At 38.1% G+C, this 124,597-nt stretch overlaps 2 protein-coding genes across 5 annotated transcripts; both read right to left on the reverse strand.

The window, feature by feature from the left end:
- Positions 1-2,579: 2,579 nt before the first annotated feature.
- YAP1 (Yes1 associated transcriptional regulator) lies at positions 2,580-91,464 on the reverse strand. Of its 4 annotated transcripts, none has more exons than XM_054655179.2 (9): positions 91,129-91,464; positions 87,958-88,205; positions 41,633-41,748; positions 33,271-33,384; positions 20,857-21,038; positions 19,308-19,355; positions 12,098-12,228; positions 7,982-8,094; positions 2,580-7,377 (listed from the first exon to the last, which is right to left on the reverse strand). In XM_054655179.2, the coding sequence occupies exons 1-9, from the start codon at positions 91,450-91,452 to the stop codon at positions 7,139-7,141; spliced, it is 1,515 nt and encodes a 504-aa protein (XP_054511154.1). In that variant the 5' UTR covers positions 91,453-91,464; the 3' UTR covers positions 2,580-7,138. The 4 variants fall into 4 exon arrangements, with proteins under 4 accessions (XP_054511154.1, XP_054511153.1, XP_054511156.1 ...); XM_054655178.2 differs by having other exon boundaries at positions 20,845-21,038; XM_054655181.2 differs by lacking the exon at positions 19,308-19,355.
- Positions 91,465-92,208: 744 nt separating this feature from the next.
- Positions 92,209-113,322, reverse strand: CFAP300 (cilia and flagella associated protein 300). Its single transcript, XM_054628005.2, has 7 exons — positions 112,961-113,322; positions 112,451-112,532; positions 110,814-110,886; positions 105,371-105,537; positions 102,963-103,135; positions 97,558-97,624; positions 92,209-92,588 (listed from the first exon to the last, which is right to left on the reverse strand). Exons 1-7 carry the CDS (start codon positions 113,305-113,307, stop codon positions 92,457-92,459), a joined length of 1,041 nt encoding a protein of 346 aa, XP_054483980.2. The 5' UTR covers positions 113,308-113,322; the 3' UTR covers positions 92,209-92,456.
- Positions 113,323-124,597: the final 11,275 nt, after the last annotated feature.

Here is a 124,597-nt window from a genome sequence, read left to right on the forward strand (position 1 = left end):
AGTTTCACACACTGGCAAATACAAATCTAAATCCTAGTGCTCTAGAGCAGTTGCTTGAATCACATGCAGGCAGGGATGAAGGGGGTGGCAGGTACAGGCTGCATTGATAGGGGGGCTTTAATCAGCCCAGCACCTGTCACCTTCTGTAGCACTTTTCTCAACCACAGACTGAATCTCACCTGTATGGCAAGAGCCATGCTGCCCCACAGGCTTTGCTTTTGCCAGCAACTTCTTGGACTACACAGCCACTGATAACCACCTTCAGGCTGAACCCCTGGCCAAACCAGAAGGTACCTCACAGTTACTGCCATTTGCTCTGAGGTATCACCACCTAAGTCACACAATTTCTTAGCACTGTGGGTTTGGGATTTTGTCAAATACAAATACAACCAGTTACCTCGTTTCCACTGTAGACTCTGACAGTCCAGGATTGCAGCTGAACCTCTCCGAGGTCTCTGGGTCACACTTCAACAGCAGATGATGGCTATGAAAGGGTTACATCGCTGGGCAAAGCCTGAAAATGGCCCCTTGTCAGTCAAGAGAGCTGAGACAATTGTATTGCATACCTAACAATGAAACTGTGAAAGACTGAATTACTCAGCTTAAAAAACCCATCATGGCTAACAGCAGGTTAAATGCTGGGTAGGAGCACTCCTACCCAGGAGGACTGTTGTCCCTGCTCCTGCTAGGACAGCTGGCTGCAGAAGTCAAAGCAATGACACAGCCAAACTTTTCCAACCTCAAAAAAGAACAGGAATCCACCATGCTTCAAAAAAATCACGCTTGCCCATAACCATCCTGTACCAGAAGTTGGGCAGCATCACGTTTGGAGTCGGACTGTAATTCTGTGCTATATTACAGACTTCAAACACGATGGCAGCTGGATTTCAGAACTCTGCTCTCCCTGGGGACAAACTGCACTTAGTATTACAGTCCAGTCGATAGGTGTTAGGAAAGCAAAACTCACAGATGGTAAATACAATAAATAATTTAGGACACACTAGAGCAGCTCAGAATCGACATATATGAGAGGAGGAGAAAGAGCATTTCAGGTGAGATTGAATGTAGCATTTATATGGAGCTTAGTTTGGTGTTGCAGAACAGTGAAAAAGAAGCCTCTTGGGCTGCTCCTGATCGCTCCCCTTAAAAAGAAACCTAAACCAAACAACCCCCTCCCCCACAATCACACTTGCTAATAGACAGGAAAATCCCATAAAACTACTTTGCCTCTCATATTCTAAGTGGAGCCAATTTAATAGAGAAAATTCTATCATTAGAGTGACCAACTGTATTTCCACATAAAGAAAATAAAACCAGTCTGTGACAGCCTAGATCTATAGCATTCACTGTTACAACCTCTGCATTAAAGACAGAGTATGTCTGGAGAAGTAAAAACCATGAATTTTCCACAAAATCTGTTAGGCAGCTTTGTCAGATGTGTCAGTATTTATGTGTTTCTCACTCAACATACTCCCTCAGTGCCTGGAGAAGAACACATTGGCTGTTTTATTTAAGAGGCATTCAGCTGGTATGGTAGCTGGTACAAAGCTCTACCCTCTGTTCTAAAGACAATTTGATTTTTCAATTTAAGAGCTGGATTCACCATTTCATGGCAACCAAGATCTCTCATCCTGTATCGACATCTTCCTGTCTTGATGACATCTAAGTTTAGAGGGTGCTAACAGATAACCACTTCTTAATGCTAACAGAGAAGCCCTGTTAGCATTAAGAAGTGGTGACAACAAAGATCAAGAAGCCCACCTTTACTCTTCAGAAGGAACATATAAACTCTGGATGCTGATACTGTAAACAAAATCAGTGGCCCTGGTTTATCTCTGAATGAACCTCCAAAACAGGAGGTGCTATACAGATCATAGCCTTATTCTGTTGATGATCCAATATGAAAAATGCTTTCTTTGGCTGATAACTGGCACTTGCTTCCTTGGAAGCCTATTATTTCTGGCTTACTGAAACAAATACTTTTTATTTTTAACTAAGTGTTGAAAATATTTCAAAGAGAATTGCAAAGTGAGCATGTAATACCTGGACCAAATATCCTGTTTTGCAGTAATACAGTCTATTTAGGGCTACCTCAGAAGGTCACTCATACTTCAACTACTGCAATATGTCACCACCTTATAAACGAGAGTGATATCAGCAAACAAAATTGGTACCTTATCATTCCCTGGTACTGGCCGCCTACTCCCAGGTGGAAGGTGTGATGTTACATTTAAATTTAAAGGATTTGGGTGACTAAAGCTGGCTATGAACTCAGAAGTACAAGACAAACTGATAAATCCATCAAGGGCTGTACCCTTAACCAAGAAAACACACAAATTTGCTGAATTCCACAGGGTTGGGGCATTTGGTGCTGAGCTATAACAACTCTGGAACTGCTAAAATGCAAACAGCGTATGACTTTGGCCTTTCCAAATTGCACTACATTTAAAAAAATGCCATCTTTCAGACTGTTATACAGAAGGTCAAAATTAATGAAACCTGTCAAGATATCTTAAACTGAAATCTTCAGGCACTTTCAAGGTATATCATTACATATTTCACAATTCATAAGTCAAAACTTGGAAATGAAAATAGTGTGTCTTTATTGATAGTCTGCCACAAATTAATGCATAAACTTAAGAGTTAGCCAAAAATGTATCTGCCATCCGAACATGGCAAGCATTATCTGCAAAAAGTGGATGCTTTCTTCTAGTAGATACCCAGATGTTCTGTTACCAGGTCTCACTACAGTGCCATTTGCAATTAAAGTATTGTTTTACACAAGCTGCATGATGCTCACCAGAGTCACTGTCTCTTCATTCCTGCAAGCACACAGACATGTACACTTTAATGTTAAGCCTTTACTGAAGCCAGTGGAACTCATTTGTCTCTCAGGCGAGCTTGCACACCGTATTTGCAGAACTGGAGTTTACAACTACAAAAGCAATGACAAGGGGGACAAGAACAGACGCACTACAGTAGGCATTCCAACAATTCAATGCATCTATCTTACTGAAGGAAATCACATCTTTACACACTATTGAATGTTAAAAATGAACAAAGATGTTTAAGCACAAAGTATATATTTATACCAAATAAAACAACTGAAAAAGTATTACATAAAGAAAAATAATGTAACAGAATGTACTTAAGTACCTAGCTTACAGTCATGCTCATATCTAAAAATAACATTGTTAAGTAATATATATAATTTTGGACATAATTCTCTAACATACAACATGATTCTGTGATTCTAAATGTGGAGAGTACTTTTTCCATGATACAGAACACAATTTGTTTTATACAAGCACACCTGCTAATTTGTATAAAAAACATGCTTGTAAGTGAAAAGGTCACTGTAGTACTAATTTACCATGTAGTGTTAATCATGTTGAAATTGTCTCTTCTCCTTTTGCATTGGTGAGCGCCAACACTGAATGGTACAATATTTGATCCATATGGTTCACTGACACTGCAACCTGTTCCCAAGCAGCAGCCCTAGCCGGGTGTTAACAGTACAGCTCTGTACAGCTCCATCTGTCTGCATATAGTGTATTTAAAACTAACAGCTATTACAATTATTACAATGATTTCTGTTTCAATATATACATCAGTATAAAATACTACCCCAAAACACTTTTGCATTTCAAACAATTTTAACCACTTCATCAAACAATGCATTTGTAGAATTAAAAAAAAAAAATCCGAATTAATATTGATTGCCAACAGTACAGCATCTCTATAGTATGTTTCCTAATAAGTGAGAGAACGGAAATGTCTTAATTAAAATAAGTATCACAAAACATAATTAACGTTAGAGCTGTTCAAGGATTCCCAGTTTGTCAGTATCTACCCTAAGTCATGCTATCCAAATACAGTATAAGCCATTTAGTGTTTCTACAATGAGAATAAAACATTCAAATATTAAAGCTGTGACAAACACACAAAAGCAAGGAAAAAGAATTTGTTCTGTACTCATTTCTGTTGTAGTGAGGTACAGCATGTCAGGAGTTTGCACTCAGTGCATCTAATCTGGTTTTGTGCATGGTCTGGGGAATGAGATGCTGCAGAGAGGGACCTGGGGGTCCTGGTCTATGGCAAGCTGAACATGAGCCAGCAGTGCCCTGGCAGCCAGGAGGGCCAACCCTGTCCTGGGGGCATCAGGCACAGCAGGGCCAGCTGGGCAAGGGAGGGGATTGTCCTGCTCTGCTCTGCTCTGGGGCAGCCTCACCTCCAGTGCTGGGGGCAGTTCTGGGTGCCACAATATGAGAGGGATATTAAACTATGGGAGAGTGTCCAAAGGAGGGTGAAGGGCCTTGAGGGGAAGCCACTCTTCATGGCTAAGGTCACTTGGTCTGTTCAGCCTGGAGGAGACAAGGGGAGACCTCATTGCAGCCTGCAGCTTCCTCATGAGAGAAGAGGAGGGACAAGTAAGATCTCTTCACTCTCGAGACCAGGGACAGGACCCAAGGGACTGGCCTGAAGCTGAGTCAGGGGAGGTTTAGGTTGGATATTGAGGAAAGGTTCTTCACCCAGAGGATGGTTGGGCACTGGAACAGGGTCCCCAGGGAAGTGGTCACAGCACCAGCCTGACAGAGTTCAAGAAGCATTTGGGCAGCACTCTCAGGCACATGGTGTGAAGCTTGCCTCTGTCTGGTGCAGGGGCAGGAGCTGGACTTGATAATTCTGATGGGTCCCTTCCAACTCAGCTTATTCTGTGATTCTCTATGTGCTATGATACCTGGATACAACTGTGGAAGACAGCTGAAATAAAATCAACTCTGAATTTCCTTGCTGTTGTGGTTTTATGTCAGATTGTTCAAGTTAGGAAAACTTAGTGTGTTTTTCTTTTCCTGAAGGGAGGGAGAGAGAGGAATTCATAATGAAATTTAAAAAATGCTGCTAAAATCCCTACCTTGGACACAATAACACTGCTTTAGGAGCTACTGTGTCATTGCACAATATAAGTGGCCTATTAATCGCTGAATTATTGGTGTAGCAGAATGCATATCACTGTGAATGTGTTTTAAAAATTATTATTTTAAAACTTGCCTGTATCCCATAACAATCCATAAAATTTTGTGTTTTTCAAACACTAATACATTTATGTAAAGTATTAAATGTACAGTTCTAGTGGCAAATTTCAAATCTCTGCCTCTGCTGCTTCAGTTTTTAAAATAGGATTTGGTTAAGAGTTTTCATTCTTTACATCATCCTAAACAAGAATTATTTCTGAAGCATAAAAGAAATCCAAACTGCAATAGTAATATCATGGGGTTTTTTATTTGTTTTGCTGATTTGTTCCTAGCTTAAAAAATAATCAGTGTCTTGAAAAAAAATGCAAAACAGTAAACCCCAAAAAAATCTCTCCTCAGAGAAGTCCCTGCTAACTGAGAGTTTTTTTCCAAAACTAAGTTTCACACTTACAGTATCTTTATAGTCATGTTATACACCCTTGAAAATAAAGGCTCACTGTTGAGAATGGTGACAGGCCCTTAATTATAGAGGTGTTAACTGGTGACACTATTTTTCATCAGAAAAAAACCCAAAAGCCCCACAAAAATTCTTAGCTTATATTGAAAGTTTGATTCACGCTCATTTTGTTCATTTAAAAATACTCTTTGGAAACTTGTGTCAACTCCTGCAGACAACTTAGTGATACATCTTTTCCTGTTAAAATAAAAATGATTCATATTCACCTCTACCCCATGCTAAGCTCTACTACTAATATACACTTCATTACCTGCTCATGTCACCATCTAACACATATCTTTACATTCTTCTATATATAGTGTCCAGGGCTTATTTTTCACCAAACAGAACTTGACAACTATTACACTTAGAAGTTTTCATCGAGAAGTTTTTTGGTGTTCTAGCCTTTTCATTGCAACACATAGTGATATTAATAGTTCAGAATTTTTGTCCCTGTTAACTTAAGAGAAACTTTTCATAAATTTTTTTCCCATTAAGGATTTTAAAATCTGAACTCACTCAGAGATCAAAACTGAAAACCAGAAGCGAGATTAGATGTAATTTTAAAATGGTTCTGCTACTTTAACATGCATTTAAAATTTGTACACATGACAAAGGACTCTTAACTTTTACATTGCTGTAATCAGATTCTAATTCAAAGTCTCACAAATACACATGAAAAATAAGCCACTGGTCATGAAATCTAATGATTACATTCAAAGCTAGCCTTTAAAAAAATAAAAAAGTTACAGGCAAAACATACTGGTTTATGTACTCACTAGCTTATCAGGCTACAATAGGCATGGTTTAAGTATAAAAAAAAAGCAGACAATTTAGATTTAAATAAGACTGTGTGAAATCAGAAAAAAACCCTTAGATTTCACTATTAAAAAAAACCACCCAGAACACCTATAATTACTTCCCATCCTACAGCTACAGTTAAACCAACTAACAAAAATAATCAAAGTATTTTTGAAAAATGGAAGTTAGGCTAGAGTATGTGGCAACAATCAAAGTTCATATATGTTTCTATGTAAAATGACTCATGATTTACTATAACATAAAATACAAACAAGAGCACTTTGTGGCTAATGCAAGAGCTACTAGTAGGAACACTTAATGCCAAACAGTCTCTTCAGCCCTCCTTAACGTCTTATCTCCAAATCAGTATTGACTTCTTTTGACCAGATACATCATTTTTGGCTTGTCACCCCAGTATGTCATGTTTTACCACTTGCCACAGGCAGCAGGAGACAACTAGCTGAGCAAACTACAAGCAGTGACATGCAGAAATTAACTCTCAAATCGGAGTACTTAGATAAAATGATACGCAAGCGCACACTAGGACAAAAGGAATGGCATTCGTCATCCAAAATAGGCTCATCATCCCTCCCCACCCCCCTCCAACAGTAGTTGCAACAGCAATAGAAAAAGATCAAGAAGATGTCTGTTCTTCAGAGTCAACTGTGAAAAAAAGTCAGCAATATATAACAGCAGCGATGGACAAGGAAGAGCAAACCCAAACAAACTTGCTGAGTATTTGTTCATTTACTTTTTCTGAACACAAGCCAAAGTGCACCACACTGGCTTGTTCTGAACTTCAGATACAGATGTCCTAATCTCCTTAGATCCTTCACAGATTTAGAATTCAGTCTCCCTGAGGCCCCTATAACCAAGTAAGAAAACTCTCTTTATCTAGCTTGGTGGCTGCCAAGACAGATTCCATGTCATTAAGGATGTCAGAGCTCAAAGCCTCTTGCAGACTTGGCATCAGTTCTTCTCCTTCTATATTCATTCCATCTCCTTCCAGTGTCCCAAGGTCCACATTTGTCCCTGGAATGGCTTCAAGGTAGTCTGGGAAACGGTTCTGATGGGATGGTATGTTACTTTGGCCGATACTGTCACCTAGTTATAACACAAAGATGGATATTAAGTATACTGGAAGTACCAAGCCTACAATTTATCAGGACAACTGGTTAAAGGTTAATCATGTACCTCTTGCATCATACAAGCAGTGTGACTCATAGAAATCCATCACAAACCCCAAAGATAACTTGGCTGCATGCAGACGTACAAAGAACATGCCTTTGTTTCCAACTTGCACCTACTGACCCAAATCTTACAGATCTTTGATGGCATTTAGCACAATTTAATTTTGACACTTGAAAGAAAAAGACAATACTGAGTCAAATATACTTTTGGAGTAGTATTAACAACTCTGGATGAGGTACTATTCTTAGCCCTGAACAACATTACTTCAAAAAGCAAACACACTTAAATTCCTTATAAAAACAGGAGTGATGCTACTTACAAGCAATTTCCCCATCCTCCCAATACACTTGATTACAAATATATTTTTTCCTAAATCTAATGTTTCTATCAGAGAAATAGGGGAAATAGGAAAAAACAATGCAAAAAGTATCAGAGCTTTTCAGAACTGCTTGTTTTCATTGCAAATGGATACAAGTGTATTTGGAAAACATGCATTAAAAATGTACACAAACCAGACCTGTATCCATTTCATCAACACTGTTCAGGAAGTCATCTGGGGTTCTGGGTACACTGTAACTGCTCATGCTAAGTCCACTATCTGTGCTTTCATCTCTGGAGTGATATGTTCCACTGTAACAGAAGATAAGGAGGAAAAAAAGTGAGGGTAGAGCACTGAAAAAAAATAAAATAGATGCTTGTTTTCAACTAATTTATGGGCTTTGAAAACATTGCTACCATGAGAAATCCCCTATTCTAATAGAAAACTGAAGCATTTGTTTGCATGAGACACCTGGGTTTTATTTTATGCAGACCTTTTCCAATTAAAACTGTATTATTTAGATTCAATTAAACTTAATGAGAACATATGTAAGCAGCTTTAAGAAATGGCCTACTTGTGTTGTGCATAATTTTAGTCTTTTCACACCCACCCAGCTAAAACCTTTCAAAGCATATCAGATAATCCATAATGATTATAAAAATAATAGTAATAATGGTGCACCCTTTTATGTTTCCATAAGGATAAAAAATACTTCTAAGTAATGTTCCCATGTTTAATCAACCACTGAAGTGTATTTTTAGGTCACTGCTGTTATAAATAGTTCGAACTCCTTTAGCAATTCTTCAATTGCTTCCCACTGCTGCATTACTGCTTGTTCAGTCACACATGTCAAGGCAAGAGAGCACCCAAATATAAATCAAACCCTGGTACAGAAGCCATCCTATAAACAAACCCTGCTCAGAATGATCTTGCTGACAGAACAGTTAACCAGACTGATGGCATGGGGCCTTACATGCCTTCACTTTCTTACTTGCCAGCGCAGCAAGCAAGAGCAAGAGAGCCACAGTGGAAAATGTGGGAAGGGGAGGGGAAGCAGGCCACTGTGTTGAGATTATATAGCCTGGTTTTGCTAGCAGGGGTCTGCAGGGATCACTGTGTGACACAGCAGGAGGAGCTGATCCCATGTCAGCCAGCTGCTTCCAGGTGTCTCCAAAGTGGTCCAGCTGCCCAAAGCTGAGCCCATCAGTGACAATGGTGGTACCTTTGTCATAACATATTTAAGAAGAGGGGAAAAATGCTGAACAGCAGATGGGAGAGAAGAGTGAGAATATGTAAGGGGAACAGCCTGCAGACCCCAGGGTTGGGCAGAAGGAGGGGCAGGAGGTGCTCCAGGCACCAAAGCAGAGATTCCCCTGCAGCCCTTGGTGGACAGACCATGGTGAAGCGGCTGTGCCCATGCAGCCTGTGGAGATGCCAGGGGGAGCAGAGATCCACCTGCAGCCCGTGGAGGATCCATGCCAGAGCAGGGAGATGCCTGAAGGAGGCTGTGACCCCATGGGAAGTCTGTGCTGGAGCAGGCTGACAGCACCTGCAGCCCCATGGTGAGAGGAGCCCATGCTGGAGCAGCTTTGCTGGCAGGAGCTGTGGCCTGCATAAGCAGTTGTTGAAGGCCATCGTTACCTCCCTCCCCCTGCATCCTCTAATATTCAGTATTCACAAAATATTTTCAAAATCTGTATTTCTTCAGGTTATGTATTCTGAGATTCACTGAGAATCCTTACCGATTTTCCATCTGGCATCCTCAATGAACATCAACTTGATTTACTGTTCAAATTATCATTTGAAGACATACTAATCCTCCTCATGATGTACTTGTGAAGTATATAGTATATGCCTTTTTGTCAGGTATGAAGACCAAAAAAAATTATGAACAGCTATTTAACATCAGATGGCAGAAGAATGCCTTCAGCTATGTATATAAATATATATATATTTGATTCCATGAAGGCAACTTTGCCATACAAGAAAGGAACCTAACATTTCTTTATAGATAAATCATAAATACTTCTCTTTTTTTAGACTGATTTAAGAACACAATCACCACACATTCGATACAATCCTAGTAATTAAACTTAAACAATTTAGAACTTCTGTGTATAAAAATCTGGTTTACTTTATGGGACAAAATACTAAAAACAGAACTGAGCCTATGCTGAACTAAATCACTCCAGTGAAGAAGGCTTTTTGGCTGTTGGTCTCACACTTGGAATATCCAGCACTTCTCTTCAAATCGCTCCTTAATACACATTTCCTCTTTCTTCAGCAAGGATTTGTTCATTTAGTAGTCACACCACCCAAAATTACCACATGCAACTAAACAGCATTACCCAAAATAGAGTGGATTCTTCTTCAAATAATCATTGTTAAAACATGTGAATACAAAAGAAGAAATACCAATTTAGGAGTTAAACAGAGAACTACCATCACTACCAGTATAAATCTAACTGGCAAAAATACATAAACAAGTGTGGCAAATCAAAAGGTGAAATAGTCTAATGAAGTCTGCACTGATGAATATCAAATTAAAAAAAAAAAAAAATCAAATATACCATAATGATGGTAAGTACTGAAGGCAGCAGGCAGATTTGATTATGCATTTTAAACCACTACTGAGCATTGTCTCAAATTGCTCCAATGTAGTGATTCTCTGGTATTTTTTTAATGCTTCTATTATATAGGCAGCAGAAAATATCAAACAACCTAAACTCTGAATAGATAACTCCGGGGCCTAAATTTAGTACTGTCTCATGAGGAACTTTATATACACCCTGTAAAGATAGAAAGGAGCATTTCTTAAAGTCTTAACTTTAACTTAAGGAGTATCAACAAGACCTTTAGGTCATAGTCCAAAACTACTGGACTGCTTTCTGAGACAGCAATGCATATTCACAGAAATATCTCCTTTCTTAAAAATCCCTTTCCCACACCCACATGGCAGAATTAAGTGCGGTGCCACACATACACCTGCCTAGAAGGGGACAAATTTTCAGACCAAAACACAAATTAAGATAATCAACTCAAGCCAAATACAGATTTGCATTATTTTGTATGGGGTAAGGGCTACATTAAAAAAAACAAAAAAAACCTAAACCCAAACATATATGCAACCAGGCAAGCAGTATCTTTTTGCACTTTGCAGTAAATATCAATCTGCCATAAAATTGCAGAATGCAAATTTGCCCTTTCTAGCTTTTTCCTCTGTTTCTAGTTAATGGCAAAGATCCATCACTTTATATTTTATGTGTGTAGACTCACAATGGATAAACTGCATCAGTCCACTGCCATGGCCATTTGAAACCTAAAGATGCACTTCCTTCAGGTCAGAAGACAGGTTTTGAAGATGTGAGGACCTGTATGATGTACGATGGCAACAGCCTTCCAGCAGTTCAAGCTAGAATTTTACTACACCACATTGATACCATCCCCTATCTACAGAGGCTTCCCATACAAGAGCAAGTCAGGTTTAAATTGTCTTGTCTCTTTTATTTCATAAGACAAAGCCAGCACAGTTGAGGCTCACCCAAGAACACCCTACAGGATGAATTCCATGTAGGATTATCCCTCCAAAAAACATCAAGTTTTCTAATCATAATTGTCTGTGTAGGAGATAAATCTTCCCAAAGGGATTACCCAAAATACAGATATCACTTATCTCAAGCTGCGGCAGTGTCTCTAAAGTTGTAATGTTTGGTGGGAAGCATTTGCAAGCTGAAATTTGAACAGTATTTCCAACAAAATCGACATTTCAAGTCAGAGGGATTTAGGAAAAAGTTTTATGAAAGACTAGTCTATATTGTAAGATTCTAAATCTTGAATGAAAATACCCACTTCAAAATAATACAGCATTTAAAATGAAACATGCCACTATTTGTAGACCTAACATTAGCAGAGTAAAAATACTGCTAAATACCTGAAGTGGAAGGGAGGGGTGAATGGAGAAACCTTAAAATGAACCTCAAGCTGTAATCCTAAATGTGCCTCACAGTTCATTTGATCTCACAGCGAGCTATTCACAAATTGAGTCAGTAATTTGAAATGACTGTTAGTCAACAGATTATGCAGAGGCAAACATGTTATGACTTTGAATAAAAACCTTCCTACAAGTCTGAACAGACTACTTCCTCCCACAGGAGACAGCTTTTAATCTTCAGCGTTTACTAGACTTGCCATTTAAGGAAAGATTCATTTACAGCTGTGGCTCTTGGCACGGACAGATGTTCAAAATAAACTATTACATGTACCAAACAGAATTTTAAATCAAATTTCTTTCCTCTAGTAGCTATTCCTACAAACCTGTTAAGAAAGGGATCAGAACTATTTGTAGTCATTGTTCTCAGTTCCTGAGACATTCCAGGAGATGACACAGGGTTTTGAGATCCACCGTCTTGTTCCATTGTTGGAAGCTGGCTACGGAGAGCCAATTCCTAGAACAGCAGGAGAGGGAGAAAGAGAGATCGTGTTAGGCATTTGAATGCACTTTCTGGATACATAAACACATGACATTATAGATAATTGATGCTTTTACTGCTTCCAGTTACAAGAGTTAAATGAAATGAAACTCAAGCTTCTGAGGACAAAGCAAGAATCTGTACTGGCTTCAATGAAAATGCAAGTTCCAGCAGCCATGACCACCATTACAGAGATTGCACTGTACATGTATTTATGGATATAAATATCTGTATGCTTACACAAAGATTTTCTAGTTCACTTCAGTATCTTTCTGCTAAGTTTATACTTAAACCAAGACAAGAATTGTTAATACTGTCTGAGCCCTAATATAACCTGTATAGCTCTGCTAAATAGCATTTTATCCAGATTTCTTTTAAATTCTGATTTAGTTCCTAGCTTCCTTTGTACCTCTCTTGTTTCAGTCAGCAAACTTTCAAGTCTTTCCCTAAAAGTTTCCATTCATTCTTCCTGTTTGAGGCATACATTTGAAATTTCTGTCTGATCAAATCAGTGATTAGTTCCCTATGTAAATTCCAAAGCTCCTCAAATTCGGAGTAATTTCTTAGTAAGGCCTAGACACTGCACTTCTGAAGCTACAAACCTAATTGCATATAATTTTTACCCATCTGAATGTTCACCAGCTTGAATCAAACCATTCATTAAGCTTGTAATTACTAATTGATGAAAGTGTTAACATAAAATACATCACATTAAGGGCAGATGGAAATAAGCAACATTTGATGTAATTTCCAGTGACCCCTCTCCCCTTTTTTAACAAGTAATCCACGAGTTACACATGTGAAAATACAGTAATTTTCTTCAAGCAACTCTATTCAAACATCATCAATGTCCCACCAAGACTGAGCTTTGTTATTGCAGAGACTGATAAATCTATTGACTATCCTGTCACCATTGCTGGTAGTATGTGATTTCCAGGCTGTGCCTGGGAAGATAATCTCAGGCAAAACCAATCCTGTCAGTCTTGACAATACTTAATATTTCTCACTTTTAAAATGAGAGATCTTCATCCATTTTCAATGATAAGCTTAAGGACTACTATACTGTAGTCTCTTAGTATATAAAACTAACTTTGCCCCAATTCTTTTTCCAAGTGATTTCTTTCTAAGAAATTTAAGATTATTTCATTTTATTTCCAGCAGACTGTGTATTGAAGCTTCCCTGCTGACAGGTTTTTTTTTTCTTTTCTAATCTTCATATGCTTCACTCTTATTCCTGTGGATTACTATTCTACATATTCTTTTAGGTTTTATGTCTTGCACTAGAAAATTTTCTCACTACAGCTAATTAGATCTCTGCAGAAAGTGTACAAGCATACCATTGGTTTCTGTGTTCATCACACCCAATTACTACTTCAAGTAAACCTAGTCCTCTGCTCATCACCACTTATCTGGCCACTGTTCTAACAAACAGTAATAATACTCCATCCCCATTTTCAGATCACAGGACATTAAACATCTTTTAATAATTTCTAAAGGCTTATCCACATGATTTTCGACTGGTTATGTAATAAAACCAAATGTAAAGCCTATATAATGACCTCTTACTTCACAGCTAAGTTTGCAGCCATGTATCAGTGAGAAGTTACCTGATATACAGGTAGACTCATCCATATCTAAAAAAGAAAGAAAGAAGCGTTCTTTCCTGGAATTTCCCAAACACTGATCTGAAGAAGGCAGAAGGTCTTAGACCAGCTATCCCAGAGACAGCTCAAGAACTGCTCACCCATGTGCTGTGTCCTTTTCCCCTTCCCTCTTGGTTTGATCTGTATATTACACCTTTATTTCCTTGGGCTGCAGTCCCTGATTTGGATGAAGAGGAGGAGCCAAAAGTGCCAGCAGAGTGCAGAAGCAGCTTCATCACACACCAGTGCCACAAAGAGTGGTAACAAGGCAAAGTCTACATGGAGTCATTTCTGTATATGAACTAAAGTGACATTTTATCTCCTTTGTGTGGCCTTTCTGGAACTGGAACTGCCTCCTGATTCAATAGTTGTGAGGAAGAGAAGAAATCCAGATGTCCCCTTTTCAAGAGCTACTGACACCAGGAAAGAAAAAAAACCCCACAATTTTTCTTCTGTTACTATAAGAAAAAAAGTCAGTACAAAGCCACAAGAAATTCAGAAAAATAGTGAAATTACCTTTGTATTTTTCTAAATCCTCAGAGTGTAGGAGAGATTGAAGTTTCATCAATACATAAACTCAAATAGTATGGTAAAAATAAATGTAGCTCAAGACACTACCCAGCTAAAATAAAAAAAATCTCATTTCTCTAAAGGCCCACTATAGAGATGTATTAAATCAGGAGAGAGAACTATATTTTGCCTATTCTTTGGCATCTACTACGTAGTGAAACTAGTATTTTTAAAATTAGTACTGCTTTTATCTTTGTTTTAACATTGCTAAAAAATGGAAAACTGCAACTATTTTTAACTATTTATAAGTAGCATTACTGCTACTTTTACAGGAGTCAGAAGCACTTTCCCTTCAAAAGAATGTTATTACTCATCTAAGTAATAAATTTATGTCATTCTGGGAGTCTGAAAGAGAAAGGAATTACCAAAAAAGACAAGCTATTGAGAAACAAATACAGGGCAATTTTTAATAATTTTGTAAGACAAGCAGAGTTTCCTAAAGACCTAAAGACTATTTTTCCTAAATGTTATAAAAAATGGAAGCTGGAGTTGTGTTGCTAAAGAACAGTCTTTTCATTTCTCCTTCATTATAAACCTATTTTGCAATAAAAAAACGTTGTAGGTTTTCTATATTTAAAAAAATGTATGGGAGTGTCCAAGTCTCTCCCAGCTCCAAAACAGAGCAATGTGAACTCAAGGCTTTTAATTCATGCTTTGAAATATGTGCTTTATTAGAAGTATTTAAAGTCTGAAGGCAAAAATAAAACTATGACAAAATCCTGGCTTAGATTTCTATGAATTGATCGCATCCTATTTTTTAAGTATGTCAAACTTGTTTAAGTACCTCTGGGAAAAGAAAAAAAGTATCATTCCTATTGTTAGCACAAAAGCTGAATTTTAGTTATTACACACACCAAAATGATCTGTCATCTCCTTAAATAATTTTTAAAATAAGGTCAGTACTGTGTAATTTATCTGGCTGACCTCATGCACATTTTTTTTTCATAATTCCAGACAGATTAAGTTTTACATTAATTTACAGGTCATTCACACCATGTTCAAATTAACTTTATATAACTACCCTTTTAAGAGCATTTTTATCTTCACTGGCTTTTGAGGAAAGGCAGATGACTTGTACAACTCATTTATATTCTTACTGTATTAAACCTATGATATGCTACTCAATTTTACTTGATACATCCTGATAATTGGTTTTGCAAATTTACTTTAAAAATGCCAATTTTAACATTTCTGCCCCCAGCCATCACCTGACTTTCAAATGATCCACAGGCTTTCCTGGGATGGGACAGAAGTTTTAGGGGAAAGAGAAGATCACAACACTTACGGGCAGACTTACAGCACAAATTGCTTCTTCAGATTAAGTGCCTGCATTTTTGTGAGGGCCACAAAGTTACAGCACACAAAAGAAACAGGGAAGACAAATGAACTCAGCAATGAGGAGTTGGGCAATTTGTGAGGGCTGAGCAGGAAATGGACCATTCACTGCTTCAGTCACAACAACCAGCACAGCCAGTGAATGCAGTTCTGATTTACTATACAGACTTTTAAACAAAGTATTTATCCATAAAGATCTATGCACATGAGCAAGCAATACAATTATTTTGTTGATCTGTAAAGCTTAGAAACAAGCTAGAAACAAGCAGCAGATACAGGATCAGCAAGCTTATACAGAGGAACTTATCTCATAAATATGTAGTATGCTGATCTTATTAGCAAATACTCTAATATTAGCAGCAAATAAATAAGAAATCTTCCATTCTCAGCACAAGAAAATAATCTGCACAACATCCAAGAATAATGCCATCAGTACCTCGACATTATTTGCCTCTATTTCTTTCCACAGCACACTGTAAGGGAAGAAATCTGTTATGTAACTTCCTGTTCAATTTTGTGACATATACAAAACTTGATTGACATCTGCTCTACATTAGAAATTGTTGACAATCAGATGCTAACTGCAGGAAAATGGAAAGAGAGCTAGTGGGGATGGAGTGAAAGTCAAGTCATGCAATCTCTTTACTAAGACAGACGTTTTTAAGGTTTCACAAATAACTGATGATGATAAGCACAAGTAACTGAACAGAGGCTTGGTGTTTTTAAATATCCTGGATGTATCAACAGTTCTTGCTGATAAACAGTAAGTCTGAAAGTTGTAATTTTTGCTATAGGTACCTTTGACATTTTTAGAATTTCAGTAAAATACATCCTCATTCAAACAAGAAGAGTCTCTTACAGTGCTTTCTATAAAAAATTAAGCTGAGCAATTATTTGCTCTTTCCAGAAGGTAAGGCTTCCATACACAACACTTGGAATGTTAGTGTCACCACAGGATACTGCAGTTCCATGGCAGAGTGACCACAACCTGGCAGGAACACTATGGTTACCCAGTACCAAAAAAACCTGATCATAGATTTAAATACAACCACGGTACTGTATCCAGGCTACATAGGGAATAAATGTCAAGAAGGATCAGGATGTTGGGCTAGATGACCTCCACCAGTCCCTTCTAACCTAGTGATTGTGTGACATGAAAAGTTCAGATACAGTTAAAAGTTAAGAAACATTTCTCAGATGTTTTAAATCCATCTATAGAAGAGATTTCATTGGATGCAAGCTTCAAGAATGCCAGTGTAATGTAATTTCTTTACAAACAAAAGACCTTGGCAATCCCTCTCTAAAATTGACTTAGCTGTCCCAGAATTAAGAGCACTGGATATATGAAGATTTAATTTTTATTCTTCCTTAAAAGAATATATAGAAGTTAGCAAGAGAAAAAATTACTCTGCCACCAAGCACAGCTTTATCATTAGGGAAGGAGGTAATTCCTCCAAACTTCATTAATTTTATTCAAAAAGAAATAAAGACCTGTCTGCAAGAAAAAGTTGAACAAAGAAATTTTAATTCTTTCTTTACATTTTTCAGATTAACTAGGTCAGCTGTGATCTGATCAGATGTACAGACTGGGACTTCAATAGCAGCAGCATCAGAGAAGACAGACTACATTTGCCTCTACAGTACAAGGCCTCAAGAAGCATTTAGAGAACCAGAACCCTGAAGCAGTTCTCTAAGCACTTTCTTCCACCTGTGGCTATTCATTACTTTACTGAGGTGATATGAAAACACAAAAAGTACATTTAGATGGTGTGACACGAATAGTCTAGTATTACAGGACTTTAAAGGTGACATGATTGTCCACTCTTCTACCCAACAGATCACTCACACACACCTTGACTCATCAGCAAGTGCAGACTAATAAAACTGATCCCAGGCAGGAGGTAGAGTAGGAAGCAAGTTTAAATATAAATAGAATCCTGATTTTTGTATGACTCCTTTCATCAGTTTCCACTCCAAACAGAGCAGAGTGACCAGTACATATACATTTAATCAATTATCAGTATAGTCCCTTTGAGTTTTCGCTGTTTTGTAGGATTTAAAGCCATAATTTCAAGACGTTCCAAAAACCGCATCTTGCAGAGTACAGTATGAAACTGATAACAAACTTCTCCATTTCCTGTATTTTTTTGAGTTGGCAACAGGAAGAAATTAGTGGAAGAGTGAACAATGATAGGGCTTCAGACACAGAAGAAAACAGAGAATAGACTTTTGGCATTCTGTAAGAAAAACATCCCCTATGAATGACCTAATTATGCCAGAAGATAAGGTATTTTACTCTACTACTGTGGAGTAGTTCTCCTTTGGTTATTCTCTTGTATACCCATTATTCTTGAGGACTTTTTTTTTTTCTCCTCCAGAAGAGAATCTAATATTGATTGATAAGATCATTATGTGGCTAATGCTTTGTTAATTAATCAAATTACTACATCTCAATTAAAATGCTTCTGTTCTGGTATTGCCAAACAAGAAAGTATTTATTCCAGGGTGTCAGCACTAAGGTCTGAGGTTCCTGTATCTCAGAACTAGTAACATACAAGGTTGTGGTACTCTTCAGAATGCAACAGTACATCAGTACTCATGGCTTCCAAACAGAGGATACTTTCATTTATTCTGTTTTTCTTGCCTAGTGCATACAGAGGTTTTTCTTAAAAAACAAAGAACAGTACAAGCTAATATAAATATTGGTACTAAGAATCAGTAGATTAAAATACTGTTAACATTAGTAGACATAAAGTTCTCTGAATATATCCATAAATCCACCCTTCCAGAGATTCATTCTATGTTCAACTTCTTTAGCAACTGAAAGAAGACTACATTAAGCTGTTTATTATGCTTCACATTTTGAACAATTTTATTTTGGTCTGAGCTTTTCATAATTGTTGTTTCCTATACAGAAAATGTATGTGTGCAAGAGCCAGTTAAACGTCCAAATGGAAAAACTATACTGCATAGCAATTATTTTGTTCATCTAATCTATTAAGTAGTTCTGTTATACTATGCATGCTTAAAAATCATAACTATTTCAAGTGACTCTTCATTAACTGATAACAGATATCCTTCTCTAAGATCATACCTGCTTTAATGAACTGATAAGAACATTCATATGAACAGTACTTAAAAGTCACCAACTACTACCTTAGATAATTTGCTTCAAACAAACATCTTGATGACATCAGGACTGGAACAGCAGTATCCTCAAGAATGCTAAACAAGAAGGCTGATTTCAATGTAAAAAAATGTGCAATGAATTCCTCGTTTGCTCTTAAATATTGATATAAAGTTGTGGTAATGCAGCACTCCTAAAAACAGTGTTAGGGCTGTGACCAGAAAAGTGATTCAAAAATGTGCATGGCAGAGGCTGGTTTTTTGTTTGTTGTTTTTTCTTCTTCTTTTTTAGAATGTTTTCATGTAGCAAAAAGTTCCCTGCTAGCCTAATTTAATGCTTTCATTTTTCTAATTACGCTGAAACATCAGTTTAGAGCCTACCTGATGTTTTGGAGAATTTGCTGTGCTGGGATTGATATTCCGCAATGCCTAAGAGTAAAAATAAGATGGATAAAAATTACTTTAGCTGCACGGTTTACCTATGCAGGCTGTCTTATAAACACCATCTTGTAGTATCAAGCCCCCAAGACAGGCCAGATGAGACAGGATAAGGGAGTTAAGAACTGTGAAAATCATGACACAGTGAAACAAAACTCACAGATTTACCAAGGATGCATATTTGACAGACAAGCTTAACGACTAAGGAGACCAACATGAAGAGAATCGGTTGTCACCTGCTCCAAAGTTAGTCAGGTTCTCAATGACAACTGAGGCAAGAAGACAATTAGAAGGCCTACCTAGAAGCATGCTAGCACAGGGTAAAATGTCTGTTTGTGGATTAATTGCAAAGCAGAAACAGCAGAAGCCCAGGTGCTTAAGCAGAGAGAAAGTCCTGATGCCACCTTTGCAATGTATTCTTACCTAGAGTACTATAAAAAGTAATGGCTGTAAAGATGACCCATCTTACACCAAGAGATGCTGAAGATTCCTACAAAATAGTCCTTGACTACAAAGGGGATAACGGAAGTCAGATTCCAGGACAGAATACTGCAGGTGATGAAGAAAGAGAAAAGCTGTCTTTGAAGACATTAAGATGTTATCCTCTTCTGATACAAGACCCATCACCCAAAGTGAAAAGGGAAAGATTTTAGAAGTTTTTCCTCAAAGAAAAGATTAGTGCTTTTTCTGCCAGTGTCAAAAACCCAAAGAAATATCTTAAGTATCTAGCACAGATAGTTATAACTATTAAAACACTCAGATTGAACAATCAAAGCAGAAGGCTTAGAGTCAAAAGGAGATCAAGCCCAAATTCCAATCCAGAGATTGCAAAGTCCAGCCCTACACTTTAATATTTGCTACAGCCATACCCATATAGTAGAAAACACTGAAAGGCATAGTTTGCAGCCTTATTATGAAGTTTGAAATTCTTCAGGATAAGAAAGCCACAGGTTCAAAATGCAGTACAAGTTATTCAGTTGTTTCATGCTCACTCTACTATTGAACAGGTAAGATTTTGGCAACAAGGCATCTCCTCTTATAGAAACTTTGAAAATACTTCAAAATCCTATAGACTGCAACAGGTTCTAAAACTGAAGACTTTCCTCCACTTTAAAGGGAGAACTAAAGTAGTTGTGGGAAATAACTTTTTGCATGACTTGGAACTCAATGAATAAGAAATATATTATTAGGAGGAATATCCAATCATATCAATAGTCCACACTGTCATCTTTATAGTTTGTGAAGCCTGCTCTTAAAGAGTTTTGTTAGAGGGAGGAGTGAGGGAGGAAAGCAAAATTCTTCAGTCTAAAAAAATCAAATACTTTCACCACCAAGCTGATATCATTAAGAGAATGAATTCAGACCTTTTTAGATCTCAAAGCTTTTTGTATGGTCACTAGTCTCTAGGACTCGCTGAAACAACAACTTGGAAAAATCAAAACATAACATACAAAAGAAATAGTGGAAGTAGGTGTCTAACCTGTGGCCTCACCTGCCGAAGCAGTTCTTGATGCTTCAGTCTCAGCCTTTCTTTCTCCATCTGTAGCTGCTGAAGTCTCATCTGTTGCTGCTGATTGGAGCTACTCCCTCCCATCACACCACCCTGGGGACTCTGAGGAGCCAGAGGAGGTGGCTGTTTGACTGGAGCACTTTGGCTGATTCGCTGATTCATGGCTAAGGAACCAAAACAATAAACATTTAAAAAATAAATTCAAACAAATACATGCAAGGAAAGTAGTATTCATAAAAGGTATACATTAAAAAATATACAAAATTACAAGGCATGACAGTACAAAACATGCAGCTACATTAATATTCAGAGTGTGAAACATATGCTCATGTGTGAGCAATTGATGTGTGCAAAATTAACGCAACAGTCTCATGGTTAAGACCATGTACTTATTCTAAAAGCTTCTAAAAACAGTTTAATGGGCAAACTGGTGAAAAATTCAAAAGTGGTAGTAAAAAAATATTTCAAGTTGAATTAGAAAAATCTCTCTTCCTTCTAATAAACTATTCTCACTACAGACACAAATAGTAAATAACTTGTTTTATTCATGTGGAATCACAGGTACATTTAACTTGAGAACAACAGAACGACAAAATGGATCATTTCACTTTTACCAAAAACAATTAAAGGCTACCTGTTGTGGTGCAAGGTCATGCAACCAGCATTCACATCCTTGTCACATCACTATTTTAGTGTTAGAGACTTCATTTAGAGCTTCTTGATATGCAAAATTACAGTTGGTACAGAAATGACAGATGAATTATACAGCCATAAATATGGACATCAACATAGAAAACATTTTGCTAGTGCTTAATTTTCTTTTATCCCCCAGAATTATGCATTGCATTTTTCCTGGGGAGCGGAGACTAAAAATGGAGCTTTGAAAGATAATGCACAATGAGAACCCATCCTCCCTTCCCCTATAAAAGCAAGGCCTAAGACAATTTTATTTTATAAAATAATACATAACTGGGATGCATGAGGCCTGATTTCTCCCTCACATGACACCAATATGGTTAAAGTCAACAGAGCACTAGAGTTCCCAGAGTGAAAGAGAGGGTGGGAAAAGCTAACTGTATTGCAAGGGCACTATTTTCAGGGGATTTCAGCTTGGAATTAGCTCTCCATCTCCATCGTGTTCCCTGTAACAGACTGAATCTGTTAACACTCAGTATTTTGCAGAATGCATTTGCTGAAGCAATGATGGGAGAATGGCAGGGATTTTTTTTTTCTGGAAATGAGGATTATGGTTTACAGAAACTAAGAAAAAAAGAGAGAGGTTCTTTTAGGATGACAGGGTGAAGTGGGAAAAAAAAATCTGTAGAATTAGTTTGAATTAATGTTTGCATCATATAGAGGATTCCTGGAATACTAACATTTCTAACTACCATAAGAAAGGAGAATTCTCTCATAAAAAAATCTGTATAATCTTTTCACTGAAAAGCCCTTCAGCCTCCACTGTCTTTTGAGTGTTCAATTTAAGGTAAAGTAGTGCTGTTCTTCTGTTCCAAGAAAGCCAACATATATTTATCACATAATACTAAACCAATTAGAGACCCAACCCTGCAGTCTACCCTTTCGGCTAATCCACTGGTCCAGCACAGACTCAACAGTCTAATGGGCAGAAGGGTCATATTTTCATGAGTCCAGCCAACATAAAATGCTGTAAAATAATTTACAGTCATTTGAAACAGTATTTCATGCAGTTACTAGTTAAAGAGCTTCATACATATAATTGCTAATATGCTAGAAGTTCCTGTAAGGTAAGTGAACCTGTGAAGTAGAGTACAAACTGGATCCCAGTACCAAATAGAAACAACTAGGGCTGCAGTTCAGTTCCAACCTACAAGTCTCATCCTGATGCAGCATGAAAAAAGAACAGTGGGAAAATGACATTCCTGTGGATCAAAGCCTAAAATCAAGCAGTTGATGTTACAAGACATCCAGCACCACTTCACCATCAGAACTGAACTTCAGGACAGAAGGTGACCAGAGCAAGCCAATTAACCAGCTTTGCCATGCATGCTGTGGTTTCTGGGCCAGTGGCAGGAAGAATAGCTCAAGACACTACCTAGAAACTGTTAAGCAAAAGTCCTAACACCATCAACAGCTGTCCTGTAAGGATGTGGGCAGTGAACATTTAACTACAAGCACCAGGAGCTCCACTGGGCAATATCTGCTGGCAGCTTGACAGCAATTACTCAACCTTCATTTATCAAAGTGGAAGCAAAGTTGAAGCTGGAGAAAACAACGCAAAAAGCAAGGCAGCCCATCTAGCAGCTTTAGATAAGCTAGACAAGATATTGCTGGAGTGGGGAATAGATCTCCTCCTTTCTCTCTTTTCAAATCTGGAACCAGGACCATGCCTTTTGCTCTGTATATCTTACTCTCTTTCACAGAATAAGCAGAAATGACGTTAATAGGGGACAACAGAAAACAGAATTCTCCTGCTGTTAGTTAATTCTACAACCCTATCCAAAGTCTGTGCTACCTCTCAGAAGTTCCAGGATCCAAACCCTGCTAATAAACAAGATGGAAGGTCAAAGATGTAAAGTCAAAAGGGAGAAAAATTCAAAAATTACAATCACCTGAAATGAGCGCATTTAAGTTAAAGGCAAACTAGCTTGTAGAATTTAAGTACCCAAAGCTGAAAAATGTCAATTTTCTTTTGGTTAAAAACACTCCCTTTATAGTCTAGTCCCCAGTTATACAATCATGGTTTCAGAGTCCTACCTCAATGCAGTTCACAGCCAAGTCATGTTACAGATAACCTCATAAAAATTTAATAGTGTCTAACCTTAGTTAAACACTTCAGTGCAGTATCACTAACATTCCTTTAACATGTTATGAATTTGTTTTTCCTGCAGGCACCATACAAGTATCTCTTTTCCTCAAAGAGGCAGCTTTGTATTTCCTGCTCATGCCACTTTCTGCTCTTTTTATTTCTGACAGCTGCTTGTATTATTCCTGTTCTCTCTGACCACTGTTTGCCCCATTCTTCTCATCTACTGACTTTGCAACTTTAAGAAAGAAATCATGTTTCTCTGATGTTTTCCATTTTATTCCCTCATCCCAGATCCCCCAAATGTCTTCTAATGTCCATTTTGAAAGTATTTCTAAGAAAAAGCATATCTAAAGCAGGAATATCGTAAGATATTGAGACTTTGGTGCATACTTAAAATTCATCAATAAATATTAGGGGATCACTTAATTATATGATTTGGTAATTATTTGGAAACTGAATCTAAAATTCCATTTTCTATATTATTATTATTATTATTATTATTATTAACACATCATTGAAAGGATGTTTCTGAACATTTTATTATTTCAGGAAAGTGCAAAAGACTTCTAATTGATAAGATTTTAAACTGTCCTCAGATTTTTTATATGAGCGAACTCTTTTTAGCTGTGAAATTCAACTAAAAGTCAGGATATTAGAAGAAGATGCTGCTAACTGAATTTAACTGACTTAACATATCCAAGTGAAAAAACCACAACAATAGTATCAATGATTTTCATACACCTTGGTGATTACACAAGCGTGCTATCTTCAAGGGAAACTCAAAGAAGAATGTAATTATCTATAATTTCCAACACAGTATTTAATGAAAAGGTGGGGGGGGGGGGGGGGGGGGAAACACATCTTGTTTCAAGTGACAGGAAAAAACAGAGGGTTTTAAAGCTTTTTGTTTTTGATTTGGGTTGAGGTAATTTTGCTTGCTTGTTTTGTTGGTGAGCTTTTTTTTCTTTTTACATTCCCGATTCCCCATTACTTACCAGGACACAACTGCAGACATCTGCACTCTAAAGAATATGTTTATTAATGTGATCTCAGATAGCAGATTTTATTTTTTCTATACCTCATGTATTTGTAATGATCCTGACATGCACAGCTCTTATCAAATACTTCAAATTCAAAGGTGAAGAGCTTCATTTTATCTGTTAGCTAGGACTTATGAGTTTCTAATACATTTTGTTCCTTACCTTCCATGGCTATGGAAAGCATTTAAATAAGGGGCTCTGCACCCACACAGCGGAGGATGCAAAGACCTCACAGGCAGAGCAGGAACAAACAAGTCTTTGTTTCTAGAAGAGGGGGATTTGAGGGAGGAGGAGGGGCAGACAAGTTAACAAACATGGGCAACTTAAGACAATAAAAAAGATCTTGTCCTAAAATACGGCTTCACAATCTGCAGAATACAGTCAACTGCAATTGCTGCAATATGTTTTTGAGAAAATTACTGGTCTTTAAATGCTACACATTAAATGTTCTACTGTCAGCAGCAGAAATGCCTCTTCTGTACTATACCGGACAATACCTGACAATTCCTGAAAAAAGTTTAGACTGCTGTTGACATGCATGAAAAAAACCAAACAACCAAAACCCAAAAAAAAAAGGACGAAGAGAGAGAAGCAATTACCAGGCATTGGTGTTAGAGAGAAAAGGCCAACAAATTTTCAACAACTCAAGCATAAAAGGCTAATTTCTCTCCCAAGTCCTCTGTCAGCTGAAAATCCCAAGTCCCAGGGCAGTGACAGTTTGCAATAACACAGCACCTCTCTCTTATGCAGAATTACATGCAGAGATTGCACCCTTAGTGATTAGGAGACACAGCTGAATGTTGTTGTTTTTTTCCTACTTATAATTCCACCCTTCAAAGCTAAACCTAATTTTAATCAGCCAATTCAGAGATACTATTTAGCTGAACAAACAACAACAAAAAAAGCTCAGGATGAGAGCATGCTATAGCTGAGTGTCCTTACTAATAAGAATCAATGTTTTCATTGGGGGAACTAAAGAACTTGTCCCTTTCAGCTCCATTTTGAAACTAGATATTTTGAAAATATTGTGCATAATTTTTGGCTGTAGTCAGGTTTTAACCTGGTGCTAGTTTGCAACACTTCAACAAAGGCAAAAGTCCTCTTTGATTACATTTAAAAGAGCAGTGAAGAAAAAAAAAATACCAGTAGGATCTGAAAGAGTCTCTGAAGTAATAAAAAACATGTTCCAAGGGGCTTTTTAAGAAAGGCTTTCTACAACAATTTGTTGTTTAATCAGGATGTAAGTCATGTTTCTGCATTGTATTCTTTATAATATATTGCTATGTTACTCTAAGGAAATCCCACTCACAGTTTCATAATGCTGCTGTTATGAAACAACCTAAAAATTAGCACAATAAAATATTGCATTGCTTTCAGTCTCTGATTAATCTGACAATCCTGGATCTTAGAATATGGGGGAAACCACAAATAGACTGTTCTCTGGGCTCATTTTGCAGCTTTAAGTGTACAAACAAATCTTAGTGTCTTAGGCAAATAGAAATATTCACAGACTCCTGAGGTGAACTTTTGTTAAAGCAAGATATATCCAATGAAAATACTATTACAGAATCATGTCCAAACTACAGACTGGTTACTCTCCACTTACCAACTAGTTTCATTCAAATTAAATTAGTATTTTTCTTTTTGTTTTAGTACCACTATCACACCTGCTGGTTAAAACAATATAAATTAAGTTCCTTTTTCTTTGATAAATCTGCCATTGTTTTTGAAGTGTTTCTGTATTGTCAAATGTAGATATGCAATAGCCAGACTGACTTGAGCACCATTAAGACTCTACAGCATGCACAGACTCTTGAATCACTGGTAACTGGAGTAAAAAGCTGTGTCAGTTCTTTTCCCCCCACAGCAGTAAACAGCAGTATTTATAAACCACTTTCACTCAATGTATGCCAGTTTCAGAAGAACCAAAATATTCTGGCCAGCCAGAAAAGCAAATATAAATTATATTCAGCAGTAAAGTAAGTAGCTTTTAGGAACTTCAGTGCACACATATAAAACAAAACTCTTTAAATAATGTGCTCTTATTAGAATTCTCTTTTAACTCTCTACATAACCCTTTTTCACTTTTTTAAAAAAAATCAATTTTAATTTTGGAAGGCTAAACAAGTTTTAAATTACTTGACTTACAGAACACAACTGACACTGTAACTATCAGCACTACAGAACTATATAAGACACAGTGCACTGGACAGATTATGAGAAGAAACCTGAACTAATGTTGTTTAAATTTAAATTTTATGAATGAAACACTGAAGACTACAGGAAGTGCAGGAATCTGAGCTAACCAAGGCCTCATATGCCTGTCCACTGACTCTCTGGCAAAATATATTTAATGAAAGCTAGTCCACATGTTAGACCAAAGTTTAATCAGCAAAGAGTCTACATAAGGCTATTAGCTGTGAACAGGTTCACTGTTTAATCACCACATAATACTTCCTGGGTTAACTAACCAAAAGACAAGCTTCTTTACAATTTCTTATAAAATAATGTGATAACTTTTTAAAATGCAGGTTTCCTTTAATTTGTTTGAGTGGAACAAACCCTGTATATATGCATCTGCACATCTTCATCTTTTTTTTAATTTGTCATATGCCCATTAGAAATAATTAAACAGAAATCACAAAATCAAGTAAAAACTACTGCAAAAACAAAATCAACAGTATACTGTCAAGAAACACTTCTATATAAAAGAAACTACCATCATGTTTCAACACGATTGAATTCAAAGACAAAAAGCCTGATGTCTTTGAATTTAAGATCATATATGATTAGATATAGACTATATAATTACTGTGGGTACATATATTTAGATTACAGATAATGAATCATGTTCAAAATGATCCACCTTCAACTTTTAACACAGTATGCTCATTAACAGGAAAGTGCAAACTGCTGTGTTAGAAGGATATGAAGGAAAAAGTGTCCCTGTCAGGAGTGCAGTTTCCTTTCATTATCACAGCTGCTTAGCACAACACTGCAAGCATGCATTATTTTTACTGGCACCCAGACATCATTAGCAATAAATCTCCTTTCCCAAACAGGATTCAATTACTCTGAAAACAGAACAAACCACAAAACAGGTGTAAACTTACATAAACCTACTGTCCTGATAAATTCTTAAGAAAAGTGTGGGTTTCTCTCTCTTTCATAGTCTAGAAATATTCTATATAAAGTAGGTAACTGCATCCTGACACAACACTTGTGGACAGATTTAGTGATTTCTTCAGTGAACTTCAGTTAAGATGTATAAATATATCCTGCTTTCAAACAAACCCAGATTTCACTTTCTGATATAATCATACACAACAAATAATTATTTATTGTCATTACCATAAGAGAGCACCTGCCTTTTACAAAGGGATGCTTACCAGTGAAATTTCATCTGCCTCTGCAGATTTGCAGTAGGCTTTGACAGAAGTCACTGGTTCACTGAAAACTGATGCTGCTTCATCTGTAAACATCTCTGACACACATAGCAAAATACAGAAGTCTTTACCCCATCCTAAGTGTTCTCCTGAAACTGTTCTTCTGGAAAAACAGAGACAGGCAAGTGAAAAATCTAATACCACTGGACCTTTCTTAGATGGAGTCAAATCCTCCTTTGTTTTACAGGGTATATAAAGAGGATATGCCATTGCATTTGCAGACCAAAGCCACTTGTGGTCATGCTCTGCTTTTTGTGCAAAAAACTGAAGGCAGATCTGGAACTTAACAAGTCTTAAATGCTACTATGATCAGACACAAAGTCTGGGCTTTTTTTTTTTGACTAGACAAAGGCCAAACCTCAGTTTTCCAATCTAGAGCTCCAGTTCTATCCTGTCCAAAAATCTGCATCTTGAAAGGCATCTACAAACTAATTTGAAGGAATTTATTTTAAACAAAGTGCTAGATAGGTAAGGAATAAGAAAGCAACACTACGGAATACCTCCTTTTAATTTCTGATACTTAAAAATTAGCAGATGCTCTGAAGCTTAAGCTTTAATTGAATTTCAACCTTGTTGTGTGTTTGCTTGTTTTTTCTTTAAACAGAAATGATAAATATATGTTTCAATTAAATGTACACTTTACTACAGTGTTTCTGAACAAGCTCTTTTTCACTTTTTCAAAGACAGTTTTTATACTACAAAAAAAAGGAAGCAGAAAAACCCGGTGTACCTTCTCTGTAATCATACTATCATCATCACTTTTATTTCATTTTCTAATTATGCAGTCAAGCAGCTACTGTACAGAGGGCCCCTATGGCACTTTTCCTAATGATATTAAACATTGTTTTGCCTTACTCTCCCCCTCATCCAAAATTCATGCAGAACTTCAAAGAACATTAACATTATCTCTAAGTGGGAGTGATAAAGTCGTGGCAGTGATTTCAACCTGAGGTCACATATTTTGCTTCCTATCCCATTATCACAGCTCCAAGAATTGGAAAACCAGAAGGAAAGAAACTGGGAGTGCGCAACATTGGTATGACCATAAGTTACAAACCTTTAAAACCCAAGAAAACTCAAACAATATCTTGTTTTACTCCAATCCCTATAGACACTTGTCTGACTACTCTACTGGAGTAGTAAGGTCTCCACACCAAACTTAAACCAGCAGAAATCAACTGCCAGTTTTCCAGTGTTTTCCCACTTCAACTTCATCTTTGAATTTAATATATTAAGGACCCTCAAAGGGCAAAGTATTTAAGGTTGCATTTCAAAACAAAGTCCTATCATTGGCAAACATAAATAAGACTTAGAATCCCTTTAATGGTATTTGATACAAAAGCCAATTTTTGGAAACTTACAGCAAAAAACTAAACAATTTTAAACCTCAACTGGTTCTAGGAAATTTGATTTTATAGGAAAAGCAGATGTTCTTCTACTTCACCAACTCCAGCCACTCCGAATTCATAGCTGACCTGCTTCCTAACCAGATGTCTGAATATCCAGAAAATGCATTATGTTATCTGAAAGGCTCAAAAATCCAGTAGGATTTGTGAAGAATGAACATTGTGACCAATGAACAACAGCAGAAAAGACAAAATAGTCCAAAAGACAAGTTCAACCCGATAGTCCAATTCCATTAAGGAAAAAAACCCTCTTCTAAATAAAATGAAAAACCAAGGCAATTTGAGGCCTCTTACTTAGAGGCCTGCAAAGGCACTGAGAAGGTAGGACAGCATGTTTTTACCAGATGCTCCATCAGACAAGAATCCTGCTGACACAAGCCCAAGGACCAACCCCCTCCCATCTCCCTACTCCTTTGATCCCATGTCATCTTTATGACTGCCTGTGCTTGGGATCAGAAGACCCTCCTTTCATACTTAGTTCTTTCCTAGATATTAAAGTTTGTGAATTACCCTGACACAAAACTGTTTTAAAGTTGTATTTGTAGACTTGGGAGGATAAAAGTCTGAGCCACAGGACTTCACTGACACTTAAATGGTGTAGCTGAAGACCTCTAACCCATTTCAAAGATGTTACACTTGAGTCTTGGAATGAAGTTCTTATCTTCAACTTGGAGCACTCAGGTTTGAGACCCAGCCTACCCTACAGCTATTCTGACAGAGGCTCTTTTTTGATGCATTATTTCTAAAAGCCTGGTCCAAGAAAGAATACATACTAATTACACTCCTTTATTTTTTGTTTAAAAGCATGAATGCTATACCAGAATGCTCCACACCAAGTCAGTCCACCTAAAATAATTTTTCCAACTGATTTTCCTTCCACTCACTCTTTTCTAGCCACAATAATGGAATATTCCAAGCACTATTTAAAAAAGAGCTATATCCACACCTACTAGAGAAAATAAAGATGAATGCAAACCTTCCATCTGATGAGGAACATACAGAGACATAAAGGCTGTCTCCCTGAAAGCTGGGAATTCAGAAGCAATAAGGGCAAAAACTCTTCATACCTTCTGCTTCTGAATACTGGAATAGAGGAGTATGTTTGCACATACCATTGAACAGATTTGTTTTCCTCAATGGTTCTTACGATTGGTGAAAGTGGCAGAGAGAGACATTAATTCCTTCTTCATTTTCAATTAGCATTACCATTAGCATCACTGTAATAACCAAAAGCTTCAACAAGACAAAGATGAATTTATCCTGCTTCCGGAAGTATTAGTAGTCACAAATATTGAAAACCAAACACTTATATTAAAGCACGGAGATAAAAAAGGGTATGGTCATCCTCAGGGGAAAAATACAAACAGAAGTTTCAACCTATATTAAGCACAGAAAGGTAAACTTCTGAGTCATTCACATGCTATTTATTTAGGGTCACAGCACATATTTGTTGAGGATCTCCACATAGTAAATAAATGCAAGCTCAGTAATTTAACTCTGTCAAAAAGATTTTTTTTTTTTCTTGACTGGAGTGACTTAAGGAGGTCATAAGTAAGAAAGCAACAGGAATAGAATTTTGAATTTTCTTGGCTCAAATTATAAAAACATAAGCCACAATACAATGTGTACAACTTAGGTTTTCAAGGAAAACTCCTTCAAGCTCAACAGCAGCTAGCAGCTTGTCTCTATTTGCCGTCACTCTAGATCAGAAGAGCCCACATGCTTTTTTTTTCCTTTCCTGCCCCTTTCAGTTACACTTGAGCTCTTTGACTGAAAAGGTCTGGAACAGATTAAAAGTCCGACCACAAAATAAAGAGCCTTGGCATGTACTCAAGCCTGTCTGGGATACACATACACAGTGGGCCCAAAAAGGGAAGCTATGCAGCAAGAAACCCTTAATCAGTCTTTTGGACATTTCTAACTTCTTTCAGTTTAACTGCACAGCCTTAACATTTGATATAGTTTCAGTACGCACAAGACAAGCAGCTTTTGCCCTTACAGTTGGACTACTCTATTTACCGGAACACAAAATAGTTGTGAAAAGCAAGATTCATCTCACTCACAACCTCTGTCCATTAAGGCATTTTCCACACCCCTTTTTAATTCCAGTTAATCTTTAGAAATGACAAAGTAATGCATGTAAAGGAAAAAAAGATACCCTGCAAGATTACCTGAGTAAATGTAATTGCAAAAGGCAACACTGATTTTCAAAATGACTGCTTCCTTTTCAGCCTTACTCACATACTAAGTAATTGTGAAGTTGCAAATTACCCACACACTCCTCTTGCAACGTGCAAACAGGTCGGTAGCTCTGGCTGGTGTTAAAGCCAGCATGGACATTTGCCAAAGCTGACACCCCACCTTTGGGCTCAAGTTGCATAGTGGTTCAACCTGTCTACAAACTGGTGAGCAGTTTATAAACAAAGCACGACAATCTGGTGCTCTCCGTAAGTGTAAACGGATGTTGTAAGTAAGCACTCATGCCTACAAACCAAAATGCAGAATTTCTAGCAGACATTTCAGAAAACAAAACAGAACAGTGACTGTTGAGTTTTGTAGCTCTGTATTTATATGGCATTCATGGAGTTAATGCCTCTCCCAGAAGGGGCCCACAGTTGTTGTTAGGTCAACCCCTGTAAAGCTTCAAAGGTTTTGCATCCCCTCAGCCTGACCTACTCAGTGATCTGCACACTGTTTTCATTTAGCTGCACTGAGTCCAAAAGTAAAGCCTGAAAACCACAATGATCTCTTCTTTTTTTTTTTTTTACTCCTACTGTTTTTCCATGGCTCTGGAAAAATAACTAAAATCCAAAGGAGTTGAAAATAGTAAGTTATTGGGAAAACAAATCAAGGGCAAGCTAATAAGGCTGACACCCACAGGTCATGGCTTTACAAAAAACCAGAAATTTTAACGCCATACTAAATACATCTTGGATAATCTATGAAAGTAGTTTAGAGTCTTCATATTATATGTGATTTCTATTCACAGTCATCAGTGCCAATACTTTACTGAAAAGCTTGCAGTTCTGCTCTTCATATAGATCAAAAATATAATTGAAAAAATTACATAAAAGTTCTGTTTTGTTTAATTTCTCCATCCAGACTTTGTGATCGTTAAGTTACTATTTCTATTTCCAATATTAAATAGCCTTTATCCCACAAAAAGGTTATTTCCTTTTATAGTAGGAACAACAAAACTAATAATTCCTCATCATATTGTTTAATACAGAAAGTTTTGTCATGATAATCACTGTGACAAGCTGGAATTATAAGCTGGTATAAGTTTCAAGTGTATTTAAACAGCATGAACTATTATTTGACAATGCCCTCTTAAGATAGCACAAAGGAAAGTAAATATTTGTTTAGGAATTAAAAGATTCTTCTGCAGTAAAGTTTTGCTAATTTAAAGGGATGAGTGAGCTTGACTGAAACCATCTCAATAAGGAATTTCTGAACGTCACCACTTTAGGGAACTGTATGGATCATGTGGCAAAATATCAACCCGTAGCATTAGAAACTTGGGTAACATACAGTCCTGGAGGATATAAGGATATAAGTATTTATCTTAGAAAAAAAAAGAAAAAAGTTATTTAAATAAGGCCTCTACAACTCAAAATATATTTTAATCATACTATATAAAGTTTTCAAAATATGCCTGCAAAATTAAAGCTGAGTGAACTGAAGCAAATCAAGAATTCTGAATTGAGATGAACTTTTACCAAAGCGTGGGTCAAGCCTTGGGTCTAGCCAAGATGTGGTCTTGTTCTTATGGTTTATGTAGTAAATTTCTCCATCCTGGGTCATAGCTTGTTCCCATCCATCGGGGAGTGGGCCTGCAATATAGAAGGAAGGAGTTGATGGCGGGCTCTTGCTTGCTCCACCTGAAATTGATCTAAAAAATATTTTAACATTCTACATATATAACAATATATGAAACAGAAGAGTTTCAAGCTCAATTCTGGGATTAAGGGCAAAGAAGTGCTGGGTGGGAAACCAAGGAACAGGAAACACTTCTATCATTTTAATTTAGGATTTGGACTTTAATTTTCAAGCTTGTTTGCCTTTCATATGCTTTTGACATATCATTTTGCTATATCATTCTAGTATGAAACCAGCAATAAGTCAAGCCTGCCAGAATGAAACCAGCACGTGCACCAGGAAAAAGAAGCATAGAATAATTCTACCTCTCACAGAAAAGTTCATCTAGTGATTAAGACACAGAGTAGCAGCAACAAGCTAACACTGAGGAGAGCCTGAAATGATCCTGTCTTTCACAAACAATTAAAAAAATAAGTGAACAAAACCAATTTCCTCTTTACTTCATACTCTAACGTTCAGTGAAAGCATTCAAAGCTTAAGCAGACAAAAATGCAAACCTGAAGAACAAGGCGGGCAAACAAGCAATGACACAGCAAAGGCAAGGAAACACCACGAGCAGTCACAAAGACACAGGGCTATGAACAGCAGTGCAATGTCTCCACAAGCAGAAAGGCACACACAGGAAAAGCTACTTCTAGAAAACGGTCAAAGGGAAGTACATAATGATGTTGTAGAGTCCATAGTTGATGTCTGAACACAGCCGGAGGAATAGTTCCCATATGCTCCCATCAGCAGCTTTCAAGAAACTACCTTTCATTCCTATACAGATCTTAAACCCCTCGTTCCCATCTCTCTATGATCACATACATTCACCAATACTTTGCTCAGACTGAAAACTATTTAAAAAAATATATATTTATCTCATCTTATCTGGAAGGTGCTTCACAAATACATGGTTTTGAATTTTTATGCTTACATTGACATGAACCTTTAAAAATGTCTAAATTAGATAGAGGATGATCTTCCCTGTATTTTAGATTTAAGTACAATCCTCAAATTATACAACAAAAGATTCACTACACATGTTAAGAATGTAAAGAAATTAAAACAAACCTGCTGTAGCAGCAAGCCATTGTATTTCAAGTTCTTCTACTCTTAGTCAGTGTACTACAATAGTAAAACAGCAGAAGCCATCTGGCTGTTAAACTTGGACTAACACATTATTCCATATAATGTAAGATACACTAAGTATACACAAATATCATTATTTCACACATGAGATTCAGGTATACCAAAAAATATGTGCCCATCCTGTAAATGTCTACTACATCCATCTTCGAACTACATTAGCTCTTGACTGTAACTTTGTCCTGAAGTCATGCTCCTGCTGAAGAAGTCAGTCTGAAGCTGGGAGAAGAGGTAGGGAGGATAGATTAGTTTGCTTAATCTCAAAAGATGTTCTTGGAGAAATGTCAAAATGAGTAAAAAAATAATTTAATTGCATTCCAGCAATATCCCAAGGCATAATCAGGACAAGAATTTCTTACTGTGGTCTTTGAAGATCCCTTGCAAACTACATTTCTAATTTAAACTTTCATTTTGGCTCAGAAAACAAAGCCCTTCTCTAACAACTTCACTACTCCATCATTAGTGCTACAGATGAATTTCAAGTGAGGAAAAACAGTGAACACTAGGTATTTTCTTCCCACCTCTACTGCTCTAAATATTGCCTACAAGTAACGAATACCTCAGTTTTATCAGAAGCTAGTGAACAGAACAGGCAAGAAAGAGTGAAAATACTGCAAATGATGCTTAAAGCCCAAGATACTCACTGTAGAAAAGGACTTTGATGGAGAAATTAGAGCTCCAGTGCAAAGAATGCTGTATTTTGTTACCATACCCGAAGACCAGCCAGCTAACCAGTGAGGTGTTTTTTTACAAAGCTGGAGCACAGGAGCACAGCAACACGCCCCCCATCATCCAAATGCAGAAGTCAATGAAGAACCAAACCCACTCCTTTACTGCTGAGCCAGCATGCTAACCATGCAGGCAGACCTTCTCACTACCACTCTCCTCAGAGTCCTGCTAAGCCATACATGCCTTGGAGAAACCCAGCAAGAAATTCTTTGTGAACTGCAAAGCCAGAAAAACCCTCTTTGGCTTTAGGAAAAACAAAACCAGCCTTGGGGAGTCAGTCCTGCTGAGCACTGAAATCTCTACTGGTCCAGCATGTTCCTTTGTAGCAAGTATGAACAAAATGCCTTTGAAGAAGGCTGCCAGGAGCTGATCAGTCCATCCACCTGGTGGAATAATGCTACTTAAGAGATTCGGTGATCTGATGAGTACTAGATTACTACTAGAGACAAACCTGGACAAGGTTCTCTTTCTAAATAAAATGCACAGCTGTGGAACAGGACAAAAAGGTCCATCCATCTGCTCACCTGTCTATCACAGCAGCAAGCCTTCCTTGCTAAGTGCTATAAATGACTGTAGAAGCAGAGCTTTTATCTCTGGAAACTTTTGGCATTAATAAATTGGCTTGCTTCCTTTGCACAACAAACTGCTCTCATGTTTCTGCTGTCATCGTTACATATTGAAAAGGCAGTTCAAAAATTGAAATTATTCTCTTCTGTAATTCCTGTTTGGTTTTGTGAGTAATTGTGGAACTAGAAGACATGTCTGATTTTCCAAAGGGTCACTTGACAAACTCTGTATTTGAGGCAACTACCAGAGGAAAGAACTAAACCCATGCTGAGGAATAGGAGACACATTCACCCAGAGCATCTAGGAAAAGTCCTTTGCAATTACATGCCCATTTGCCTCCAAAAGGCTGAATAGGAACAGAATTTTTAGCGTTAGATAACCTAGGTCACAACAGCTGAGTCCTATAGATTGCTGCTATTCAGACCTTCTCAGTAAAATTTCCATAGTTACTGTAGCTCATGTTGTATAGAAACAGCAATACTGGGTCTAACCAAAAGTCCATTTAGTCCAGACATCTAGCCTGGGGTGATGGACAGATCTTGTTGGCTGCTGAAAGTAGCCCATTTAGGGACTGTCACACACTCTATAAACTTTTAAATAAAGCACCAAATACATAAAGAGACCTAAAAGGTATAGAGGATATGAATAGTTACTTGGCCTCACAAGTATGTTGGGCACTGGAACAGGCTCCTCAGGGACATGGTCATAGCCTCAAACCTGACAGATCTCACAAAGTGTTTGGACAATGCTCTCAGTGGTGTGACTCTTGGGGATGCTCTGCAAAGGGCCAGAAGTTGGACTTGATGATCCTTGTAGGTCCCATCCAAATCAGGATATTCTGTGATTCTATCAGAAGTTATTCCTTGGGCCAGTTTCTGTCTGCTTACTAAGTGCCAAAATATCTCTCAAGTACTTCTCCAGCCTCCCCTCCGACTTTTGTAAATATTTAGCACAAACAATACCCCTGTGACATGGTCCCCTTACTAGTTCTGTTTGGTGCCTCCTATGACAGCTGAACCCTATCACAACTGTAAGTTTAGAATTCTGTGAAATAATTTGCACAGGGAGATACAACCCTTCTAGGCAGGGAACTCAGCCTGCACTGTGGTACTTTTTGAGGACAAAGATACAAAAAATTAAATTCTAATTTCCAAATGTAAGCCAGCTTTCCAAAACTACTGGTAAGCCATACCTCTGTAACTAAATATTTATATAATGGTGTAACTTCATATAAATAACATGCAATTTTAAAAGCCTGTGTGCATGTCTCTTTGGTGCATGTCTCCACTTTTTGTGAGTGGATTTTGTTTTTTTATTTAACTTTCTCATATGCCATGGAACCTGGAATGCAAAGTAGAGCTTGCTGCTGGCAGATAGAAAGCAACTGGAAGAGTAACAAAAGCAAAAATGTAGTAGAGATTCAACCTATGCTGGGATAAGAAGTGAATCTTGCAAGACTCTACTGTTCCTAAAATTTATTTTTAAAACAAATGTAAACAAAGCCGTATTTTATCAACAGGTCAATGCATGTAAGAGGGCATCTGTATCTATCTACCAACTGACTATGCATGGACAACCTAGGAACTAGAATACCTATGTTCTTCACCTCATACAAACACTGATCTCCAAGATTTTTCCCAATCTTTCTCCGTGAAAGCTGAACTTCTTCAGTCATTGTGGTTCTTAAGCTTCCAAAAATTGTATCAAAGTCTACAACATTTACTTTAAGTACACCTTTATCCTGTCAAATTAGTATAAAAAGACACTATTTAAAAAGGGGTGGTTTTTGCAGATGAAGAAAGAAATTAACATTATTGTCATGCAGATACTTAGAAACTCGAGTTTCAGAATAGATCATAGTGCTAACTCTACACAAAACAGAATTTTGTAGTATGACTGGCTACACAGACACAATCTGCAACTGAAGTGAGCAAGAACCTAAGAGAAGAGCTAGAACTTGTTTTAGTTATTGGTATATTCCTTCCTACCCACCTGTCCCCTGAGAGTTATGAATTCAAGTGTCCATTTCCTTACCAACATTTAACATGGCACTACAGCCTTACCTTAAGAGACAATGGAATTACACTAGGTCTACAAACTTTCACTGGGAAACTCAATTCAAAATTGCCACATAAGAATGAAGACAAAAGAGGAGAAAGACACATAATCTGCTCCAAAGCTCATTATCGAAGGTCTATGTGCAAGCAGAAAAGGCTAAAGCGTGCAGTCCTGTCAAGCCTGATTCAAGCATGATTCAGAAAGTAAAAGTATCTGAAGAACAGAAATACACTAATACAATTATACCATCTCTGTTGTATCAACTGTAATTGTATATGAAACAGCCACTGTTTATTTTCAAATGTATAACTTTACCTCAGTAGGAAATGTATAGGAGATGCTCCTAAGAATAGCATACCATTATTACTATCTTTTTGTTTGTTTGTTTTAAATCAAGGCAGAAGAAACTATGGTTTTTTTTCTGTTCTTTCTGTTTTCCTTTAGGGAAAAATGGTTAGAAACATAATGCAAAAAAATGAGAACAGTTACAATGACTTTTTATATACATGTGGCATATTTACAAATAAGAGGCTTATTTCCTTTCTACTACACAAGATGCAATCCTATTTCACATATTAACCAACAGATGCCATCTAACAGAGCACTGTGCTCCTTCCCTGCATACATATGGCCCAAACTATTTTAGTTGATTACTTGTAGCAACTAAGAAAGACAGACATAAACCCCCCCTTTTCACACACTGATGACTTCCTATAAAGGATATAGCTAACTAACACTCAGAGAATAACTCATTCACAAAAGTCATGCCTGGAACAGATAAAACTGGTTCAGATGTCCATTAACTTCCTTGAAGAAATCTAATTTGCAGCAAGATACCCAAGTGCCTCAAGAGACAGAATTTCTTATGACAGATAACCTTAAGATTGCAATCTCATGCTAAACTACATCTTCCCCATTTTTATATTTTAACAATCTTTTGACTTGCCCTCATCACGTCTTTCCTGAGTTCTTCTTCCCCTATTTATCCAAAAAGACAACAGGTTTATCTCCAATATGTACACATCAGCTTTCACAGTTCTCTTCTCTCTGCATCTTCAGTTTGTTTTCCTGTTCATAATTCTTGCTAATGTCAAGAACTTTAATTCTGACTAAATGGTTAAAACTTCTAAAGGCTGTCACAACAGCTCCCAGAAATCTCTCCTATGTTTCAGCACAGTAACTTGACTTACAGGCTCCTGAGGCAGTACACTAGAACTTGGACAGTAACTTTAAGGGCTATAATTAATGAGCACCATACAAGGTCTATACAGAAAGGAAAATATTCTCCTTTGTGGCATTTCAGACACTTTTTTGCAAGTCAGTGATCTCCAGCTGTCACAATACTTACACTCGTTTTTTCCCAATATCTTTCATGAAAGGCTCTCATGCACTAGGGTATGTTTCGCTGCCAGCAATATTTCATAACAGGAAACTTCTGTCTTTAAGGCCTCAACTTGATTTCTCGAGGATGAATGCCCAAATTAGAACATTAAGTAGTCTTAAATCTGAGTGCCAACATCATGACTGTAAGTTCCACTGTGCTGAAGTGGTACATAGTTACTTGACTTTTCCATTTCTCTCAAAGATTATTTGAGAGGCTACCAAGGAAGCATAAGCTACCATGAACTCAGTAATAAAAAGTAACAAAGCTATGTATAAGAGACTTTAGTAAAAACAAATAAACAGTCATAATTTAAAGTTTGTACATAAACATTTGCCAGATCAAGTATCAGAATCACATCCAATAAATGCAGATTTGGTATTATTTAATTCAAAGGAGACTTTTGTTAATAGCAAATGAGGGTAATAAGCAAGTGCATCCAAAGAGCCAGTTCCAAGTCATACTACCTCAACTGACTTAAGCTTAAAAAAACCTAACTCCACATAACATATGATGTAATCCAGTATACACAGGAGTTCTGAGTCCTTCATGCACTATTATCTGACTCAGAGCACTTGGGGAAAAAAAGCTTCACGGGATTTTCAGTTGATATTCAACACAGTATCATCTGTGAAATTAAAAATAAATGTTCAATGAACTTGTATCCAAGTAAGTACTTTCTCAAATCACAAGACAACCCACTTGCCCTTTTCAACTGTTCTTTACTGCATGAACAACAATATCTATGCAACCTCACTCTCTCACACAATAACATCAAGCAAATACATGTAAATGTTCTTTAAAAATAATCCTTGTGTCCAGATTGCTAGCTTCTTTTCTAGTTTGTTACCACCCTGTTACAATTTAACAGTATTTTTTTTGCTAAGAACCCTTCATTTCTAAGTACATAAAGTGATTCCTATTTTACTATCAATATTTTTTCCTGTGAATTCTTGGTACAGCGGAAGGTTTGAGGAGTTATCTTAAAATATGTCAATATTGAAACAGCAAGCATCTAGTTTTAGCACAAATAAGCAAAAAGGCAGGACAGACCAAGGGAATTGTTTCCCTTCTCCTATTCTCCCTCCTTTAGAAGTGTCCCTACAAAAACATGCCACCTCTATTGCTGCAGGTTTCCTGGGATAAATTTACACAGAAAATAATCACACTGTTTTATTTTCACATCAGAGCCTGAGACCTTAATTGCTGTGAATCACGACTTCCTGAACTTGAACAGGACTCATTTGTTTCAGGATAATCCAGCCTCCTGGCCTAGCCAGCAAAAAGTTTGATTAACTTCCCCTCTAATACTCAGTCATGAACAGCACAGTTTGGTCACGCCTGTTAATCTTTTGGTATTGTCTGCAGCACATGAATTGCAGCATGAAACAAAGCTGTCTAAACAGACCACAAAAAGCAGCACCAGAGAATAACCCTTGGGAAGTACAGGAACAGCAGACACACACAAAATACAGTCAGACTGTGAGAAAATAAATATAACATGAACCTCAGTGACAGACAGGAGGTGACAAAGCCAGGGCAAGACCAAGCACTCAAACAAGCATGGTACCAAATTTATCTGCTTGCTCTCTGCATAATCAGATGAGAGAGGTCTGAAAACACACAGTAGATTCTATAGCAAGAACAAGAACATTTTACTGCTGTCTAGTGAGAGCCCCCCCGCACCCCTGCCCCCAGCCAGCTGAAAAACAATTCTATATTCCGGGAAAAGACAACAGACTTCCTCCAGTTAGAGCAATAATGACCATGATACTGGATTTTGGAAGTAAGAGAAACACGAGAGGAAAACAAAAACATTTCTGCTTCTAAACAAGACTTTCAAGGTATTTGCTTGATCCATTTAGGGAGGACAGGAAAAAATTTTATGTTCATATTAAATGTAGGAAATGTAAATAAATGGTGGTATAACATGTCTAGTCAGTGAGCAAATGGAAGCAGAAGAACGCTGTGGAGCACAAAAGCTTTAATGTAAGTTGATATTAATTGAATGGAAATTCTGGTCTTCATCAATTTAACAGCATTTTGTGGTCAGAAGAAAATAGAGAAAAATTCTGCTTCCTTACAACTTTGAACCATTCATTTGAAAAAATAAAAACATAAATCAAAGAACAGTGTTCTTTTTATTGACAACATAAATATACAAATTCTCTTATTTCAACTATCAGCCTCTTGCTCGATGAATCAGGCATCAACAAATTTAAAGTTTCAAACCAGGATAAGTAGAAGAACATTTATTAAATCTAGACTCCCTCTTCCCTGATTAGAATAGCTTGTGGTTTACTTGTAGGATCTTTTCCATAAATGCAAATTTTGCTTACCTGATGCTGAGTTCATGATGTTCTGCTGCACAGAAGGACTGGTGGGAGCTGTAACATTCATCTGGGAAAGCATAGCCTTCCTAGGATCTTGCCATGTTGTTGTTTGATCAATGTGACTAGGACAAAACAAAGCAAGAGTTAGGACAGTCATGCATTCACAACAATGACCTGCTAGCACAGAAAGTTTAACAACAAAAGGTTAAGTTTGCCAACAACAGCTACATTCAAAACCAAACAAGAACTTTTTGGATTCTCTCCAAGCATCATCACTGTATGTCAGATTCTCAAACCCTTGCCCTGGCCACCACCATTTTCCCAACCAACATTTGCTTCCTTCTCTCTTTGATCACTTATTTGCCATTTTTAAATGTGACTTCACAGATTTTCAAACCAGGCCAGTTATGTCTGGAATCTCAAGGACAGTCCAGTACCTCGGCATGATGAGTTCATATCCAGGGCCTAGGGAGTGGTAAGGAGCTGGCTAGTATGCAATCATTAGTGTTCCCAAACTTTCTGTGCATAGACCACATCCTCAGATTATCGGGCAGACTACTCTCCTCCCCACTGACACCTGAACAATCCCTCTGTGGAAGCTGAAGTAACCAGTCACAGTAAAGCAGTAATATGAAAGGAATGTGCAGCTGCCTTTCAACTTCAAGCGAAAAGATGAGGACAGTAAGACTGTCAAGTAACCCACCCAGTCCTCTGCAAAAGTTTGGAAGCTTAGTTTCTCTGTTTTGAAAAATGGCAAGTACATTCACAACTGTCATTCATGGAAGTATTCAATTCAACAGAAATACAAAAGTGTAATGAATCATTATTTTTCTTTTGGAGTATATGATTAGCATGCTATGCTAATGAGCAACAGATGCAGTCTATTCATAACAAGCATCAATATTATCTTGATGCCATTAAGCAACACTGCTCTGAGACGTACATGGAGACAAAGATACAACTCCAAATGCACATGAACACTGACAACAAAATTTGTTATGTGATCATTTAGAACCGGTACAAATTAAAAATCATATTCAGATAGTATTGTTATAAATTAGAATCCAATGCATTATTAACTTGGTACCATTCATACTTTAAATAAATTATCCTTAAAATTATGCTCTTCTGGATTACATGGAATGCCCATTTTCATATTCTTCAGCAAAACCACAACAAGTAACAAATTCAGAAGAACATAAAATGAAGCAGTAGTCACCAGAATAATTACTTATGTGAAACTACTCACATTCTAATCCTCTGTTACAAGGTAGACATACCACAAACTAGCCTTTAAAGAAGTTTTAAGATATGTACATTAACACTCTCTAACCATGCACATAAGCTATTTCTGACCAAAGAGTTACAGACACACTGCAGTAGCTCATTTAATACAGTATGTGCTGGTTTTGTCTGGGGTAGAGGTTATTTTCTTCACCATGTCTAGTACTGGGCTATGTTTTGGATGAATCTGGCCTCCCTCTGATCATCACACCAATAAATTATGTTTGATGGCTTGGGTTAAACCTTAACAAGATACTATTAAGCACACTGCATCTTTGGTAGCACAGGTTTTCAAATATTCAGCTTCACTGAGAAACATGCTACATACAGCAAGACTTCTTTATTTCTTTTTAAAGCCTATTTATTTATAAAACATAGTGCAACATAGTAAAGACTGCCCTATATATACTGGACTATATATAAACCTTCATACTGGGGAACAATTTTTCACTTTTCTGCTGGTCAGTTTTGCAAAGCAATGAAAACAGGTAAAGATAATACAGATGTAAAAACACTGCACTGTAATGCTTCACAGACCGTGTGTTTAAATTACTGTACCAGCATGTGCTACTCCTCCCTTACATTTCTGATTTGTTATATTTGCTCAACTCAGTTCTGGCAATAGTGGAAACTGGGAAAACATGACTGTACCCATAATAACACATTCATCTATTTCCATTTAACTCTTATAAAAATCCATGTAACGCTACGAACTAATAAAATGCAAGGTACATAATTTATAGCCTTTGTTTTTATATGCTATTTGAGTGCAGAGTAAGAGATAGAAGGAAAAATGTTTTCTCCCTGCATTACAGAACCATTTCTACAGTTAACTGTAGTAATGCACTGAAACAACATTCATCAATTTTTCAAAACACATCAGAACATGGGACAGATGAACGGACTATGGAAGAAGCAGTTTTAGATGTACCTGCAATTTTGAGCACAAGGACAGCCTTATTGATTCCTCAAGACAGCTTAAGCATACCACACAACGTACAGTTAATGTTCATATGGAGTTGTTAACAAGGGTAGCTATTTTAGGCAGTAGCAGCTTCCAGCTTTTCCCTAGCTCAGTATCACTTGAGAAAAGTCAGCATGCTCCTTACGTGACCAGCTGAACTACAATCAGCAGTCTTAGAGCCAAGAGCCATGGAGGAAAATCTTCAAAGCAAGCAAGCTGATTATATTAATATCATACTGACTGTATGACTGGTTCAATAAGGCAAACTTTTTTTCCCTCCCACTCAGCTCAGTGCTTCATGACCTACATATCCATTTCCTCCATACCTTCCCTCAAAACTTTTCTCCTCAAACTCCTAAAAAAATAAAAAAAAATAAAATCACAGTCCTCATACCTTACCTGGTCCATATGCTCAGTGTTTGAATGCTATATACTAAGAAAGCACCCAAAACACTTCACAACAGATCAGTTCTTTTGTATAAATTCCAAATAATGCTCAGCTGATGGAATACAAAGTAGGCAAGCCCCCACTTATATGGATGAAATGTTTAAATAAATCCTAGTACTACATGAAGGAATATAGGAATTTATTTTGTTCCTTTTCACAGCACATGGACCAGGGTAACTTACTATAAACACCATGTATTTTTAATTATCAAATTAAGTATTGAAACAGGACATTCTACACAAGTAAATATCTTTCCCTCTGTTTTGAACAGCAGCACAGAAAAGGTCTCAATGGACATAACAAGAACTGACATCAACACTGCATTATCTTTCCCTGCATTAAGTAGATTTTTTTCTTATAGTAGCCGAATTACATGAAAACTGCCCCAATCCTTACATTAAAGATCTTCAATTTTACATGAGGTTTACCATATCTCAATAAGCAACTAGTGTCAACACAAATAAAAGATTAAAAAATATCAGCAAATGATATGAAATCAATGTAACCTATAAATCAGCCAGTATATGTAGCATGTATTATCAAATTATAGCTTAAAATTCTACCTACTCAGGAATGAGAAACATAGCTCTGTACTGTGTGAACACAACAAAGTGAGTAAATATTCCTTGAATTAAGTCAACATCTCTAGGATAATCAAGCAACGTAAGACGTTTTATTTCACATAATGAATTCTCAAATATAACATCTATCTATCTGGCACTATTTATTATTGTTCATTTATGACATGGAGAAGCAAAACTTTAGTAAACTGGACAAGCAGAGTATAAACGAAGGAAATCAGACTGTACCATAAATGTAGGTCTGTGGTCACAGGCCTTAGAAAAACAGAACTAAAACACCCACCACATGCTAAGCATTTGTTAGCAAACTTATGTGAATTCTAGTATCAAGAAGAGTGACTGTTCCAAGACACACCACCCACCATCCTCCACCAAAAAAGACCTTCAAAGTGCTGTGCATTATGAAGAGCACAAACTGCATCTCCTCACCCATCTTCAACTTCTACAGCCAAATACAAATTATTTGCATTTTAACAAGAACAACTTCAACGAAAAGAAAAATGTTCTAATTTTATGGACACAAAGAGAATTTCTGCAGTTACTAAGAATCAGAATTTAATTGAAAGAAATCTTTACTGGCATTAAACACTATCACATGCCTAAAGATTTATCAGATTCAAATTCTAACCTAATTTTAGAGTTTAAGGTCTGGGTTTGTTGTAGTGGTGGTTTGCTTCTTGTTTGGTTTTTTTTTTTTTTTTTGAGGGAGAAGGGTGTTGAAGATTTTGGTTTGAATTTTTGTTTGTGTTTTTTTTATTTTAAAGTACATTGGAAAAGAAGTAGGATAGAGATCTAAAAAAGAAAAGGAAATTTACTTTTTATTTTAAGAACCCTTTGGATCCCAGTAGACTAATAAAATAACACCATTCTAAAAACAAAGTCCTTGTACAAAGTGTAATATACCTTCCCATTCATTGTCCAGTTGCTGCACTAAAAAGACAAGTACTGTTTTGTTAAAAGCCATACCAGAAACAAACTAACACAAAAAAGACACTCAAAGAATTACTTAAATTCTTCAAGAAAGGCTTTTCTAAGATGCCTTCAGTTTTGACATTCTGTAGTATGTACTGCAACTACAGTGTCCCCATTGGCAGGTGCACTTTCCAGGGTATGCTGAGAACTTCATTTGTGTAACAGAATTTCCAGTCATTACAAAATTATGTTTTTCTCACCCTTTCTGCCTTTATTAGCATAGAGTCACCCTATATATGCCACATCATTTATAATTAGACCTTCCCTTTCACAAAAACAGATCTGAGGATAGACATTATTAACATAAGCAGGTCAGAACTGCAAGACTATTTTACCGGCGTGTGCAATAGAAATGTAATGTTAGTAAGGAAAGCAAAAGAGAATGAACAGACATTCTAATCCTCAGTACAGATGACCATACAGCATGACATTTCAGCAACAACAACAACAAAAAAATAAGAGGTCTGATTGACACATAAAAAAATAGGTAAGAATAAATAAACCATGGCTTCTCAGTACATTTGGACATGGCTCTTCCTGAAAGGACATTTCAAAAATTTAGTCTCAAACACACAGAAGGACAAGTTTTTCCTAAGTATAAAAGCATCACTGTAAAAAACTATGCAAACATCTCTCCATAATGTAGTGCTTGTGTTTCGACAATCTAGACAAGACTTATATTTTATGTCTGTGAGAAAGTTATTTTCAGTCTCTAGTGAACTTGAGATAACTAACCCTGGATTTTAGTTTTCAGATTTTTGGGACTGTTAAGAATTCACTGGAAATCACATTTTATGAAAAGCAAAACAGGAACACATACCATTGACCACATCATGACAGACCTCCCAAGGGTGTTGACATGGCATTGAGTACTTTTTGTTCTGGGGATAGCTAGGAACATCTTTGTGTAACGTAAGCAAGTGCACAAATGAAACTAAACCTAATTATGCTCTATTTTCAGTGTGAAATTTAAACTTTTCACTAAATCCCAAATGTCAGCTGCTCCATTGACAAGCATGTCACCTATGATTCTTTTTACGTTAAATGAATGAGATATAGATTTTACTCTTTCATTTTTTCTTTGTTTTCCTAACCAACCAGCTTCTTTAATCCACATAATGCATCCCGTTCTGAAAGGTTTTCTCTTTTTATTTATATTTGTCTATTAACTTTAAGGACTAGTAAAGAGAAAGTGTCTCCTCATAAAAGCCAGAATTATCTTAGAGCTCTCATCAGTACATTTCAGCACATCAGGTCTTGATGTGTATACTGAAAGTTAGCTTTCCTGGTGATTGCAGGAGAAACTGTATATTTCTGCTCTTGAAACTATCACAAGTTGTCAAAAAAAAATCAACTAACCTCTTTACCAAATCTTATACAAACTTGCCCTGTGCAGAGGCAGTGTAGGGTACCTCCAAGATACCCACTTATATATCATTTTAGCAGGCAGGGAAGAAATCAGAGTATCTACTTCTGCAGAGGCCTGAGCCCTACAGCAGAATACCAGTGTGGTGGTCTGACCATAGGGCAGTTGTCAAAGTTGCAGTATCCACTAATTCAAAAATAGAGCTGGATGTATTCTCCTAAGAAAGTGGCAATAGCTGGAAGGCTGGAAGGCCTAGATCAGTTTGGCAGGGCTGATGAGCTAGGTAAATTTTCCATAGCTGCATTTAGAAATGGGATGAAAAAGAGGGTTTTGAGTATAAGGAGCCTCAACATGAACTGCTCTAATTACCACTCTCAAAAACTGGAGTGCAGCATGCAGAGACTTTTGGGTTATGGCTGCTGATGATCTTAGGATATTTACACACAATGGAGTGGATTCAGCTTTGCCTGAGGACAGAAGGCGTGACATTCTTTGTGCATGCACCCTTTTTTATCCTATTCAGGGGATTTTCAGAATTGGAAAGGATTAAAACATGAATCTAAGTCTTCAGATATATGGGCCATTTTTAATTAGCATAGCTGACTTTGCAGGTGCTGTAACAAAATTACAGATTTATAGTTTAAATACATCATTTGAGATTATTTCAATTCCAAGCAGCAATAGTACAGAGAAAAGCCTGAAGGGGAGATGAGACAGCTCATTACCTCTACCCTTAGTTCAGTCCTCCATAAACATTTCCCTGAATTTGCACCATTCTTAGACAAGGATACACTCTTAAACTGACTGTAAACCCTATAAAGACTTTTCAACTGGCTTTGTAAAACAAACAAACAAAAAAAAAAATTTCAACAATATCCAGCAAAAGAAAAGGCTGGTTACAGAGCAATGAAAATCCCATCTGCTGAGAGATTATATTCCACCCATTGCTGGGGAAAGCACTGTTTCTCCACTTGTGTAGTCCATTTATTTGCAATATTTCCTTAGGTTTCAGGACTGTTACAGCCTAATTTCTACAAAAGTACATGGCAGTAAAATTCAGAACTTCCTAATCTCAGTGTTTCCCAAAAAGCATCAGGAAAAGCCCCTAAAATTTGCAACAGTTTATCTCTTAAGGATGGTAATGTCTCCAGGCATGGTCTAATTGCCTGAAAGAAACAGAAACATGGATACAATTTTCTGAATATTCCTGCAATACATAAAATGGCTGTATTTTTGAGTTTTCCTTATTCTTCCTTCTGCTTGGCAGCCTTAATGCATTAACTAAACAAAGCTTGTGTTGGACTACTCCATCTACACTACTGATCATGTTCTCACCAAACTGCACCACAGGCATATAATGCCAGAGAGCACACCAGTAAAATGACAACAGACATTTCTAACCTTCATTCAGCTTGCAGAAGCATAGCTTAAAATTGACATTCCAGTGCTCAGTGTGCAATCCTGTGGTGCCACAGCTGTGATTTCATTAATTGTGAAATAGAACAAAAAGAAAAAAGTAAGAGAATGGTGGGCACAAGCATCCTGTTGACCAGGTGGGAAGAGCCTGTCAGAGCTTAAGTTCCTTAACCTTAGTATGAAATAAAACCACATGCTATCCCATGAAATTACAGTCCTAGGCAGCAGAAATTCTTCCAGCAAATTAATGGTTTGAATCTGAACTAGAACAATGCAATAAGGGAAACTTAAATGCATCTGACAAAGTCTAATTCGTCAAGAAACAGATTTTGCACACAGTCATTACTAGTCAGACAAGTTCTTCAACAAATCTCTCTGGAATTTATTCCTAAGGTGGTTGAATATTGCAAGATACTAAGAGGTACCAGAAATTCCAGAAAGCATGGCCCACAAAGCCGTGGACACTGATCCACAAAATAAAGAGCTTTTATAGATACACAAAACACAGTATTTAGTATTAAGGTATTCAAAGGCAGCTTTCATTAGCACTGGCCTGCCTGCAGACAGTGCACAATACATACACCAAGGACTTAAAAACTAAGCTTCCTGTTCTGATTATAAACACCATGCTGTTTTGAAGCTGCAGAACAGCACTGTACTTCTTAGGAAGCATTTGCAGACAGGTCCTCACTTCAGAGCGTGTAATGCTAAAATGGATGTGAGGGCAGTAGGCAGCCTGACCACACATGCACGATTAACAGAAAGAGGTGAATGCATGATATGATGTTCAAAGGTTTGCCAAGGTAGCCCCACTTTTATTATAATGTGCTCTTGAAACAACTACCTTTTTTCAAAGCCAAAATGGAAGCAATAACAGGCTTACTTTTGCACTTATTATTCTTCTTCCTCCTGCCCCTCTTCCTGCCCTGTATTTAAGGACCTCATACAGAAAAGTAGGGCTGGCATCACAATGCTTACAAGTTTTAAAATTGATTCCCAGAAGTATTATTCTTGGATACCACTGTGGATTTCCCAAATAAAATAATTTTCTGAGTTTCAGGAACAAATAAGGAGTAAAAGGACATTTTCATTTCCAGAGCTTTTTCCATTACTTTGAAAACTGTAAGACATAGCAGTATTAAAGAGAGTGAAAAGTCCTTGTTTTGCAGTCTTTTTACCAGTTCAATTAATTTCCAAAGTCCATAAAGGATTAAATGCTTTGATCACATTCTCTGTCATCAGATTTATTTAAACTTTCCCTCTCAGTTCCCCAGCAGAAAAAAAAAAAAAAAAGGCTACTTTTAATGGAAACCTCCCCTTCTTTCTACCCTACCCCCAAAGTTAAGAAGTTTGCTTTTCATAGCTAAGTCATTCAGCATATGAAAAATTCATCTTTTTTTCTCTCCTTAATTTTCAATGAAAGAGATAAAGATACATCACCATGGAGGGCAAGTCTAAAGGAAGAACTGTCTCTGCTGCTATTTCAAGTGAAATTATGGTATTTGTTTGACTTTACAGATACCCTCCTACACTCCTGCTTAGCAAATGCAGAAGGCCTCCCCAAGATGCCGTCTGTAACACTAAAGACAAGATTACACAAACACTAGCTTTCACATTTATTAAGGGAACGCAGATGATATTCAGAAGTGATGGGCCATGGAATACTTTATCACTTTTGTGTACTTTTATCTCTGAGAGTCTATCTCATTTCTCTCTCTTAAAAGAAAGCAAGAGGGAAATCAAATGCTTCTTTGCATGAAGAGAAGCCAGGCAATTTTACGCCCCTCTCAAAACACCCTGCTTTTGTTGCCTGAAGGTTTTCAAGTCAGAGAGGCTTGCCTAAGCATGCTGCAATAAAAGCTGCTATAGCCAGCTGCCTTAGTATCTATAGGGGGCTGTTCCTCGCAATCCTGTCAATTAACCCTGAGGCTAACCACCACTAAGGAAAACAAAATATGAATATAAAAAGATTCTTTAGGTTGTTTCCTTATTGCTCTAAGTAGGAAGTCTCAGAGGGCAGTGCAAACTGGTTGCTTGAGTGTTCAGACAATGATCACTCCCAGATGGCCTTGACAGGATGAGCTGACTCTTAGGGAACCATTAGGTAGGACCTACTGGAAATGAAGGCACAGCTTTCTGCTACAAAATGAAGCTGTTTTTATTGCCATTAAAATCATTAATATTGACTTTTCTTTTAAATTTATGTTTCAGAGCTCACACTTCACACCTTAAGTTGATCATCTGTTCAGATGCTCTCGGTTTAACTCATAAAAACAGTCTTATGGACTATCATTTCCCTCATTTGAGGGCTGCACTTTATTTCATAAAATACCCAAGTCATCTGTTTCCTTCTTATGACTCTGTTTCAGGGAGAGCTTTTTATTTTTACAATTCAGACAACCAACACGTGCTGCTGAAGTAGGAGGCAATTATTCCTATCCCTAAAGACTCTGCAGCATGCTAAGTAAAACAAAGAAGAGAATCTTCCAACAGCAAGTTGCTGCCTGAGTCAGTACTTGTAAGATACCTGCTCAGTCAACCCTAGGCAATCTTGTATACTGTTTTTGCCAGCAGAATATTCTTTTTCCTCCCCCACCCTTCAACCCCCTGAAGACAGATTTCACAAGTTGCAATCCACCAGAGGCAACAGATTTCTTGACCGCAGATACACCATATTGTCTGAAGGCTATGCTTTGAAAAGTTATTTTTATTTACACATTTGACCTAGAGTAGCAAAGAAAATACAGAGTAAAAGCCTGAGAATAAACTAAACTACTTAGTGTATAATTTTAATTATCATTTAAATGTACAGTATTCTTAAATATAATAGCTATTACATTTATCTTTAAAAATGACCTTAAAATGTTTTTGACCTGAGGCTTTTAAAGTTGCAGGTTCTACATTTCTCTTCACCATTCAGAAAGAGTTTAAGAAGCATCGGTTTAAACAGTATTCAAAGGCCCATTGTAAAATAAGCAAAGGAAACTAAAACTAATTTTGAACTCAAATTTCACTGTATGTTTCAGAAGTTATAAACTGGAAATATTAATTTACTTTTTGGTTTATTATTAAGAATTTGGATATTCACAGAAATGGAAAGTTTGAAGGGATTACTGGAGGTCATCCAGTCCAACCGCCCTCCTTGAGCAAGTAACAGAGTAATAGCAGAGTCCAGGATCGAACAGAAACTAGAAGTTTGACTGTAAAATCATCGCAGCAAAACAAACCATAGCTTTCTAGCAATTAAAGCCTTAATTTATTTCATTAAATCATCATAAAAAATACCAATACCTCAGCATTTATGTATTTGATTTGTAGTAATTTAATTTACTTCCTGAGTATCTTCTGGAACAGAGGGAAATACAAATAGGGATGACAAAATATGCCAAGCACATGATTTTATCTAAAAGCATATCACTCATATTACTAACAGTTCTTAAAGTACTAACAGTTTAGTCTTTGCCAAAATTAGCAACTACCACGCTTTACTGATAAACATAGTGAAGTACTTATTTAGAAGTTGTTCAACCCTTAGATGCAAAATAGATCACAAAGCAAAAATCACAGATATCCTAATTTCACCAAATTTCAGCAGAATTGTAAGTGTTGAGGTTGCAAATGAAGCCTATATAACTTAAAGTTATCACCTTATCTTAGTATAAATTAATCCCAAATTTATAATCCCTGCAGTCTTCATCTACTAGTTATGAAAATCAGCATTTGTCATTGGGGAAGTGGGATGTTGAAGGGACTGTGCTGCTGCCATGAGAGAGGGGGATAAACACTGTTTTTAATTATTGTCATACATTTTTAAAAAACATGTACTCACTAGACTCATATGTCTAGTATTTAAAATCATGCTTACTAGTAACAGGCCTCTCTAAAGATATGAATACATCCTACTCACACAAGAGATCAGACTACAGGTCACATACTAATGATTACTACTAACTTCTGTCTCAGAAGACAATTGCGTGGGTTTTTTAATGGCTAACACCATTATAATCAAGCTTTCTTTCTAGCATTGCCCCTCCCCACTTTCTAACAGTTGAGTTTAGAGACCTCCCCAGCCCAAATTTTATGCTTGGATAATATAGTTTATTTTTCTTCAGGAAGTGAGATCAGTTCTCAATACAAGAACTCCCCTACAGTGTTTGCTCACCATTAGTCAGCACTTCCCTATGACCCATCCCTTTCCTCCACTCCCTTTCAGTTCCAAAAGCTGCCATTATCCGCTTCCAGCTTTTTAGCATTTTTGCCTGCAAATTCACAAACTATTTTAGAAATCCCCTGGAGGGTGAAGCAGCTTTTTTTCCTGTGAGTATTGTCACTTTGAACTCTTGGACAAACTGAGTTCCTTTAATCTCTTCTATAAAATAGACTTCCTATAGCCAAGTGTCTTATCACCATCCTATAGGACCACTTTTGTCCATCAGCTAGGCAGCCAAAATTGTTTTGAAACTTTCAATTAAAACAAAATTCTAACTGCAAGCTCTGGAGGTTGTCTAGGTTTTGTCTATTTGCTTGGGTTTAGCTCATTCAGTCCTTAGCATATAAAATTCCAAAGACAAAACATATTTGTTTCACAACCCATGTTTGGAAAATATAATGCTCCTGATGTCAGAAGAGCAAATGTGCATATCACATATCAGTAATTTCAACACATGAGTAATAAGACACAGCTTTTCAGAAATTTAAGCAGTAGATTAGAGAACACAGTTAATGGAACCGTATTGATGCCAGTTTTATGCCAAGCTCCCAGGAAGCAAGCCTGTATAAAGGTTACCTGATACACACCTGCTGGGGCAAGGCACCTAAACTGCACATGAACAATTACAACACTCAGTGATTCACTGTCACTGCAAACTGCAGCATATATCCACTCTTGTCCTTGAAACTCACTACTCTAAACTGTAATCTTCCGATCAGAGGATGCAAACAGTGCCTGAAGGCAAAAGATGAAGGATATATAAAGAGGAGATTGAAACTCCCAATATTTTTTAAATTCATAATATTTCTTAGATATCCACACTTAGCTTGCTAAAATTGAACACCAAGCTAATATAATCCTTTTGGTCTGCCCCATTCCAATAATCTTTGATATTCCTATAAAATGTCTGAACTGTATTTGTCAAGGTGAATCAATTGCTTCTAGTCACCATCAAAAGAAAGCTTATTGTAACATGTCTTTTGTTCCACATAATTTTTACATTCTGAATTATGGAAGAAGAAAACAAACCACTCTGCTCTTCAGCTCCAAGTTTCTTAGTTTTGAACTAAGATGCTTGAATAAACCAAAAAGTAAACATTCACTTGGCTAATGCTTTCTAAGTTGTGGTTTAACACTTCGTAGTTCCAGGTACTTACACAGCAACTTCCTTCCAGAATTTATCACTCAAGGTTCAGTAGCAAACATTCACTGTTTCATGTTATCTTAAAATTTATTTTGCAATCACTTCATTATCACTGCACAGGTCATAATTTTAAACTTTATCTCAAAACCTTTTAAAAGTAAACTGTACAGTAAAAAGAAAAAAATCTATTCCTAGATACTGTGATTCTAGTTGTATAAACTGGGACATTAAACATTCTGGTCACTCTTCTCTGACATCTTATTATCCTTTAAATATATTTTCAGAAATCTATTCCTTTAGAAAACTGTTACAAAATATTTATGTTCAAATGAGACCAGAAAGGACTGTTACATGTCTGACAACATAACCCGCTTCTTTACAAGAAATCTACTTACATTTTTATGTATATCAAGAACAACAAAATTTAAGAGTACACCAAGAGCAAAGAATATACTGTAGAAGACACATGAAAGAAAGTCAACCAAGCCCTGGAGTTGACTGGATGTATTTCAGAGTCCCATTTCTTCATGCTACATTTCTCCTCACCTCTGACTTGACTACTCATATACGCTGAGCTTGTCAGGATTGCAATCTTAAGTAACTTGCACTAGTCCTGTAATCTTGCAGTCTATCTGGTAACTCTCCTACTCTACTACAGGGAACAGCTGCTTGGAAAGCAAGCATCACCCAAGCAGCCAAATATCCCCTTCTGTGCTAGAGCATGCATGGAGCTGGCTGGAAGCTGCAGCTGCCAACGCTGCTCCCACATGCGGGAGGAGCAGGGCCTGGGGCACTCTCACCCCGCTCACAGAGCAGCCAAAACTGTTCTTTGCTGATTCTGCCCATGCAATCAGTGGGGGATTTGTCCCTTAAGTACAGTAACTGTAGTGAGACCATATCAGTGTCAGTACACAGAAGACAAATTAAATCTGCTGACAGACTCATGCTGCTACAATATACTTAGAAAATCATCTGAGATGAGGGATTTCAAACGAATCAATTTCCTGAATATCTTCATGAGATGTTATCTAGCACCTTATCTGAAAATCACTGGATATGTTAAAGTAAAAATGTCCCGCAGGTGAAAGCTGCTGAAGAGAAGTTTGCACTAAAATAAATCACATCCATTAAAAATTAATTTGCATCCTATCCAGAACTGTGCAAGGATCTAATAAACTGCTTAACTACTGAACACCCGTAGCTATTTTGTGAGATAATGACACTCAAGTAATTTCTGTACTTTCATAAAATTGAAGAGGACTACACTTCAAAACAGCAGATGTCAAAACATGGTTTACCTGATTCTGTAACTGCTATTTATTTATTTATTTATGGTAATGTAAAAAAACCAACATCACTGTGAACACTTCAGCACAGTACTGGAGGTGATTAATTAGGGAGTGGCAGACAAAAGGATGAAACATCAAAAGAAAGGGAATACTGTAAGCATAAAAGAAGAAACGTCTTGCAGAGGGATCTGGCAATCTTGCAATATCAACTTCTCCCAAGGAGTCAAGCTGCATGAAGAGATGCTGAAGTAGCCAAGGAAGGAGGTGAAAATCTGCAAATGTACAAACCACAGGAAGAATTCTTGCCGAGAATGAACCAACTGTTGAATCCACTGGACAGAAATATACTGGTCTGGGAGATTAAACTGGGAGGCAGACTCCCCCCAGACTTCACCATGAAGTACTGAATAAAACCACTATGAACCCTCTCCTAACTTGCAGGCAGAGGAAGAACACAGACCACTTCATCTCAGGTGGGAGAATGAACCCAATTTGTTGAGCAGAAAACTACCACAGATGAGCAACACAACTTATCAGAATACCAAGAGTAACAGAAGGACACAGAGGCATCTGTGTATCAGCAGCAGTAGAACAGTGAATGAACATAATGGAGAAGAAACACTAAAAGCTGATTTAAAATTCTCCCAATGTTAAGAACAGATTTGATTTTCAATCTGTACAAGCCAAAACATACTTGCAAAGCAAAACTACAATTCTTTCTTTAAGCATGTATCTGAAATTCACTGTAAGCATCAACTGAGAAATGAAAAAAACATAATCATCAAAAGCTACAAAGCAGTAAGTTTTACAGTAAAAATATATGCCAGCTGCATACAAGAAATGATCACTTCCCAGTGTTAGAATTATTCTTTTAGCATTGTGCAATGCTCTTTTGAAAATACTGACCTCCCAGAAATAAAAAAGAAAAGTTTCCTCACTCTCACATTGCAAATTATTAGATAAAATGCTTTTACTTCACCATAACTGGTAAAAACCAAGATTTTCCCTTAGTTTTGAACCAAAGGGTTTTCTAAATATACAACAAATATTCCAGTATCCTGTAGAAATGTGCACATACTCTATATAAGGTGGTAACACTGTTCTCAGCACAGAGAATGCAAGTACTGACTTAGCAGTTTTTTGCACAAAGCTGCCCATTTGCTCCTTGCTCTCCTTGTTTTTGCTTTGCTGATCAAAGGAGTTGCCAAGTTTTTTCTTTACCATTACAAGCCAGGAAAAATGGCTCTCCTCAGAGAGGCCCCTTGTGAAGGTCACAAAGGTTAGCTCCACAAGACCTGGAGTCTGCTCTGATGCTGGAGCGATTGGCTGGCTTCCCTGCAGTTAACCTGCATTTCCCCTCCTTCACAATAGTGCACCGGTTATGGAAACTAAATATGAAAGAACTTGGTGGGGGAGGAAAGAATTTCTATGGAGACACATTCTAAAACACTCCCAAGTTCTACTTGTTTTAGCAGCCTGAAAACCTAGCATTTGAAAACAGTTGATTTCTTTCTGGAGAACTCAAAAATTTCAGCCTGCAAGCCTTTTTATTTTGAAAGGAAAATCCAAAAATTTTGGGGTTTTCTGGCATTCAAATACATAGACACTAGTCTTCCTTGGTCGGGAAAAAGTTTAAGATGTTTCCTTGCCCCATCTCTGGACTTAAACAAGAGGAACCCACATGTCACACCATCTTAATGAAGACTAAAATGAAGCCAACAAATCCAGATTCAGATTTGTAGCACTTTCCAGCTCCAGAGAAATATCACACCCAAGACACTTTTTTACTTCTAGGTCCTAAAGTTAAGTCATGAAGACATTTTGAGATACAAAACAATCATTGTGTTTTAGATGGCTGATTAAACACACTTCCCGTTTTTCATAAATTCAAACCTACCAATCCCCAGGTAGCCACAATTATTCAGGTTTTTCTTATACATAAAAAATTTAACCCATAGTGTATACACTGAAAGCTCTAAGCCACTTCAAAGCATCTACTTTCAGAAAACTGATTCAGTGTTGGTCCAAGTAGGGGAAAGTAGTACAAATTTTGTATCTTGAAGAATGAACTTTCTGAGGCCTCATATTTTGGGGACACAATTTCATACCACTGTACAAATAAAACTTTGATTCCTAGGGTTGCTCAAAAAGCTTTCTTACCACCCCGAAAGTCAAGCCAGGCTCTTTCCTCTCTATATAACTATAGGTGTGAAGTTCTGTCTGCAGTGCCATCACCCATATGTTTGGACACATGAAGCCAATTAGAATTCAGCCAATGTGTCTGATGCTGAATCTACCTCTGCAGCTGTTTTGAGTTCATTACGTTACCAGGAGTCAAAACTACTTCCAGAATAGTCAAGATGTACAGCCCCATTAACTAGGTATTTCAAGCTGTTTAAGTACTCTCAAGATTTAACAATACCTAGTAAGAGAGAGGCTCATACTGCAGTTTTATTTTCCTGGGTGGAATCAATAGGCTCCCTCTTCTTAACCAGTTGCCTCTGTTCACAAAACATTAAGGAAAACAAACCTTCTCTACTGGGACACAGCAACAAAATACTGAGAATGCCAGAATCCTAAGCTGAAAACAATAAAATATATAATTAAAGAAGGAATATTATAATTCATATAAAAGCACAGAAATGGAAGTGGAATTTTGACCTTGTTCACCTGTAAAAAGATGTAACAAAAGTACAGACACCTCACAAGGTCTCCAGAACTACTTCAACAAGTTTAAATGTAGATGTAAGGAGAAATCCATACAATAGCCATATTGTAATAAAAAGCAAAAAGTATACATAGGAAAGAGCTGCATCTGATCATCATCAATATTTACTGCAGAAACTTTTAAAAGAGGTACAAAAACACAATACCAAATTCCTTTTCTCCTCATTTGCAGGAGAGCTTTTACCACCAACACTTGTCATTTTTTGTCAGCAGGTATAATGAGGCATAGCACACTTTTGACAAAAAGCTTTATCAAACTTCTCAAGCCTCTTTAGGGATGGGCCACAAAGGTCAGCACACCTAACACCTACCAAACCCAAGCGTTCCTCCACTCTCATACAAATAGTGGGTACACAATGTGCTGGCCCGCAGAAAGCACAGACACCAGATCACCTGAGACATTTGCAACACCAAAACATTGAAAGTTCGCTTAACTTTCGAACTTGCCATGACAATAAAACCCCAGAGGAGAAAGAACTGGGTCAAGAGTCCATAACACATGCTATTTTGCTACCAGGCACATCTTTGACCCTCTCAGTACAGAACAGAAATTCTTATCCTTCTGACTGATGTTGCTATGCAGACAAGAAGCCTCCCATGGTATATATTGTGGAAACATTAAGGCATTTCTCCTGCTTTTGTCATTCAGACAATACAAGGCAAAACCCCCTTCTTATACCACCACCTACCCACACCACACCAGGGGGCTCTGCTGGTGTAATCACATTTTTTGACAAGTATTACTTAATGATTATATTAACCCATTCCTATCTAAGGAATTAAATTTATTATCTGAAAAGTGTGAGGCAACATCAGCTTTCTGCAGCTCCTGCTCTTACAGTCCCCACAGTTAAGAAGAAAGAAAAAGCTTTGGTCTAAAATATCTAAATATCCAAAAGTAAAAAGCCAACAGTAGACACTGATAAATGAACAAAAAACCCTGACCATAAGCAGCAGCAAGACAGGGATACCACTCAAATCTGTAACGGGAAAAGGCTAAAGTTTAGGACTACAGTTTTGTAAGTTTTTGTGTTAAAGGTTCAGATTGCTGTAATGCTTTAATAATGACACAACTGGGCCAAGGAATAGATGCACTGTAACCAGCCTCTTTCTGCTGTATGTAATACAGGAAGGACATCCAAGACTATTTTGGTAAGCAACCCCCTTCAAAAACATACTTTATGAAAATGCTGAGTAATTCCCTGATACAAGACTCAACCAATATAAGAATCTTTGGAGTGGTTGTAGGACCAAGTGTCTTACATCAATCCTGCAACTGTAGAGAAGAAATATGCTCAGACCTATCACCTTTTTTGAGCAAGTTACAGAAAAATTACTACTTACACCTATCTTTCTTAAAATTTGAATTGAAAAGAGCTTCATGTATGGCAAAAAGCTTAAATGTTTCATTTAACCTATGTTTCATTTCATTTTATAACTTACAATGTAATCAAGAGGTCAATAAGCTTAAAATTTCCAAATTAACAAAACAAACCTCCATAAATTGACATATAACATTAAAGGAAAAGAATACAGACATAAAAAATGGGGATGAAGACCAAATAATTCAATGTTATGTTTTCCACCAGAGTAATAGAGATGTCTCAAATCATGAATATGACACATGACTTCCAAAGTTAGGTTTTTACCTTAAAATTTGACAGGACTTATTTTTTAATTTAGCCTATAAACACCAGTAAACCTCTGTTGTTAGTGCAACTTCCAAGATTTTTATACCAGAGCACCTGGACCAAAGCAATCTTTACTGTAATTTCATTGTTCATACCAGACATTATATCCATAGAGGTAAACCTAATCTACTAAAAAATTAAAACCCCATCGTTCTTGATATTTTAAATACAAAGTTTTAAGAGAATGCAGAGGTTTTCCAATAGGAAAGGGGAGCAGGACTAAGAACACAACAAAAACATACATGCCAAAATGTTTGCTACAAGATAGTTTAGCCCAGTGTCTCCAAACTTCCTTACCACAAATACAGGAAGACGAAAAGGATGTGCTAGAGATGAACTTGGCTAGAGATGAACTAAGCATTATTTTACTCCTTAATTTTTTTTTATTAATGGTCCAAAATACATGTTCCTCACCCCACTGGACTGTCTTTCACATCACTTGGGTTATACACACCCCCACACCCCATACTGTCTGAAAGATCAATGTCATCCTTGTGAAATGCACTCAGTTTCAGAACTTGGTCTTTTAAATGTAAGTTGAACAACTTACATTGAAAGGCTGACAGCAGCTATACTTTAAATCAAGGCTAAAATCATACATGCTTTCATCGTAACAGACTTTTATTTTTAACAGGGATCACATTTGTTACATTCTACCAAAGGTTTTTGAGACTTGTAGAAGTGTAGGGAGGAGACAAGACAAAGCTTGTCATTTAACAGCATTTAACAGTGCAAAATACTGTTTTGTAAAAAGTTACATTGCTTCAACTTTCCAACTGGGGGATCCATTTAGGCACATTACAAATATTACCTGAAATTATAAGTCTAGAATGACAGCTACTAGAATTTCTGTTGCCTGTTTTCATAAATGCAAAGATAAATCTGATCTGAGATTCATGCTGAAGGAGACCAAATACAACAGGATTGGGAGAGGGAGTGAAAGAAGGAAAAAAGATTTTTCTACTACAAAGCTGAGTCCAAAAACAGAAGACAAAAATCATAAGCAGCAATGAAACCAGGCCTGATGCAAAAGGCACCATCCACTACAAAGACAAGATTCCTCTATTTGCTGCTTGCTGCAGACAAGAAACCTTTTAGTTTGCCATGATTTTAACATCAGTTTACATCTAGAAGGTGACCAGATAGTGACCGATCACCTCCTGAAAACTATTACTTCAGAGGATGATGACTTTAGCTTGAAGGATGATGCTCTATTAAGAAAACAGCTATGATAATTTACAGAAATACTTATTTCTTCTAAATGCTATGACTTTTTGCTAGATCAAACAATCAGATGGTGTCTTCAAGCTACTGAGAAGAGGGACAGGTTCAGCAATACTCTTAGTGATTTCTGAGCCATTGGGCCACAAGGTTCCATTTCCACATATGGATAAACAGAAAAAAACAAGTAACAATCATGTGCCCAGAAAAGTCAGGAAGACAGACAACACTTGGAGAAAATCAGCCTTACATTGATCCAACACTCCCTAGGCATATAATATTAGCACCTCAAGACAGTCATCAGAAAGCCTGAAATTCTTTGTGAGTAGAGTTGCCTAAAAAACCCTAGTAAAGCGGCAGGGGAAATTATGGCCCACTTTCTAAGCTTACATTTGTTATGAGAGAGTGCTATTTACAATGTCACATGCTGGAACTTGTTCCCAAGCTAGCTAAACCTACACGCTTAATTGACTCAACAGACAATGCTGCATTGTTAAGACTAATCTCTTCCTACAGGCTACAGTTTCCAAACCATGAAAGTTTTTATACATTTTAATTTTTTTCAGCAGTTCTGAAATCAGAAAACTTCAAAATACACATGCACATACAGACACACAGTATAATAGCCACTATCACTAAAATTCACATATCCATATGCAAACTGAGTCATCAAAAACTCCAAGTACTTTAAAGAACACAGGAGCCAGCGGGTTTTTAAAGTTCCTATTTCAGACATCCAAGATGGAAAGGACCAAGGAAGAAAAGCCTGGGAGCGTGTTCATGTCAGCATGGAGCAGCAGGTCTCACATCACACTAGATTTTGACTAAGCCACCTTATAAAGTTTTTGTTTCAAGTTACTTCCCAAGAGTAAGGTTTTGGGAACTTCTAATTAGTTTAAAGTCTGACAAGTTCACAATTAAAAACCAATTTAAACAAAAATTACTGAATGCTGCAGACAGACTAGATTGCAGAAAACCTTAGTTTTGCACAGTAAACAAATTTTATTAAGTAATTCAGCCATGAAAAGAAACTCCAGTTTTTAAACATTTGTATACCAACTATCAAAATAACTGCTGAATTCTGGAATTTAAGTGATTCAATGACTATTTATTTGAAACAGCAAATTGGTTCAATCACTTTTATAACCAGCTTCAGAAAACTGAATTTTGATATCTTAGGATCCATGAAGATATTTTGATTTTAAAATACTCCTTCTGACTCCACCCTACCCTGAAACTGATGAAAAGAAACAACTTAGAGAACACTACTAAATCTTAAAATTTCTCGAATAGCTTTAGGAAAAAATAACAAATAAATTGGAAAAATAATAAAACTATGCCTTCTCAAACTACTGCCAGATGTAAGTGATTAGCAGAACTGAAGTCTTCATAACATCAGCAAGCAACTCTGAGTTCTTGAGTTGTTTAAGTCAATCATGATCAGTTGCTCTAAATGCCTACAAACACACACCTAACAGTTACCAAAATACAGAGACTAAAAGTCCAGATAAACATTAAAAGGCATCAGTGTACACATGTACTTTTATTTCTCTGTACAGACCTGCTGTTTAATGAGTTCACCTTTGAAAATTTTATAGTTACATGATGAAGACTTGTATTCAAACTCCCTCTTTTTGTTGCTAGTATCTCAACAGCATAGCACTCAACAACCAAAACAATCATCCTCATTAAACAACACTGCTCCACTGAAAAGACAGCCTCCAAAAGGATATATTTACATATATGCAATGTTTCTCGAATAACATGACAGCAGGAATGACATGCTGAGTGAGCACTGCTGATAAAACCTGGTTTAGATAGTGTCCCATGTCTCATGTTTCATTGACTCAAGCTGAAAACAGCCTTCTAAAACATTGGAGGGTTAAGTTAACAACCATCACGGCTTTCCTCTATAATGCATCTCCTAATTTTTCCATACCAAGAAGCCATCAGGTTTATACTGTAGGAGGATAAAACACCTTTGCAAAAACAATGTATGATTGATTCCCTTTAATCTGAAGGGGTTTTTAGGCTGAAGGGCATCTGGTCCCGCTTGTTTCACTTTTTTCTGATCTTCACAAAAACACCATTATTCAAGCTGACTGTAAAAATTAAAAGAAAAAGATGTAGATAGAAAATTGCTAAATTACTTAAAGCATAAAAAATGGACTCCAAAAAGTCAAACCATGTTGGAAAGATGCTCTTTCAATTGCCACAGGGTCTAATGATATTTTGACAAGACTGCAATTATGCTTCTGTTATAAGAACAGATCTTGTTCTCCACGTCTTGCCAGGATAATACTGCTTTTAATTAATGCTTTTGTTGTGAAGTGTTCCCTCAGGCAGTAATAACTTTTATAATAATTTCAGTATGCAGCATGTATTTCCCCACACCGTTTACTCAAAATTTCTCATCATTTGGCCTCACGGATAATGCCCAGGCCCTTGCTTCCCAGAAGGCTTCAAAACATGGCTAACCCCTGCCATGCTGAGCAAGACACTGTTAAAACACGTCTTCGCACAATTGTTTCCTCTGCTTCCCTCAGGAAGAAAGAAACATTACATGCCTATCAGACTGGCACAACCACAAGAGAACCAAATTTCCTTACAAATGTAAGTGCCAGCTTCACTTTCAGGAAGCAGCACACATCTTTCTTCTTTTCAACTAGTTAATGCACACTTTTTGTGTACATTTTAAAAAGAGTTGAAAGAGTTGAAACCATTGCCAAAGTGTCATAAGGTGCTGATCTTCAATTCCATTTACTGATCATTAAAACTGGGTAAAACAATACAAGTGAAACTTTTCTTCTTAAAATCCACTGTATAACCCACCTCTCAAACTTGTAAAGTTATGCTAAAGGAAGTTCCAGATCAGAATTTCAGTGATCAGGCCATTACTGAAGCTGTGGAACTACAGACAAGTATTTATCCGAAGCTTGAGATAAGTACAGTAATGGGTGGGAAATATTATGAAATCCCTGTCAAGAAAACTAGGCCTCAATTTAATCCACTCACTGCCTCTTTCTACCACAAACAGCTGTGAAGTAACTTGTTTTTGGTTAAATGCTACTAATTAATAAAACATGACTGTCTAAGTCCACAAGAAGGTGAGAAGTTTCAAACTAATTTCTATACGTCAATTAAAACTGGCTTTACAAGGTGTTTTGATAGATTATATTGACTTGTTAAGTCAATAAACACGGTGCAGGGACTCATTTTTACCTGTCATATGTTCTCTGACCATTTTCAATAAAAGAAATTAAAATATTAAATCTCACTTTCACTGAAATATTCAAACTTTGTGCCTTTTCTTTCCTTAATTTAAGTGGTCTCTGTATTTTAGCAGGTTCAGTTCTATAAAGTTGGAGGAGACAGCATGTTTAAAAGCAACAGTATGTTTATACCTTCAACATAGGGAAGAATTAATATTACAGTTGCAAACAAAATGACAAACATTATTTCCAATTATTTTTCATTACTTTTTATTTCTCTAATAAAACAAATCCAGTATTCTGTCTGATCTCTAAAAAGCAAAATTAATTTCAGAATTCTGTCCCCATTTCAGGCACAAACAGCTTCTCCTGCATGGTCTTTGCATGAATTTCCTGGAAGTCAACATTTAAGTAGACCACTGTTTGTTAAGAATAAACGTACATATTGTCAACGGCAAAACTGAAGGATTACATCATCCTTTGGCCTTTATCAAGAATGTCAAACTAGGTGACAGATGCCTCTAGTGCTTCCAAATTGCCTGGCAGTAGCTGGAAAGCGCACCTATCTGGAAGGGCATCACTTGAATTTTTTAGCCAGGTTGGATTTGTGTGATTAGTCTAAAATATGATGAACTAGCAAAACCAAAAAGTTTTGTGATTGTCATTCACAAAAGCAACCAGTAAAAGACTTCTGAGGTTTTCAATGTAACAAAAAATGAAGTTATTTAGTAGGAACTCTATTTAACACACATAAAACTCACACAAAAAATAGAACTGTGATTATGTAATTATTTTTAGACTCAAACCTACCACAACATTGAGCTTTTGCAATCTTAACTGCCAATTTCTTTCACACTGCTGACATATTTGCCCAGAAAATAACTACTGATAGACTTAATCAGAGGTCAAATCCAAACCAATAATAAACACAGGCTTTCTTTATAAATGGCTGAATTGCCCTAATCAGTAGAGATCGCCTGGTTGCCTCTGAACAGCAGGCTATAGCATCCATTTAAGAAATTATCCTTTTGACCCCAAATTATCCTTCTGACTCCCTTTTCTTTCAGAGGAAGCCTTACTGCATTACTCTATTCCCAACGCTTCTCATAATAAAGCAAAACATAAACTTGGAATTAAAATGGACTCACCAAACAGAAGCAGATTGAATAAAGAGTGGAAATCCTAGACCTCTGGTGATCAATACTATTAATACCAAATCATTAACTAAAGAAGGCAGTATCCAACATCTAGAAATCTGTAGATTGTCTTCAATTAATCCTACAATCAAAAGGCTTGTACTATTTACAAAAGGAAATCAAAGTAATTCATTTTTACTGTCTCTCTCCTGTAGTTACTGGGTGACATTACCACCAATGGCATATCTAGTGCTACTAGAAACAAGAAACAGCTTGCAACCAAAGTGTAAAAAAAGTGTGTAACTCAGAACTGAGATTTATTTCTTTCTGATTTTGTCACACTGGCTAAGCTGCATAGTTACTATGTAAAGACTATTAAAAATCACATGAAATCACTTCAAATACAAAAATTTCCAGAATCAGAACTACCACCTTTAGATCTCAGGCACACTTGATAATTTCTACTTTGAGAGAAATTTTGGGCTATACAAAGTCCTTGACTGAATTTACACAAAATACTTAACAGTGTTGTGCTTTTTTTTGTTCCAAGGATGTGTCAGCCATTGAAGTTCTGTATTGAGCACTGAGAATTTCAATGGCACTTATTTCTTAAAACATGCTTTTGTGTTACAAGTCTGACTTCTGCTTAAAATCAAATTGCATGTATTTTGATCTGTGTATCTGACTATATACATATGGGAGAATAAAAGGTTCACAGATGAGTTGAATACATCTTTCTGTAATGAAACATACACTGAAACTATTTGCTGTATCCTCATATAGTATGAAAGTTAATTAAAGCATTCAAAGTTTACTTTAGTTTTACACAGCACAGCAGTTAAACCAAGCTGGTCAGCTGGAAGAACAAGTCACAAATAAAAAAGGAGCCATGTGTAGCAAGGAACAGGGTCATTTTTTATTCTGATGTTCGAGATGAACTGCAACTGCAGTAACTATTTACATAAGGAACAAGAGATTTTAGAAAAGAATTGAACTTTAGAAAATTTATAAAATACTACTGTTTACTAACACTTTTAAATGTTTAGTAAAATATCTGAAGAAAATAGTACAGGCTTGAATTCTGTGTTAGTATCAGTTCTTCCAAGAAAAAACCATGCCAAATTCCTTTAGTAGCAGACCTGTATCTGTTGGCTTCTTGAGGTCAGGATGAAGGCACTTGAGACCATGGTTCATGTTCGGACTCAGGCATTTATTATTTCTTATCAGTGAAACAGCCTCACAACTATGAGTTCTGCACCCTTTCATTACAAAGGCCCAAAATGGCTAACTATCTCTTGTTACAAGGTCTTTGAGACTAAACTTTCCAATTAAGAAATGACACCTGGATTATTTTCCCTTTTAAGCCAATAACTGATCCCTCGAAGCCTGCAATGAGGATTTTTCTGTCCAATTACAAAACATCACCCAAACCCATGAGGAAGAAGGAAGAAGAAGGTAAAGAACAACCTGCCTCCTCCCTAAAACCTCCATCTTGCTTCATATTTATTTCTATATTCTAAAACATCAAACTCTAAGTTTTCCACTCTGTGATATTACACACTTCTAACCAACTATACATCCATAATCCCAGTGCTATTAATAAATTTTGGAAGCCTTCTCCACAGCCTCAGGTCAAATGCAGTGCTCTCTTGTGGGTCTGCCTTTCAGCACAGAAAGTTTAAAATTCTCAGCATCCAGGGTTCCAACATGTACATACATGTTTCTTGTTTTCTTGCTTCCCTACATCAATTCCTGTTGGTCTGACACTCAGTACTCTTCATCACCCTGTTTAGCCTATGGCAACAAAACAGCCACGTGTATTTTGAGAGAAAAAGACACTGCAGCAAAAACCCAACCCATCCCTCCTCTTAGGCATCCATATCAAGCCTAACTTTACGATAGGACATAAAGCAGTAGCATGCTAATTTTGTCACTAAAAAGCATAACAGATTGTACTGTATAAGCTTGCAATTGTAATTTCAAACTGTCATTATTACTTACAAGTGAGCTAAATCATTAACTCTGTTATTGCTTCTGTTGAACAGCTTTTCTTTAACATGAAAAAGAAATGAAGAAATGCCAAAACTGCATTATTTTTATGTTCCTTTCTATTTCGGTCTCCCTCTAAACCTACCCTCACATTACCTGCTGTATGAATTTGAACCTTGCCCAACATTTCAATTTTGCTGGTAAGTGTGCTTCAAGAACTTGCAACATGTCAAGCAACAAAAAAAAAACCCAACATGTTAAGCAACAAAAACTCCAACCAAGAAACAAGAGTGTGGTGTGGATACATTTATGAACAAATTTATGCATTTACCCTTCTTAATAAAGCTTGCATTCTGTGATTTATTCTACTGAAACAGACCTTCAGAACATCCAAGACTTTTGCTTGCACAGGTGTACTTACAACAAAAAGCTTTTGAGAACAGCAAATACTTGTTCTGATTTTACCTGGACTATCAGCAGTCAGAGTTGCAACAGACCTACTTAAAAGTTGAGCTGCTAAGTACAATAGTTACAGCATTAAATATCCTGCTTGGATCTAGTACAATTCACAGTATTTATCAACACCTCACTTTAGAGCTAAACCACTCAGCTTTTGTTAAAAAAAAAAAAATTCCCCCTCCATTTTATTTTTAGCACACTCAGATCAAGTTATTATTGAGTACAGTTTTATGCCAACAAGGCAGATATTCTGGTAGGAGTCTGTTATAGACCACCCAACCAGGATGAAGAGGCAGATGAAGTATTCTGTAAGCAGCTGGGAGAAGTCTCACCATCTCCAGCCCTTATTCTCATGGGAGACTTAGACTTACCAGATGTCTGCTGGAAGTACAACACAGCAGAGAAGAAACAGTCCAGGATATTCCTGGAGTCTGCAAGAGACTTCCCTTACAGAGCTGGTGAGGGAGGCAACTAGGCAAAGTGTCCCCTTAGACCAGCTGTTTGTGAGCTGAGGAGGACTGGTGGATGGTCAGAGGCCATCTTGGTCACGGCACTCACAAAATGAAAGTTTTCAGTTCTCAAAACAACAACAGGCATCAGCAGTACTGCCACCATAGACTTATGGAAGGCAGATTTTGGCCTGTTTAGGAGCCTGATTGAGAAAGTCACTTTGGAGGGCATCCTATAGGGCAAAGGAATTCAGGAAGGCTGGACATTCTTCAGGAAGGAAGTATGAAAGGTATGGGAAAAGGCCATCCCCATGTGGTAAAAAGATAAGCTGTTGAGGAAGACTGGCCTGGCTGAACAGACAGACCTGGCCAGAAGTAATGATAAAAAGAGTTTGTGATCTTTGGGACAAGAGGCAGGCAACTCATGAGGACTACAAAGATGTCATAGATTATACAAGGAGAAAATTAGGACCAAAGCACAACTAGAACTTAAATTGATCACTGCTGTTAAGGGCGATAAAAAAATGTTTCTATGAATGTTGCATTAGTAACAAAAGGAGAGCTAAGGAGAATCTCCATTCTTTACTAGAAACAGGGACAAGCATAGTGACTGAGGATGATGAAATGCCTAATTGCCTTCATTGCCTCAGCTCCTCTTCATAGTAAGTAAGACCAGTTTTTCTCAGAGTACCCAGCCCCATAAGCCAGAAGAGTGGGATGGGGAACAGAATGAAACTCCCATAATCCAAAAAGAAACAGTCAACAAGCTGCTACACCACACAGACACGTCTCCGTGGGGTCAAATGGGATCCAACCAAGAGTCCTGAGGGAGGTGGTGGAAATGCCACTTTCCATCATTTACCAGCAGCCCTGGGAACTAGTGAGGTCCTAGTTGACTAAAGGTCAGCAAATGTGATTCCCATTTATGAGAAGAGACAGAGGAGCTGTGAGAGTAGAGGCCTGTCAGACTAACCTCAGTGCTGGGAAGGCCACGGAACAGATCACCTTGAGTGCCACCATTCAGCTCATGCAGGACAACCTGGGGATCAGGCCCAGCCAGCATAGGTTTGTGAAAGGCAGGTCCTGCCTGACCAACCTGATCTCTTTATGTGACCAGGTGACCCTCAATGGATGACAGAAAGGCCGTGGATTCCATCTAGGCTGATTTTAGTAAAGCCTTTGGCACCATTTCCCACAGCATTCTCCTGGAGAAGCTGGGTGCTCGTGGCTTGCAGGGCTACATCGTTCATGGGATAAAAACTGCTGGGATGTCTGAGTCCAGAGAGGAGTTGTGAATGGAGTCATGTCCAGCTGGTACGCAGTCACAAGTGGGGGGAGCCCAAGGGCTCAGTATTGGAGCCAGCCCTGTTTAATGTCTTTTCTGATGATGTGGATTAGAAGATCAAGTGTCCACTCAGCAAGTTCACAGATGACACCGAGTTGAGTGGGAATGTTGATCTGCTGGTGACTCTGCAGGGCAGTCTGGACAGGCTGGATCAATGGTAAAAGTTGGTCAATGCCAACTGTTGAGGTTCAACAAGGCCAAGTGCTGGGGCCTGCACCTGGGTCATTGCAACCCCAGGCAGTGCTACAGGCTGGGGGCAGTGGCTGGAAAATTGCTCACTAGAAAAGGACTTGGGGATGTTCATCAACGGCAGCTGAACATGAACCAGCAATGTGCCAAGAAGGTGGCCAAGAAGGCCGATGGCATCCTGGCCTGGATCAGCCAGGTGTGGCCAGCAGGAGCAGGGCAGTGACCGTCCCCCTGTACCCAGCACTGCTGAGGCCACAGCTCCAATGCTGTGCTCAGTTCTGGGCCCCTCAGTGCAAGAGAGACATTGAGGGGCTGGAGCGTGTCCAGGGAAGGGCAACAGAGCTGGGGAAGGCTCTGGAGCACAAGTGCTGTGAGGAGCAGCTGAGGGAGCTGGGGGTGTTCAGCCTGGAGAAAAGGAGGCTCAGGGAGAAGCTCATCACTCTCTACAGCTGCCTGAAAGGAGAGTGTAGCTGGGGGGGGGGTCAGCCTCTTCTCCCAGGTAACAAGGGACAGGACAAGATGAAATGGCCACATGTTGGGCCAGGGAGGTTTATGTTGGGTATCGGGAAAAATTTATTCACTGAAAGGGCTGTCAAACACTGGAACAGGCTGAACCACTTCCAGTGAAGTGGTGGAATCACCATCCCTGGAGGTATTTAAAAGACATGGACACATAGCACTTTGTGATGGTGAACACAGTGGTGTCAGGTTAGCAATTGGGCTCCATGATCTCCTCCTTTCCAACTTCAATGATTCCAGGATTAAAAGTCACTCATAGATCAGTCATTAATTTAGCTCAATATGTTTCTTTTCATGGTAACTTTCTAATACCACCTACACAAAATGTACACTGTTAAAAAACTAAAATTAATATTCTGTTCCCTCAATGAAAGTTAACTACTGTAACATTATTCATTTTTTGCAGATATTGGATCCTGTTAATGGCTTGAACAGGCTGAAACTTGGTTGAGCACTTGTAGGCTCAAAAATCAACACTTATATACAGTCACAAAAATACAAGTTGTCTTCCTCCCAGCACTCCTCCAAAAACCCACACTATTTCAGATCTTCCAGTTAAGCTAGAAGTTTTGGATTGTGATAAATTAGAAGGAAACAGAACATTCTATACAAAGGCAACAAAATCTTACTTCAGCTTCATTAGTACATCATCTTTGATAGCACATATCATGTGAGCTAACAGCTCAATTCAATGTTCAAGTTTTTTATCTAAAGGAAAAGAAAAACCCCAAACCAAAAACCTCAAAACCACAAACCAAAAACAAAAAAAAAAGAAAAAAATCCAACCACAAAACCACCACATACCCTTTACTGACTTCAGCTGAATTTAGCTCACACATCAGATCTGTAACTGCAGCAAAGCCAAGTTTATGCATATTGTTAAAATAAAACCAATCCCAGACCTCAATGAATTAGCTACAGAACGCATACTGGATCACAACAAAGCACAATACTTATCAAGCATCAAAGTATGCCTTTTTTTGGGATTGTCCTTTTATTTTTAATTGCCAGTCCTAAGTAACTAAGATGTGTATTGATGAGATTGGAAGAACCATTGTGCCACCCTAGTCCAGTTTCAGTGAAGAAAGGTGGTAACTCTACACAGATGGCTGCAATAAACCTTGAAGTTTACAAGCCAGACAAACATGATTGTTTTTTAATTTTTCTTCTCCATACGGCTCACTAAAAACTCCTTTTCCCCATTATTTTTTGCTGTTTGCCAAGTTCATATTAAGCTAAATATAAATGCATGGGTTTATTTAGTAAAAAGAAACCAAAACTACCAAGAATGACCCCTAAAACCCCCATATAAACTAAAGAATTATACAAATTTATCTGTACTATTTCCTTTGTCCCCCACTGATATACCACATATTGGACCAGAAGACGAACATTTTCAGTTAGGCACCAAAGTAGACAGTCTTACACCCTGTTTCAGGCTACTCCATTCAGTGAGACCTGTGATTCTATAAACAGAACAAGAATGCCAATTCCACAAACAGAAGATTATGATCACATACCTACAGGAGCGTGCACAAGGGGGATTGGGGTTTTTTAATGGTTTTTGAACCAAATATCTCAAAATACAATTTAAAAAGTGAAATTTTGTACACTTTTAAAACTCACTTCTTGAGGACTGTAGTCAATCAACTTTCTGCATTTTAGATTTAGGATTGTTGTATTTTTTGAGCATCACCATGGCTGAAATGATGTGCATAAAGATTAACAGAAAACCTAAAGGGCCCCTTTTCTGGAGGTTCCTAACAGAATCTGGATTCAAGACAGACAAGAATAAACATTATGCCTTATTACTCAATTATTCTTGCAATGACTGTGTTTAATATCCACAGTGAACTTAATATAAAGAAGATTATCAGAAGAAAACTGCTTAGAAGCTTTAGTCAAAAATTTACAAGTAACATTTCAATAAAGCCTTCAAATTTTATGTTATTTCTCCTGTACACATAGGTTTATGTTCAACCACCAGTAAGTTCATTAAAATATTGTTTGATTGCATCATAGGGTAAAAGAGTAAAAACAGCATCAGTTGAACCTAAGATATATTTACTGCAGACAAAACAAAAGTATCAAATGCCCACTAAAGCTGTCCGGAACAAGGCAATATATAATTTACTAATTTGTCCACAGGAAATGTGATTTTGAATTGCAGAGAATAGTATTGACAGTAAATGTAAAAAATAAGCAAACTATACAACAAAAAACTGATGCACACTTCCCCCAAAAAACCCCAAACTAAAATCCATAAACTACCACACAACCAAGAAACTCCTCTAAACCCCAATCTCATTCAGTACATCCCAAGTGTAAACAAAATACTTCATGGAATAGAGGCTTGTTTTGACAAAAAAGTACAACTAGATTCTGATGTCAGATGGAATGATGCCACATGCATCTATCTTTAGTGCCATCACTGATTTGCTTAATTAACTCTTGGGAAGCATCTACCTCACTTCCTCCTCTGAGCAGCCACACCATGACCTGGATAAGAGAATGAGTTTAGCTGAAAACATATAATCACAGAAAAAGCTGATATATGGCTTATAACATAACTCCACAACAACTATGCATAGCTTCAGCTACAAAACCCAGAAAGACTGCTTCAAACAAAATCTGTAAACAAAGCTTGCTTTCACTCTTCAAACTCCACCTCTTCCAACATCCTTAACCTCATTAGGCTCTGCTGTCTTCCCTTACTCACATCCCATCTGCCATGACAAGTTCAACAACCAAAATAGAAATATTAAGACTGACTGTAGCACCAAGAACTGGGGAGTACCACTGCTGACAATAGACCATCCCTAGGTACCAGTGTGATGAGCTCACATTACAGCCACACTTTGGAATCAGATGAGAAGTCAGTGTCTTAGACTCCTTTCCAAAATCAAACTACATTATAAGACATGCTTCCCCAATGGAAATAAGCTTCTCTCTGTTTCTATCTAGTTTCCTCTTCTCAGTTCTAGCTTGCTCAGAAACCCATAATTACAGTACACCAAGAGTACAAATATAGAGGATGATTTCATAGACAAGGAGCAATTTCTTCTATTTTGAATAGGATTCCCTGCTATTATGAATTAGCACTCACCATATACATTTAAGAAACGTTGTCATATACTGACTGAAATGTAATTACTGTATTACACATCCAGTAACCTGTCAGAGCTTCATGAAATTAAAAAAAAATTGCATAAATATGATCACAGCTGTAAGCAACAACCAAGAAAACTGATATATGTTAACCAGGTATTCCAGTAAGGCAGATCCCTGGATGAATTGCTGACTACATACCACACTGTAGACTACAGCACAGTCATTTGGAGAGCTTACTCAATGTAAGAAGGTCATGGAATATCACAACACAGGACTAACTTAAGTATATGAAACAGACCGCAAAAATGTAGTAGGCTGACCCTGGTGGGTCACCAAGCGCCCACCAAAGCTGCGCTACCTCTCCTCTCCTCAGCTGGAGAGAAAATATAACAAAAGGCTTGTGGGTTGAGGTAAGGACAGAGAGAGATCACTCACCAGTTACAGTCACACACAAAACATGATGCAGAGAAACAAGTTTAATTGCCAGTCAAACCAGAGTGGGATAATGAGAAATAAAAACAAAATCTAAAAGTTGCCTTTACCCCACACCTCCTTCTCCCTGAGCTCAGTTTGACTTCTGATTTCTGTACTTTCGCCCTGACTTCATTGCAGGGGGCAGGGAAAGGGGGCTGCTATCAGTTCATCACACACTGTCTACTCAGGGGAAGGGCCCCTGCTCTAGTGTGGGGTCTCTCCCATGGGATGCAGCCCTTCACTAACAGCTCCAACACGAGATCTACCCATAGGCTGCAGACTGCTCCTGTGTGGGTCCTCCCCACAGCATGGGGCTCCCTTCAGGAACAGGCTGCTCCAGTGTGAATGCCCCATGGGCTCACAAGTTCTGCCAGCAAACCTGCTCCAGTACAGGCTTCTTTCTCCATGGTGCCACAGGTGCTGCCAAAAGCCTGTTACAGTGTGGGCTTCCCATGGGGTCACAGCCTCCTTCAGGCATCCACTTGGTCTGGCATGTGGTCCTGCAGGGGATGCAGGTGAATCTCTGCATCCCCATGGACTCCAGGGGCTGCAGGGGCACAGCTACCTCACCATGGGCTGCAGCAGGAGCTGCAGGGGAATCTCGCCTCCAGAGGCTGGAGCACCCCTGCCCCTCCTTCTGCAATGACCTCAGTGTCTACAGGGCTGTTCCTCTCACATACTCTCACTCCTCTCTTCAGCTATTGCTGTTCTGCAGCAGTATTTTTCCCTTCTTCTTAAATACACTATTCCAGAAGGACTACATCTGTACTGATGGCCTTGGCCTTTGCCAGCTTCTTAGAGCCAGATGGCAGTGGCTCTGTGAGACATGGAGGAAGCTTCTAGTAACTTCTCAAAGAAATCATCCTTATAGCCCCCCCCTGCTATCAAAAGCCTGCTATGCAAACCCAGTATAGCAACTTCCTTAATTGCTTTTTTTAATCATAAGAAAATTCCATCTAAAGAATAAACCTTTTTTTTTTGCTAATAGAGAAACTTCAGCCCCTTTACAAAATCTACATTAGATATTTTCCTATCTAGATATAGGATATATATATATAGGATATATATTTTCTATTAGATAGAGGAGCTACATTAGATATTTTCCTATTCTGCAGAGAAATCATCTTATGGAGGATCATTTTAATAGGAGGAAGGGAGGATGCGGTATCTCCAGCATTGGATGTTTTCCAGACGTGGCTCAACAAGTCACTTCTGACCTGATTAAGCTTTAGCAACATTTGTGTGCTTTCAGCAGAATGGTTGGATGGATGACCAACCTTCACTAAGTACTAGGTTAGATAGATAATACTAATGACACTAATGGCTATGGCTGTGAACTTCAGGAGGAAAACAGAGAAAAAACCCAAGCCATGTCTAGATTACTTGTTGATTCATGGTTCTTTGTACTTCCAGTCAACTTGGGAGCCAAACAATGCTGAGCTGTCTATGCAGAAAAAATCAACCTTTACTGCTGTGAGAAGAAAGCTTCCCCTGAGCTAATTACTCAGGTGTTTTTCAGACTCAAACAACTGTTTCTTATTATTTATTTACTAATTGCTACATTTGAAACAACATATTCGAATCACAAAATCAGTTACAGATGGTTGACAATCTTTAAAGAAATCACAACTCTGAAGAGCCAAATACTTCTCTTTTGGTTACTGAACTGTTGTGCTATGCAGACATACTGTATGACAGAGCAAAATATGGTATAAGCATCTGGCATTCAGATACTACAAAGTAAAGCATGGTATAGGCAGAAAATTTAGTAGAATATCAAATGACAGTTTCAAAGCATGGTTGAGACTGACATTGCTCAGCATCACTGAAACTGAGTATATGAAGAAACATAAGCCATCTTCCAAATACACTGCCACTGCTCACTTCTTTAATCACATTTCCATTAAATTCAAGACCTACATACACTGAGTAGGTTCAGTAAATCTAGTAGATCATTTAGTACATGTGTCACATCATCCACAAAATATTTTGTTCTAGAAATGGATCTTGCTTGGGTATTTTAAAGCACATACACATCATTTTATCAAACCAGCATACTTCCATTTGGAGGAAGCAGCTCCCAAATACCAGCCAGATGCAAGTGCAGATGACCTTTCTCTTTTGAGGTGAATGCACCAACGGAAGTATTTGCATCCCAGCGTTTATACAGAAGGCTCCCCCCCTTCTGCTGACACAGCAATCGCAGTGGGCTTCAGAGGTAATCACAGTAAGCTTCAGAAACCAATGACTACACAATCTAATTAGGAACAGCAAGTATTGTTGGTTTTTATTCAAACAAACAAAAGGCAGCTACAGGATGCAGATAGGTCCTGATATGACACGAAGAAACATTTACCAGTAAGAAAGTACAAAGCAAGCACACGGCACGAGGAAGGAGGAATCAGCAGCTCTTGCACCAGAGATGGGACTCTTGCTAACTTCCACAGGGGCCTATACACCAGAATCTATCCAAAAGAAAGCAGCAGCAGCAGCACCATAGTTCCCCAATGATACAAATTTACTTTTGGTCAACTGCTAACTGCAAAGAAATGGGGAGAAAAAACAGGTATAAAGAGTAAAAGGACAAGGACAAGTAAAAGGACAAATGGGTACTTTTTAGATGGAAGGCTCAGAATGGTGAATGCTGGAAAACATTCCTAACCCTTCACTTGAAAAATAACATAAACTAGAAAATGCATGAGTTCAGGATATTAAAAAAAAGGATGGCAGGGTTAACTGAAAAAAAGCTTCTATTCCAGGAAGATGCTGCAGATATTCAAATTTCAAAAGAAGTAGTTTCCAGAGAAAAAGACAGCAATCTTAAATAGAACTAGAAATATGTACCAACTGTTCATTGTCACATTTAAAGTAAGAACTGAGCACCACTGAATGCAGCTAATGGGGGCCAAGCTTAGTAGAGATCAAGATGTTTCTTCATGCAGTGGACAGACAACCAGTGAGACAGACTCCCTGCCAAAGCAAGCAGCCAGTGCTAAAGGGGGCTTCAGGCACAGACAACACAAGTCTTGGAGGACAGTCAGAAGCCAGAAGAGTTCTCAGAGAAGAGTATTTGCTTGAAGAGCAAAGAGATATGCTTGTCCTGCTTAGTCTTTGCAAGAAATTTGCTCCTGACCACTACTAGCAACAAGACACTTAGCTGGACAGGCACCTGGACTCAGTTTGTATAAATGGGGGAAGTTTCAAATGATGCTATTAAAAAGCTCTCTTACAAAAGCAATGTCAGCAGGGCCCAGCAGTCACTAGGTTTTAAAACTGAACATCTTGGACATCTCAAACACCTCAAGAACAGCAAGAGGAGAACAGCATAGCTACTTCTACTGCATCCCTACTGCCAGTACTTCTAGTTTTTATCTCCACTTCTATCACGTATCATCTTCTGATTTTTTTCCTTCACCTGATAATTTTAAGTATAGTTTAGATGTGTTACTCAGAAAGATACCTCTATTATAAACAACACAACACTATCATCTGATTCTGCATTGCAGCCTTGCTGTAGGATCTACCAGCACTAATCTAAAATGCTGGGCATCAACATGAGCTAAAGAGCCTAATAGATTTGACAAATAAATATTTTCTTCTTGAGCAGAAATATTGCCTCAAATGGTCTGCAAGATTTATACTAACCTAAATGAAAACCTACTAGTCTTAATGAAGTGCAAATGAAAGGACTGTGGTATAAAGCACAGTGTGACAGCACCAGTTGCTACTGCACTGCAGGCTGTTTATATTAATTTAATATAACTCTTTGGTGTTTGCTTACAAGAATTTGCATCTTCTTTACTCTTCTGCAGCTTGCAGAACAGACAAGATTTTTAGCTGGCAGTCAGGAACTGAACTGCATCCTATACAAGAGAAGAACACCTTTTATCTAAAGTGTATCTTGCAGTTTGACTAGATGAAGAGAGACAGTACGTGCATAAATACCTGCATACAGTAGTTGAGGCTGGAAAGTTTTAATCAACAGTGGGCACGTAACTGAATGGTAGCACTCAGTTTTTATATACTTCAGTAAAGTATTCTAAGGTCTCATAAGTTCATGTCCCAGCTGCAGGTAAGGGCTATAATGATCAAATATATTTATCAGGAGAAATCGGAAAGAAGTCATATAAGCTAGTTAAGAAGTAAAAGCACCATGCATCAGCAAAACTGTAGGTCTACTTATACCTTCACCTTTGTCTTTCACATAAAGAATTTTACAAAGTTATAGGAAAATTATGCAAAGAGCCTGCATCCAAATTATGGCAAAGTAAAAAGCATCAACACCATAATCACCTGTATTTCAAATAAATTCTATACAAACACACATGCACAAAACAAGAGCTAAACTGTTTGTTGTGAATATAAAAGACTTCTTCCCATAAACTGATTTATATAAATGTTATCCATGACAAAAGCCAGCAATTTTCACTTTATTGCCACTCCCTCAATTATTTGGTAAATTACTTGTTACCTTAGCTTGGAAACCACTTAAAATCCCCCTTAGATTTCAGAGAGCAAGCATTTTGAGGCCATTTTAAAAAGGTCAAGTTTGCCACAGACAGGAGCCTACACTTCTACTCCAACAAGATTGCAGAGCAAAGGAATCAGTTACAGTTCATCCACAATCTCTGAGTTGCTCACCATCACAGCATACACAGGATTCAAACTGTAGCTGTCAGCAAAAGCTACACAAATAGTTGCACCAGAAGAAAACAAAGGCATCCCCCTTCTGCTTCCCTGCTCCCTACTCCAACACAACACTAAAACGGAAAGTTGGAAAATGGGTGAGGCTGATTGACTGATTCTTTTTTCCTGGGTATATTACCACATAAAACTGAAATTTAATTCATTAAGAAAACAATGAACTCTCCAACTTCCTCAACAAATTTGCATAACACAAAGCTGATCATGTCAGGACCTGTCTGACAGCGTAATAAAAAATGGGGACAACTTTGAATTGCAAACAATTTTTAAAAGCATGCAATTAAGACTTCCTTTGACCTTATTAACAAGGATGCTAAAATGTTAATTCTTAACTAACTGTTTATGCTAAGGTCTGTTTCACATTTTCTCTTCCTTATGCCTAACCAATGTCTAAATTACCAGGATATTGTTAAAAATCCAATAGATCTCTTTCCTGTTATTAGTCATTACAGGAAAAATAAAAAGACAAAGCCAAACCCTCACAATCATAATGATTAACAGTTCTAACACTACAAATCTGGAAGTTCCTGCCCTCTGTGACTTACTAATTATTTGGTCCCAAAATCTTAGGTCTGCTTAGTTTTAGAATTAAAATCTCATAAAAAGTGAAAACATGAAATACCAGTTATGAAAGAGAATGTTTACTTCAGTTCAAATGTTATACTCACTGGCCAGAAGTAAGTGATATACATGGTCAGAAATTAAGTGTGCATGTGTTTAGAGGCCGAAGGTATAAAAATGAAGCACAGGTCCATGCTGATGATAATATAATTCTGTCAAAAGCAGCATAACAAAAAGCTCTCAAAAGTCTATCCACACATAAACTAGGACACAGGCAATTTTAGCTTAGTCAGGTACTTGTGTACAAATCCATGTAACCACAGAATCTGCTATTAAATGTTTTCACTGAAAAAACAGTGAAACAGTATTTAAAATATTTCACTGTTAAATGAGTACAATTCATCATGACCCAAAAACCATCACTGAAGTCAATGGACACCTAAAATCCAGTCACAGCACAGTATTACTTTTTTCTGCAAATATGTTTTCCTTATATTTATAAAAACAGTCTCTAAAGATGACATAGAACACACTTCAAAGCAACTTTGTCACAGCCTTTAATACATCAGATTACACCTTTTTAAGGATATATATTTCATATCCTTGACTTATGAATATCCTTTTTTTAAGGATATATATTTCATACCCTTGACTCATTTAAAACTGCAGCTATCAGTTTTAAAAGGTTAAACTAAATTTAATTTAATTGCATCCTCTGAATTTGTTTCCAGCTATGAAGATAAACACATGCAGTGCTCTGGCCACATATAAAGCTGGCTGCTCTGGGAGTGACAAAAATTTTGCAAATAAAAATCACTACTGAATTATTTGTTCATTGGACATTTAGGTCTATTAATCATATCAACTACACCAACAGCAACACAGGAAGACATTTCTCTTTTACTGTATTTTTCACCATTCTAAAGAGACTATATGAAATGTTGCAATCACAGTAATTGCTGAGGACTTGCCAACCAAGCTTTTCTAATAAGTACAATGAATTAGAAAAAATAACTGAGAAGTAAGATCCAAAAAGAAAATATACCTGTGAGTTGCATTTATTTCCTTTAATCAAAGAATTCAATTTTGCCTGCAAACCCAAGATTCTCTCCTTTCAGATGCTTTATTCAACCATAGATGTCTAACTTGATAACATATCAAGTAAAAGCAAAAAAGTTTACTTGCAACAAGGGAATCAGAAAGGTAAAGGCAACCTTGAAGTTGTAACACGGTTTAAAACAAATCTGTGTAGTGCAGACGGACTTCCAACAAAGCTCTCAACAAATCAGAACTCACTGGAGATAAACTAGCAATAGTTAATGACCTTTACTTGACTTTCCTATAAAACAATTCAGCAGAAAAAAACCTGGCTTCACAACCTCGGTGTAATAATCAGTAACTACACTGAACCCCTAACACTGATCTAAGTTACCAAACAGCATGTCAGAGACTCAACAAAAGAGATCTGGTCTTTCACTGTGACGCAGCAAAGCCTCGTTAGCAAAATTAAAGCGAAGTCCAAGACTGTTTTCAAGACAGCTTTGTCTCCTTAGCAACTGACATGACCGACAGGCAGCATACTGGTAAAAGTCTTACTTTACAAGGCAGCTTTGTATTATTACTTTGACTTAACCAGTAATTTAGAATACTTGCCTGAAACACAGCCTGAAGTAACTTAGCTAAAAGCCAAATAAAACAGCAACAGAGTGAATCCCAGAAAACAGACTCCAAGAAGCACTTCAGGAGGCCATGAAACAGCGACACAGCTTAGTCACGCCTTACAAAAACTTTTGTTCTCCAAATAAAACTCCAGTTTTATTTCGCAAAAAGCAACTATGAGGTACCGTTTTCACATTAAAACCAAATTTCCCCCATGCTGTAAATGCCTATTCAAGTGCTTAACAAAAAATACAGTTCATCTGGTAAACTTCCCGAAAGAGCCTGACATCAAAATCAGATGCAGCAAACTGTTTGGGGAACAGTGTCCAGCCAGTACCTGGCATCTATCTATTAACTTTCCAATACAACATTCTTCCAAGAATTTTTTTCACATCATGCTAACCCCCCCATGCTGCTAAATTTCCCCTAGACACAATTCTGTCATTCTCTGGGGCCAACTACATGGTACTTTGGCCAAATCTTAGGGGCACCTACCAGAGGACTGCTACTCACAGAAATCTCCCATAAATTTCCTGCATTCAAGCAAGTGAAATTTTCTTTATAATTTACATGAGAAACTGAGTCAGGTAAATAACAGCATTTACATAATCACTCACAGCTTGTTGTCATGGGGAGAGGGAAAAAAAAAGAAAAAAACACACCTTAAAAAAGGAATATTTACTCAAATAGCAAAAGACAGCAAGTTCCACCCACCATTATTGAGTTTTACTGTACAAGTATATGAGAAGTGTACAAACAATAAATGCAAGTATGTTGGAATGTATAAAAACACAAGGACACAAATTAATATGAGAACTGAGCAGCTATCAGTTTTAAAAGGTTAAACTAAATTTAATTTAATTGCATCCTCTGAATTTGTTTCCAGCTATGAAAATAAACACATGCAGTGCTCTGGCCACATATAAAAAGACGACGAACATCCCTAGTTTTGGATGACAGATCTCTGTTGCTGTTTACCTCATTTTTGTTTTTCTTTTCTTTGGTTGGTTGCAGAGGAGAGGTGTCTAGTCTTAATTAAGATTGCCTGTAACTAAGACTAGTTTTAAGAGTTAATCTTGTACCTCAGCCTGAGCAACACCTCTTGCTCTCCTGGGCATCACGCGCTTAAGCGCCTGCATCCAGTGCTTATGCTCCATACAGGAAAACTTTTGCTGTCTTTGAGAGCAAGAAGAACTCTGCTTTACTTTTACATGTGACTTAATTTAGGTCCTGATGTTAAATATTTCAGCACTCTCAGTGCTAATAAGTTACTTTCTCTGAGGGTTTAGTCTAAAACCAGACAGAATGAAAAATCCAATTTGCTTGCTGTGTCAGCTTTTAAAAATTTGCAGCTGTTGTGTCACAATTGCAGGGGGAAATTGAGCAAAGTATAAATGGTGGCTTTACATTTTGAATTTTAAAGCTACTGTTATTTTTTCATTTCCAGAAGGAGAAAGATAAGAGATTAGGAGATGAATCTTTTAAAAGCTGGTATGATTTTACCCAAACATGCCACGATCAGTTCAACAGCATTTACACATTAGAAGCTCCTTGCAAAAATATGATGTAGTAGTGCTCAGTCTTACCTCAGGGGAATTTTCAAATTAAGATGCTTTTATTATTTTACTGCTTTCTATCAAGCAGGAATTTCCATCATTAACTGAAGGGTTAAGACTATCCTGTGCTACAAGCCAGATGACTACTAAAAACCCCACTACTGTAATTCTTTGCCATCTTCCGCATACAGGGAAAAAAAAGCAAAAGGATAAAAATCCAGAAGACGCTCATCTTGTTTTATATCAAATTCTTGTTTGTCTTTAGAAGTCAAGACCTCAGAAAACAGAAGTAGTTCCACAGCAGTGCAATTACACTCATAGAGCTTAATGCTACAATTCTAACTCAAATTTAACCAGAAGAAATACTTAATATGTAGAATTGCAGAAGCATCTTTTTCTAAACATGAAATTCTGATTAAACCTGTATTCAAATACTCTTCTTATTACTAATCACAGATACTTTAGTAGTTTAATTATAAAATACTGGTTAAGACTTAGTCACAATTACAGCTGTCAACACAATAAAAAAATTTCAGATAGCCAGTAAGATAAAACTGATCTCAAATTTGATTCAGGAGATAGGAAAGCAGTGCTACAAAGCAGTACAAGATACCTAAAGCACATAATCCCAAAATCAGATACTACAACGCATAAAGACTATTTTTATGAGAGATATGTGAAAGAAAAAAACCCATGGGAAGAAGAAAGGTTCAGATCAACAACTAATTAAAAAAAAATCCTCAGAGAGGATTTAATTATTAACTTCCAACTAGGTGCCACAGATGCTGTATTTTCCCCAGTTCTATGTTCTTCTGAAGATAATAAATGTCAACATGCTTATAAATTAAAAATACCCTATTTGTGAAAACCATGAGATATGTTTTTGGTTTACCTGAAATCATATCTCAAGTGCGTTTTGGAATTGTTTTAAAATCACCTTGGTACAGCAGGGTACTGAATGCATGGATAACGTTGTTTCACCAAACAGAAGGAAATGTGTGCCACTGCTTTCTCTGATGCCCAGTCTCAGTGCTAACGCAAATGAGGCACATTTGCCCTTATTCTTCCTCAGCCCTTTCAAAGATACTGAAATGTTCAGTAGAACTGCGAATTCAAAAAAATTTGTGTTATTTTCTTTCTTAGGACTCTTCAAAGTAAGAGGTAGAAGGAAGAATACACACTTAGTAGTACTGTGACTGTCTTCCCTTAAATTGTCAAAAACATACTACAGCAAGCTTTCCTTTGAAAGTGTTTTAACTTTTTTTAATGTTTTTCCTTGATACTAATGATACTTGTGATACTAATTTCACTGTGTCGAAATGTTCTGAAACTGACAGTGTCCCCGGTACCATTTCTTCATGGCTTTTTCTAGGGAGATCTTTGATCTTTTGAGTATTCTCCTAAACAGTCAAATCATCAATATAAAAATGCAACTGACTTGACATATTACAAATAGAATTTAGCAACTAAAGATCCTCAAAAGTGGAGAAGCCCATCAAAGCAGTGGCTACAGTTTTGGCTTCCAACAATGCTGCTATTTTACTGACCAGCTTGCTTGAACTATAGAACTACAAGCATAAGAAGTCATATTGATGACTCTGAATACACACTTCACTAAATTAAGGTATTCAATAAAATATGCAGCTGTGGCTGCTGCTTTTCCAATGAACATCTTTTGTCCTTGAAAACTAGGATTACTTTGGTGGGAAGACCAAGGGGAGCAGAGGAAATAGGTGTAGTGGGTAGTACCAGTCAGGGGTAAAAACAGGTTGCAAGAGAAATTTAACATCATCACTGGATATTTTTTATGTGTGACATAAGGAAATTTAAAAAAGACAAAACCAAAAATCGTAGCAACAAACTTCCCTGTTGTCTTAACAGTAGTTGGTTTTGTAACACCCAAAACCATACCTCCATATGGAGCACGTGAGAAATGTGTAACAGCAATCTTTTTTTCTGCCAGATGGATAAACACCTCAAAAACACCCACAAATACTAATGAAAACCACCTTGGCCTCCTTCAGGAAGTCATTCAACACTTCACAGAAAAAATAGGAAGTTGTTGATAAACTGCTTGCAAGAACTACTTCCTGTAGGAAAAATAATTACAAGACTTGTTTGCTGGACAATCAGTTAACTTTCCCTCACACTACAACAACAGAAGAAGTATTACACAAGCTCTGTAAGAATTAAAAGCATAACTCTAATTTAAAATGATACAAGAGTAATTCTAAAACTGAGCAAAATTTGTTTATTCTTTCTGCAAGCTGCTGTCTGCTATTCCCATTGCACATTATCTTTTGCCTCGAGAGCGATTCCCTATCTTTCTGCACAGTTCACTGAAATGTCAAGCAGCAGCTGGCTAACAGGAAGTGGTTAAAAAGCAATGCAATTGACATCACCACACAAACCAAGCTCGGCTTCTTTACTGTATGTTTAAGAATGGGCTACATCAGTGAGAGATGACTCAGATGTGACCACTTACTAACCAGCAAGTCTTAACTTATGAGCTCCACTGAAGGAGCAGTATCACTAAAAAATAGTTTTACCAGCTGTACAGTAAGCAGGCCTTAACCCACTGCTCAAATTCATCACTAAGGGAAAATGAAACTCAGCATTACTACCCATAACAGTGAGATGAATGCTAATACGTGGAATTCTGGCAAATCATATGTTGGGCATTCATACATAAGGGGGTCTATTTATCCAGATGACAGTCTAATTTACAAGAATAGTTCTGGTTCAAACCCTATAGTACTGTCCTCACCTTCTTTTAATGTGTATGGCTACATGGGGTGTGTGTATAAAATATTTGGCCAAACAACTCTGTGCATCTATCTCTATAAATACACACACAGATGATTAAGTATTTTCTCTCCCATATACACTATTTTCATTTCTTTGCACAAATTACTGTGTTTGCAGTGCTTGACCCACTGATTAGTGGAAGTGACTGTAATTCCAGAGTGTATTAAGTATGGTACTCAATTTTGTATTATTCTCTTTGTACTGTAGCATATTATGATAACTATAACCATAGGGCTTACTGACATCTGGAAAGAATCTAATACTGTTACCTATTCTGCAAAGATGTTTTTAGAGCCTGATTACCAGACTGTTCATGGAGCTAGTGGAAACAAGGAGTGATGCAGCCAATGAAGAAAAAAAGCTGAATACTTAAAGAGACACTAAAAATCTGCATATGGTAGAAGGAACCACATTAAAGGTGATTTAGAATCAGAAATCTTAGTACACACATTTCAAGCAAATGTTTAAGGTATAACCAGGCAAGATGAGAGCTTTAGCAGGCTTGTAGGTGTGAACTAGAACTTACCACTCATCACTGAAAAGAACCTTTAGTATAAAACTTGCTACTCAAAACTAGTCTTAAATTTCTTTAGGCTTCCTTTACATACAGAGCAAATGTTGTGCTAGTACTTTAAATGCTTTTTACAAATCTCAAAAAACTCCAATGAAGTTGGTGGATCTTACCTGCATATATATTAAGCAACCTTTTATGAACAAATGTTCTTCAAGTGTGAACAGAGCTGTCCTCATTAGACTCTCCCATACCAGAGTATCACCCAAGGAAAGCCAAAAGGAAACAGCCCATTACACTGTTTAAAATCTCCCAAGGTCAGCATGTGACCCAGCAGGGAGAGGTTCAAAAAGCACAGCCTTTATTTTTTTTCCTAACAACCTGGTTTGTTTCCACTCCTTTCCCCTTCAAGACACATCCTTCACAGCTAGCAGCTCTTTCAATCATTTACTTTGGATGTCTGCTTGAGAACAAACGATCTTGCTCATGCAGATGAGTTTGCCAGACTTGTGTGTACTTTCCAGTCTCAGGCTCTTTATTGTTCTTGCTGAAACCTGACCCTTTGAAATGGATACCAGGACACCAAGAAAGGACAAAAAAACTTGCAAAAGAAAAAGGAAAGATTTTTGTGGTAATAATCAAACTGCGGAAAAAGCTTTCCAAGAATAAATCTTTCACTCTAATTTCACCTGAATGAGCAAAATTTTAAAAAATTCATTGGAAGAGCAGGAAGACATTTTTTGTCTCTTAAACTCTTTCATCTTCTGTAAAATTGACAGTGCTATCAAGAACAATTACTTGTGGCAGTAAAACTTTAAAATCAAATATCTATTTTTCATGCTTCATAAGGTGCTCTTTAAGAGCCCTCACTAACAGTCAAAACAAAAGTTTGCTTTTCATTTCAAAACTCATTCTGTTCTTTTCTCAAGGTTCAATGAGCTACACTTCTCAAATGGCATAAATTACACAGTTCAAAAAAAACCTTCTACTTGTGCCTGCTGAAGAGCTCATATTCTAGAGCACACTGATCTGTTAAACTTCACCAAAGAAAATATCACATCTTCAAGATCTGTAACTAATGCTTATTTTCACATTTCTAACAGAGAATGATTGTTCTCAAAAGGGAACCTCCAGGCTCAAAAATTTTCAGACAACTACTGCACCCTCTTTTTGGGTGTAGTAAGAGTAAAAGAAAAGGCTAATTTCTTTGTATGGAAATACCATAGCTACAGGAACAAGAAACATTTTTAAGAAGTTCTGCAAGTTCAATTTTCATTGCACACAATGTAAATTTGTTATTATTTTTGAAGCTACAAGCTCAACTATTTCAGTCAGATGCAGCTATTAATCACAGCGTTTGAGAGGGAAAGGTAGTAATAAATACATTTTTCTCGGCTGAAACAAGTTTTCCATAAGTAACACTGCATTACCTCTCACCACCCTGCAAATGACATATAATGGGTTATTTAGAGACTTGCTGTTAAATAAAAAGTTCAAAGTATAGTCAAAGTATTTGAGGGCAAGTTATGGTCTTGGTGGGCACATTTTCAGAGTGAAGGACAAGTCCCTGCTGTTTTTGAAAACTGCACAGAATAAAAGAAAGTGCTTCCTGATGGATTGGGTGTCAAATGGATGGCACATCTAACTTTCTTCAGCTATGGAAAAGGTGATACTAATTTCACTGTGTGGAAAAGTTACACCTCTAGGAAGATGAAACAATGTTAGAAATTCTGAAATTTCCTCTTCATTGCCAGGAATGTAGATGAGTTAATTTACAAACACAAACACAGTAATCAAACACATATGTTAATTACCTCAGGAAGAGAGAGTAGGCAAAAAACATTTTGGTTGTGTATTTAAACAATTGTCTTTAATCAAAATATTAGAAGTCCTGACATACTGTCACTACAATACTCTCTAAAGTTAACTCTGTATTTTTACATCTGTATTATTAAAATGAGGTAAAATGTATCTTGACCTGCATGACAACTCTAACAATATTCAGCAAATCCAAAAGTCTCATTGTTCAAGAACAACTATGCTAATTTCACTGATTTTTTTAGTACACAATATAATGGGTAACATTCTTTAGATAAGATTAAGATAGGACAAATATTTACAGACTACCCTACAGTTTTCAGACTCAGCAGAGTTGATATGTGAGAAATACTGAAGTGGTAGGGTCCTCTACTTAAAATCCCAAGCATGTTTTTAAAAATACATATTCTAAACACAGTGAAATTTACTGACATTCTAAGATGGTAAAAACATATATATCCCAACAAAAATAAAAAAAGAGCCAGAGATACAGCTAATTGAAAAGAAATTTTACTTACTTAAGAAAGTATCTCTGTCCAGATGGTGTCTTAGCCATCTCCCAACCTGGTGGCAAAGGTACATCATCAGGGATCTCAAAAGAAGACTGGCGGAGGTGTTGAGAAGATGGAGCTCCAGGTCCAGTCACTACTCCAGAGGGTGTAAGTGTCCCTGGAGAAACAGCTCCCAGCTGCAGTGATGCTGGAGAGGAATGAGCCCGGACATGCTGTGGGGTCAGGGCTCCTGCTGTCCCGGCATCAGTGCTGGCCTGCCAGGAGTGAAATTATTTTTATTAAGATTCCTATATTTCAGTAGAAGTGCAGCTGTCAAAAGACATTTAACTTTAAATGAACGTTTCAGTAGAGATTCATAGCTCAGTTGTTCTAAAGTTCTGCTTATTTTCCAGTTGTAACTGTTCAACAAGCCTCCATGTAGTTTGGTTAAAAACCCCTGTGCAAGTCAAGAAATATTAAGTGTACGTGTTGAGAGCCCTTAGTTTTATTTTGAAACTAAAGTTCTTACTCCTAACACAGGGTTAAGAACAAACCTGCCTGCAGTCAGCAGATCTCATGCAGTGCATTGAGTGGTTTGTTACTGGACTGCACCCACTCCCTACCATCACACCCACTTTCTGCTGGAGGAGTTAATTTCCCACTGTCCTTTTCAAGTGGGGGTGTGGGGATTCAAGTAGATGCACACGCCACACACCATCCCACCCCCCAGACCGTAGGGGTTTAAAAGATCACACAAAGAGAAAAGCAATAGTGAAATGCCAACTGGCAGCAGCGAGTTCCAATGGAGGAAGACTCATTAATTCAACCATTAAAAAAACCCAAACAAGAAGACTGAACAGAACATTTCCTAATAACTCGAACTTTTGAGGGTATAAAGAGTCTGTCCATGCTTGATCCAAAGCAAAGCTTCAGCAAACAGTTGAACCAGTCAACCAGAAATGACTCACAAACCCATTCACTGGAGTCACCACTCATAAGTACACAGAAAGTCCTTGCCAGTACTAAATACACATCCAACATGGAAAAGGCAGCTCTGAAAACCTGGTTAAAGTAAAATTGGCTTTTAAAAATATATTTACCAATTAACTGGTTTCATAGACAGACCAGAACAATATTGACACCTATAATGAGATGCATGTATCAGTCCCTGTCACACCTCTCTACACAAGGTATTACACCATAAGAGGCCCCACTTACACACTCTTACACATCTGCTTCACTCCATCTGTATGCAAGCACACATGAAGTTCCATGTGTTCAACTGGAAACAAATCAGTTTGCACTTACATCCAGACAAAAGAGTGGATTTGCAATATTTAAATTCCTGGGAATCACAGATTTATAGATTCAGTTTTTTTCTTTAAACTGAATGTTTATGTGGCACAATTAAACAGAAAGGAAAAAATGAAAACAATCCACAATGAAGCAAATTATTCTCTCTTGCTTTAGCTAGATTTCAAGTTAATGTTTTAGGAACCACTGAGTGGTATACAAGGAACAGTGATCCAACTAAATATGCTTTACAAACAAAGATTAACATACACAAGGAATATAAAGCTAAGCCTAAAAGTACAACCGAAAGTTGTACTTTTAGTGCATTTCAATGCACTAAATGCACTTTTAGTGCATTTCAAACATGGTAGCTATTTAACTGCAGTTACTGTATTTAACAAGACATAGCACCAAGTGTTAGATGAATGTCTACCCATTCAGATTTGTACACAATGGAACCGCAATGAGATTTGCGCAAGCTGGGAGAACACTATACATGAACCCCTTATTCCTTGCTGGATTTCAGTATGTTATTAAACGTCTGCAACTCAGAAGCTAGCAAAACTACAGAAGCAGATCAGCTCCACCCCTTCCAATTTTCTTTTCAGTATTCCTATATGAAGGCCAGACTGCTTTTTCGAGTATTTGGAAAATGAATTAACTCCTAGGCTGGGAGAGTACGTGCCAAGGTTCAGCCTGGAATGAACTTCTGAAGTCAAGTTATAAAACGTTCAAAACAGAAGTTTAATAATGGAAATGTTGACAGGCCCTTAACAACATGGGTACCAGGCACCAGTACACAGCGAGTTTCACCCTTACTGGCTACACAGATAAAATGACAATAGCCAATAATAAAATTTATTTTATAGCTTAGCAACTAAGTTCATTACTTAATAACACTTGACTAGATATGCACAGTCTACATCCAAAACGTTGGTTAACAGCAATAGCTTCCCCTCGTATTCACACCAGCACTTAAATCTTGGTACAAAAGTCCCTCTGCTTAAACACCAAGAGCACCCGGAGGCCGAGCGCCGACCCTGCCCCGCATACCCCACCCCGTTCCTCCTCGGCCCTGCCCCCGCATCGCCCCTTCCCCCCGGCGCTGCCCCGCCCCTTCCCAGCCCTGCCCCGCATCCCTCCCCCGCTCCCTGCGCGGCCCGGCCCGCATCGCTCCCTCCCCCGGCCCGGCACGGCCGAGGCCCCACGGCTCCGAGCCCCGCTCCCAGGCTGCCGCCGCTGCCCGGGATGCGGCGCTGCGCCCGGCGGACCCTGGACGCCGTCGGACCTGGCGTCTGGCTCGGGAATTAACTTCGGATGTGCGTGCCTGTGTATGTGGGGGGGTTAATCCTACTCAACCCAGCGCCGTGCTGAAATGGTGGAAAAGTCACATCCATATTTACTCTCTGACGGGGCGAGGGGGTGTAGGTTTGGCACCACTTCATCGACCCCTTCCACAGAGGGCAGGGAATTGGACTGCAAAGCGACATTCCAAGCGAAGCGTTTTCACCCAAGTTTTAGGGGCTCACCCCCTCTGTCGCCCTCCCGGTGAGGCCGAGATAGCCAAGGAGCGGATGTGGAGTTCGAGGCCCCACTAGAGACCGGGACGGGGCCAGCGCTTGCTCGCCCTCCCACCGCAGTCCCGGCCCCGGCGGCGTCTCGGGGCGCGGGAGGCGGCCCTGCCCCAAGGGAAGAACAAATAAAGGGGTGTGGGGGCGGCAGAGAGCGCCCCGACAGCCCCGGCCGGGCGCCCCCCGCCCGCTCGGCCCCGCGGATTCCCGCCCCGGCCCCCTCCCCCACACGCCTCCCCCGGGAGGAGCTCGGCGGCGGGGAGGGGGAGCACGGCCCGGCCGGGCCGCCCCCCGCCCGCCCGCGGCGCGGGCCCCTGCCTTCCCTCCCCCTCACCTGGCGGGAGTGGGCCTTGGGCTCGGGCGGCTTGAAGAAGGAGTCGGGCAGTTTCCGCAGTCGCATGGGCAGCGTGTGTGGCACGTTGGCGCCCTTGGGGTTCATCACTGCGTTAAACAGCGCCTCCAAGTCGGTCTCCGAGTCGCCCCGCACATGGACGATCTGGTGCCCCGCCGGAGGGGGCCCCGCACCCGGGGGCTGCGCCGCGCCGGCCGGGGCCCCCGACACCGGGCCAGGGGGCTGCGGCGGCGGCTGCTGCTGCTGCGAGGCCGGGGGCTGCGCTGCCTGCGGCGGCTGCTGCGTTTGAGGCTGCCCAGGATCCATGGCTCCGTCGGGACCCCCCGGCGCTTCCCTGGCGGGGCTCAGCGGCTCAGAGCCCGGATTCCCAGTCCCGCATGCCCCGCTCCCCGGGCCGCGGGCTCGTCCTGCTGTCGCCGGTGCTTCTCACCCCTCGGTCGGGAAGCCGACCCGCCCGCGGCAACTGGCAAAACAACTCTGGCCGTGCGGCGCTTCCCCGAGCCCGGCCCAGCCCGGCCGGCGCCTCTGTCCCGGCGGCGGAAACTAACTCACACAACACACCAAACAAAAGTTCGCAGTTACGCCCGCCCGAATCACTCTCCGCCGCCGGCTCCGCCCCTCCTGAGCCCGCCCGCACCGTATCCGAGCGAGGCAGCCCCTGCTCGCAGCGCTCCTGCGCGCGCCCGCCCGCGCCGCCTCCCGCCCGGGGCGCTGCGCGGCCCCCTCGGACCCCGCTCCGCCCGCGGGCCCGGCCGGCACCGCACCGCCCCCCGCTCCGCGCCCGCCCGCGCCTCTCCCGCCCGCCCGCTGCCGCCAACCAGAACTTTTTTTTTCTCCCTAACTTCTATCCCAACTTCCAGGAGGCCGCTCCGCGAGGGGGTGGGGAGGGGTGGCTGCGCTTCCCTGCCCCCGGCCCGGAGGGGGCATTGGCCCGGGACCCCTCCCGCCCGACCCCTCCCGCGCTTTCTCCAGGTTCCGCAGAGCTTTCACCGACTGCAGAGCCTCCCCTGCAGTTACGCGTCGCGGGTCTGTAAAGCTGGCTCATAAAAATGACGAGACCTCTAGAGAAATACTTTTTATTAGATAAAACGGGTGAGGGAATGGGGGAAAAGGCCAAGAAAACAGCTTCAAGAACTATAAATACCGGAAAACTTTTGTCACATAGTAACATCTGAGTGAACGGGAAGCACTTCCGAGCACGTAATCAAGGAGTAGAACTTTCCTCGTCAGAAAACTATGCAATTTCTACCTGAACCCAACAGAAAGAAGGCAACCTCCACTATAAAACTGGGGACCAGACGGGTTTATAACTAGTTTGTAAATAGGCTTCCACCGAAACAGTGATACAGAATATTCACGTGTCGCTTGCACGGATCCACAATCAAGTAGGCAAAAGTCTGTTGGTGGCTTTTGCTTGAAGGGTAACACAGGCCATTAGCATCCTGAGAGGAAGAAAAAAACCAAAACAGTATTAGGGACAATAGGGATATCTGTAAGTGAATTTATAAAATCTGAAGTTAATTTTGTTCCAGTTGTAACTGTTCATTGCACAGCAAAATAGAACAAATACACCACAGTTTATTTAAACGGTATCCCAACACTACAAAATGCACCCTAATTCTGGCTGGATGTATCAAATAACCTTGAGGTAAACGTAATATTAATATAAAATATAAAATTAAACATGTAATCATGTGTTTACACAATTAGAGCCTAAAATACAAATGATTAAATATAAAACAGCCCATCATGTTTCCTTTGAAGGAGAAAAATAATCACTTACTCTATATTAATACATAAAGCTGTTCCATCCATAATTTTTTTTCACTTAACATTTGCTAATGCATCTGTTCAGGTTGCAATATTTGCATTTAAGCAAAATGCTTATTACAGATCACATTAACAACTTTGGACTATTATTGGAAACATTTTGTGTGCCACTCCTCAGAAAGGGTTTGAAGGGATTCTGAACACCTATCTGCAAAATCCTGGTTCTGAAAAAAATACATTCAGCTGACAATCAGCAGGGGAACTGGGCTCTTCACATTAACATCCTACGTCTGCACATGTCAATAAAAGCTTCAGTGTTGACAGAGCAGCACAGCTGGACACACTTCAAATCCAGTAGGGATCCAGAAACTAGATGGAGGGATTTTTAAAGCATTGGGTTTTTTTATTTAGTTGGGGTTTTTTGTTTAGTCAGTGTGGTAATTGAACACCTGGAAGACCAATAAATATGTAGCTGACACTTCCTTTCTTTTAAAACATGTAACAGTTTCCTCCTGCTCCCCAACACCTTTGTACAACAGTTGAAGAGATGTGGGTTCTGTTACACTTTTCCTGCTTGAGGAATTGCTACATTGCATATATTGTTCATTTCCTCCAGGAAAATTTTAAACTCACAGACTACAGACTATTCCAGATTTTACATCTCTTGCATTCTTCTGTTGAACTTGTCTTCCTTTGCATAAAATAATCTTTTTTTGGACCAAGGAAACATGAAAACTGTAACTCAGTGGTTAAGTCAGTCAGCTGAGAAGGAAAAGAGCTGGGTCCCCATTTCTGCACCAAGGACCATTTGTGTATTTAATCCTTTAGCTTTTACTGGCACCCCATTTTCTCCTGCTGTTTTGAAGAGAATGAATCCATTATTAGATGTTCTGGAGTCTTCCTTTGAGGGATTATTCAAACCCCTAAATCTTAAATTAAGCTAAGCACCTCATAAAAGCACGGTTTTAGACAGGTAGAGATTTGATAATGTTTATTCCCAGAATTTTCCAATGGTTGTCAAATGCCACAAGCTAGAAACAGCATTCTATTTTTAAGTGGCACAGCATACAAACTCTGTAGCTCCAATTGTAAGGTACCTAACTTTCTTCAGGTGTTTTCTAAGGATACACGTGTAACAAACACTGGATTCTCAACTGCAGTAAGGAGAGCAAATTTTAAGATTTTATAGTGCTCAGCATCAAAAGGCCTTTGGAATTTGATCCAAAAATAACCTAAGCTCATGCATGTAACTGAAGAAAAAAAAGTAAAAGACAAGATCAACATCAAGATGTGATTGGTAGTTAAACTCTTCTCCCATTGCTACCAAGGATCCCACTCCTGCAGTCTGTGTGGAATTGATGGATGGCAGTTGAGGTTTTGACTGTTTAGAGGCAGTGTGAGCCCACTAAAAATTTGTTCAACAACTCAAGAACAAAAACAATGTAAGTTCTGGCGATGAGGCATTTCAAGCAATATACCTAACTTGGTATCAGGAAAATAATCAATATAACCTAATTAAATGAAAAGGTTCTTAATTTTAATTAGAAAAGAGGTCATAAAACCCCTAAAATGCTTGAGCATAAAGGCTCTGATATTTACATTCATGCATGTATACAAGAATCATACCAATTCCATCTGCAGTGTGGACTTTGGTTCACACATGCAGGGGGTGTAATGATTGATTTACTGATGTTAGAGTAGGATCATTTTATTTTTTCTTTGTAGCAACACAGCTGATGATTTAAGAATACATATGCATAGCATAAAAGAGAAATGAAAATACTGCTGAACATTTTCAAAACTGCATAATGTAATTGACAATTTTTTTAAATGCTTATTGAATAAACTTTGCATTATTCTGATTTCTAAAACTGCCACAGTTTGGGTTCAGGTAAAGAAAGTTCTAAAATAACAGTGAGCACTCCAATCCTTAAGCTGTAAAAGTATTTCATTATATGCAAAGCTCCAAAGCTCTCAAGGGTATTTGGAGTTCAGCAGAATACTTTGTCACCAGATCTAAAATTATTTCTCTTGTGATGCCCAGGTCTATCAGGTTTTGACACTCAAGAGCTCTACAGACATTTGTAAAAAAGACCTCAACAAATTAGAGGGTTGGACAATCACCAACCATATGGAGTGCAACAAGAGAAAGTTCTGGATTCTGCACCTGGGATGGGGCAGCCCTGGACGTAGAGACAGACTGAGGAATGAGATGCTGCAGAGCAGTGCTGCAGAGAGGGACCTGAGGGTCCTGGTCTGTGGCAAGCTGAACATGAGCCAGCAGTGCCCTGGCAGCCAGGAGCGCCAACCCTGTGCTGGGGGCATCAGGCACAGCAGGGCCAGCTGGGCAAGGGAGGGGATTGTCCTGCTCTGCTCTGCTCTGGGGCAGCCTCACCTCCAGTGCTGGGGGCAGTTCTGGGTGCCACAACATAAAAAAGACATTAAACTATGGGAGAGTGTCCAAAGGAGGGCAATGAGGATGGTGAAGGGCCTTGAGGGGAAATCGTATGAGGAGTGGCTGAGGTCGCTTGCTCTCTTCAGCCTGGAGGAGACTGAGGGGAGACCCCACTGCAGTCTGCAGCTTCCTTGTGATGGGGGAAGAGGAGGGGCAGGCACTGATCTCTGCTCTGTGGTGACCAGTGACAGGACCTGAGGCAACAACATGAAGCTGAGTCAGGGGAGGCTTAGATTAGACAGCAGGAAAAGGTTCTTCACCCAGAGGGTGGTTGGGCACTGGAACAGGCTCCCCAGGGAAGTGGTCACAGCACCAGCCTGACAGAGGTCAAGAAATGTTTGGACAACACTCTCAGGCACATGGTGTGACTCCTGGGGATGGTGTTTGCAGGGCCAGGAGTTGGGCTTGAGCAAGCTTGTGGGTCCCATCTAACTCAGAACATTCTGTGATTGTGTGAACTATAACTTAGAACTTTGAAATATTTACATTTCTAATAGTGTGCTTTTTCAGATACTGTTTTAAAATTGTGTTCAGCCACACAAGTCACTTTTACAAGACCAGCTTTTTAAAATCCATTTATTTTAAAAATTATTTATCTATTTACATTAGGCTAGGAGGGTATGTCCTTTCCTTCCAGATATAAACCAAGAAAACTTGGCTTAAAACTGTCAGCTCAACATAAGGATTATAATAACACTCTACAGTTATTTATCAAATGAACTCAGAAGCTAACTCCACTGCAGAAATGTAGTTATTCCTTAAGAGAAACTTTTAATCACAAACATAAGACATTTGTGCTCCAGTAAGTGTCCTTCCTGTAAGTGCCATGTGGAGTGGAGTAGTTTTGATCCACATAACCATCAAACAGTCTAGACACACTGTTTAAGCCTTTCTGTTTTCTGAGAGAAAATTCTTCAGCATGTTCTTTAATAGAAACTGTAATTTCAGAGTTCTTCTCCACCCCACAAATTTTCAGATTGTGCAGTAATGCCCAATTTTCCTCCAAGGATACGAGGATAGCCTGCTCTGCATTAACACTGGATCTTCTTTTGTCCATCTATTTTGTTTACAAAATTTGCTGAAGTTTGGTTGGGATTTTGTTTGTTTGTTGTTTTTTTCTTTGTAGTACTGATGATATTTAATGTATGGCCAACACAGTTAGGGGACCTCGTTAATGTCCATCTCCCTAAACACAGAAATCTGCAAAGTTCCCATCAATGCATTTGATTTAGAGGTGTGAAAGGAGCAGTAATAACAGGAGAACATCCAGTTACCAGGGTTTTGCCTTTTTATTTTTATTACAGTTTGCAACTTAGCGGAAAGATAAATTTTGATACACCCATAAAGTGTTTATTTTCAAAAGCCTTTTATGAATCATACATAGTACTTAAAAGATGATGACCAACAGATGAACAACTGGACTATTGGCAACCTGCAGGGAAGTTTGTGCAGTCTGAAATGACATCAGCTGCTGCTGTTGAAAGTCAGTACATTATCTGACATTTAATTATAACATATTCTGGTTACTCAAAAAGAATTTGAAGTAGTTCATCCTACTGTAACAACTTAAATGACAGATATACTGAATCTAGTAAACATGCCAGTTCTCAAACTTATCTTGATGGTAAAGGTATGGTTTTGCAAGGCAAACAGATAGGAACGAGACTTGACAAGGGAGGGGAAAAGAGGTTAGGAGTCATCTCACTACCCCAGCCTTTATGTATACTAAACTTCCTTGCAGTCTTTACAGAACTGGATACAATATTAACTATTCACAAAGCTCTAGCATCATTTCAAAAAACAGAACTATAGCAAGTCAAGAGTGCATCCTTGATCCTTACTGTTAACCCAAGTTTTATTATTATCTAAACCCTTCTTTTTTTTTTTTCATTAACTAGTTTCTGGATGACTATTATGACTTCCACTGTAATCCAGTAAACCTGTTTACCTATTTTTAGTGAGCTACCAAATAAAACTTTAGCTGGTGGTTACTAATGAAGAGTTAGTAAAGAAGATGAGCAACAGGATAAGATCAGAGAAAGAGTTCATAAATAAAAAAAGTGACAACTATGGGAAAATAACCCATTACACTGGAATATTATATTTTCTTTGTGTAAAAGTAAATTAATTATTTTCATGTTATGAATATTACTATAAAATCCCATATAAAAATTAACAATACTTACATATGCAGACACTCTGAAGACTGTAGAAATAATATGTATTTCTCTTGTTTCAGGGTTCTTTTGAACGCTGAAATACAGGGGTATAATACAGACTTATTATATATCATAAGTACTGATAATTAGACTGTTTAATTTATTAAATTCATTTTAAACATATGCACTGTATCCTTGCTCAAATTTTATGAAGGTCAAATTTATAGCTAAAATTCAATTTATGTCATAGTGAGCAGGAAAAGTTATGTGGCCGTTAACATGCTTATTATGATATTTTACTGAAAATATTGAATATATCTAGTAATCTGACTTGGTTTCACTGTTCTCAGCTACTAAAGCACAGCAATATTACCCAGACCTAGATGATTCCAAATATAGAGTTTTCATTTTGATAGATATGAAAAATTATGCAGCTAAACATTTCATAAAAATCTTTTCACATATTCTTTGAGAAAGAAACCTGCAAAGTGAAATGCATATTAATACAGACTACAAGAAGTAGCAGCAGTACTGGTGAAGAAATACATTCTTTAGCTCATTTTTAATTAGTACATAATTATAGTTTAGGTTTATTTTTTCTCCTTTGGAATTTTGTATATGTAGTCAGCTACGCAACTTGGGATGGGATTAGTTCTGAGCTTTTATATTTCTAGACTGTTGTGAAGATTGCCATTTCTTTCATCAGATTTACTAATAACACTGAATATTATTGCAAAGAATCCAGGTATCTCAACCTATTTAAAGTATTTTAATATATCATTTTTCCTCAAGTCTGCTTTAAGTGATTCTTACATTTCTTCAGAAATTAGATAAAGCAACTGCTATTAATTTATCTCATGTTGCAGATTCCCACTTACATTAACTCACTGTGGAACAGCTGAGGCTTAAAACTTCCATATTTACACGCTTCCAAGAAATGCATATCTCAAAACCTGCCGTGTCACAAATAGGTTCCATTCCCAAGAAAGGTCCCCGTATAGACAAGTTAAAAGAGGATGTGTTGAAACACAGCCCAGCTGGACGCCACACCAGGTCCAAGCTGTGACAGCAGTCCCCTGTTACCAGTGCTTTGGCAAAGTTTCTTTTTGTAAGAACAAAGGAGCCCCAAATCAACCAACAGCACCTTTGTTGATTCAATCTCTGCAGCCAATAAAAGAGATTGACTCTCGAATTAACTGATTTCATCTGTAGAGTAATGACACAGTCATGTTCCAACCTATACTATGAGGCTGATCTTCCCTGTGGTCGGTCAGTAATGAGGCTTTCTCAGAACTTTTTGTTGCATCTGACATGTTGACATACTCAACGGTGGATGAAGACAGCATTGCTGAAATCAGTAGTGACCCCACTTGTATGCCTTCCCACCCCTCCAGAGATGATTGCCTTCCCAGCAGGACAGCTCAGCTACCTCATGACTCAGCATCTGAACCACTGCAGTTTACAGACCAGTGCATTAAGCCAAACTAACCCAGATGCTACTTTATGCTGACACACCAGGCTGTAACTGCAGCAGTTCAGAAATTCTTCAACCATCTCTGTAGAAAGAGTGATAACTTTCAGAACAAGACATAGGGGATTAGTGGCATTATTGCCTTCTACCATGTATCACCACCCCCAAAATCAACAGTTGTATTTAAATCACTCTGACCTCAGATTCTTCTGTCAGAAAACTATGCTATCAATTTCTGGTTTCTTAATTTTCATTTTATATATATATATATATATATATATATATGTAATTTTTTTTTTAGGGTACCAAAGTAAGAGTTGACAAAGAATAAGTCTTCCTATTTATTCCATGACCTTGAGAAATTTTCCCCTTGTGGTTAGCTTCCTGTAAGTAATTTTTCAAAATGTTTATTTTCAGTACTTTGGTTATTTTTTAAGGCAAAAATTTGTGTCTGTTAAAATCAGATGAGATTCTTCCTTCGCTGACTTGAAAGAAAACCAAGAAGTTGCCTTTGACAAACTCATTTGCTCTATTTATTTTTTTCCCCTGAAAGCTTTTAGAAAAAAACCTTGTCCTTTTGAAGAGGATAGTATTTCCTTAAAAATAATGGTAATAGTCCCATGTTCTTTCAAATTGTTAACTTCTTAACTATTCATTGGATATGGTAGTTCATAATTTTAATGTGCATCTATTCTCTTTTTATGAAAAGCAAACATCCTCATGGTCTCTCTATTCACTTTGGGCTTTATTTATATTCTAACCTTACTGGCAATATTTTACTAGGCTTTCCAAACAATAAAAGAACAACGTAATGCTTTCACATACATTCATTCATTATGGGGAAAAGGGCATGGAGATGGAGATTAAGAAAGGAGAAGAAAACAATCACTACTACATGCTACAGCAGCTGTCACCATGGAGAGACAGTCAGAAAAATCAGGGGTTAAGTACAGAGGACAAGATTTATCAACAGAGATTCATAGATTATATTTTAATTAATGAGGTTTTTTATGTAAATATATCCTTTAAATCAAAATACTACAACAAGGGATAGTGATTTGAAATTATTTAGGTTATACAGGACACAACACTAAACACTAGAATTTTGGATGGATTCAACTGATCACAAACTAATTACCAATGGGATAGTAACAGACTATCAGTAACAGACAAGTTGTACATTACTTTTTTAGTAAGAATATATCACTCTTTTTGCAAAGAAAAAATGTCTGCCATTTTAGCTGTATTTGGAAGTCCCTAGCTTGTAAAATATCTAGAGTTGTTAATTTCAAAAAAATTATTGCATTCTCTCATAATACAGCAATGCACATAGAAATGCTTTAATAAAATGAAACCTCAAAACTTTTGACACTATTTTGAATGCTACTGCCTTGGAGTTAGAACTCAGGTATGGCCAGGAAAAAAAGTTGTAATAAAGGTAAGTAGGGAAAAGCTCATTAACAGGTCTGCTGCTCCCTGCAGTAAAGGCACTTATGTGGAACTCTTCATGCCAAGGCTCTTGCCCATGAGGAATACTGTAATAGGACTAAACAGTATTATACAGTTTATACATCCATAAGCTTACTGTTATTAGACTGAATTAATCTGTGGCAGCTAATTTTTCAATGCACATCATCAGCCAGCAGCTAATAATTATTGAAGTATCCATTTGTTTTTTTACCAAGCCTTCTGATCCTCAAACATAAAAGTTAAACCTTAAGGACAGTACAGTTTACAGATTTTTTAATACTGTGAAAAGTTTTTAATATCACTTTATAAAGAGTAGAAAGTGTCCAATGCAACTGTAATCCAAGATACAATGAAAACACACAGAGGATAGCAGTGCAAAAAAAGAATTTAAACAAAACTTGGTATTTAATAGAAATTTGAGGGTGAACTTTTCGGTAAGGAAAATTTAAGAGATTACTACTATAATCAGCAATCTTTTACTGAAAATAAGAGGCTATAAGAAAGTAATTTTAATTGCTTTATTTTCTGGTGTAATTTGTGCAAGAATGAAGTAACAGAGTGGCCAGAAATTAGAAATTAAGTGAAGACTGTCATTAACGTGCCTATTCAGAGCCTGTCACTGCCTTTTTCTTTCTTAACACAGTGGAAATAAAACAGAAGCATAATTTTGGATAAACTGGGAGCAGGGGGAAATGAAACCAAGGAAAAGGCAACTGTGATTTGGAAGAGGGAGGAAAGGTCTGAAATCTCAGGATTAAAAGCTTTTCTCATGGGACTGACAAAGAACTCAATACCAAAGGAGAAAGATAAAAGATTCAGTGAAATGGTAAGTTTCGTTTTCAGCTGCTAACCAGTGCTAACACAGCTCCTCTGGCAGTGAGAAACCAGCAGACATTTACAGGCAACAGAGAAACACATGGTAGACAAATTCAGAAGATCAGTTACATCACTTGAAAACTTGGGAGGACAGAAAGCAATCTGCCAACTGGCAAAAAAAAAACAAAAAACCCAAAAAAACCCAAAAAAACCCAAACAGCACAGGAATATACACTTGAAATATTTTCTCCTAAAAATTTATAAAGGACAGAAACTGCACACAAGAGGAAAATAGAAAGAGCTAATAGGGAACAGGTTGAGGATACAGAAAAGGTAAACTTTGAAAGCAGGATGAAATTGTGGGAGGATCTTGGCAGAGGCTTTTTTTCTGTTTTAAGTAATAAGAATTATATATTTCACATCCCTATCAAATTTTACAGCATGAAAAGGAAAAAGAATGGAAAGACATTTAAGGAGATAGGAAGGTAAAGAAAATGAGTAGCTTAGAACAGAACTTGAACATGTTTAGGATAAAACAACTCCACAGCAAAGGGGAGCAGTAAAGTGAAGGAACTGATTGGATTTGCACTTTGTCCTAGTTTAATTCAACAACAGAAGAGCAGAAACAGCTGCAGTCAATGCAGAGTCACCTATGGCCCAGCACTGAAGGAACAAGCAGCTTGATTCCAGTGCAGAATGAACAATATAAAAGAAAAGGCAGGGTAGAGTTAAACACTGATGGATCCTTTTATGTCAGATGCTGTGTTTCTGAAGAACCCACTTGATTCTCATCTATGTATGAGATGAAAATACCAAAACTACTCATACTAACAAAAATGTTAATAGTATCTTTCACAATCTTTATATTCCATTAGCTTAACTAAGAATGAGTCTGTATAACCAATAACTGCATTCCATTTCCCAGCAACCAGAACATACAAGTTTTGTCAATCAGAGAAGTCAGCATATGGATATATCAAAGCAGGGCGAAAGTTGTGGTTTTAGTCTGAATCTAAACCTCTGATCAATTACCTCTAATCTCAGTGGAAAAAAAAACCCTCACATAAAGTTCCAAACAATTCCATACACCAAACCTGGCAAAAAAAAAGTGTGTTAGTTCACACTGTCATAACAGCAAGATTCTATCACCCTTAGCTTTACACTGTGAGAAGTGTATTTGCAGAACTAGGAAGACCAAAATCCAACTGTATTAAAAAAAATTAAAAATCAGCAGGGATAAAAAATATATGGAACTGAAAGTTTCAGCTAATTATTTCAATTTTTAAATCCTAAATTAAAAGCAGTCTAATTGAAAGTAGCCCAAGATCATACAGGCAAGACTTAATTGTTGATATTTTATCAATGGCAGTGGGAACAGTCTGTTTACAGTACTATGCCATGTTTTCAGCAGATGATTATGGAAAAAAAGTATCTTTAAATTGGGAATGAATTGAATCAGTAGGACTGATGCAATTAAAATTGCTTATATTTTTGCCACAGAACTACTGCCATTGTTCCATGGCATTTTGATTGTTGGACACAAATAAGCTTGCAAGTGGATTAAATAACAGCCCCATTTTTGAAGCAGTAATGTACAATAAATTTACACAAATCAACACTAAGTGTCTATGGATAGTACATGTACACAGTTGTACAAAAAGTGAGTAACACTTACCTCACCAAGTCTTTATAAAAAGCTTTTGTAGTTTCTAAGTATGGGTCAACTACATCTTCATACTGGCAAAGAGTTCCTCCAATGCAAAAATGCTTAAAAAGACAGAACAGAAATTCCTCACGATCCAATTGAGTGAATAAATCATAATGGTCCGAATCCTCCAGAAGCAAGACCTTGTGGAACAAGGAAAAAACATGGAAGTCAAATTGATAAAGATTTATTTATTATTCAGTTTATAAATAATGCAGCTAGTATGGTGTATGGTACACAGAAGTTATGTCCATGTAAAATATGTGAATGAGGGACGGAAACACATATTTCCAAATCCTTCTTCCATTGATGCAATTTGGTTCAAAATTTTTACATATAATATAAAGCAGAATCACAGTCAGATTTATGCCCAAAAGACATAAAGGAATATTTTTCAAGTCTTGTTATTTCACTGGTTAATTATCTGTCATGCTAGTGAAACAAGCAATCTGAAAATAATCTACCTATATTTGATATGTCAATCAATGCTGTTATTATTATTATGCTGTTAATCAATGGGGTAACTGTTTTTGATAACATTTGCTTTTTCATTTTTAAATTGACACAGTTATTGCACATTTGTAAAGGAATTCTAGGATCTCCCAGAGGAGATCACTCAAACTCCCATCATTCTTTATTGCCGACTCCAGTGAGCCCTGATCTGTAGCCTGGATTAGCCAGACATTCATCCAGCTGCCTCCATGCGTGTCACCTGCCTTTTGCTGAGATATTATGTGAACACAGAGGACTTGCTAGATTAGTGTCAATATTCATGTAAATGTGGACAGGAATTGTAACTCACAATGGCTGTAAGACATTTTGAGTCCTGTCAGCCAAACTGCAGATGCCAGCCCAGGCAAAGTGGTCAAAATTAGACATGAGCCCACTGCTCTCTGGCTCTCTTTATAACAAAACTACACAACCTGAGTAAAAAGGGGTCAGGGCAACAACTGTTCTGGATGGCCACCTCATACATATCCCAACCTCCTTGGCTGAAACAAGAGAAGACATGGCAGGTAGGAAAGAAACGTGGAGTCTTGCAGCCAAGGGCTACCCTCTGACACCAGGAGACAGTTTGGTGCCCCCTACAGTCTTCTGTCCTAGAGCCCTGACTAATTAATTTGAAATTTTGAAGTCATTCCTGGATTTTGACTTATTCTTTCTGCTCTCTTAGTTCTTAGGAGTAGGAATCACCTTTGTTTCAAACCAATGTTAAACCCTCAACTTGCAAATGCTGACACACACATCACTTCCACAGGAAGGAAACTGGGAAGACACTGAAACCCCAACAATCTCTAATTTTAAATGTTGCCTCTAACCCTCCTACATACAATATATCTAATTTTCAGAAAACATTTCACATGTACACAACTTATAGATAAATACACAGTATTTTGAACTGCTGGGCTACAAACTACATCTGAAATTCAAACATGAGCTTGAGTTCTCACCTTTTCCCAGAACTTTACAAGACAGACCAGTATTTCAGGCCACATCCTGTAACCAGTGTCACTGGTTCAAATACATTGCCTTCAAAGGATTTGCCAAGTGCAAATGAGTGCAACTCTATAATTATTTAGTACTTATGTTGATTATATATACAAGGAAGAGCAAAATCCAGTTCTCCCACACTATGCTTTGCTAATGCTACACAAACATAAGTTTAAAAAATGGTTTTAGCTTATGAAGTCAAAAGAAACACAGTAAAGACATACATTGATTAAAAGGGTGCCACTGTTAGAGATTCTTTTTCAGATAATCTGCTTTCTGACACTTCCACTAGAGTATAACAAACAGTTTCACATTGCAGGCCTGTTCAGGAGTTGTATTTAGTCATTTTCCAGTATTATACTGAAAAATTTCCTCTTCCATAGTTCCTCTTACTTTGGAGAAAATGTATTAAGATGGCTTTCTTTAAATGCCTTCAGATATGATATGATCAGCATTCCTGTCCAGGAATGCTTCAGGATGTAGCTATTGAATACATTCAATTTCATCCACTACCTGGAAGGCTGGGTGAACCTACAGCTCTGAGTATCACAGCACCTTCTTTTGGACCTCACCCTTTGTTTCCCCCTCCTCAGCAAACGAGCAGCTGCATTTCCCCACACACGCCCCAGCACTGACTGCCTGAGATACAGGCGGGTAGAAGAAAGCTTTACCTTTTTCTTCCACCCAAAAATGAAAGAGGGCTCACCTGGAAAACAAGTAATTGCTTTTATATATCCAGGCAATGTAGTGCCTCAGTTGTTCGTAAACCATGGCTACTGATGCCTGGTTTTACCACTGTCAGAAAAAAAAACAACCTGAAAAATGTGTCCTTATAGCACCTAATAGAGTAGCAAAACTTATAATAAGTTATTCATTACCATACTGACCTTCCTTAATTCATCAGAGATAAGAATATCATCATGATAGTCATCATAACATTTCACAATAGTTCCAGTTTCTCTAACAATTCCTTCAGAGTACAGCCGATCAAAAAATGACATGGAAATCTGTGTACAGGGTACCACTGTAGCTTCAATTTTTGTCACTTTGGAACCTGAAAGATACAGGAAGCTGGTTGCATGTTTCATGTTTTTTAAAAAAACACACATCATGTAAGTATGACAGTCACAGAGTCCCTCAAAAAAAAAAAAAGGCAAAAAAAAAGCCAAACAAAGCTAAGAAGGAAATAACTGTAAAGAAAACATTAAATTCATCTGAATACTACTTTCCATTAAGGCTCATGTGTCTGCTCCCCCTGTTGGTAAATACCATCAACCGAAACTGGGATAGATGGAACACCGTGTGAACCCAGCATTGCATTAGATCACACCCTTAGAAAATCATATTCCACAGCTTAAGCCTTAAAGCATAGGAGGACATATGCCAAATTTGGCATGATGAAGTACGGAAGTCAATAGCTGCTAACAGCACCCCACAAAGTAAAAACCAAAATGAACATGGCCTCGAAGAATTTTTGATTTGTTAAGTATTATATTGAACTTTAAAAAAAGTTATTTTGTAGCCACTGTAGGCTTTATTAGCTATTTCAGAAGATGAAAGAGGTACTATCAGCACTTCCTGCATGAATCTGGAGTATCACCTCTGTAATCATTAAATACAGAATATATTTTTCTATCATTTCTTTCCCTCTGCTTGCAGATCATCCAAGCTGGATTTTGTTGCTCACAGACATCTAGTGCCATTTGAGATGCCTGCCCTACAGTATTTTCCTTAAAGAGTTATCAGTCCATAAGGGCACATATCTTCTCTATATACAGTGTTACATCTACAAATCTGTCTGCATGGTGTTGGATAACTTATGGCATCTCAAACAGCATTAGGCCCCATGTTTACGAAGCTTTGGATTCAGCCCAGTTCTGTCTGCTCTCTGCAGTCCAAGTGTTCAGCCCAAATGTTAGAACATGTTCTCCACCCATCTCCAGGTCTGCCTGAACAACCTTCAAAGCGCTTCTGAACAGGAGAGGGGAGGAGAGCACGAGTGAGCATTCAGCACAAGGGCACTGTGTCTCAGCAGAGAGAATATTCACAACATTCCAGCTGTCCATGAGTTTATTCTTATCTCTTCTCCTCTGTAGGTTCCCTTGATGGGAGACTGGCCAGCAACATCACAGTATCTAAAGGCTTTTTACCATACAATTAAAGATAAAATTCAGTGCTATCCTGACAAACTGACCTAAAGGATCACTAAGCAATACTCTCCAGGAAATGTACAAATTTGCCTCCACATGACAGTATTTCAGGACCAGAAACATGCCAGAAAGGGATGCATGAACCATGATGCTTCCAAGAGCACCTATCATTTCATTCTAATCCTAGTATTTGTAAGCACAGCATAAAGTAAAGTTTCTCTTGCCCACACCTGCAGAAAACCTTGGGATTTCTGCCATATACTATTACATAGAGACTACTTATTCATAGGTTAAGTAGGGCTGGCATTTTAATACCTAAGCCTGGGTAAACTGTACCACCCAACCAATCAATACCAGGAAAAAAAAATAAAGAGAAATTATAAATTGATAGCTTGAACATATGCCTACTTAAGCTAAAATAGTAACAGGAAATTTTAATATTATTTTATTGGACCATTGTGATCTCAAGAAAATCTGTTAAAGTCAAAAGCACAGCATTTAATTGCTTGGCTTCCTGTCTACCAACAATGGTTATGAAAAAGGGCACTTTTTGTTAAAGAATAAAAGGTTTAGTGCCTTCACCAACCTGTACAGATAGTGACTATATAAAATAATCTCATATCACATAACCAAGAACAAGTCAGAAAAATCATGAATTACAGCTTTACAACCTATGCAAAAAAACCAAACTGATTTATATTTATTTATTTGTACTTCCTCCCACCCCCTCACTTCCAGTTTCCTCTAGTTCTCCAGCTCCCTTTCACAGGTATTGAATTTTTATTTTATAAGGGATTTATTATGAGACAAATCACCTTTCATCACATTAATTATTTTAAAATTAACATTAAAACCTGAGTTGACTAGCAAACATCAGATGCTAAGTGACTTGAGAGAAGTGAAAGATCCAATTACTGAGCTAAAAGTATAGGAAATTTAGATATTTATAGGCTTTCAGTTATAAGGATTTTATTGGTGGAAGGGAAGGAGACTTCTGCTCTGAAAAAAGGTTTTATGAAAACTTTAATATTGAAAAAAAAATCAAGAGCTTTGTAATTTATTCAGTAGTTCAGAAAGCCAAACTACACATGGAAAAGTTTAAATATACTGGAAGGTCCTACTCTCTATTTGAGAGGTGAGATTTGAAATTCAAAATTTCCTGGACAAGAATGATAGGTTTTAGTAACACTATAAAAGTAAGCAGTGAAAAAGGAAGAAGAAATGCCTTGACAACTCTACAAGAGGAAAACAAAGAGCTGAGAAATCCTGAAACAGCTTAAGCCTATTATAACAGCCAGCTCTGGAATATCTATAAAGTGCTCCCAGAATACTTTTAAATTAACATATCACATATCTAGTATGGGGCAGATAAACCCTGGATTGGGTATATTTAGAATTCCTCCAAAATCTAAGAAAGTTTTTTATGTCAGAAGAATATCTTGTAACTTACTATTTACAAAACAGTTTATATGTAATGCAAGTTCAGTGCTCAGTATTTAAAAAATATGGTATTTCAAAAGTAAAAGGTGTAGGTTGATGATTTATGGTTTCATATGACATCTAAAATTCTTTGCAAATTATAACCTATAATAGTAGCTTAAAAATTGCTGATTTAATATTCCAGATTTTAAAACCCCCTTCTAAAGACAGAAGTTGTTGAAGATTTAAGCACATATGGCAACTCAAGAATCCTTTTTTAGGCAAATCCTAATATTTTATTTGCACAAATAGATGGTAACTGTACGCCTTTGAAGATAAATTCTCAAGTGTTAATTGAGCTTAAGCAGATACAGTCCTGCCTCCCTAAGACTGCTGACAGGTGCAAGGACAGCAATGTATCCAGGGAAAAACGACTATTTAGTTCTCATTGCAGCTATTTAAAAAACACAAGACTCAATACATAAATGGGTATGCATCAAAATTGCTCCTTTTGCTGCTTCTATTTTTGAATTATCAGAGTAACAGATGGATAGGTGGCTTAAAGTACATCAGAAATATCCAATACTCTGCCATGCAGCCAGAACAAGGTGAAAAAATATCCCTATTAGGAAAATTGCCCCACAGGCAAAAAAGTTTGGTGTGAGACTAGGTCATTAAGTATCTTTCTGATCAAAGGAAGCAGACTAGAGAATATCCTTGTGTATCATTTACCTAAAATGCTTTATTTCAAGCAATGTTGAAGCTGAAGTCCTTGAAACAATGTATTATTGTGGAATTCAACCAGGACAAAAAAAAATAAGTAATAAGGTGAGAGGAAACTACAGCCTTAAAAAAGAAAAAAATTATTACGAAAACAAACACTACTGTAATGTTTTATTAATTTCCTTTATAATGCTGACATCTTTCTGTGGGTCCATAAATACTTTCTGCCCAGTCTCATGGAGGGCAGGGGTAGGGAATTTTCTGTGGGTCTATCTAAACCCCCCCTATATTATGCATTCAAATTATCTCCCCCATTAAAACAAACAAACAAACAAACAAACAAAAAAACCCTAACATTTTTGTTTGTAACAGAATAAATGTAGTATTTGAATCAATGTAGACTATGTATTTTCTTCAGATTTTCCAAAGGGCAAAATAAGCATGTTTCCAGTATTTTTTACCAACAGATATGTTGTTTTAAAGTTACTCCACAGTGATAAGCAAATGGTATATCTGGATTAATGTATCAGTGCGCCCAAAGAAGAAAATACTAGAAGATCATTTTTACCTCCTCCCACTCACAGCTAATTCTTACTATATTTTCAAAAAATGCACATGAAGACTAAGTATAGAAAAATGTGCCAACATTCCTCACCAAAAATAGGCAAAGAATGGGAAGATGAAATTTTAAGAGCAAACAGGGTATACCAGCTGTTCAGGATTTAGAAAGGGAACCCTTCCAGTCCTTGGGACAAAATGCTTCACTTCTGTGTGGAGGAAGATTGAGCAGAACCAAGAGTTAAGCTGGGTTACTTGGCAAGAGACCCTCCACTCTTAACACAAGGTATGTAACCTGCTGACCTCCACTACAGGGACTGTCAAGTTGCAGACTAGACAGATAGCCTAAAACAAATCCTGTCTAAAGCAAGAAAAGGTTTACTACTGGCTTAAAATTCATCTATTTTCTTTCTGCTTGCCAGAGAAAGAGGTACCTGAAGGGGTACTTGACAGATTTTTTGCATTTTATATATATTTAAATTGTTTTAACAGTTGGGTGAAGTGTTTGGAAAATGGATTTTTGCTGACAAAAAAGTGGCAATGTCTAGTGTCATTGTATATAGTGGGAAAAACCTATGCCAATTCCAGAGAGCTGAAATGGAAAAGTAAGAAAATTCCCAAAGCTCTGTTAAATATTTACACACGGTAATATTTGTAGACAAACCAAAAGAAACGAGGGCTTCCCACTACCCTCTTCTAAGATACTTCTGTTAGGGAAAATCACTTTGGCAATATCAGAGATCACATTCTGCATAGAGCACCATTACCTTATCACAAGCAATTGTCATGAATTTTTGTGTGCAATTTCAAAGTGGAGCCACAAATTTGCTGTTTGCTTTTGGCATTCCTGCTTTAGTGTTTCATCTGCATCTCCAGACCTAATGGAGTGTGTCCAGAAGTTTCTGATTTGGCAAAAAAGCTGAAGTGACCCTCATGGCATGGTTGCAAGCGGAGCAACCTGTCCCATGGGGCTCTTCTGTGCCTCCATCACCACGGCTGTACAGACAGCAGATTTACACGAGCTCGGGGTGTGCTCTACCAGTCCTCTGCTCTCAACTTTTATTTGTAACAGAGCAATCATCTCAGACCTGTCCCAAGTCAGGCTGCAAGTTTGCCCTTCTCTAACATTTGCAAATGTTATCTGCATAAGGTACTATTGTAATTCCACAAATAACGCAGTTGTTTATGTCTGGATACATGATCAAGTCAACTGGATGCTACAAACCCATTTATAAACAGCTTCAGGTGCTTGATTTTTGGAATGATGCAGGGGTCAAAAGAAAAATAGGCATTAGAGGTGACAATTTAGTTATTTTATTCTAGAAGTAGAATCTCTCCCTATTACTTAGTAAAAGAAATAATTCTTCAAGATATTTCAACTAGCTGAAAGCACACATGTATGAACTGTCATTATGGTAAATTAGAGCAAAATCATTAAAATACAGACTCTTTTTTTAAGATTAATTTATTCTAAATTTACCCAAAGTAGTCCATTGTCCTGAAGCTGACAGCAACTTTAAACTGGAGTTTACACTTTGATCATTAAAAAATGCCTATAATATTAAAATAAGAGAATACAAGTTAATGAAATGAAACAGAAAATCATCATTTATAGTGCCTTGGATACTTTCAATCCAAATTATAAGGCTCCAATTAGTAAGTAGATCCCCTGTGATCTACCACTTTGTGTACTAAATATCACACTACCAAATCTATCAGTTTGTAACTCAGTGTAGCCAGTGTCTTTTATACATGGAAGATCTCTTCAGGTGCATATTTTTATATGTAGTATTAAATTTTTATAATAAAACAGTTTTAGTCCAAGAACACACAAAAATGTATGAAATTCATGGAGGTACAAAAAACTGAAGATGAAAGTTTTATCTCTGCATACAATGTCATTGACGTTAAAAATGAAATGCCAAGTATGATTTTAAAATTCACTCTTTTTAAATAAATTTGAAGCTTGGAGAAATGTAGAGATACACAAAAATTATTAAACAGATACAGAGTAAGATCTGAAGAATTCAACTTATTGATTTATCAATTAAAAGAAGGAGACATCCATAGTAATGTTGATAGCTGACAAGTTTCCATGATAGATAAACCAACTAAGAAAACCCACACTTACAGAGTGAATAATCACTAAAGAAACTGTGAAGAAAATTAAATTATGGATCTTTCAGTTTCTGGATCATTAAATTTCTTTATCACCCCTCTGGGATACAGAGAGACCAGATATTACATGTAATGGTCCTTTTTTCCCCAATTACTTCACAGCTCGTCAGATTTCATAACTTCACAGCAATATCTTTACATTTTTAATTCAAAAGAGACAAACATTGAGAGGGTAAATGGGTATTCTGTAAACTTCAATAATTTGAAATGTTTATCAGTGGAAGATGAAATAAATATTGGTGCATCTCTGTGTGAATTTCTTTAAGATATAAAGAGGCTGAATTCTTTATCCAGGATAACAATATAAAGTAGACATATAAAATATCAAAGAGTTGTTTTTAAAACAACAGATGTAAAAATCACATAGTTCTTAAAACCACAGGTTCTGTCTGCAAACAGATGAAGAGATTTGACTTTGCAGATGACAGAAATGGAGGACACAAAATCAGCAAGTGATTTGAGTCTCAAAAAGCTGGGAGTTCGAAATTCTAGTATAAAGCAATGGCATTCAATAAATTTCAAAAGTTATATTTCCAGATACGTGGTGCACATGCACATCTAATTGCACTGTGAATTTACTGTGAGAAATTTACTGATAGGTGTGAGCGTGTACTCTGTTTGAAGTCTCACACTAGGTGGACTTCCCAACACGAAACCCTGCAGCCAACATCAGCATCCAGTTCAGATTTCCATTCTTGGGAATCCTGAAAGGCTAAATTGTTCCCTCTTAAAGCAGAGTAACATTAGTACAGACTGAAATGTTTTTACTGGACAGTGCAGTTAACCCACAAATCAGAGACTTGAGCACCACACCTAAATCACCTCCTTTCAAGGAGACATGAGCAGGCCAATAGCATTCAACACTGCTAATGTTGAATATAATTTCATGGTGGGGGGCGGGGGGGGAATCAACTTAAAACACAAAGGATTTAGAACTACCATAAGAAACTCATCCTTTTGATAGGGCTTAAACTGCTGGTCAAAACTGAACGCTTGTGCTGTGATCCTGCCTTGCATGGACCTGAAATGGAAAAATGAGATTAAATATTCTGAAGGCATACATAATGCCCTATTCTGACCGATTATACTTTGTTTTTTCACCCCCATTCTCAGTTACAAGCGCCTCCAACCCTTCGTTGGAGGGCTCGGGCTGCGCTGGAGCCCCGCTGCGAAGCTGAAATAGATCTCGGCTCGCTGTGGGAGGCCCGGACACACGCCTCACACCTCAGAAAGCGCAATTTGCCTGCCTGGAAAATACCAGGGGGACTTCAAATTTAGGGGTTGGGGGAATAAATGAAAAAAAAATTAAAAATAAGAAAAAGAGAGGCGGACCCGCCGCCACCGGAGCGGGCGTCCTGTGGGAGCGGCAATGGCTTCAGCCCTCAGCACGGCCCGCCTGTTCCCCGCCGCCCCCAGACAGAGGCATCCCGCAGCGGGCGCTCCCCCCACCATTTGAGGAGTCGGTCCGCGATGTCCCTGTCCTGCAGGCAGGAGAAGGTTTTCTGCGGCAGCGCTCGGAACACGACCTGCCCAGCTCCGCGCCCGCCCTCCGCGGACATCTTGCCGCAGCCCGGCCGTTGCCGCGGAGACGGCGCCGCTCCGGCGCGGAGCCCGGCCCCGCTCCCCAGCGTTCCGCCGCCCGTGAGGGCCGGCCGACTCGGCTGTCCCCCTTCTCTTCGTTGTTTGCTTACAAAATCCCTTAATTCAAAACCAACCTTCTCCCCTCTCCCCTCTCTCCCTGTCTCTGCTCCAGGAAAACTCAGGCTTGCCCAGCAGGCCGAGGCAGGGGCTGCCATTGCTGCCTTCGCCGAGGCCAGCCCAGGGCCAAAGCACCAAAACGAACCGGGAAAGGCCAAAGTTATGAATTATGAGCTTCTGGGGAATCAGGGCTGCTGCTTGCTTCCCAGGATGCAAAGCCATTTGGGAACAGCAAAGCCGTGCTTTCAAACTCTTCCCAGTTGAAATTAAAGGAAAGACCATTGTTATTTCAGGAAATCATTTCCTCAAGTCTAGTAAAGCAAGGGACACCTTGCACAGGTTGGGGAATTTCCTGCCCTTTGCAGGGAAAGCAGTGAGAATTTAAGGCTGCTTCACATCTCATGCTATTTCCTTCAGCAGCCTGCCCCCTCCAAAGCCTGTGCTTGCTTAGCCACAAATTTCCAAAACTGTAATTTTCCCATTAATCTATTGCTCAGGCTTAGCAGCGTTCCCACGTCTAAGAAGTTTGGCAGTGATTTTGTTGGTCTCTAATTATTAAAAAAAAAAAAAAAAAAAAAAAAAAAAAAAAAAAATTAAAAAAAAATTAAAAATTAAGCTGGCCCACATCTTTGATTAGAAGTCAGAACTGCCAGCACACATCACCTGGTCTCATCGGCCTCTAAAAGGCTCTCAAAGATTTAACTTGTTAAACATTCATCAAACAGGCTTGTACCAAAGGAATTCAGAAGAAATTGACATCATAAACCTATTAAGAAGCCCTGTGTTAACACAGTTTCAGTAGAATTAATTGCTCACCACATACTCACTAGATTTTCTAACAGTGCAGTGGGCTGCAGTTCAGCAGACTAAGTTGCTGTATAGCAGCTATGTATGAGAGATTTAAGGAGCTATTCCCTGATATTTTCTCCATTCTGTTTTCTCCAAGCATTTTGCAACACAGTTCTGTGGTTTTTTTCCCCGATAAATTTTGCTCACACCTAAGCAATAAGGGAAAATAAAGCTATGGTATACTTCAAGATGTTCAAATGGTTAAAGATTTTTTTAGTGGTAACTCAGGAGGGGATAAAGAAAAAGTGTGCCTTTCTTCTCAGTGTTTAAATATAATGTAAAGTGGTAGCATGTGATACAAATTATTATAACCTTCTCCTCAACTAGTCTCCACCTACTCCAGCACTAGCCCGTCAGTTAAATTCCTCTTGCCACTAATATTATTAGCCGGTGATTAAATAGCCAAAGTGAAAGAACTGGTTTGGGCAGGGAGTGATGTGTAGCAACAACTACCAAACACATAAATTCCTAATTTCAAGTTGTGTGGACTCAAATGCAGTATTTAAAAACAAAACAAATAAAAGACTGAAACTTTAGGTCTTTATGGAAAAAATCCTACTGACTTTAGTGAGGATTTTATCTGATTAAAGTGTTGAATCAACTAGCATATGCTCAAAACCCCACAGAAATTTAGAGTGTTTAAACACTCTGATGAATCAGGAGTAAGGAAATGAGCAAGGACTTCAGGACTGGCCCAGAGGGATCAGGACAGGAAACTCTAAACTATGGAATTAATTTCTTTAATGTTGTGCCATTTACCTATCATAGATTATGATTCAGTAGTTCCAGTTTAAGCAGTACACAATAATAAAAGCTAAATTGGGACTTTCAGTTTAAACACTGACCTCAGTATCCTCTGATGTCATGAACTACAGCCACGTTCACGGCTCTTGAAGAAAGTCAGGCACAGTGCTCGTTTAAACACAGACATTGAAACTGTTTTTTTTAAATGTTGAGGATTTTATCATCTCACAGAAGACATTTGGAGGGTGGAAAATGTATCTTTCTGCTGTCTGAAGAAAAAATGAAGTCTGGTTAGTATATACTGTTAAGCAATAGTAGTCACTCCCTTTTAAGCAGACGAATTTTCAGCACTGTTTGTTTTTCACTTATTTTCTTATATGTGATTGTCAAGAGTTTTACACTGCTGAATAAACTGCAGGCCTTAAGTGCAAAGCAAACAAACCAGCCTTTCCATGGCAAACAAAAATCAAATTACAGAGGACCAGCCCTGTTGTACCTCTGCAAAGTGCATCAGTCTTTAAGGCAAAGGTCAGCTGGTGACAGAGGAGCAGCCTTTTCCAGTTGGGGTGGTAGTGGAGAACCTGAATGGCAGCACCTCCCTCCCTCCTGCAGAAGTCTTCAGCATTGCTGAGGGATAGTTAAGCCATGTGAATTAGCCAAATGGAAGAGGAAAGGGGTAATTATCAGTCTGTATATTAATCTGTGAAATAAATTAGTCTTTCCAGTGTTAAAATACCGTGGGATAAGTCTGATGGAGAGTGAATTAAAGTTCAGCTCCTGCATCCAGTCTGTAATGAGAACTAGAAACACCCAGCATAGAAGGAACTGTACATTAGAGTGAAGTTCAGCTACTGCAGAGGATTTAGGGGGTATCAATGTCCAATTCTAGGCACTTACACTGATAAAAGAGGTTCAAGTCTATGAGAGACAGAGGCCAATTAGAAGCCAAATAAAAATGTATCTAAAACAGTGATTAGAAGTCTGTGGTATACCTGAATTTCTCCCTTTCTCCACCACCACTCCAAAGATTACTCTTCAATAATTCAAGATTGCAAGGCAGGAGTCATTGTCTGCTCCAGAGTCAGACTGGATCCTCAGGTGAGGGCAGGAATTAGTGCGTCTGCTTGCTCTGCTTTTTTTCTTTTAAAAGACAAGCAACTGAAAGCATCACCCAGGAAGAGGAAGCTCAGGATTTTACCATCTTTCAGCCTGAGGAAGTCCAAGCTCAAAGCTTTTATATCTCAAGTGCCTCAACCACTAGGGCTGTTGTCACATCCTGAGTTAACTTGCTGCTGTCCTAGCAAGTGCATTTCGGGATGAGTATCAGGACCCTACAGACTCAGCAGCCACTTTTTCCTAGTAGTAGGCCTGCTGCACTCAAGGCTAAGTCTACTGTGACCTTGGATCAGACAGCTGGGTGGGACAGAGGTGTAAAGCACCTCAATGGGACCCTAATCCTCTTGGCTTGGGAGCTGCATTTCAGCCCCAGCTGTTGGCCCAGCTTCTTGTTGGAGCTGCATGGACAGCATGTTTGTGCCTGGCCATAAACCCACCAGTCCTGGGCCTGACCTCAGATTCAACCTGTCTCATCCCTTTAGACTGGTCTGATGATCTGGACTTATGGTTGAACATGGTCACTGTTGCCAGACCTGCTTTGCTGGTTAGGGTGCTGTGGGATGGAGCTGTGTCAGGGAGGGCACTGCCCTACCAACTTCACCGTCACCCTTGGCTGCCAGCTCAGCTGATTTTACAGAGCAATCCCCTCTTGCAGCTGTCTGACACTCACTGTGTGGTTAAAAGGTTGTTATATTTATGGCAGATTTGTCCATATTGTCTGTCTTAGTTTAATCAGCTTCATATATCTGAGTGACTGCTCCATTAATAACCTCTGCTTCCAAAGGGTGTGGGGTACATTGCTTTATACATGCACTATAGCCTATTATGAGGCTTAATTCAAAACAAATGTATATATCTAACATGTCATGTATAGATGTAAAATATGGGTAGCTTACAATTTGCATCTTAAAAAGTATTTAAAAATACATAATAAAGAAAATATGTGAGGTTTAATACCTACAGTAATAGGTATAATAATAGAATATAATAATGTGAGGTTAGGTGTCAAAGCAGGAAGCATTGCAACATCTAGATTTTCTTTGGTCCTCAAGAAAGAGACTAGAGATGCACAGTTAGAGTTAGAATGAGGCCTGAGAAACTCAACACAGTGTGTGTGGAAACCATCCAGGCCTATTTCCCCTTCTCCAAGAGGGAAAGGAAGAGGATTCACACATTTAAGTCTCATCTTTCAATTACAATTTATATACTGTCCTGGAGATTCACTGCCTTCTTCAAAGGCTGGTGTCTAAACACTTTCTCTGAATCAGATATGGGCTGCTGCTGCTTTTAAAACAAGCAGAAGAAAAAAAAGGGTTTCTAAGCTGATAATCCTCTTTTCAAGCAATACATAAGTTTATCATATACACAACAACTGAGATACCCAGTTTCAAATTCACCTTATGCTTTGAGAGTTCAGCAGTATACCCCATTTCTTCTAGACCTACAAGCCAAACATATACTTGTGTACACAGTTTTCCTGCACAGTTTACATACAAAAGCTTACAAGGTGTCTGGGTTGTTGTGGCTCAGAGACTGCTTCGCTGTGTAGAAAATAATTTTTTACTGTAGTAGTTGGAAAACATAAACATGAATTTGTATCTGTAATTTCGTGGTTAAAGACTTTATGAAGGAGGGAATGACTCTGGGGCCTGTTTGAGTTCCAAAAGATTCTTTATTACTTGGATTTAGGCCTGCACATTCTTCAGAAATCCTATTTTTAAATGTTTTTTACTTATTCTGGCTATTTTTTCCCTTATTATTTGTGTAGCCATACTTCAAGGAATTCTGTTACAAATTCCTTTAAAGCATAACAGTTTATCTCCCTGTATATGCCTGAGCATAGCAGAACCAGGCTACCAGATGTGCTGTTTTTCTCTGGGTGTTTGTAGGAGTGACTGAAGGTCTGGGTGCTGGAAGTTTGATTCAGTTGCTTGAGCTTTTTGTCTGCCACTCAAAGAGGCAGGAACATCTTCATGGGGCTGTCAGACATGACACAACACCTAGAGGAGGCCTGTACTTCTCCAGACTAGTGGCTGGAGGCCAGCTGGGAATTCTAAATTGCAGTAGACTTAGAGGTGAGAGCTGACACCTGGAGGTATGTTTCAGGTTCAGAGACATAATTTTAGGTATCTACTTGTAGGTCTTTATAGGTCAGATAAGCTTCCATTATCATCAAGAGAGATCAAGATCTCAATTTAATTGCCGAGAGAGGCATTTCAGATGCCCAAGGTAGTTTTCAGATTGCCCCAGATACCTCTTTTCTGGTTTTCTGGAATGGCAGCTAGAGGCTCAGTCGACTCTAAAGTAGTGGTGTATCTGCCAGTTCCAGAAAGGCCATACCCTTCTTTGTCTCAGATGGGACTAGGTGACTGTGTGCAGACACCTGAACTGGGTTCCAAGTCAGTACTGTGCTTAGAGTGAACAGATTTATTCAGTTGGTGAGGTGAATAAATCTCCATAAGGTGAGCTCAAAACATCCTAAACTCCATAACTGAACAACAAAATTGAAAGCACAACTGTCTCTTCTATTGTAAAATTACTCACTATCCTTCTGGGCTCTGTACACCTTACTCTCCACCTATACTCTCAATAAAGCATCTAAGACTATTACCTTCCCACCAGTATTTTGTACATCCCAGTTTAGCCCCTCTTCTCCAAGAGTAAATTACAACAATCTACAGGATCCTGTCTTTCTCCCTCCCTCCCTTGCTCCCAACTCTCTCACATTGTACCCCGCCTTGGGGTTACTTTGTTCCTTTTACCCACACTGACCCTCAGAGTTCTTTGCATCCTATGCTGCTCTCTATGCCATGGCTTTAAGGTCTCACTCATATGACCTTCACTTTGTGTACCAAAGCCAGGGAGTTGTTGATTTTCCTTATAAAGAGAGGGCAGAAATACATCACCACTATCTTTTCCCCACTTTTTCTTCTCTGAAAAGAGGACACAATATTAGTCCTATATTTAAACATCTTCTTTTTGTATTTTGTATCAGACTGCTGAAGTACAGATGGTTATAAGCAGTTCACTAGTGTATATTCCTTGAGTGCTTATTCTGTTAATTATTCACCTTAATATTTCTTGGCTCTTCTTACTGAATGGGACTTCACAGGATTTCCATTTTTGGGGTATCAAATACAAAATTCAGTCAGTAACTGAGGGTTTTACAGGGTGTAATACTGCATTTGAGGAGTTTATTAAAGGTTTCAAGGAGGGAAAAGAAAGGCTTCATTCAGAAGCAAACTGTGTTTGCTTATCCAGCAGGATATATTTACTAATAATGTTGAGGTGACTTTGGAGGTGCATGTGTTAAAATGAGCAATGGACAAGCAAAGGTTTGCCTGCAATATTGATTTTACATTGAGAGGGATGATCATGACAAATCTAAATGCAATTTGACATAAATAGGTTGAAGTTAGGATATTTAGGACCCACAGAGACCTTGATTTCTCTCCTACATGTATATGAACATGTGTCATGTATGTGAGCTACCCATCAATACATTTCACTTTGAACATTTTGGCTAGTGAAAATTCAGGATGTCTACAGCTGATGTAAAAGTCAGCAGCTATAAAGGGTTAAGCCTTACCGCGTGGGGTTTTTTCTCATCCAGAGACTGAGGCTAAGGCAAGGAGGGAAGCTATAAATATGTAAGATTTAGAATTTAGCACTGTTGCCTATCAAGACCTCCATTTTTGGCATTAAATTCAGTCTTTTTCTGGGCTGACAGGCAAAGCAAGTTCTGTTGCTCTCTTAAAAGCTGGATAAGAGATCATGTGACTTTTGCTTTTGTAAAAATAGCTGTTATTGCAAAATCAATTTTTTCCTTTGTCTGCTGTTTATACTGTTTAAACAAAGCTTATGAAGCGTTGTAAAATAAGGTACCCAAATGTCATCTTCCTTTCTGTCTGACAAGCATCCTTCATTGCATAATCATGGATCTTAACCTAGGCTGTCTGAGAGACTGGCAATCTAAACCCCGATCCAGTCTGGAAGGGTGGAGGAAATGCTCTGGTTTTGGATTTGTCTACTAAATTTATGAGGTTTTTGCTGAACTGCAGTATTTGTTCTTTGACCTTTATAAAATGCCTTATTTGCTTGTGAACTTATTTTAAACTATTAAACTGGTCTAAAAATCCTATGCAGATTTTTTCTTGCTATTGTTTTCAATCATATAGGGAAATCTAGTCTATCCTATTCTTCCTAGACAGGGAAGGAAAAGGTAGACTTCACTGTGAATTTGCTTCTTCTGGACTTTGCCGAACTGAAGTCAGTTCCCAATGTGACCACAAGCTTCTACTACAATTTAAGTGAGTGATTTGACACTAGACCACAAAGGGCAGAGAAGGTAATGCTGTTGGGCTGAGGTGACCAAGATCCAGATTTTTAGTTGTATGTCTGAGCTGCCACTTTGGAAAGTACCACTTTAAGCAGAAAGATACCTAAACTATCCAACAGGAAACAATATCTGACAAAAGGACAACTACCATATGAATGATGAGAACTGAGTCATGCCCTCGAATTGAAGTGTCCCTGATTTCAATTAAAAACTCTGGCTGCTAATTCTGTGGCAGAGCATTTTTATGCTCTTCAGCTCAACAAGTATGGCACTTCTACCCAAACAGACACTTTCAACAGTGAGGCTGATAGACACCTGTCCTATACTGTCCTCTCATCTGGAGGTTATAAAAGGCAATACATGAATGCACATTTCCCCTGTGGGTAAAATCCACACAGATGAAAGGAGAAGGGTGACACAGCCACTGTCACTCTTGTTTTATGCAGGATTCTCTCTACCAGGACACCTCAGGGAATGCTTACTGAATTGAGCTTGGGAAGTCACATCAAAGAGGAAAGTCTACACTTTGAATCCTGATAGGTCTAGGACAGATATTCTGTGAAGTCAAGTTTAAGATTGCTTTAGACTTGTCCATAAAAATAAAAAAAATACCAAGAAAAGTTTTTTGCGGCAAAATTTTTCTCCCTTTTAAATTTTCCAGCCAATTATCTTGCTGTTTCCCTTCACAATTATGATTTCTACAGCAGCCAATAGACTACCAGCCAAGACATTTTTTTCTCAGGGTGATGCCAGAACCTCCTGCAATGGAAAAGGCAGATGTTTCATGCAATTTGACTCAATTTTGTTCAATATGAGATAAAGATTCTCCCATAGACCTGGAAATAATGGGTTCCTTGTTAAGCATCAGCATCATTGCTATGACTGTCCTAGTTCACCTCTACAAATTCAACTCTAGGACAGACAAACACGTCTAGGGACCTAAGCATAATAAGTACAGAGGAACAGAATGCAAATGTCTGAAGCAAAAGGTTCTTGTTATTCTACTTAACCTAAGAGACAGGCTGTAGCAATCAGGAGTAATTGAAGAGTGAGGATGGCCTTTCAAGGATATCTATTTTGAGAGTACTAAGGCAGCACAGCCTGAAGTCAAATATAGGGTCAATTTAGGAAAATGGTCATTGTCAAAACAAAAATGTCACTTAGTTTAAATGAAAGCTTGACATTTCTACATTTCCTATGGAAGAAACAGGAAACAGGTAAACTTTTTGGTTAAGTTCCAGGAATTCTGCAGTTAATTCAAACTGTTGGTGGCTCTGGGACTTTTCTTCAGTGTTGCAAAAGACTGCAGGGTTCCAGGAGACAGGAAAACCCAACATAGTCTCCCAGGGCAGAGCTGAAAATCTAAAACTTGGGTTCCACAACTTATGATAGAGGTCACCAAATGTCCAGGCATCCCCCTCAGTGCAAGACTGAAGTTCTCATTAGTGTTAGAAATTTTAGGCTCTGAGGACAACAGTACAGAGTTTAGGAATCCAGATCTATTTGCACAATAGAGCTATCTTGAGTTCACAGAACAGGGAAGACCCAGGTCCTTATTATTCTACCAAGCAGGAAACTAGGAGGGTTTTGTTTAGTGAGAATTCAGAGTTTTGGTTTTGATTCATATAAATTGAGATTATATAATGGAAGTCTGCTTCTCCAGAACTTACAGTTACACAACAGAATAAAATAACATATCAGTGAATGTGATTGCTACGTTATCTTTGCAAACTCCTCCTCCTGGATCAGCTGGTTTTTTTCTTGCTTACTTTCTATTCTGAGCTTCTGTGTGGTTGCTTTATAGTGTTAAATAGTAGTCTTCTGACAGCACTGAGCTTCAGAATCCACATTGAAGGAGGCAATTCCTCTCCCCAGGTTCAAGACTGAAGGAGAGGTGGAGCTCTTGTTTATGGGCATGAAATGTGTGGCCTAAATCTTGTGTATGTCTTCCGGCAGGAAACCAAATCAGAGAGCTCATCACTTTGTCTGCAGATGCTGGAAGATAAAAGGATATGTACGCTAGTTTGCTTCTGTAATTTATCTGGTGAGAATAAATTTGCACCTGCAAATTGAACAAAAAGGCTGCCACCGATCCACAGCAACTAGAGCAGGATAGTATTCTTGCAAGTGCAGAAGATTCTTCTAGAATCTGTCCTTATATTGTCTTCCCCACAAGGTGTTTGCATCTCCTTTCAGTCCTTGAGTCTTACAAATCATGCTGTGTAGTTATGACATCAGCATCAATCTTGGTTTCCCTTTGACTCCATTCCGAAAGGATCACTGTGAACGAGAAGAGCACCCTCTTAGCTCTCCAAATGAGTGGGCGCATCTCAGTTACTAAAACAATACTGTCCCAAGGAGGAAATGACAAACTCATTCTAAGACATGACCCAGTGAAGAGTCTCACTTGTGTTTTGTGCTGCACTGTTTCCTTTGAATAAAATATGTAAATGCTTTCTTAAAATGTTTCCAAGAAGATATATGTTTTACTTGGAATAGTAAGAAGTCACACTGAGCCACAAACTATGAAATTGAGGAAAGCAATCCATTCCATCCCCTGCAAAAGACACTGAATTGTCCTTTCTATTCAAATGATGGGATGAAGAAACAAATAGTCTGCTTTTATTCCTTAGCAATGAGTTTGAAAGAGAAACAGCAACATTTTGATTTTGATTTTAATACTTTCTGTATTTCAATGTCTAAATTAAAATTTCCCTTGCTAGAGCTCAAGCTAAGAAGCGATTTTAAAGTTTTCAACTTACAAACTTAATAATCAGAAGTCCTGGCAGAAGGATGTGAGGTTTTTCTTCTGAGGGATGCATGATTTATAGTGCACAATCTGGCTCACAGCAGGAACAATGGGATCATTGCCATTTTCTCTAAAGCTGCAATTCTCTTCCTATTCATGTTGTAGTTCAGCTGAGGAATATTTAGACTAGAGTGGTAAATGTTTGGGTATTAAGACCCTCTTAGGAAAAAAATGCATAAAGGACATTTAGAGAACATTTAGAGAACTAACATTTAAAGAAATTATTTATATAACAATAGACCAAGAGGTCCTTGCCAAAATATAGACTAATTGTGCCAGACATGTGCATACAATAAAAAAGTTTGTAATCTGGAGGAGAGGTGTAAAGGGTTTTCAAGCTGTATCCAAGACACAGCAAGTAGGGAAAGGTTAACATGCTCTTAATAAACCCATAACTTCCTTCAGAGCTTAATCTATTAAATGCTCTCAGAATAGTACACAATCTGACACTTCACAATTCTATTTAGAGATCTTCATACATTTCAAGAAAGCGCTACTTAATTTTCTAGAGAGCTTGTAAGCATTTCCTTATTTCATGAACACAAAGAAATAAAATTATTTTTCCAAAAGGCTTGTGAGAGAACTTCATACATGAATATCTTGAAATGCAAAATGATCACTTTTTGTGGATACTTAGATTTACAATCTTAATACAAAATTTTACAGAACATACTTTTAAAAGTTAGATGTAGAACACACTGAGAGTTAATAAGAGAATATTTAACTGTTCAAGGAATAAACAAGGGATCTCAGGAAGCAATTTTTCATACTGATATATCTTTTTATTTGTCATCAGACAATTAGATCTCTGATGTCAAATATTCTGACAACTGTAATTTTAGAAAATCATCAGGCTCTAAGATGCCATTACTGTTGCCATTACTGAAACTTGGTGGGTTAATTCCATGACTGGAGTGTGGCTGTTGATGGCTGCAGGCTGTCTAGGACAGACAGGCAAGGAAGGAGGACCAAAGTGGTTGCCCTCTACACCAAGAGGGGTGTGTGTGATAGAGCAGGAAGAGATCTCTCTGAAGAATAGCCATGGACAGATTGAAAGCTTATGGGTAAGGATCAAGATACTAAGACAACAGAGGGAACCTCATGGCTGGTCTCTCCTACAGCTTGCCTCATCAAGGGAAGCCCATTGGTGAAGCCTCCTTGCTCCAGCTACAGGAGGTATCACACAGGCTCTTGTCCTGCTGGGGGACAGTAACATAGACAGCGGGATCAAGTACACCCCCAGCAAGTTTGCAGATGATACCTAACTGAGTGGCATTGTTGACGTGCCTAAGGAATGGGACTCTGTCCAGAGGGACTCTAACAAGCTCAAGAAGTGGGCCCATATGAACCTCACAAAGATCAACGAGGCCACATGCAATGACCCAGCAATGTGCATTTGCAGCCAAAAAAACCAGTCATATTCTAGGCTGCATCCAAAGCAGTGTGGCCAGCAGGGTGAGGGAGGTGATTCTGCCCCTCTGCTCTGCTCTTGTGAAACTCCACCTGCAGTGCTGCATCCAGTTTAGCAGTC

Source organism: Agelaius phoeniceus, chromosome 2 (assembly GCF_051311805.1).
Source record: "Agelaius phoeniceus isolate bAgePho1 chromosome 2, bAgePho1.hap1, whole genome shotgun sequence".
Classification (NCBI taxonomy): Eukaryota; Metazoa; Chordata; class Aves; order Passeriformes; family Icteridae; genus Agelaius; species Agelaius phoeniceus.

Coding starts and splice junctions, on each gene's coding strand:
- YAP1 (XM_054655178.2), bottom strand. CDS start 91,452: ATGGATCCTGGGCAGCCTCAAACGCAGCAGCCGCCGCAGGCAGCGCAG. Junction 88,206..91,128: donor CCAAGGCCCACTCCCGCCAG/GTGAGGGGGAGG, acceptor CACTCCTGGCAG/GCCAGCACTGATGCCGGGAC. Junction 8,095..12,097: donor TCTGATCCCTTTCTTAACAG/GTTTGTAGGAAT, acceptor CTTCTGTTACAG/TGGAACATATCACTCCAGAG.
- CFAP300 (XM_054628005.2), bottom strand. CDS start 113,307: ATGGCAGCCCCTGCCTCGGCCTGCTGGGCAAGCCTGAGTTTTCCTGGA. Junction 110,887..112,450: donor AAAAGGATGAGTTTCTTATG/GTAGTTCTAAAT, acceptor TTAATATTATAG/GCATTTTTTAATGATCAAAG. Junction 92,589..97,557: donor TCTTCAGAGTGTCTGCATAT/GTAAGTATTGTT, acceptor TCTTCCTCTCAG/GATGCTAATGGCCTGTGTTA.